This window comes from Schistocerca cancellata, chromosome 1, assembly GCF_023864275.1.
Source record: "Schistocerca cancellata isolate TAMUIC-IGC-003103 chromosome 1, iqSchCanc2.1, whole genome shotgun sequence".
Classification (NCBI taxonomy): Eukaryota; Metazoa; Arthropoda; class Insecta; order Orthoptera; family Acrididae; genus Schistocerca; species Schistocerca cancellata.
Genome location: NC_064626.1, coordinates 382,174,901 through 382,319,079, shown reverse-complemented (window position 1 = coordinate 382,319,079; position 144,179 = coordinate 382,174,901). Strand labels below are relative to the sequence as shown.

The 144,179-nt window shown below is 38.8% G+C and overlaps 2 protein-coding genes across 4 annotated transcripts in view; both read left to right on the top strand.

Annotated features, from left to right (window-relative positions):
* The window catches only part of LOC126175208 (N-terminal kinase-like protein), a 119,724-nt gene extending 67,661 nt beyond the window's left edge, over positions 1–52,063 (top strand). The window contains exons 11-17 of the mRNA XM_049921832.1: positions 3,143–3,334; positions 7,606–7,770; positions 13,696–13,838; positions 20,243–20,371; positions 24,011–24,163; positions 37,476–37,557; positions 51,464–52,063. Coding sequence (XP_049777789.1) covers positions 3,143–3,334; positions 7,606–7,770; positions 13,696–13,838; positions 20,243–20,371; positions 24,011–24,163; positions 37,476–37,557; positions 51,464–51,594 — 995 coding nt within the window. The 3' untranslated portion in view covers positions 51,595–52,063. The remainder of the gene's footprint in view (positions 1–3,142; positions 3,335–7,605; positions 7,771–13,695; positions 13,839–20,242; positions 20,372–24,010; positions 24,164–37,475; positions 37,558–51,463) is intronic.
* Positions 52,064–97,245: 45,182 nt separating this feature from the next.
* Positions 97,246–141,898, top strand: LOC126175195 (probable glucosamine 6-phosphate N-acetyltransferase). Of its 3 annotated transcripts, none has more exons than XM_049921816.1 (6): positions 97,246–97,451; positions 97,774–97,933; positions 102,401–102,463; positions 107,526–107,656; positions 119,280–119,341; positions 122,697–123,146. In XM_049921816.1, the coding sequence occupies exons 1-6, from the start codon at positions 97,434–97,436 to the stop codon at positions 122,887–122,889; spliced, it is 627 nt and encodes a 208-aa protein (XP_049777773.1). In that variant the 5' UTR covers positions 97,246–97,433; the 3' UTR covers positions 122,890–123,146. The 3 variants fall into 3 exon arrangements, with proteins under 3 accessions (XP_049777773.1, XP_049777764.1, XP_049777754.1); XM_049921807.1 differs by lacking the exons at positions 97,246–97,451; positions 122,697–123,146 and adding exons at positions 97,534–97,683; positions 140,918–141,898; XM_049921797.1 differs by lacking the exon at positions 97,246–97,451 and adding an exon at positions 97,537–97,683.
* The last annotated feature ends 2,281 nt before the right edge of the window (positions 141,899–144,179 follow it).

Here is a 144,179-nt window from a genome sequence, read left to right as displayed (position 1 = left end):
GTTAAGATCCAGGTATCACGCATTGCAGCCATTCACCCTGGTGGGCCCTCATTTGCGAGTAACCCAGAATTTTGTGTGCTACTCAGTAGCATTTAAAAAGTTGTGTTACGTAGATCGGTTGCATTGTAAAATAGATAGGTTAACAGCTTCACATAAAGGAGGTTGTCAGTTTGAATCTTGTCAGGTGCACTAAATTTTTATTTTTAAATATATATGTAAATAATTGTGATCTTAATTTTTATTCAATTAATTGATTTAAATTTAATTGTTTAGTTACATTCCTTTGGCACATAATTTTAATCATAATATTAACTTCATTTGCTCTCATTTTTCCTCCTGTCGTTCTTTCTCCGCTTGAAATCTTTGTTCATGTGTTTTTAATTAATTTTATGTATTAATTTCTATTAAATTTCTTTTGTTTCATCAACATTTTTTCATCCTCATTATTGCATTCATTATATCTATTTCTCATTTTGCTTGAATTTTGTTTTACTTATAAACCCGTCTTTCATTTAAATTTTCATCTGCGTTATTTTGTCCATAGTGCAGTAGTTATTTAGGTTATGTTTTAAATGTTTGTATGTTGATTATGATGCAAAAAAAAAATGCACATGTGATAACAAAAACATATTTTTCACACCACTGCACAAATATTAATGGATTATTTTGTCTTTTGTTTCTTGATTGATAGATCGGCATTTTCAAATAATTGAATATTATAATAGATAAATATAATTAAATTCATGTTCACAAAAATTGTGATTGGAAAATGAATGAGATAAAGAAAAACACTACAAATGAAAACGTTCATACAGTGATTAAAATGATGGAACAAAGGAACAGAAATTAAAAATTACATTTAAACCAATTAACTGAATAAAAGTAATGATCAAAGTAATTTTTGGGTAAAAATTTAAAAATAAAAAAATTAATGCACCTTAAGAGATTTGAACTCACAACCTCCTGCATGTGAAGTTGTTATCCTGTCCATTATACCATGCAACCAGGCTATGTAATGCAACTTTTTTAATACAATTGAGTGTCACACAAAATTCTGAGTTATTTTTCATCAATTGCTTACAAACGTGAGCCCACCAAGGTGAACACCTGCAGTGTGTGGTACCTAGGATCTTAACCTACATTACCGGGTAGATAGTTTCAAAAAGTTGATCGCACAGCTTGGGACCTCTCCCTTTAAGTTATAACCACATTAAGTATCAAAATTGGGACAAATCGGGTAATAAGAACAGGCTTATGTTTGATGAGACAAAAGTCATATCCGTTGCATCATCATGTGTTGATTCTATCATGAGAGAAGGTGTTGAAATCAGAACAGAAGCTATATTCTTTGTGGTGCATGGAAGTGAGTGCTCAATCTGAGGACTACTGAGAAATATACGACATTGTTGACGTAAAGCTATCAGGTTTTTAGCCAAGTGGCATTGCTGGAAAATCAAGTTTCAAGGAATGTCATACTCATTATCTTAGCTGGAAGACGCTCATTGCCGGAAGACGCTCATCGAAACAATGCGGCATCTCAGCACTACCACCCCCTGGAAACTTGGGAACTTTTCATTATTAGTATTCACTGAAAAAAATTACATACCAGACTGTTATTTTCCGGTATGTTCAACGATGATAATTGTGTCCCTCCAATGTAGATATTGGTAAATCTCTAGTAGCGTATAGAAATCACTTTACCTGTGTATGAAATCACCATCGAAAATTTGGTCAACAGTTAGATATCAGAGACTACCCCTGTATCAGTTACAGATATTGGCTCCTAACACTGAGGAGTGGAAAAAATCATCATAAACTTCACTTATCAGTTAAAACTAAATTGGCAAGAAAACTGAGAAAACTTAATCCATGCCTTTGATTTCTTTTCTAAGTTCCCAGAGACTCTTTCTATGAGGTGTGTAATGACAAAAAATTTCTGTGAAGAATTATAAAAAAATATAAATACCACACTTGGCTGTGCAAGACTAGCCAAACTAACATCATAAAGTACTTAATCAAATAGTAGAAATCTCAGATTGGAATGTCAACAATACTATGTAGGGGATAGATTGTTACGCACCCTAGGGTTATTAGGGTTGCAAACAGGCACAGTAAAAAGACTTACACATTGAGCTTTCGGCAATATGATGAGTGGAAACACAGGCATTTAATTGAAAAAAGTAGAGAGCAGAAACAAAATTAATATCTGCAGTTGGATGAGTTTCTACTGTCTCAAGCTCTTTCAAAACTAAACCTGTTTGCACTATTTATTCTGCAATATTATACATTGTCTAATACATCTTTCTTTTTGAAAGAGGATCATGAGTTGTCTAATTCTGTCTTCTGAATCTTTATACCAACTTGTTTATTCCTATACAAAGTGTGTAAGCTGTTGATTGATGCTAGACAACTTCCCAAGTTTAATAATCCAAAAAGGTTTATCATCTTGGTGAGCTCTGTCTTCTTGGTTTTCCATTCTTCAGTTTTTCTCTGACTTTGTCATTCATTCGGACAGCAATATCCTCATTATTTTTGTTCCACTTTCAAAATTGCATGCTTTTGCCATTATTATTAGTGTCTTGAAATACAGTGTATCACTTTGGATACCAGTTATAAATGTTTGGTATTGAACGTGGTATTTTTTGCATTTTACTTGCTTCTGTCTTATGTCTCAGTTCCTTGAAATTAAAATGTAGTTGTTTACTTAATTTTCCACACATTTTACTCTCAAAGACACTATGATGAAAGATACTCAGTTCTCTGTGTATTACTCCTTGTCACATTGCCTAATAAATTTGTATAGTTTATACAGTTCAACAGTAATCAAAATTTCTATAATTTTGTTGGGAAAAGAGATGAGTGGGAGGATGGACTGAAACAGGGACTAAATATTTAGCTGTTAGTCAGAAGTATAGACTGAGGAAACTGTTGGTACCCTCAAATCTGAGGCCAATGTTAGTTTGTGTGTTGCTTAATGTTCACAGCACTCATAAGAGAATGAGTTTCTTCATTAATTTACAACATGAGATTTCATGTACATATTTGTTAAAGGTAATTTGTGATTCAGGTATAAGGAATTGTTTGAAATTGTTCTTTTTTTTTATGAGTAAAAAGAAAATTAGTCTTATTTTTCTATTTTCAGGCGTTCTTGCTCTTGCTGCAACACAACAGTATTTTCTCCTATCAGAAGTTGCTACACGAATTTTGCCAGCACTGTGTCAATTAACAATTGACCCTGAAAAATCTGTAAGGGACAGTGCTTTCCGCACCATCAAAGGATTTCTAGGGAAACTGGAGAAAGTTTCAGAAGATCCCAGTTTAAGAGAGTCAATGGGTATGCTTCATTTATAAATCTACAATAAGCATTGTGTTGTAGATTTTATTATTCTCAGAATTTCTATGCAGATTCTATCCATTTATAATGCTAAACTTTAAGCTGTATGTAGCTGTACCACCATCTAAATTGAATACTTTATAAATATTAAGGGGAAATATCTGTGATTTACAGTATGTCACGGCTAACAAAATGAGAAAACATGTACCACAATTTAATATAAAATTGAACCTTAAGATATACAAACACCATCTGCAGAAGACAAATAAGCACAGACATACTGAAAGCGTAGGAGAAAGAACTCTAGTATCTCCTGCAAACATGAGAAAACTGCCATGTTTGCCTCATTTGACAAATTGTGATCCAGATAAAATTGGGTTTGCTATTGATAGAACATGAAATTCACAGCAATGTAGACAGCCAGTGATCTTCTATATACTTTCTGTTGAGGCACTGTAGTATTTTAAAATTCTACTGGAAAAAAATTACTTGTAAGATCATATTGTATTCTTCCATTATTGGTCTCTTTTGAAACATTGTCAGATTCTTTGTCTCAAGCACATGCTAAGTAACATGATGCAGTTATTAAATCATATGACATATGTTTGAGAAGAACAGCATTCAAATCCTCATCCAATTAACCTGATGGCATGTTTTGTGGTTTCAGGCAAAACTGGAGACAGTTCTGTCAACTAAACCATTCATGTTTTCCTTGCCTGTTCTTTTCCAACTCTGCTGTTGCTTCTCATTGATACACAAAAATCAGGTGGAAAGATAAATTGTAACTTTCCTTTATTTTGTGCAAATGCATTATTTTTTAAATGACGTATTTGTCAACAGCAGTTCCATTTATTACAATTTCCACAGATACAATTACAATCTTAAGTTATTTTCAAGTGGTTGAAGGAGTTGAAACCCAGCAGCTGTCTACATTAATAAAATGAGTAAAAAGGATGTGAGCCTCTCTATGGACATCCAGCACATTTAATCACTTTACAATGACCTAATGTTGAAATTGTAGACATGGAATTTGTAATAAATACTTCTGTTGATAATGAATATGACTGTATTTAAAAAAATTCTAAGAGACAGTGAACCCAAAATAAATACAGTTGTGTAAACACATTGTTGGCGATTTGCAAAGGTCATACTGTCCATTCAGTTTGTAAATCGTGCAATATTGCAGTTTCTACAACAGAGTGTTAGTATGCTGTTGGAACTTGAACACTGAAAGTTGCTTTTGCTGGTGATGCTCTTACCAACTTACATACCATTATGTGCAAGCCCCTGCATTATATGTGGCAGAAGCAAAGGCACGGTGCATGTATCTCACAAAATGTTTTCAAACATTATTTATTCTGACAAATTTTGAAAGTAGACGATACTGGATCTGCAATTATCATTTTTCTCTTTTCCTGTTCTATTCATGAATCATGCGGTGTGAGCACTATTAAACATGAGAAACTTTCTACAGCCAGCTCAAAAGAAAAAGCACTGCAGTGTATGTGACAGTGAGCACCACAAGCATTCAGTCAACTTGAAATCACTCTATCAGGAAAAGAACTAATTGCCTAGAAGCAAAAAAAAAAAAAAAAAAAAAAAAACACTCCTGGGATTGATAGCATTTCAAGGAAGATATTAAAAATACATTCTTCTGATATAGCTCCTTTAATCGGCCATGGATTTGATGACTTTCAGAAGGTATCTTTTCAGACAGACTAAAGTACTAAAGTGTACCCTTTTTATACTCGCTTTTAAGAAACGTATTAGGACAGATATATTAACAAACTATTAACTTATTTTTCTCAAAATTTTAATAGAAGGTAATGTACTTAAGAGTGGTTGAGCATTTCTGCAGTTGTAAGATTCAAAGGTCTCCCCACTGATTATGCTGTCTACCGTTTCAATGGTTGTATATAAAAATATGTGAATGTCAAGATTTAATCTACCATGATCTTTCGTGACGTATCCAAGCCATTTTACTGTGCAAATCACAGACTTCCTTTGTAAAAACTCAGTTGTTAGGCTTTTGAGCGAAAATGTGATTCAGTTCATATTTAGCTTCTAGGAAACTAAATATGGTAGCTTATGCAGATCTCATGATGAATCATCTTCAGAGAATTCACCAATTACTACTGGCAGTCCATCACGTTTAATTCTGGAACCATTCCTGTTTTTGCTATATAAAAATAAACTTTCATCTTAACACTGATAAAGAAGAAATAGTCCATTTTGCTGATGGTACGGGCGTCGTAATCGTACCCGTCAGAGCTGCAACAACAGGAGGAGTAATAAATAAAACATTAAAAAATATTATTGATTGGTTCTTGGAAAATGGTCTACCACCTAATGTAGAAAAAACACAGTTAATTAAATTATGTGCAGAGCAAGACATATCATCACTAACAATACCGTATCACAGAAAGAAAATGGGTTGTACAAATTTACATTTGAATTTGAAATCACATATTATCAATGTCCTCGAACACATTTATTCACCTACATTTGCTCTATGTGTGATTGCTGATTTTGGCGATGAAAGCATTAAAAAATTATATTACTTTGCATACTTTCATTAATTAATATGGAATTATCGGGGGAAGTTCCACATATAGATACAAAATTTTCATTGCACAGGCATATGCTGCAAAGAAATACCTGGTGTCTATCCTGAAACTTCATGTAAACAACTGTTTGTAACATTAGATATACTAGTAGCTAACAGCAGCCTCACATTACGTTTACTCTCTCATGAAAGTTGTCGTGAAGAATTGGGCACAATTTGAAAATAATAATAGCATTCATAAATATAACATTAGGAACAAAAATAATCTCCACTATCCAACTTAACCTTACTCTTGTACAGAGAGGAACAAAGCATGCAACTATGAGAATATTTGACCATCTGCCCTGTGGATTAAAGCTGCTGGCAGATAATGAAAGTTTTAAAAACAAATTTAAATTGCTTCTTCTCGACAACTCCTATTCCATAGATAAATCTGAGTCGATATGACACTTTTGGTTGGGTTTCATGTATCAGATTTTTACTGTAGGCCAAAATTAAAAGAAAGGTGCAGTTATCTAAATGTCCAGCTTGTAGCCATGCTTTCGCAGAGAGGATATATGTTATATGTGTAAACCTATTGCCATATTCCACATCTTGGTGAACTAACATGAATATGATTCACAGAACATACTAAAAACTAAAATTAAAATAAATTTTCAGTAGTATTCTTATAATCCCAAATTTTTTATCATTGTGGTCATTTCACAAGATGTGTGTGTGTGTGTGGCAGGAAGCAATACTCTGCTTGACTCTTCTTCAAATGTATATTCTCAAGATGTTAACAGTAAACTTATCCTTTATGCTCGAGCACTTAACCACATGAACCTATGACGGAATTCATATCTCTCCTTTAGATATTATCTATTTGTAACCATATAAGAATCTCAGATGGATGAGCAATCGACAAGAGTATTATGGTATTTTATAAGCTACATCCTCTGTGAGTGAGTGATAGTTCCTGAGGATTCTTCCAAAAGATCTCCAAGTAGTATCTGCCTTTCTTGCAAGTAATAGTACATGGTAATTCAACTTTAAATGGTTCTGGACATAAATTCTTTGTTAGATAATGATTATGAATGTTTTAGTGATTGATCTCAAATTGTTTGCTCAGACAGTAATGTTTGTCCTTATCTATATATGCACAGTAATCGTTACCTCTGTTTATGTTGAAAGTCAGTGCCAGTATATGCAGCAGGTGTTGATCCTCTGCAGGTCTTCTAGCTTTTCTCTATAATTTTGTGGCTTTATAACTTAATCTATATACAACAGAATCTTCTGTGAACAAAGTTAAAGAGCTTCCTATGTTATCCATAAGATGATTTGTATAGATTAAAACAGTATGTGATCTGTGGCACTCATTTGGGCAAGTACAGTGTTACTTTGATATCTTTTCTATGAATTTCATCTAAAATCTGACACCCAATTTGATTTCTGATTGAACCACTTTTGAAGAATATTTTTTTGTGACTGAACCATAGTGATCAAAATAAACAAATGTATATGACGCAAGCTGGGGATGCATGATTGGGAACAAATTTAAAACTTCTTTCATGAAAATAGTTTGAAATAAATATTTATTCAGAAAGCATGATAGTACTAACGGAATTAATGAATGCAAGTGAAAAGGAAGAAACACAAAAAACCTTAATTTTTATGCAGTTTTATAAGACTTCTTAAATAGAAATAAATATTTTTATTTTTTCAGAGGCTGATGTCCATACTGCGACACCAAGCTTGTCAAATGCTGCAGCAACCTGGGCAGGGTGGGCTGTAACAGCTGTAACTGCCAAATTTTATCGCAGCCAATCTGATACCGTGAAGTCAATTACACCAATGGCGAGCAAAACTCTGAGCAAGCCGGGTTCTCTTGGTATGCTGTCATTTATAAAGTAACTACAGGACATTTCAATAAATTATTTATTTTACCCATGATTACCATAATACTCAAGGGCTTTCTCAACTGTGGAAGTAGTTTGTTGAATAATTCTCTTTATGGGTAAAAAGATTCAAAGCAGTTATAGCCTCTGTTACTTCACTAAGATTTGTAAGAAGGAACTGTGATGAAAGAACATTTGTTTGCTGATACATTCATGTGTGTGTTGCAAATACAGTGTGCATTATTCAAACAAGGAATAGCACAGTATGACATGAATTTATTGATAAATAAATGTTCATTTCTTCACACTTGCTTATTAATGGAAATGAACACACCTCATATGCCTCGATTGTAGTGTAGACACACCAGTTTCAACAGTCATCTTAGAACAATAAAAGTGTCTACACTGCAATCACAGTGTATGAAGTGTGTTCATTTCTGACCATAATGCCTCCACATGACCCCACAGCACAGCATATGTGCCTTACTTGCTTATTAAAACTTGGTGATACCTCCCTACAAATGTAGTGCAGTGAGTATTAGTGTTGTTATTAGTTTCCAAAGATACATAATTTGTTGTAGCCATAATTTTTTATGCCAAATGCTGCAGTACAGAGAGAATTCTTGTCTTCTGCTCTAACTGGTTGCATTAATGACACTGCTCAATGGTTGGCACTGTCATACGGTATTCATTAGGCTTCTAAAGCTTCATTCAACTATAGCAGCATTCATTACATATAAGTATGTACTACATTAGTGTAAATTATGAGAAAAATCGATGAGGCATTTGAGATGAAGCAAGTTGAGTGTCCAGTCTCATATGCTATGTTTTTCTACCTCCCAAGATTTTCTAAATGTCTCCTAGACTATGGTAATGACATTATAATAGTGTACCTAGTACCCAGAGAGTGCACAGTATTTTCAGATTCATAAACAAACTTAGTCCCATTGAATTTCATTGCTCATTAAGTACTACTTGCTATTATAGTTTCAGTGATCTAATTAGTTAACTCATAAACTTTAATTATGAAATATTGTTAATTGTAAAGGTTAATATAATATGACCTTAATATTTTGTGAGCATTAAGAAATATTTTTCAGCATATTAACACCTATCACTTGAAAATACATGTCTTCAACTTTTCCTTAAGGTACCTGAAATTGTCTGAAACTAACGACCGTCAAATTAATTAATATTAAAGCTTCAGACCATTGCTAACTTCAATTACAAATTATATCAACATTACATTAGGTTCTGAACTTTGGCATTATAATTTTGTTCCATTTGACTGCAGAATTTGTTAATTAACTCACTAATTAGAAAGCTCAATATTTTGAGGGTCACAAAATATTTTATTTAAGATGGTTCCATCAGTAATGAGTAGTGTAAAACATATAGATCATAGGCGAGACTATATATAGAACTAGCACATCTGAGATCGGCCAGTCTTAGAGTAAAGGGAGCAACATCTATGTCTCTCATCGCGAGCAATGTGCCATAGTACAATAACTAACATTCTGAAATATTTGCGTATATTGTGTACAGTTCATTTCCTCCCACTCGTAGGTTTAATTCATGACTTCTGTAACAGTAAATACTAATTAAATCTGAGTGAGAACTTATTAGAGAAACACAATGATTATTGACTCCTATGAACAGTGACTGGTTAGCAGGACAGTGTTGACAGATTTACTGATTATTTTTGTGCACTATCTTAATTGTTTTGGAGTTTGTTAAATGTTTGAGACCAGTGCTATGGTGAACTGATACATCAAATTTTTGTCACATGAGTCATTTTGAACCACTGAGCTGTGTTGCTTGAATACTGCACTAAACTCAGCATCATGTAGGAAGGCAGCCCAATTTTCAGCTGTTCTGTCCATCCCCCTCCTTCAACTACTGGAATCCAATAAGATTCATTCTCTTTGTGGGCAACCAGTCGCGAGTTGCAGTTAGATGGTGAAAATATCTCTGCTGCATGCTGCACTGTTGCTGTACTTCACGACAACCACACTATTCATTCAACAGTCTCTGTTTTTTTTTCCCCCTTTTTTTTCTTTTTCTTTTTCTTTTCCAACATGAATTTGAAAGTGGGTCTCATACTGTTGACATTAGAAGACACAAGAATGGACTGCAGATACGTGTGCTTTCAGGAAGAGAACTGTGAATAGAACTGAAATGAAAACATCAGAGCTGTAGGATCCTTAGGAAAAGTTGGTTTCATGTCATTAGGAAAATCTGGTTTTGTGTTGCCTGGAAAGCATCAGTATCGCAAGAAACCTGTAACACAAATGAGTGGTATTGACAATGGTGTTTTAAAGCTCTCCGTATGGTAACACCCAACATCAGAAAAATTTGGTACAGTTATGGATGAGAAAATTGGCTTGGCTTCAGAGGTAGTGCTTCGTCAGTGTAAAGAATTTTAAAAGATATTGGTTTCAAATATGTTAAGAAGAGAGCTTTTAGTTGAAAGAAGCGATATAGATGCTACAAGAACCACATCCCTTAGAAAGATGTGCAGTACAAGAGGAGGAGGCAGCTCAGCAGTGTATTACCTTGATGAAACATTCTGCATGCTGGCTCTTCTTCTAGTTTTGCCACTGAGAGTAAACTTTTATTTAGGTGTAGGGAAAAGCAGTGACTACCAATCAAAAATGAAAGCTGTCAGTTTCGTGAAGTGGTTCACCGAACAGTTTTTGTCATACCGTGCTTCAAAGTCAGTTATTGTAATGTACCATGCTATTTATCAGACAACTGTTACCAATAAAACACAAAGTACAAACACCAAGAAAGCGGATATTTTGCCCTGGTGTAAAAATAAAAATATTTCGCACAATATAAACCAGACTTGCGCTGAACTCCTGCAGCTTGTTAATTTAAATAAGTTACGCAACAGAATATACAGACCTGATTTTCTTGCATGTGAATGTGGTCACACAGTTTTGCATTTACCCACATCTCTTACTTACTTATTCCATGGCACTTCGGTCCTCTGAGGACCTTGGCCTCCTCAATCACAGATTTCCAATTGTCTCGGTCTTCAGCACACCTGCGCCACCTCCTCACTTCCACTGCTCTCAGGTTGGCTTCCACATCTTCCAGCCATCTCACATGTGGTCGTCCTCTCCTTCTTCTACCACCAGGATGTCCCCTCATCTTCTTCGAGAGCCTTTCTTCTGTCATCTGCTGGACATGTCCTAACCATCTTAGCCTTCCCATTTTGACTGATGTTAGCAAATCAGGTTCTTTGTACAGAGCCCTTATTTTTTCATTAGTCCTAATTCTCCATATCTCACCTTCTTCACAGGACGAAAGATCTTCCTCAGCACTTTCCTTTCCCATATATTTAGCTTCTTCTTCAAAACCTCCATCAGTACCCATGCTTCACTGCCATACATAAGAACTGGTTTGATCACTGTTTTGTAGTGTGTCAGCTTTAGTTTCTTACTTTTGAGCATGGTGTATAGTGCTCTATATGATCTGTCGGCAGCCTTAATTTGGTTTTTTATATCTGCCTCCACTTTGTTTTCTGATGTTATTACTGAGCCAAGATAGATAAAGCTATCTATTCTTTCAAAGTTGTAGCCTTCTAACTATAGATTGTCTGTTTTTCTTCTAACTCTCTCTGTTACCATACACTTAGATTTTGTCTCACTAATTTCTAAACCAAGGTTCTTGGCAGCGGCTTCAAACTCTTTGAAGGCTGATGTGAGCCCCTCCGTACTTCTAGCACTTATTACTAAATCATCTGCATAGACTAAGATTTGCAGAAGTCTATTGTAAATATTGCCTCCTGGGTTTGTGATTACTGATCTTACTGCATTCTCTAATACCAGGTTGAATAGTACTGGGGAGAATTTACCCATATATCACTGTCAGTATAATCCCATGGAAGTAATTAGGGCAAAGGTTGAAGGCTGTGTATAGGGCATAGTATAGGGGAACATCCTGGCCTTTATTGATTGGGAATTTGCATCCTCTGAAGAAGCAGATTATAATGTTCAATATTGCCCAAGTAGAAATTAAGCTTCTCCTAACTTGTTATATGCTCTAATAACTCATGAGAATGTGACTGGATAAATTTGTAAAAAAATCCGATATTCCCACAGGTAAACTCCTCTCATTCTCAAGGCACGAACTGTAAAATCGCTTAAAATGACAGTAACAGTTAAGTGTCGAGATATCATTGGTTTTCAATGTCATCGGTCAGCATTCCATTGAGTTATTCATTGAAGATGGTTAATTGTTTCCATGTTTTGTTGTGTGTTACATTTTTACTTATAATACAGTCCACATCACAATAAATGACAATTACTGCAAGCAGTTTCAATGACCCTGGCATTAGTTGTAATTTTGAGAAAAATTGTACTTGATGTCTTCACAAAGCTGTGTTAGCTGTTCTCTCCTTCAGACATCATGCAGACTAAAGCTCTGGAGCAGCAGACGCAACATTGTCAAGACATGAAGTAAGATTTCTGTCAAGATGAAAGATTGAAATTGGTTTTAAAATTTGCTATTCCCAGTGTAAATTTGAATGCATAATACAGTGTACCAAAGGCAGATTAACCTGATTGTTGTCTGCAGCAACACAGTTCGGCAACATGTACTTGGTTTACGGGCTCTATACTGTTATGTACGCACAGATCTCGTCCCCTCCATGTTTCCCTACTGCTCTCCCTCCACATGCGGAAGCGCCATTCTACTTGATGTCCGCCGCTCGTGGTCTCGCGGTAGCGTTCTCGCTTCCCGAGCACGGGGTCCCGGGTTCGATTCCCGGCGGGGTCAGGGATTTTCACCTACCTCGAGATGACTGGGTGTTTGTGTTGTCCTCATCATTTCATCATCATTCAGGAAAGTGGCAAAATTGGACTGAGCAAAGGTTGGGAAATTGTACGGGCGCTGATAACCACGCAGTTGAGCGCCCCACAAACCAAACATCATCATCATCATCATCATCATCATCATCATTCTACTTGATGTGTGTTATAGGATAATAGGAAACAATCTCCTTTCCTTTCATTCAAACTTTGTGAGAGACCCAAAACTGGCCATATCAGTGAATGCCGTACACCAAGTGTGTAATTAAAGTGTTTTAAATCTACCTCTGGTGTCGACCACAATATTGCTATATGCTGTTAGCATAACTAACATCTTTCAGCCAGTTTTGGAGCCAACACAGCTACTGTGAGTACTAAAGATGTATGTTGGTGCTTAATGTCTTGCATTCGTGTCCCATTCTGGTTTCAGTAATAGACAGTATATTACTTTTTTGTGTATTTTGTTTCATGCTGTATAAATAATTTAGCTACACAAGAATGTGACTTAACAATTAGGTTTTTCTTATCTTTTAATATATATAATTTTTAATGATTCTGTTTGTGCATTTTCCTTTAATCTTGTTTCAAATATAATGTCTGTCTTTGTCCAATGCCATTTGTTTGCATCTTATGATGTGGACAGTTGCTTAAGGTACAGGACTTGCATCCAGCAGCAGCAGCAGCAGCAGGTATCAAATCCCAATTTTTTTAAGGAAGACGCTAGGATGTTTTCTTTGTAAACGACTTGGTTATTTTCTTTTCACAACCTTGTCCTATCCCAGTTTTTGCTCTGTCTCAGATACCTTGTTATCAACAGGGGGAGAAACCGTAATTTACCGTTCTTCCTTTGTTTGTATTTCATGGCTACATATTTATTTTCTCTGCGCATTTTATTGCATCTTTTCTGATTCTTACTCGCTTTGGCTTCTTTATAGGGGCCTACCTAACAAGATTTCAAATATTCTAGAACTAATACCAAAAACAGCATTGGTGATGTTTTTATATTATGATACAAGGTTAAATATTTGTATCTTGGAATACTAAGCATCCCGTATCTTAACCCAAAGAAAATCCTGAATTATTGTTTTTCTTTCTTTTTAGAACAGCCATCAAGCAGCAGCATATCCACTACCACATCAAGTGTAACATCAATGACTTCCTTGGAACAAGAAGAAAGTAAAGGTGGTGATTCAGTATCTGACTATGATGAAACATGGGACACAGAAAACTGGGGAGACATGGAGGTACTACTAGAACATAGTGTAATCAAAAAAATTCGTAATATCATATTTGTTCAGAAACAACAGTTATTTCTTTCCTAAAGAAAGACTCTGAGATATTTATAATATATCATTGAAGTCCTGGGTATGTCTGCTGGTTAAAAAAGTAAGAGTTGTCAAGAATATTTTTTATGTGAACCCCAAGCACTTCGCTAGACATTTTCTATTGGACATGTTATGACCTTGCATTCATCTAACATGAAACACACCTCATGCAACCAGTGACCCTCTGAGGAATAAAACCCACAGAGTAACATTTTTTTTTTTCATGTTGACAGAGCTTTTCAAGAGATGATAAAGCTGACCATAGGACCTAGCAAGAATTTGATCTGGACTTACGTATTTCTTAGTTTTCGTTCTTACCCATGCAGACACCAAGCACCCACTTTGTGATTTCTTGTTGATTTTTGCGGTATCAAAACATAAGTCAAGGAACATAATTATAGACAATTTTGATAATATTGTTTCCCAACAAGTGCCACATTTTCAACCGTCGAACAGGCACATCGTTTTTCACAACATTAGTGGGCCCCAATGCACTTTGTACACATTTAAAAAATAACTATCTTACATGTTACATGTTATGTAAGAGCAAAGTTAAAGTTTAATTACACAGTGACAAAATAAACTTACATTATATAAACTAAATCACTGTTTAAGTAAACAATAATAAAATAAACCTTTCATTATATCACTGTCGTAGCATACAAGTGTTACACCACAGTAACGACCACTCTAAGTGTCAAACTGCACAATTTCATCAGATCCCTAATTGGTTACTAATTATCTCATATAGATAACTTCCTCATTGTGGGATTTTGCTATTAGCTCAGTGTCTGGGTAATTTTCTTGCATGGGTCATAAATTTTCTGTCACCTAGCTTCCTGTCACATAGCTTCCTTAGATAACTTCCTCATTGTGGGATTTTGCTATTAGCTCAGTGTCTGGGTAATTTTCTTGCATGGGTCATAAATTTTCTGTCACCTAGCTTCCTGTCACATAGCTTCCTATTCGTTTATATTACTGCTGCTCACTTCGATGTATGACAACATGACTTACAGCTGTGTGAGTTGGAGCAATAATAAAAGAATAGTATGGCTGTACAATTGTAAAACAACAATGGAACAGTACAAAATAATGATAATAATTATTGGACACTTTATACACAGGCATGCACACTCGAGGGTTAATTTAATGTAGATTTCCTGGCCACATTTAATATTAATATGCCACAAATTTTTCCCAATTACATGACTTACAAAAAAGTATGACGAATTTGGCCATGAAAAAAATATCAAGGGGAGATCTTTGTTACGAGAACACACATAAGCCACAGAAAATGCAACACACAGGTTGTCTCTGGTACTTTAGTCTTAAAATATTAAGGAAGCATTTTCATTAATAGGACTAATAATATTGGAGACACGTTTGTCTTCTACATTGTGATTTCTGCAAGAGCACCTCACTTACATAAACTGATGTAGCTTCTGTCAAGAAATTCACTTTTTTATATGTTTTAATCATAGTCACTCACTAGTGTAAGTGTAAGAAGGAGGTGCACTGTTCAGTTCAGGATAACTTCTTACCCTCAGAGACAGCCAGACAGATGGCCGCACGGGCTGCAAATTACGAGTAATGTCCAGCACCACCAGGCACTCCTCTTCCCCAGTTGCACGGCCCCCCAACCCAGTATTGAGGTGAAAAAATCCTGTAAGAGTTGTGTATAGTTTCATAAACCCGAATGGAAGCATAAATTTTAAACTTCCATAGAAACTGAGGTGGAGATGTGCTCCAACCTTCATGCAAAAACACTGACGTGATACACACCCATCTCAAAAGGACAATCAGTTACATATCCAAAGGATGCCATTGCTCTCAGGTGTTTATTAAAAAATCATTCCATTGGCAGATCAGCAATATTCAGGTCTCTGTGCTGTGGGTAATAGTTTACAGGCTTGCAGCGATCGGTGGTGTCTACCCAATACTAGGTGTGTGTCTCACCAGACATCAATGTCTCCATGTTCTGAGTTATCTGTTGACCACAAAATCTGTCTGACAAGACCAAGGTTACATAGCCTGATATCATTGTGCCAATTTTAAGGTCTTCTCACCTATAGCAGATCAGTGCAAGGATCACAGCAACACATAAGAGAAAACAGCATTCTCACTACTGCTTTTTCTAGCAGTAGTACACGCATTCACACACAAACCACACTGACACCCAAACACACACTCCTGTGGCCATGGTGGCAGGACTAAGTGTTTAGGTATCTGGTTGTACGTATGTGTGTACTAGTGCTAGCAAAAGGGCTAGTGCTCGAAAGCTAGTGTGAATGCTTTTTTCTATTATGTGTTACTGTGCTCCACGTAACAATCTGCTATAGGCGAGTGGTTGTGTTTCCCTTATTTTCCATATTGCTCCAGCCAGGATTTTCCATTATTGTTTGACCTTTTAGGTGTTGTATTCTTACTCCCTTGCTTTGATTTTGGAGATATTGATCAAACTGTGTTACAAGAAGCAGTCTTTTGATTCTTCTGTCTGCCTGCTGAAGAGGTGTGTTATTCTTGTACTTTGTTTTACTGTCGTGGCTGTTAAATTCTAGGTATAGGCTGGTTAATCACTGCTACAGATACACAGTGCATGTACAGATGCAGGTCATTGCAATTTCATTAACTGTCACCTTTGGTTGTCAGTGCAGGTTGTTTTTTGCTTAGGTGGTAGTTTTACAGGAATGTCCCTAAATGACCATTTTCATCTTGGAGTACTGTATATATTCTGTATGCCATTGTAGAGTGACTGAATTGTTGGGACCTTAGTACAACACATGGGATTAAATATGTAAGGCTCAGCTTTTGGATGATTAAACTCACTGCTATTTACTCTTGTAGTTTTGGTACAGTGCATACTTTCTTATGGAGTTCACCAGCTACTCTTATCATTGAGTAGCTCAAACTACAGGGTGTTTATAAATGAATATCAGGGTTTTAATGCTTTATAATATTTATTATATTAAACTTACAGTTATAAAGGATATGTAAAATGAAAGAGCAATTTGGACAGTTTTACCAAGAACCTTATTAATGTTCAATGTGAGCACCATTTGTCACACGGCACACATCAATTCTATAGCCGAGTTCTTCCCAAACACTGATAAATGTGTCTTCAGTGATTGTAGCAACAGCTCCTTCAATCCAGTTTTTTAATTCAGGGAGGTCTGCTAGTAGCGGAGGCACGTACACACGATCCTTGATGAAGCCCCAAAGGAAAAAATTTGCATGGCATTGGGTCGGGCGAACGTGGAGGCCATGCAAAGCAAGCCCTGTCATTGCCCGCCTTGCGGCCTATCCAGCACTTGGGTACAGAGAAGTTCAACCAATCAAATGACAAATGGTGCTCACATTGAACATTTATAAGGTTCTTGGTAAAACTGTCTGAGTTCCTCTTTCATTTGACGTATCATTTATAACTGTAAGTTTAATGTAATAAATATTATAAAGCGTTAAAACCCCGATATTCATTTATAAACACCCTGTATTTCTACCAGGAGTGTACCATTTCACAGCCTCTTGATTTTACCGACCCTGCAAGTCTTCCCAAGGTTTTATGAATCTAAAAATGTAACCATACAGTGTAGTCTTTCGTGGCTGGTACTTATTGTAGCGAAGCAAGGAACACCAAATTTGTTATTAAAGTCAGTAATTTACTCAACGGACCATATTTTTCAGTACAGGTATTTCCTTCATTCTAAGCAAGTGTCGATTTGTGACGTTATCATCCAGATATGAGTTGACTGTAATCTGAATCTGTTTTAGCAAACTAATAATTTCTCTCAGGCAAGAAAATTTTATTGATTATGAAATAAAAGTTCTTGAAGTTTATTCAGGATCGGAAATGTTTAGTTAGTAAATGCCATAATTTATTTGTTTGATATAAAGGTGTTTTGAATGTTGTATGCAAAAAAAAGAAGTAGTGTGAATTTATGTGCAGCTTTTACTCTGAGACGAGTTATCACTTAGAGTGCTAAAAGTGTTTGTGAACAGTTTGCGGACCTATGTGGTGAATTTTATTTTGTGATCTTGACCTGAATGGAGAGTAAATCCAGTTTCATTTAAACTTTACGTGGGATAGACACATCACATTATTACAAAAGAGTCGTTTAGCCCATTAGGGAAAACTGAAACCTGCGTGCTCGATTTACGTTACACGCTAGTGCATGATCGAGCTGTCCAGTAAATCTCGTACAATAGTTGCAGATGCATTTGGACTTAATGCATGAAGTTGGAAATTAATTTTGAGACACATGCTGGTTTTGACCAAAAATGAACCGAAAGTTTATTCAAAATATCGAGAACCAGTTTTGATTGAGATATATATCACCTTGTTGATTAAGTTGCCTAGCAACACTGTAAAGCAGCTTAAATAACTCATTTGAATGATTTTGACGTAGTAGGCCCATTACACACACAAAATGTTACACGAAGTTACTGACCGCATCAGACTATGAGTGTGTTTTTCTTTCCATAAATGCCAATAAACTGGCAGTTTCAGAAGTTAAATTATTAATGGTAGTGTAACTTCATTGATTATCCTACACCGCTATGGAATTTGTTGTATCGTGTCTCTTCACAAGAGATCTCAGGAAGCCGGGATAAACAAGAAGAAGAAAAAGATTAAAGAAGAGGCATTGGTATATTATGTTGTGACAATTTTAGTCTGTGGACCATGGCATAAGACATGTTTTTTTTTTTGCCTTAGAGCATGCCCTAATGCCCTGTCAACCAACATCACCAAGAATATAGAAGTGGACTGTTTGTCAAAGTTGCTTTCCTCTCATTTAATCACATTACATACATTCTTTACCAGTAAGTTCCATTTGTTACTGATATTTTATTTCATTTTGAAAGACTGCAAAGTCCCATGGCTGTTGGTTGGGAGTACTGGTCAGTGGATTACCTAAACCCCCTGGGAATGTTTTTGGTTGTAGTTATATGATCTGTAAACATCCCATAAGCAGCAAGAGAAAAGATGACACAGCCTCAGCCAATTTAATACAACTAAAATGTGATGGTTATGCCTAAGTTTGCCTGAAAACAACTGTTTCACTTCAGCAGTCAGGTGTTTCGTCAGTGTGACACCATTATAGATTGCATATTTTTCTTTCCATAAATCTGAATACCATCCTCGTGATCCCAACAGTTAAGGTATGATCCCTGTTGTCTGTGATACACAGCGTTCCATGGCAGTTATTGTAACGTACCAAGCATATACTTGGGGCACTGAGTAACTCCAACAGTGTCCTTGTGTTCCCCAATTCTTTTCTTAAATGCTTGGGCAGCAAGCTGTACAAAATTTCTGAACAGAAAGTACAAATACTTCTTCTGTGGACTAAAATGTCTTTGAGATTTCCCAGAATAATTACCTGTTAGATCTTGGTCAGTCTCTCTCTCTCTCTCTCTCTCTCTCTCTCTCATGCGTACACACACACACACACACACACACACACACACACACTCATCACCACCACCAATTATAAAGTTTTGAATGATTTTGGTGCTGGGTTCTTTAGCTAGGAACTAGTGATTGCAAGTTTTCTATTACTGTAAACCCTCCCCTATTCACTTACCCTACCTCCAACTCCAGTCCTAGAGAGAACATATGATACAGCTAGGAGATACATATATGTTATTGGTCAGGTTAATGCCAAATCTTAGATGGACTTAAATGGCAAGCTGTCATGTGGTGGTGGTGGTGGTGGTGGTGGTGGTGGTGGTGGTGTGCCGGGTGACCATCATCAATTGAAATACAAATTTAGGTTTACAACTACGATGTGAAGGAGAAGTAAATGTTTTTTGAAAGTCCTTAAAATTTTTGTATGTAGAATCCAAGATATTGTTGAAAGCGTGTGTGTGTGTGTGTGTGTGTGTGTGTGTGTGTGTGTGTGTGTGTGTGTGTGTGTTTCTGTGTTTCTTTTGGGTGTTTTGGTTTGTATAGGCAAACAATTGTTTATCCACCCGTATCTTCATTTCCTGCTAAGTGTGTGACCTTCACAGCAAACCAGTATATAATCCAGATATCTATTTCTTATCAAAAGTAACATCTTATACTGCATGAGACAACATGCACAGCACTACAAGTGCTTATACATGTGTAGATTGTATTGTAGTGACACATACACACTAGAAAATCTCTGTCTCGACCATTTGCACCATTTGCAGGAAGTGTGGTGTCGTTGATAGATCATATCAGAGGAAAGATAACAGTTCTGTCACTTAGCTACGTAGCTGCTAACATATTATTAAGTTACTGGGGCTTTAAACTTCAAAGTTTAAATCCATTGAGCTTATTTAACCAAGATTTTATTTTACAGGCTCCTAGTGGCCAGATAGGAATGACAGAACCTCGCAGTCCATTACCTGGGCAGATAAGTGGTAGAACAGACCGGAAAGGAACTGATGGCTGGGACATGGATGAATGGGGCAGTCTTGAAGAAGAGCCTGTAAGTTTTTTAACGTTTAAAATAAAATCTTTGTTCAGTAAATACGAAATTAGTTATGACTTTCCTGTACATCTTCGGAATCCATTTATTTTTCTTCCTTCCTCATTGTCTGATCTCTATCTGCTAGCTCTTTGTTTAATGTTGCAATGAGTATTGCTGTTTAAGTTAGGAAAGTGGATTCAGAAAGGTCAGCGGTTGATTTCACCATACATACTGTTTTTTGTATGATGTGGATAAATGTGGAAGGCTGTACAAGGGAAATAAACTTCAATACTGTAGAAAAATGAGAGGAACACTGAAAGACCTAAGTCGAAACACAGCCTCTGGAGTGGATGACATTTCTTCAGCATTATTGAGATCCTTACAAGAGCCTGCTATGACTGAACTGTTCCACTTGGTGTGCAAGATATAGGAGACATTAAAAAATAATGTTAGACTTCAAAGAAGACCGTAAGAATTCCAGTTTCAAAGAAGGCAGATGATGACAGGTTTGAATATTCCCAGACAATCAGTTTAATAGTTCATGGTTGCAAAATACTGACACGTTATTTTCTGGAGAGTTTAAAAACCGATTGAAGCTGACTCAGGAAAAATCCATTTGGGATCTGGAGAAATATAGGAAAGTGCAAGACAATGCTGACTGTTTGGCTTTATTGGAAAATAAATTTGAGAAAAGCAGACCTATATTTGAAATTCTGAAAATATTGAAAATACAGAGATGGAGATGTTCTCTATGACTTGCACTACAATCAGACTGCTTTGATGAGTCAGAGGACATGAAAGAGAAGTGGTATTTGAGAAGGGAATGAGACAAGTTTATAGTCTATGACCAATGTTATTGAATCTGTACTTGAGTAAGCAGCAAAGAATGCTAAGGAGAAATTTAGAAAAGCTATAACAGTTCAGGAAGGAGAAATGAAAACTTTGAGTTTTTCCAACAACATTGTAATTCTGTCAGACAGCAAAATACTTTGTAAGACCAGTTGAATAAAATGGATATTGTTGCAAAAAGAGGTTACAAGATGAAAATCAACAACAGTAAGACAAAGTTAATGGAGATGCTGAGGGAATTAGATCAACAATTTACATGAAACTCTATAGTGTATCCATGTGTCTTCTTTCACATTTCTCAAAGTGTTTGCAATGAGTAAGTTGTGCTCCATACAAAAATTCTACTGAGTGGCTTCCCTGTCATTCCCTTCACTGAGTCTGTGATCTCCTATTTTTCCTTCTCTTCCTTTTCCTACTGTCAAATTCCAGGCCTCCATCACAATTATTTTTGTCTTCGTTGAACAGTTTCTTTTTTTTTCTTTTTTTTATCTCATTGTACATTCTTTCAGTCAATTCATCATCTTGCAGTCCTCTTAGAAATATAGACGTGTACTACTATTTTGTGTTCATGTTGGTGTATCTGAAGATAAGGCAGTGGAATTGGAGAATGGAACATCGGGGTTAACTAAATTACTTCAAAATATGAAGACTGAGTCAAATTAACATCAGAACAGGTGTTTATTCCAAAGGAGCAGAATAGGAAGGAAACTCAGATACAAGATGTATTGTAAACAAGAAAATTAAAAAGAAAAATTTTGATAAATTAAAAATATTGCATGCACTTAAGGAACTTCAAATAGAACATCAGGGCTAGTTTTAAAAAATAAACAAAATATAGTCCATGGAAATAAATCATGTGTAGGCACTAGAGTGCCCAACTTTTGATGTGCAAGGAGAAGACACTAAACAAAGAGTGACAGAAATTGATAAATGATAGCAGTTTCTGCTACAACGGGATAATGTGGAAGCTTCGTGCAAAATTAGGACAAAAACAAAGAACATTTCTTTGTTGAAAATGAAGAGTGCCATAGATTATTAAAATCTGCTGTGAACAACAACATTTTTATCCAGAGCACATTCTTTCTGCAGAAAACAACTAAAAATTGCACTTCGCAAGGATCAAATGGAAATAAAAATTAAATATACTATATTTTATCTATCATTGACGAATTTATACTGGATGCAACAGTCCTAAAACACTTTTGAATTGTAAGCAATCACAGATTTGTACAATTTAGAATACAAAGAGAGACAAATATAGACAGCAACAAACTTACTAATCAGGAAACCAGAAACTTTAAATTATGAGAATTTCAGTAAATGGAGACTGACCAGATTTTCAAAAAAGGTATGCAGGAAAAGATGGTCAAGAGTTTTAGCCAGAAGTTAATATGCTCAGTTAAACAAGAACACTGAAATTTCTTCGAGATGTTGAGATAAGTTCAGATGAAAATTTGATGATAAAAACATTTCGAAATAATAAGAGTAAGAAGAAAACAAAACAGAAATTTATATTTTCATGTGTTAAGGCAATGGACAACAATGTAAATATTCTAGAAGTAACATTAGATGTGGTATATCTTTTTCTTCTCTTCAGGTGTTAGGCAGAAATTGGCTGTTATGGTACCCATCTCTGTCGGGGTCTTCTTCAGTTTCTTCTCCCATGGCACTTATAATTTCTTGCCTTTAAGGGACGTCTCTCTCTCTCTCTCCATTCTTTATAGATGTTTGTTCTATTTTCTTCTGTAATCTAGAATTTTATCATTGGGGCTAAAGATTTGCAGTTCTTCTCTAATATCTCAATTTCTTAGCCTGTCTTCTATTGTGCAATCTTTAACACCTCAAAGGAATTTCATTTCTTCTGCCTGAATCCGGCTTTCTTGTCTCTTGGTAATCACCCAGAGCATTGTGGGAAGTGCAACGGTTTTGTAAAACTTAATTTGAGTGTCTTTCCTGGTTTTGTTTGTTATGTTTCTGTTAATTTTTCCACATATCCGGCTCAATTTACTAAGCTTAATTTCAATATCTCTGTTGTAGCCATATGTCATTCAACATCTGAGATAAGTGAAGTGGTTTACTTGTTCTAAAATCTTCTCATCTATCAATATTTTTGTTCTGATTGGTTCTTTTCCCATAAAAGCCATTCATTGTCTTAGTTTTTTCCTTTTTAAATGTCCATGTTAAATTTTGCACTTATTTGTTTTAGCAAGTAGATTCCTTTCTGAAGGTCATCTTCCTTATCTGCTAAGATCAGCATATAGTAAATTATTTAAAAGAATGTTCCTCTGTAGGTAGATGCCTTTCTGAAGTTCTGATTTCCATATATATATTGTTTCATTAATGTAGATGTTGAACAAAGTTGGAATGAATGTTAATGGAGCATATCTAAATCATCTGTGTTACGCTGATGGCATTGTACTGTTGGAAATGGAGACTACAGTAAACTTGAAGAGTTACTTTGAAATCCTCCTTTCCCATATACCTATTAGAATTAGTTGGCAATATGTCCTCATTCCAGTTAAATAAAAAAGACTCCAGAGGAATTCTCTAAAAAATTGTATCAAAAATAATCTGTTGTTGGCCAGAATTCCTTCATGGTCATGTCACTTGGTCTTTTATTTTGGGCAGTTTAATTGTGTATACGCGCGTGCCCCCCCGCCCCCCCCCCCTCTCTCTCTCTCTCTCTCTCTCTCTCTCTCTCTCTCTCTCTCTCTCTTTCTCTCTCTCTCTCTCACACACACACACTCAAAAGCATGATCATTGAGCCATCCTGCTAACAGTTTGTTTTTTTTGCTTCTGTTTCGTCAGGCATTAGAAGGTAGTGAAGCATGTACCTCTGGAGGCGACTGGGGCTCACCTGATTTTGTTGCTGTGGAAGGAGCTGCCACAAAATCAGCTAGTAGTTACAGTTTTGGAGAAACTGCAAAGGATGAAGTGGCTGGCCTGACTGTAAAATTACCTGTGAGTCAGATTTCATCATTGTTTATGACCTAAATATGCAATTCTTGCTGCATCTATTGTCCTAAATTTACAGTGAAGTAATGTATCATACAAGGTATGTAAATAAAGTAATGAGACTGATAGCATACTGTTTGATCTGATAAAGCTGGTGATGCTGGACTTAATGGTGGGACAAGTGAAAATATGTTATGCTATCAGTGCGTGCTGGACCGCGTTAGTGTCACATCGGTTGTCCGTAGCTCTTTTCTTTACAGTAGGTGATTTTGCTTGTACAGTCTGACTATGAGCAACATAAATTTCAAGCACCGGTTTGCAATCGCATTTTGCTTCAGACTTAGACACAGAGCAAGGGAAACATTTGAAAAACTTCAGCAGGCCTATGGAGACAGCATTTTGTCATTCGTCCAGCTTTTTTTGGTGGTTTAAGGCATTTGCAGAAGTAAGACAGTCAGTTGAAGGTGATTTTACAGTGGAAATCCTTCAGTTTCAAGAACTGATGCAAATATTTACAGAGACCAGGATTTTGTGCATGCCTATCCTCAGTTGACTGCGAGAGTGATTGGGACAGATTTGAATTCGAGTCACGCCACTGTTCATCAGAGACCAAACATTAAAGACAATTGGGAACTGCATTGCGATAATGTGTTTTGTAACACAATTTCAGTAAATTGGTTTTTGGTCTGTAAGAACACTCCTGTGGCTCCTCAGCCTCGTTTTTAGCCCAGCATGAATCCTTGTGATTTTCTTCTGTTTCCGGGATTGGAAATGCACCTCAAGGGATGTTGCTATGGAACACTGGACAACATTCAAATGACTGTAACTGAGCAGCTGAAGATTATTCCAGTATTAGAGTTCCAGAATTGCTATGAGAAGTGGAAGAACCATTTTCAGCACTGTGTCGCTTCCCGTGGCAAGCACTTTGCAGGCGACGGTGTGCAGTTGTAACACTATTGGAATAAAACAGTTGCAGAAATTTTGAAGTGTTCTTATACAAACACTTTATTTACCAAGATCACAACTGTTTGTTCAGTGATGACAAATTTTGGCAAATTTGAATTGCCACTTTCAAATCTGAAAATGCATCAGATGTAAATTACAGGTTAATATTTGGCTTGAATATGTAATATAAAAGAACAGAGAAGAGAACTGCACATTCAGAGTGCTAGATAGCAGAATTATAGCATTTGGATGATAATACTTTGATAAACCATAAACATTGTCTGAATATCAACATGAGATTACAATATTGTGCGTAAGAAGTCGTTCGACACCACTTTATCATCCGGTAGTATTTAAACAATACTAGAATCATGTCAGAAATGTATGGTAATAATTCTCATGTATTCAAGTTTATGGTAAATATATGATGAAAACCTATTAACTTCAAGAATTGATTTTATAACATAAGGTATTACGAACTACTTTTGTAACATATGCTGCTAAATAATCCATTATGTAGATGTAGTGCTTATGAATGTTTGTAATAGCTGTCAGTTCCTATACAAGTAGAACCAATCCCAGGAATATATTACAATATGCAGTGAACTTGTCACAAGTTGTGACCATAGCATAACAACATGACGTGAAGTCATCATTGTTAATTACTCATAATAGCACCTATCTGGGATTAATTCTCTAAGTATAGTATGTTGTGACAATTTCGAGATCATAAAGTGGCTAGATGAATGTGGGACATGGCACCTAGCCTGAGGTTTTGTATAGTATTGAAAGGTTAGCTTCTACTGGTGGTCATAATATTCCTAATTCATTTGTTGTTAGGTTATAATATTGGGGGTGCGGCGGTGGGGGGGGGGGGGGGGTGCATGTTAAACTCCGTCTGAACAGGCCATGAAGGTCCAATGGTACCGACCAGCTGCAGTGTCATGTGATCAGCACACTGCTCTTTCCGTCATCAGTTTTCATGACCGGAACCACTACTTCCCAGTCAATTAGCTCCTCAATTGTCCTCACCTGAGCTGAGTGCAGCCCTCTTGCCAGCAGCACTTGGCAGACTGGACAGCCAGCTGGCTGTGCAATATGTGGCCCTCAAAATGGCATCTGTAATAGAGGTGCATTCCAAGGAGTGAGTTGTATTGAGTATCCTCTGACAAAAAACCAGAGCATCACAGATATTCATAGGTGCTTGCAGAATGTCTACAGAGGCCTTGGAGTGAAGAAAAGTATGGTCGCCCAGTGGGCAAAATGTCTGTCAGTACCACAGCAGTGTCACGCAAACCTGTCCGATCTCGTGTGTGACAACTGGCCACACACAGCTGTAACTCATGCAATGTTGGACACTCTCATTCTAGGTGATCGACGAATCACAGTCACACAATTCGCTAGATAACTGAACGTCTCTATTGGCAGTGCTGACACATTCGTTCACCAGTTGGGGTACTTGAGGTATGACCCCCATTGGGTTCCTCACTACCTGGCAGAAGCCCATAAAGAGCAATGAAGTCCATCTGTGTGAAATTGATTGTGCATTACAAGGCTGATCGTCACAATTTTTTGTTGAACATTGCCACAGGTGATGAAACATTGGTTCATCACTTCGAAATATTGAAACAAACTTCCAGTGCCCATCTGCTTGGCCCAATGAAGAAGAATGCGTGTCTTTGGAAGTAGTATGTGGATGATAGAGAGGTTATTGATGCAGCAAGACATTGGCTCTGATGTCGACCGGTAAGGTGGTACCATGTGGGCATACAGGCCCTCCCAGTAAGAAAGTGTAAAGCCGTCGGCACATGGATCGTGCTGTCAAACATCAACGTTGAGCGTGCAGAGTTCAACATGCTGCTGAACACTCAGAAATGGTGCAACTTGTGCCTACAGAAATGGTGCAACTTGTGCCTACAGAAATGGTGCAACTTGTGCATACAGAAATGGTGCAACTTGTGCATACAGAAATGGTGCAACTTGTGCATACAGAAATGGTGCAACTTGTGCATACAGAAATGGTGCAACTTGTGCATACAGAAATGGTGCAACTTGTGCATACAGAAATGGTGCAACTTGTGCATACAGAAATGGTGCAACTTGTGCATACAGAAATGGTGCAACTTGTGCATACAGAAATGGTGCAACTTGTGCATACAGAAATGGTGCAACTTGTGCATACAGAAATGGTGCAGCTTGCGCATACAGAAATGGTGCAACTTGTGCATACAGAAATGATGCAGCTTGTACATACTGTACTTAGGCCCCAACGTGGTGTACGTGATCACAATGCACTCCAGCGACAGTTGCAGGATGTTTCTAGTTCGTAAACCACACTGTTTTCTAAAGAGGCGTGCATAAAATTCACATGTTAGCTCTATTAAAACACACATTTCCTCCATTGCCCGTATATTAGTCACATTGTTCTGTATGTAATATACACAAATAAAAACTTCTATATCCATGTACATGTTTTAAGATGAAAAGGAAAGTACCATGTCCAATCAGTAAGGACACAGGCTTAGAAAAGTTCCATTACAAACAGTGCAACACAAATTTGCAATAGTTCTCCGCTATTTCATCATTCCTACGTTTTAGTAAAATGCCAGAGTCATTCTTACTTGATCACTGTTCCTACCGAGTAGCAGAATCTTTGCAACATGTGAATTACAGATGTATAAAGATATTTTGCTCCTTTTTGTTTTACAAATAGTGCAAGTTATCCTGTAGATTAGGCCAATCGAAAGAACTCGCTCCTCAAAAAAAAGGTGAACTTATATTTACATGACATCAAATATTATAATATATACTTACATGAAACTAATAATAAAGCATCAGAACCTATTAAAAACGCGAAAGTTAGGGGAAAAAAATTTTGATGCAAGACTCGAACCACTGCTGTTACATACATCCAGTTCTGAAATGACAATGCTACTCACTACGCTAAACCGATGAAAGTTGTTTGATAACCATTATTAGCATGTTGCACCTTGCTAAAAGCTTTCATCGTAGCTATGTTACTAATTGAAATTTAATTATAACAAAGTGTACCAACAACAATGTGTTTTTGGTGGATCCTCAGTGTGTCGTTGCATTCAAATGGCATACTCTCATAATATTAAAGTTACAACCATTCTTTTGCCACAAATATGATGTTTCTCATTATTTTTTTGCAGCAAATCACACAATTAACAACAGGTTTTCATGTGATTCTCAATTTGCTGGTGCTCAGAAATGGCATATATACGTACAGGATTGAAATGAATGCCACTATGACGCCTCACAACTACGTGCTGAAGGGAGATAGCATGCACATGACGTATGTGGCGTTGGGCTGCCTCATTGGTCAATGCTCAGATGCACGCTCAGAATATCTGACATGCTAGATATTGCTCTGCATATTCGGAAAGACACCCGAACGTGCTATTCCATGCTATGATGTCAGAAACTCAGCTTGTAATGTTGCCATATATGATCGATTTGCGGTATGAAGGTATACACACACCAAAAATAGTTTTGCATCACCCTTGTTCTCAGAACTCAGAACATTGACTGTGGATATTGTATCTTAGACACAGTCCCTTTGACTGTTCAGAGATGTCATTAAACCTGCCCAAAGATGTAAACAACCATGCATGAGCAGCGTCTATTAGATGGAGGGGGTCCGACAGCTGATCAGTTAAAGTCATTCCACCAGGGGAGAGCTACATGGCTCATGTTGTCTATAGTTCAACCAAGCCTAGACGGTCAATACCGCGGTTCGATCACATCCACGTTGTTACTGTGTGCCAGGAAGGGCTCTCAATAAGTGAAGTGTCCAGGTCTCTTGGAGTGAACCAAAGCGATGTTGTTCAGACATTGAGGAGGTACAGTGTGTCTTGAACTGTCGATGACATGCCTCACTCAGGCCGCCCAAGGGCTGCTACAGCAGTGGATGACTGCTATCTATGGATTATGGCTCAAAGGAACCCTGACAGCAATGCCGCCATGTTGAATAATGCTTTTCGTGCAGCCACAGGACATCGTGTTACGACTCAAACTGTGTGCAATAGGCTGCATGATGCGCAACTTCACTCTGAACGTCCATGGCGAGGTCCATCTTTGCAACCACAACACCAATCAGCACAGTACAGATAGGCCCAACATCATGCCGAATGGACCGCTCAGGATTGAAATCACGTTCTCTTCACAAATGAGTGTCGCATATGCCTTCAACCAGACAATCGTCGGAGACGTGTTTGGAGACAACCCAGTTAGGCTGAGCGCCTTATACACACTGTGCAGTGAGTGCAGCAAGGTGAAGGTTCCCTGCTGTTTTGGGGTGGCATTATGTTGGCCAACGTAAGCTGCTGTTGGTCATGGAAGGCGCCATAATCGCTGTACGATAAGTGAATGCCACCCAACCGATAGTGCAGCCACATCGGCAGCATATTTGCTAGGCATTCATCTTCATGGATGACAATTTGGTCCCCATCAAGCACCTCATGTGAATGACTTCCTTTAAGATAATGACATCACTTGACTGGAGCGGCTGGCATGAGATAGATTGAAAAGGGCTGTTTATGAACGACGTGACCCACCAAACACTCTGAAGGATCTACGCCAAATCAGTGTCGAGGAGTGGGACAATCTGGATCAACAGTGCCTTGATGAACTTGTGAATAATATGCCATGACAAATATAGGCATGCATCAATGCAAGAGGACGTGCTACTGGCTATTAGCGGCACCGGTGTGTTCAGCAATCTGGACCACCACCTCTGAAGGTCTTGCTGTATGGTGGTACAATGTGTGGTTTTCATGAACAATAAAAATGGTGGAAATGATGCTTATGTTGATCTCTCTTCCAGTTTTCTCTACAGGTTCCAAAACTCTCAGAACCAAAGTGATGCAAAACTTTTTTTGATGTGTGTACATAATACCACAAAGCTTAACTTCCTGCTGCTCTTTTTCCAATTTCAGTATACACCCTCACATATACAACACCGCGGTAATGACACTGATTGTTTGAATGATTGCTCAGGTTGACAAGTATGAGCAAGAGGAAGGGTTTGTTGTGCCTGGAGGGTTAAGTTGTACAACACAATGAATAGGTGATAGAGATATGTTAGAGAAGCAGGCAGGTGGCTCTCAATAAAAGTATCAAAACTGGTACTGAAAGGTGTCATTTATAAAATTGAGATGACAGATCAGCTGTGAGTATAGGAGTTGGGATAAGTAAAAGATTTGAAAGTTTGGACAGAAGGGAAGTGAGTTGGGATACAGCAAGAAAAGAAATATACGGATAAAGGTACAGAATTATGGAAGGCAATTAGTAGGAACCTCAGGCAATGAGATTGCAGAAACAGAAGATAGGCTGGAGGTACAGTTCTTGCCTGTTTAATTCACAGCTGTTGCCAGTGGGAGAATCCAATGGGCACAGGTACTGCAATAGTTCTTGAAAATGCTGTTGAGATGTACAACATATTGAGCGTTCATTCAAATAAACAATAGTCATCATTCCCACTTAGAACACTGCTCAGTAACAACACAGCTGATATATAGGAAATGGCTTCTTTCATTGTAAACCTAACTTTTACAGGAGATGAAGTGTCTCAGATTGGACTTCAGTAGGAAATAGTGGGTGGTTAGGAATTTCCTGTCATCTGAGTCATCCACAGTGAATGACTGGTGTGGTGCAGGACTGAGAGCTGGGTTGGCATAGAGATAAATTAAGACATTTAATAGGTGAATAAGTTGTGTGATGAGGATAGGATATCCATCATCTCATGGTGTGACGAATGGCAGTCAAAGCCCTGGTAAGGAATGTGTTAAAGTTCTTCAGTTCCTGGGTAATATTGGTTGGTGAAGGGGGAACAAGTCAGCAACTGGTTGACAGTCAAGGCAGGGGCAGTATTGTCACTATATTTGGCCAACTGCTGTTTCCCATTGCAGATACAAAGCCAAAGCCCTTCAGTGCCAAGGCTATATCATACAGATTTTTTAAATATGGAATTAATGTCAAAGTGGAGATAGTGTTGACAGCAATTGTTGTGTTCTATATGAACCAATTTTTTTTATGAAACTACTCATTTTTGAGTGCTAAAGATAAACATCTAGGAAGGAAAATTGTAGAGTTGAGTTGGACCAGGTGAAGTGGATTTGAAAGAGGTAAGGTTCTGGAAAAAATAGCAGAGAATGTCCTTTTAAAGGGCTCAGTGCCTGAAACTTTCATCAGTGTAACTTATCTGGACAATGGGTTTTAGGTCTTAAGTGGATGTGGAGAATTCCTGTGGGTGGCCCACTAATGAGTTAGCATTAAATGGTGGCTTGGAGGTACCACATGTCAGTTCCATGGGTTTGTTTGTAAATTGTCATCATGGAAGAAATTATTGTGGTTTAGTATGCAATTTGTCGAACTGATTACATAGGAGGTTGTGGGTTTGGAGTCGGGGGAGGGGGGGGGCTGTACTGGGAAAGGTTAGTGTTTTGTGGCAGCAAGTCTAAGGCCAGTGGGGAGAGCAGGGGGTTATAACCCTATAAAACCTCTTTTTAATGAATTTCTGGGGACCAAAATTCTTTTCCTTAAAGAGCAGTGGTTTTCCTCAAATGGAGGGTTTTGCCTAAGTACACAGGAGGACTGGCCCCTACTCATAATTCAAGCTTGTTTAAGTGATGTAAGTGCTACTTAACTATACATATCAATAAACTATACTCAAAAATTTTAAAAAAGTGCACTTCTCCGTGCGTGCGTGTGCGCAAGCGTGTGGGGCACGCACACACACACACACACACACACACACACACACACACACACACACACAGTTTCCACAGAACATATTCTTTATTTTATTATTGTTGTTATCATTTTTATTATTTTTAATCAAGAAGAATTGTTCTGTCTTGTACTTCCAGTGTATTGTAGTGACAGACATTATCACTCCAGTTGCTTCACATTTGTTGGAAATGATTTGTCTACTTGAAAAGAGGAAAAGTTGTTGCTGAAGGTATCAGTTCACTGCACTGCAGCCATGAAGCATGGTGTACTTGGACACCTTTCCTCCTCCTCCTCCTCCTCCTCCTCCTTCTTCTTCGTTGTTGTCATCACCACTTCCTACCTCGCAGTGTTCCTTCACAAGTATTTTACACATTTCACTTACATTCATCTTGTGTGTGGGAGACAAGATGTGGTCACCACAAGAAACAAAATCCAGGAATGTCACATTTTCAGGAACATTTGTGGTTTTGCTCCATTCTTCTGGGACAATAGCCTCTTCAATAGCAACTGATGTACCACAGCCTTTTTGAAACAGTTTAACAGAGTCTTTTGTGTTACACAATTCTAGGCAGCAACAAACATATGCAAACCTGTAGAACATTGTGAAACTCATCAATTCCATCCTCTCAAGTTATGTAATTGACTTCTGCACAACTGTTACTCTCCGTTTGGCTTTAACAGAGTGTGTTGTGCCCACATCCAGAGGCCGCAGATGACTTTTGCAGTGCCACTGAAGGAACGATACATTTACTTTCCTTGGAAATGGTGTATCATTGGGGTGTACAAGGCATTGGTCACTTTTCCTACCTGCTGCACTCATCTTGGTATTCAAATGCCTTAGATATCTTGTAAAGATTTCTAATACCATACAGGCATTGCTGTTGTACTTGTAAATATAAGGTAGTGGGTTTATGCCCTGTAACACCTGGCAGTTTTAAATTTTCGTAATATCGCTAGAAGCAACTTTTCACTTCCAATATGTACAGTTATGCTATTTACACACAGTAGTGCAATCATTACTTCCTTACTTTTTTCCCCTGTATGGCAGTTTTCTTCCTTAACAGAATATGGTTTTGCAGGAAGTAAACTGTAAAAGAGGCCAGTTCCATCTGTGTTGGAAATGTCTCTGGGCTCATAACACTGGATCAATTGTAGCAATGTTATGTTTTTCAATGGTTTACACTTTCTACCTCCACTGTTTCACATTCTCCACATACACTCTGCAATGAGAGGAGATGGCCTTTTTCAAAGAAATGATTCAACCAGGCATTATTATCCAGAAAACTATGATCTGCATGTAGATAAGTGTTGGCTGAAGGAACAATTATTGCATACTGCCATTGCATGACACAAACATTCAAAGTATGGCATGTGTGAAACTGAAAGAAGTTTGAAACCCATGTGGATATGTTAGGAACTGTGTAAAAACAGAAATTTAATTTGCAGAATGTTTATGCTTATCTCTTAAAAGTGGACTTTTTCCTAAAGTGGTGTTCGTTAAAAGCAGCGAAAAAAACATTGTTCTTATGGGAGTTTTGTTGGGACTGCCAGAAATATTCATTAAAAGAGGGTATGTTAATTTGGGGTTTTACTGTAGATATGCAGCACCCAGTATTACGAGTATTGCAACTTATGCTAATGAGGCAGGGACTGTGTAGAGGCAGTGGAGGAAATGATTAGTGATTTCAGCATGGCAAGAGGCACATACTGGTCAGTGAAGGCAAGGGACTTTTCTGTGGAAGTGTTGTGACCAGGGATATTGGGGCAACTAGTAGGCAGACACATTGAGATAATGGAGCTTGAGGAGCAGGTAAAGGATCAGTTACTGATAAAAGGCTGGAGGTAGAACAGTGACAGGTTTTGGAATGGATCTAAAGTGTTTTATTCTTTGAAAGGGAATCTCTGATGCTATGTCTCCAGTGACCTCAATGGCGATGACACATTAAACCCTAATTTTCCTTCCTTCCTTCCTCTGATATATGTATTAAACCCCCCCCCCCCCCCCCCCCCCCCGCCCTCATGTCAAACTGAGGATCCATTCATTGTAACCATGGAGGGGGGGGGGGGGGGGCATTTGTACATATCATTTTGAGAGTTTGTTTGTACTTACATTTTATTTTGTGTGTTTTTACTTATATTAGAAAAAGTGGTAGCTTAAAACCATGTTGTAATGTTTGTTTGTGTGACATATCACAGCTGTTGGTGCCTTTCCTCATTTTACTTATAATTTTCAGATTGGAATTTCTATTGTTATATACAGGGTGAGGCAGTGAAACGGCACGATATCGATGGTGGTTGTCGGGCGCGGAGGGGGGTTGCGAGAGTGGGGGAAGTGACCTTGGGCGTCTAGAGTGGTGGAAGTTTCAGTAGCCATGGAGCGTTGGTTGAGTGCGCAACGTGCATATGCCGTAAAGGCATATTACAAAAACGCGGATAGTGTGGTTGGTGCTCAACGCGCCTTTCGTCGTGAATTCAACCTGCCGCCACGGGCTCCCGTGCCATCAAGGAAAGCCATTCTCCTTTGGGTTAAAACCTTTGAAGCTACTGCTAGCACAACAAAGAAAAGAGGCAGCAGCACAAAAACAATCCGGACACCCGAGAACATTAATCGTGTGCGCGAAGCGTTGGGACGAAGTCCGCGAAAATCCGCGAGTCGGCACAGCGCAGAACTTGGTCTCAGCAATCGATCAGTAAGATGGATTTTGAAGAGTGACCTTCACTATCATCCATACAAAATTCAGGTAGTGCAAGCCCTTAAACGTAATGACTACAATAACTGTATACGCTTTTGCCAGTCAATGCTTAACGTTATTGAACGAAATGAAGAAAGAGTGCATAACTTATGGATGAGTGATGAAGCCCACTTTCATCTTAGTGGGTACGTAAATAAGCAAAACTTCAGATATTGGTCCTCAGATAACCCGCACGAACTTCATGAAAAACCTCTCCATTCTGAAAAAGTAACAGTCTGGTGCGCAATGTCATCTCGTGGAATCGTGGGGCCCTATTTTTTTGAAGATGAAGATGGCAACACAGTGACGGTAAACTCTGGACGTTATGCTGACATGTTGACCATTTTTGGTCTGCCTGGAATTGATCGACATGATCCAGATGCTGAAACACTCTTCCAGCAAGATGGTGCAACAAGCCATACTGCTAATGTCTCAATGGAATTGCTCAGACTTGCATTTCCACGACGTCTAATCAGCAGGAATGGCGATTTCCCCTGGCCTGCCCGTTCACCAGATCTGACGGCACCAGACTTTTTTCTTTGGTTCTACCTCAAGTGCAAAGTCTTCCAGGAAAATCCACCAAGAACAAAAGAAGACCTGAAGGAGCGAATTCGACAGGAAATTAACAACATTCCAGTACAGATGCTACGAAACGTCATGGGACAATTTCATCTCAGGCTTAGACAATGTGTGCAAAACCAAGGACGACACCTCACTGACACCATATTTAAAAAATGATTGTTTTTAAGTTAAATCTTTAATTTCCACTCTTGTACTTGAGATCCATGTTCAACTATTATGACTTTACATGTAAATAAATCTTTGGTGGTTTTACAAAATCGTGCCGTTTCACTGCCTCACCCTGTATTTTAGATAATGGCATTGATGGAAAATTGAGGATGGCATGCAATATGCAGATATGACTAGATGCCTGCACCAAACAGAAGGGTTGCTGGTCAGCAGAGATGCACCTAAAAAATTATCACTTGTTAAATGCGTAAAATTTTCAGAACAGGCTTGTTAGCAGTTACTTTAGAATTATTGATCTTTGAGTATGTTTTAAGAACTGTGACGTCATCTTCAGAGGTGATTGTTTGCTATTTTAATTCAAAAATAAACAATTGTCAAATGGTTAATTCATCGAAAATGGAAAACTGAATGACAAAAAGAGAAATGTACCAAGCTGTAGCTTCAGCGTCTTTCCCCACCCACATCAGTGTTATTTTATTAAGTTTAGTGTTTTTATTTAAACTGAATTTTTCAGGCCATTTTATTTACTTTGATATTAATTTCTTTATGTATGGGAATGCCGATATGCCACATCGAGTGAAAACCGTGCTTACATTTTCAAGTATACTTTCTTTTTAATTACATAGTATGATTGCAGTTTTTACTCAGCAAATTGACTGATAAATACTGTTTTTTAGATTCCTGAGTAAGCTATTCATAGTGCTGCTTAACACTTAATTCTATCTAGTATGAGTGTTTAACAATTTCAGCAGTAACTAGAAATGAATGATGGTGGTTTGAAATGTTCTCAGAATCACCACGAGAGGTCAGCACTAGTGCAATGAGTTGTTCACATGATATTCATTGGCCTGTAAACACATGCCACATCAGTGTTCTTGGAAGAGAGCTGTGACGGTGACGTGGCTCTGTTGTTGTTCCTGCATAGTGATTTGCAAAGATGGAAAAAATAGAGATTCGAGCAGTGATTGAGTACTTCCTAAAAAAAACAAAGGACATTCATGCTGATTTCCAGAATATACAAGGGGACTCTGCTCCTTCATATTCAGCTGTTGCCAAGTGGACAAATGAATTTAAATTTGGTTGGGAGAGTTTAGGTGATGATCCGCACAGTGGTCGGCCAAGATGTGTCACTACTCCGAAATCATTGCAAAAGTGCACAAAATGGTCATGGAGGATCACCGATTGAAAGTGCATGAAATTGCTCATGCTTGCCAGATGTTGTCTGAAAGGGTATATCACATTTTAACAGAAGAATTAGAAATGAAAAAGTTATCTGCAAGATGGGTGCCATGACTCTTCAAGCTGGATGAAAAACACATGAGAATCAACATATTGCAACAATGTTTGGCCCGTTTTATGAGAAACAAACAAGATTTTTTGTGCCAGTTTGTGACCACAGATGAAACTTGGGTGCACTACTATACCCCAGATACAAAACAACAATCGAAGTAGTGGAAACATGCTGATTCTCTACCACCAAAGAAAGCAAAGATGATTTCTTTCACGGGAAAGGTTATGGCACCAGTGTTTTGGGATGCAAGAGGGATTCTGTTTGTAGATTATCTCCCCACTGGGCATTGGAGAATACTGTGCTAACTGGACAAATCGCAACAAAAGATACTCGAAAAAAGGCCAGGTTTAACAAGGAAGAAAGTCATCTTCTATCAAGACAATGCGCACCCACGCATGTGCCGTCACCATGACAAAATTATATGACCTAAGATATGAATTGTTGCTACTCCCACTTTATTCACCTGATATGGCTCCATCAGACTTTCATCTCTTCCCAAAACTGAACATTTTTCTTGGTGGACGAAGATTCACTTCAGACGAAGAACTGAGTGGGAGTTGACAGAATTTTGCAGGCCTGGAGGAAACTCATTTTCAAGATGGGGTCAAGGACCAAGTGCATTAATGTACAAGGAGATTGCATTGACAATAAAAAAAAAGTTTCAGTGATGCAATTACCTTTTTTCTACTCCATTCAGAGAACTTTTCAAACCACCATATTATGAAAAAAATATAATAATGAGCTACTTTGTGTTACTTTTTCTGGTTCCATCCCTGAACATTCAATTACTGGTTTTATAACAACTATAAAATATACGTCTCTTAACATTTATTATTAATTATAGGATGAACCTCGAACTCCAGCAGCGAAAAGTCCTAGTGGATGGGAGGAAAATGAATGGGAGCCAATTGAAGAGACTGGAGGAGGTAATTCATTTTTCTTTTTTTCCCCCTTTTTTTTCCTCCCAATAGTATTTGTATGTTTATTCTTAATTTTACACACTCAAAGATTTCATGTTGATGAATATTTATTTCTTAAAAGAAATTCTATGACAATAGTGTTGTATCATATTTGGTTTGCTATAGGAGCAGATTGTAAAATATCTGTATTAATGTTATTATTATTATTATTATTATTATTATTATTATATATTTGCGAATGAGCCCATTAGGGCTACGCATAGTACCTATTGGTGTGCATTTGCCTTTCTTTGTGCCGATACTTCTTTCATTCTTTTGGTGTGGGCTTCTTTTCGTTCTTGAGACCACGTTGTTCCAGTCTTCTTCTTTGGTTTCTCCTCTTGGACAACTTGCCACTTGTGAATTTTGGATCTGAAGATTTCCCTGTTTTGGATATCCTCTTGTGTAATTCCTGCTAGTTTAAGATCTGTTTTGATTTCGTCAATCCATTTCATTGGGTTTGTTTTAGATTTACTCCTGTTTTTATAGAATTCAACTATATGATTTGTAAGTCTGTCCGGTTTCATTCTTTAGATGTGTCCCTAGAATCTTAATCTGCATTTTCTAATGTCACTGTGAATATTAGAGTGTTGTTTGATTTTTTTGTTTGCCTCTGAGCCAATACTGTTCATCTACAAGTTTTGGGCCTAAAATTTTTCTTATGATCTACCGTTCCTTTTTCTGATTGTTTTCTATGTCTGTTGTCCTGTTTAAAATTAGTGTGTCTGATACATATAACTATTCTAATTTCATGACAGTATTATAATGCCATAGTTTTGTGTGCTTGGAGACACTTTTCACACTTTTCATTTTTATTTTATTTTTTAGATATTTTGAGTGAGTCGATAAGTAGTGTCCATCTTTTGGCATCTGACTTTGTTGGCTTTCATTTCTATTCCATTTTCCTGAATCATTTCACAGAAATATTTAAATTGTGTGGCCTGAGCTCCCAGTTGGTGCACATCAACAGCGCAGAAAGATACGTATATAGCTTCTTTTCTGTGTTTACTTAATAGATTCTTACTTAAATTGCGTGTGAGTTTCATATAGGAGGTGTAATTTCAAGTTTTAGTTACTGTAATCGTAAATTCAGGCAGATTGTAGCGCAGTCGTTAGGCATTTGTACAGGTTAGTTCATACATTCTTTGCGTGTTTCCCGTGCATTATCTAGGCACAGACTTGTGTTTCAGTAACTGTTGTTCAACATCGATTAGAATGGACAGGGACTGTGATTGCTGTGTTCAGATGAGGGCTGAGTTGGCATCCCTTCGCTCACAGCTGCAGGCAGCGCTGACTTCAGTCGCGCAGCTTGAGGCTGTTGCCAGTGGGCACCACTGTGGGGAGCCGGACTTGGGTATCACGGTGATGTCAGCCTTGTCCCGTCTGTCCCCAGATCGGTCTGCCGCTGTGGTTGCCCCAGTTGCTGCCCGCAGTGGGGCTGAGACCTCGCCTGTGGTTGATTGAGAGGTCGTTCCAAGGCGTAGCAGGCAGCGAAAGACGTCACCGAAGGCTGATCAGAAAGCTTCCCAGGTGCGTCTGACAAATAGGTTTCAGGTACTGTCTGTGGCTGAGCCAGATGCAGCTGCCTGCCCTGTTTAAGAGGATGATTCTCAGCCTTCAAGGTCCGGGCAATCTCAGAGGGTGGGCTTATTGGTAGTTGGGAGCTCCAATGTTAGGCGCGTAATGGGGCCCCTTAGGGATATGGCGGCTAAGGAGGGGAAGAAATCCAGTGTGCACTCCATGTGCATTCCGGGTGGAGTCATTCCTGATGTGGAAAGGGTCCTTCCAGATGCCATGAAGAGCACAGGGTGCAGCCAGCTGCAGGTGGTGGCACATGTCGGCACTAATGACATGTGTCGCTTTGGATCTGAGGAAATTCTCTCTGGATTCCAGTGGCTATCTGATTTGGTGAAGGCTGCCGGTCTTGCTTAAGAGATAAAGGCAGAGCTCACCATCTGCAGCATCATTGACAGAACCAACTGCAGACCTTTCGTGCAGAGCCGGGTGGAGGGTCTGAATCAGAGGCTCAGACGATTTTGCAACCATGTTGGCTGCAGATTCCTTGACTTGTGCCATAGGGTGGTGGGGTTTCGGGTTCCGCCGAATAGGTAAGGAGTTCACTAGACTCAGCTGGTGGCTACACGGGTAGCGGAGGCTGTGTGGTGTGGACTGGGCGGTTTTTTAGGTTAGAAGGCCTCGGGAAAGTACGGGGTAGGCTGCAATCTCAAAGGGTGCATGGCAAATACAGGAAGTGCTTGGATCAAGGAACAGTCGGAATTGTAGTTGTAAATTGTTGTAGTTGTGCTAGGAAAGTCCCTGAGCTTCAAGCACTAATAGAAAGAACAGAAGCTGAAATCGTTATAGGTAAAGAAAGCTGGCTAAAGCCTGAAATAAGTTCTGCAGAAATTTTTACGAAGTCTCAGACGGTGTTCAGGAAAGATAGATTAGGCAGAATTGGTGGTGGAGTGTTTGTGTCTATCAGTAGTGGTTTATCTTGTAGTGAAGTCGAAGTAGATACTCCACGCAAATTGGTACTTAACAGCCGAACAAAGTTAATAATTGGCTCCTTCTACCGACCTCCAGACTCTGATGATATAGTTGCTGAACAGTTCAGAGAAAATTTGAGTCTCGTAACAAATAAATACCCCACTCATACGGTTATAGTTTGTGGGGACTTCAACCTTCCCTCGATATGTTGGCAAAAATACTTGTTCACAATTGGTGGTAGGCAGAAAACATCTTCCGAGATTGTCCTAAATGCTTTCTCCGAAAATTATTTCGAGCAGTTAGTCCACGAACCCATGCAAATTGTAAATGGTTGCGAAAACACACTTGACCTCTTAGCCACAAACAATCCAGAGCTAATAGAGAGCATCATGACTGATACAGGGATTAGTGATCACAAGGTCATTGTAGCTAGGCTCAATACCATTTCTTCCAAATCCACCAGAAACAAACGCAAAATAATTTTATTTAAAAAAGTGGATAAAGTGTCACTAGAAGCCTTCCTAAGAGACAATCTCAATTCCTTCCGAACTGACTATGCAAAAGTAGACGAGATGCGGCTCAAATTCGAAGATATAGTAGCAACAGCAATTGAGAGATTCATACCTCATAAACTGGTAAGAGATGGAACTCATCCCCCTTGGTACACAAAACAGGTCCAAACACTGTTGCAGAGGCAACGGAAAAAGCATGCAAAGTTCAGAAGAACTCGAAATCCCGAAGATCGGCTAAAATTTACAGACGCACGAAATTTGGCACAGACTTCAATGCGAGATGCCTTTAATAGGTTCCACAATGAAACATTGTCTCGAAATTTGGTAGAAAATCCAAAGAAATTCTCGTCGTATGTAAAGTACACAAGCAGCAAGACGCAGTCGGTACCTTCGCTGCGCAGTGCCGATGGCACTGTTACCGACGACTGTGCCGCTAAAGCAGAGTTACTGAATGCAGTTTTCCGAAATTCCTTCACCAGGGAAGATGAATGGAATATTCCAGAATTTGAAACACAAACAGCTGCTAGCATGAGTTTCTTAGAAGTAGATACCTTAGGGGTTCCAAAGCAACTCAAATAGCTTGATACGGGCAAGTCTTCAGGTCCAGATTGTATACCAATTAGGTTCCTTTCAGATCACGCTGATACAGTAGCTCCCTACTTAGCAATCATATACAACCGCTCGCTCACCGATAGATCTGTACCTACAGATTGGAAAATTGCCCAGGTCGCACCAGTGTTTAACAAGGGTAGTAGGAGTAATCCATCGAACTACAGACCTCTATCATTGACGTCGGTTTGCAGTAGGGTTTTGGAGCGTATACTGTATTCAAACATTATGAATCACCTTGAAGGGAACGATCGATTGATACGTAATCAGCATGGTTTCAGAAAACATCGTTCTTGTGCAACGCAGCTAGCTCTTTATTCGCACGAAGTAATGCTTCTATGGACAGGGGATCTCAAGTTGATTCCGTATTTATAGATTTCCAGAAAGCTTTTGACACCGTTCCTCACAAGCGACTTCTAATCAAGCTGCAGGCCTATGGGGTATCGTCTCAGTTGTGCGACTGGATTCGTGATTTCCTGTCAGGAAGGTCGCAGTTCGTTGTAATAGACGGCAAATCATCGAGTAAAACTGAAGTGATATCAGGTGTTCACCAGGGAAGCGTCCTGGGACCTGCTGTTCCTGATCTATATAAATGACCTGGGTGACAATCTGAGCAGTTTTTCGTAGATTATGCTGTAATTTACCGTGTAGTAATGTCATCCGAAGACAAGTATCAGTTGCAAAGCGATTTAGAAAAGAATGCTGTATGGTGTGGCAGGTGGCAGTTGACGCTAAATAACGAAAAGTGTGAGGTGATCCACATGAGTTCCAAAAGAAATCTGTTGGAATTTGATTACTCAATAAATAGTACAGTTCTCAAGGCTGTCAATTCAACTAAGTACCTGGGTGTTAAAATTACGAACAACTTTAGTTGGAAAGACCACATAGATAATATTGTGGGGAAGGCGAGCCAAAGGTTGTGTTTCATTGGCAGGACACTTAGAAGATGCAACAAGTCCACTAAAGAGACAGCTTCGCATGTTGTTTCTTTCAAAGTCTTTCTCGATTTCAAATAGCTGGTACTTTTCAAATTTCCTTTTGGGGTTTCTGATTAATTGGACTGTCTCTTTCCTCACTGCCAAGAATGTTTTGTAATTCTTCTCAGTCTTTCTGCTGTTCCAATTACTGTATGCTTTCTGTTGAGATTGGATTGCTTGTTCACATTCTTCATTCCACCAAGGGTGTTTTTTCATTTTTGCAAAGGTATCAATGTTCGTGCGGGTTCAATTAGTTTGCTTCCGAGTTGCTTCCAATTGTTGGAGGGCTTTCTCTCTAATTCTTCAGTGAAATATGGTTGGATCCAGCTAGTGTCAAATTTTGAGATTAGTGGCTTCCTTTTTGTGAACCTCTGAGGTTTTAACTGTAGTTTGATTCTCGTTACGTAATGATCTGTGTCTACATTTTCACCCTTACTTATTTGGATATTCATGATTTCTCTTTGGTGTGGACAGGAAATTGCTACATGGTCAATTTAGAATTCACCAATGAGTGAGTTGGGTGATCTCCATGTCATTTCTTTTGATGGTTTCTTCTTGAAATACATTAACATGATTTTAAGGTTGAATATCCTGCAGAATTCGATCAACCCCCATTCATTTTGATAAGTCCACTTATGTGCTGGAAGTTTCCTGTTGTTTTCCTGTATTTTCTTTCTTTGCCTAGCTGCACATTGAAATCGCCTAGTAAGATTTTGACATGGTTTTGTGGAATTGTGGGTACTATTTCTTCTAGTGTTTCCCACGATTTGTCTACCTTTGCACGATCTGTTATATTGTCATCATTGATAGGCATGTGTGCATTGATCAGTATGTATGTTTTGTTTGCACACTTTAGGGTGATTGCTATTAGTCTATTATTTACAGGCTTCACATGAGTTACCGATACGAGTATGCTCTTTTTGACTGCCAAAGCAACTGCTAAATGTGGTGTATTTTTGAGAATCCGTTTTCGGTTTTGCTGTTAAAAAGTCTATAGTTCCCGAAATCCATTATGTTTTTGTCAGTCACTCTTGTTTCTTGGAGTGCCATTATTTTGAATTTTTGTTCGTTAAGGATTTTCTCTAGTTAATACAACTTCCCTACCCGCAAGAGAGAATTTATATTTAATGTTCCAAAACATGTTTTGGTATATGGGTGAAGTTGGCCAGAGGTCTCTGACTCCCTCTTTATGCACGTGAAAGCCAGACTCCCTAGAATCCGATACTCTGGTTGTGCTGTTGATGGCAGCAGTGGAATGGTTACCACCTGGAGTACAAACTTCTTTCCTGTCACACCTCGTACTACTTGATCATCTCAAGTTTTGGGCCGTAGTCCAGTTTCTTAGGTCTGGAGTGGATAGTTCCAGAACATACATTTCCAGCCGCACTTCTGGTGATCAGACACTGACCACTTTGCCACTTTCTACAAGTCATACGCAGAGTGGATTTAAGTCAGTTCATCCGCCCTCTATGCCATTGGGGGTTTCCCCTCTTCTGCCTTCGAGACAGTTGTCCATTTTCCTCCTTCCCTCAGTTGATCTGCAGGTGCTTATTTAGCTATGCCTTATTCACACCTGTCCTGCATATCTACAGGAATTCCCTTATAAGACATTATTGTTATTGTTTCTTTACTTTCTCAGACGTTAAGTCTGGTTAAAAATGGAAAGTGATGCGGACCTTGATCAAGCGTCACTTCCTTTTAACTGTACGGTATATGTTACATTGCATTTAGGAACTTTCGGGTAATTGAACATGTATCAATAATTACAGATTTCTGTAGTTGTATATATAAGTTTGGATGTAGCTGTATTGCGTTGATGTACTGGTGGATATTGTGTGGTATGACTCCTGTAGTTGATAGTATAATTGGTATAATGTCAACTTTATCCTGATGCAAACTTGTCCTTGACTTTCTCAGCCAGTTGGATGAATTTTTCAATTTTTTCTCCTGTTATCTTCTGTATATTTGTTGTATTGGGTATGGATATTTCGATTAGTTGTGTTAATTTCTTCTTTTTATTGGTTAGTATGATGTCAGGTTTTTTATGTGGTGTTGTTTTATCTGTTATAATGGTTCTGTTCCAGTATAATTTGTATTCATCATTCTCCAGTACATTTTGTGGTGCATACTTGTATGTCGGAACGTGTTGGTTTATTAGTTTATGTTGTATAGCAAATTGTTGTTGTATTATTTTTGCTACATTGTCATGTCTTCTGGTGTATTCTGTATTTGCTAGTATTGTACATCTGCTTGTGATGTGATCTACTGTTTCTATTTGTTGTTTGCAAAGTCTGCATGTATCTGTTGTGGTATTGGGATCTTTAATAATATGCTTGCTGTAATATCTGGTGTTTATTGTTTATCCTGGATTGCAACCATGAGTCCTTCTGTCTCACTGTATATATTGCCTTTGCTTAGCCATGTGTTGGATGCATCTTGATCGATGTGTGGCTGTGTTAGATGACACGGGTGCTTGCCATGTAGTGTTTTCTTTTTCCAATTTACTTTTTTCTTATCTGTTGATATTATGTGATCTAAAGGGTTGTAGAAGTGGTTATGAAATTGCAGTGGTGTAGCCGATGTATTTATATGAGTGATTGCTTTGTGTATTTTGCTAGTTTCTGCTCATTCTATAAAGAATTTTCTTAAATTGTCTACCTGTCCATAATGTAGGTTTTTTATGTCGATAAATCCCCTTCCTCCTTCCTTTCTGCTTAACGTGAATCTATCTGTTGCTGAATGTATGTGACGTATTCTATATTTGTGGCATTGTGATTGAGTAAGTGTATTGAGTGCTTCTAGGTCTGTGTTACTACATTTCACTAATCCAAATGAGTAGGTCAATATTGGTATAGCGTAAGTATTTATAGCTTTTGTCTTGTTTCTTGCTGTCAGTTCTGTTTTCAGTATTTTTGTTAGTATTTATCTATATTTTTCTTTTAGTTCTTCTTTAATACTGGTATTATCTATTCGTATTTTTTGTCTGTATCCTAGATATTTATAGGCATCTGTTTTTTCCATTGCTTCTATGCAGTCGCTGTGGTTATCCAATATGTAATCTTCTTGTTTAGTGTGTTTTCCCTTGACTATGCTATTTTTCTTACATTTGTCTGTTCCAAAAGCCATATTTATATCATTGCGGAATACTTCTGTTATCTTTAGTAATTGGTTGAGTTGTTGATTTGTTGCTACCAGTAGTTTCAGATCATCTATGTATAGCAAATGTGTGATTTTGTGTTGGTATGTTCCAGTAATATTATATACATAATTTGTATTATTTAGCATGTTGGGTAGTGGGTTCAGAGCAAGGCAGAACCAGAAAGGACTTAATGAGTCTCCTTGGTATATTCCACGCTTAATCTGTATTGGCTGTGATGTGATATTATTTGAACGTGTTTGGATATTAAGTGTGGTTTTCCAATTTTCATTACTATGTTTAGGAACTGTATCAATTTAGGATCTACTTTGTATATTTCCAATATTTGTAGTAACCATGGGTGGGGTACACTATCAAAAGCTTTTTGGTAATCAATGTATGCGTAGTGTAGTGACCTTTGTTTAGTTTTAGCTTGATATGTCACCTCTGCATCTATTATCAGTTGCTCTTTACATCCTCGTGCTCCTTTGCAACAGCCTTTTTGTTCTTCACTTATAATTTTGTTCTGTGTTGTATGTGTCATTAATTTCTGTGTAATGACTGAAGTTAATATTTTGTATATTGTTGGTAGGCATGTTATGGGGCGATATTTAGCTGGGTTTGCTGTGTCTGTTTGGTCTTTAGGTTTCAGATAAGTTATTCCATGTGTGAGTGTATCAGGGAATGCGTATGGGTCTGCAATGTAACTGTTAAATAATTTAGTTAGATGTGAATGTGTTGAGGTGAACTTCTTTTGCCAGAAATTTGCTAGTTTATCTTTCCCAGGGGCTTTCCAATTGTGCGTAGAATTAATTGCTCGGGTGACTTCGTGTTGCAAAATTATCACTTCAGGCATTTGTGGTATCATCTTGTATGTGTCTTGTTCTGCTTGTGCATGCCTGTTATGTTGTACCGGGTTTGACCATATGTTGCTCCAGAAGTGTTCCATGTCTGTTATGTTTGGTGGATTGTCTATTTTAATGTGTGTTACGTATTGTCTGGTAAAATTTTTTTTTGGCTTGTGTTGAATGTTTGGTTTTGTTTCCTTCTATTTTCACTTTTTTTGTATCTCCTAAGTCATTTGGCCAATGCTTGTAATTTCTGCTTCTTTTCATCTAATTGCTCTATCGCTTCTTGTTGTGAGATTTTGCCCAACTTTTTTCGTTTTTTGTCTGATATTTCGTTTCTTATAAATTGTGTTAGCTATCCAATGTCTTTTCTTAGTTTTTCTATTCTGATCTGTAGCCTGTGTTGCCATGCTGGTTTTGTGGGTTTCTTCTGTGTGTTGGTTGGTTCTGATCTCTGCCTAGTGTGTATATTTAGTGTAGTGAGTGCTCGTATATAAACCAGTAGTTGTAACTCTTCCATAGTTGTGTTTTCATTTATTTTGTTGTGTATGATTGCGTTGATGGTTGTTATTGTTGTTTCGACTTGTGGGTTATTTGGTGGTCTATGTAAGAATGGTCTAATGTCTGTATTTGTGTCTTTGTATTCTATATATGTCAGCTGAAATTTTTCTTCTATATCTAACATGTCTGTTACTTCGTGTTCTATTTGTGCCTGTTCTGATTTTGTTTTCCTCTGATTGTTTAATTGATGCGTGTTGTTCTTTGTTTGTTATCTCTGGGATGTTTGAGTCCATTACTGTATTTTCTTCTTCTGATTGCACATTATTTTGTTCCAGTATTTGTTGTACTTGTTGTTTGATGTTTTCTAATTCTGACTGGGGTATCCTGTTATTTTTTATTATTACACGGATCTGATCAGCTAGTCGTTGTTCTGTTAAAAATTTTAATTCTGGATATCTGGTAATAAATGTTGTGTATACTTGTGATCTGTACCCAGTTGTGTTGGTTCCTAAGTTTGTTGCTTGGTAATAACAGAACATGAGGTGTCCTTTAACTTCATCTGACCATCTCATCCTCTGTCTTTGTTTTCCTTCTAGAGTGGTTGCAGGAAGCATATCCTGCAAAACACCTCTATTTGGATTTAAATCATTTTCCATGTGGCTAGCAGTGTCGTTACCATTGTGGACGGGCATAGGGTTCAAGCGTCGTCCCCTACCATGACAGCACTTGTCCGAGGCTTCATTAGTTCTGTCCTGAACCAACTAATCATACTAAAAGGGGGGTTAGCCCTATTAGTGGTTTGTTATTATTATTACTACTTTCTTTTCTCAGACATTATGTCTGGTCAAAAATGGAAAGTGACGCAGACCTCGATCAAGCGTGACTTCCTTTTAACTGTACTGTATATGTTATATTGCATTTAGGAACTTTCGGGTGATTGAACATGTGTCAGTAATTACGGATTTCTGTAGTTGTATATATAAGTTTGGATGTAGCTGTATTGCATTGATGTACTGGTGGATATTGTGTGGTATGACTCCTGTAGTTGATAGTATAATTGGCATAATGTCAACTTTATCCTGATGCCACATGTCCTTGACTTCCTCAGCCAGTTGGATGTATTTTTCAATTTTTTCTCCTGTTTTCTTTTGTATATTTGTTGTATTGGGTATGGATATTTCGATTAGTTGTGTTAATTTCTTCTTTTTATTGGTGAATATGATGTCAGGTTTGTTATGTGGTGTTGTTTTATCTGTTATAATGGTTTTGTTCCAGTATAATTTGTATTCATCATTCTCCAGTACATTTTATGGTGCATACTTGTATGTGGGAATGTGTTGTTTTATAAGTTTATGTTGTAAGGCAAGCTGTTGATGTATTATTTTTGCTACATTGTCATGTCTTCTGGGGTATTCTGTATTTGCTAGTATTGTACATCTGCTTGTGATGTGATCTACTGTTTCTATTTGTTGTTTGCAAAGTCTGCATTTATCTGTTGTGGTATTGGGATATTTAATAATATGCTTGCTGTAATATCTGGTGTTTATTGTTTGATCCTGGATTGCAATCATGAATCCTTCCGTCTCACTGTATATATTGCCTTTTCTTAGCCATGTGTTGGATGCATCTTGATCGATGTGTGGCTGTGTTAGATGATACAGGTGCTTGCCATGTAGTGTTTTCTTTTTCCAATTTACTTTCTTCGTATCTGTTGATGTTATGTGATCTAGAGGGTTGTAGAAGTGGTTATGAAATTGCAGTGGTGTAGCCGATGTATTTATATGAGTGATTGCTTTGTGTATTTTGCTAGTTTCTGCTCGTTCTAGAAAGAATTTTCTGAAATTGTCTACCTGTCCATAATGTAGGTTTTTTATGTCGATAAATCCCCTTCCTCCTTCGTTTCTGCTTAATGTGAATCTTTCTGTTGCTGAATAATAATAATAATAATAATAATTATTATTATTATTATTATTATTATTATTATTATTATCATCTTTCCGTTCTCAGATGTGATTTCTGGTTATTATTATTATTATTATTATTATTATTATTGTCATCGTTATTGTCGTTATCATTGTCAGTATATTCAGTTGGTAGGTGGAAATAACTACTATCCATTTGTTTGAACCATTTAGTGCATGTAATCCCATTTTGATATCTGCATACTTTTAAGATATTGGATGTTTTTATGTGCACCCTTAATTTGATACATTAAATATCCGGTTCACAGAATAACATTTTGAGGTAAACTCAAAGAGCATGAAATAACAGAAATAATTTTCTTTTTCACTGACTAAAGGAAAAAATCAAAAGATGTAAAAAGTAGGAAATACGACAAATAAGGATAAAGTGCTGAATATTTCAGATGAAGTGGAAAGTAACCAGATATAGGGTGTAGGGAGCAGAAATATGTGTGAATGTTAGAGTGAGGACAATGATGAGTTTGAGAACACTCAGTAAGAACGAAGAAAGAGATTCGAGCGCGCATGGAGGCTTTCCGGTAGTCGTTCTTCCCATGAACCATACGCGACTGGAACAGGAAAGGGAGGTACTGACAGTGGCACATAAAGTGTCCTCTGCCACACACCGTTGGGTGACTTGCGGAGTATAACTGTAGATGTAGAAAGGTACACTATGCAAGAATAGGGTGACTGGGAGACAATTATAACAGCTGGACACAGGCAAGACAGTGAGCTATTCTCTCAGTAGTCTGGCACAATGTAGCAGTATTAGATCACAGTTTACAGGTGGTCTCTCATGCACTAGGTTCAAAAGTACAATGATATGAAATTATTTAACAGTGTTTTGGACCCTCTACAACAAAGCATGTCATTCAGAAATATTGTAGTTTCCATTAGTACTAAAAGTTTTTGTTGCTACACATGTCACATTCTTTCAGAAGTAGAGTTAATTAACATCCAGAAGTTCAAATATTTAATGTCAAATGCACTTCCATTTTGCTCTAAGATCTGTATGTCACTGGTGAGCTTATTATGAATCTAATTTGTGTTGATTCAGGTATAAATCTTTTTGTGATGAAACTACAAGAGATAGATAGAGAGAGAGAGAGAGAGAGAGAGAGAGAGAGAGAGAGAGAGAGACATGTATGTTGACAGCAATAACCAAGGATGGCGAGAAAAAGAGCGGAATGAAGATACAGTATTACCTGGGAAACCCTCATGTGTACAGAACAGCAAGGATGGGCAAGTTTGGAAGGAGGTGGGGATAAGAGGTTGGGAAAGAACATACACATGTACTGCAACATGCTTTGAAACTGCAGAGCCATAAAGGTTTGGTGGAAAGACAGAGTATGCAGATGACCTGAATGATGAAATGGACTGCACTAGTTTTAGTTGTTGTAGTACACAGGAATACACAGTGTGCCTGCTGTATGTTTGTGATATTAACTTTGTTTCTTTACAGTGTCATAATTATTCTTATGTGGATCGTTAAACTGTTTCTGTCTTTCTTCTCCTCCTCCTCCTCCTCCTCCCCCCCCCCCTCTCTCTCTCTCTCTCTCTCTCTCTCTCTCTCTCTCTCTCTCTCTCTCTCTCTCTCGTCCTTTTTTTTTTTTTTTTTGGTGGGGGGGGGGGGGGCTTCTTAGGGTGGCTTTAGGGTGAAGCATTGGATCATTAAAGTAAGAACAGTTATTTCATCTCCTCTGTCATCATTTGGCATATGTAACAATGGTGTTGTATAAACTTGTGTATTGTTTTTCATAGTTCAAATCTGTAGAAGATAAAGACATGTATAATTCTGCAGCTTCTACTATCTTTCCACTGTAAAACACCTCCAGACAACTTTCAGAGTAATAAGTGTGTCTCAGAATGGATCCTGTATGATTTTCAGGGGAATCTTGTATCATTCTCCATGCACAATACTCACAAGTTCAGGTAATGTTGATGGAGGTATGCAGTGATCACATGCCCTTCTCTCCAAAGTCAACCATGAATGCTCAATAAAATTTAATCTGGTGACTGTGGTGGCCAAGGGGAATGTGACACTTCATCTTCGGGCTCTCAACACCTGTCCTGTATGATCCCAGTTGTGTGGACGGGAGCCCATTGGGAAACAAACATTGCATCAGGGAGTGGACCTGCTCAGCCAAACTGGTCACAAAATCCTTAGCAGTAATGCAACCTTAAAGAGTAATCAAGGGGCCCATGGAATACCACAATATGAGTGCCCAAATTGTCACTGAACTCATGCCATTTTTCGCTCTTGGGACATAAACTCTGCCAGAAGTTGAGAATAAGTCAACCAAGACTCATATGACAAAATAGATATAAATCTTCCATATGATTCCTTTTAAAAGACCAAACACTTTGGCTATCGTAGCACCCACCACATGAGCGCCAAAATTTGCTGACATTGAATTCGCTTAATTCTGACATAATGCACTCACAGCTACACTGAACACGGTTCTGACCATGACTGACACTTGCAAAGTATTGACGATGTTGCACAGATCAAATAAAACAACATAAACTGCAGGTTTGGCTATCATGTGCATTTGTATTCAAGCAAGCATTTCTCATGGTGTTTCCCCGTTTCTCAAATACCTCTATCAGCTGGTGAATGGCTTCCTGTCATTTTTTTTCCATCCTATAATTTCCATTTCCATATTAAAATCATTACTTAGTGTACAATAAAACATAATTATTTTTAATAAGACTGCATCTTCAGTTTTAGAAAGTTTGTTATTATTGGAGAATAGCTGCCTCCATCCTTCCTTTTTTAAAATAACTCATGTTTACTATAATGGGCAGTGTTGTGGTAACATGTCAAAAAATGATGTTTCAGCATCTAGCAAACTTGAAGAGGCTCGCAAGAAACGTGAAGAGAGAAAACTTCAGAGACAAAAGGAATTGGAGGCTCGGAGGGCAACGAGGGTTAGCGGTGGCCCCATGAAGCTTGGAGCAAAAAAAATTTAACTTCTTTCTCACATTTTTTGTTATTGCATTATGAGGCCATTAGTGCCCTACAAATAGTGTGAAGAGACATTTATGACTTTTATACAAACTTTGTATATGTTCTTACCAAAGGTATCTTGTACTTATAGGGTTTAAAAGTGCACGTTTCTCTGTTCATTCCTGCCATCTGCCATTTATAATGTGCATGTAATGTGCATATTTCATGAATAGAGAAATGATTTGATATCATTTTTTTAATCTTATCATATTGTATTCAGAGATGTATTTTATAAAAAGTAAAATTATTATCTTAAAGTAAGTTATTTCTATTCAGCACAGTTTATGCCGTGCTAATTTTTTGTGAAAATGTAATCTCTTACTATCTCTCTTCCCATTTCATTTTTCTGTGAAAACGGCACTCTTTGAAAAGTTTTACATGTAGGCATAAAGTACATTCCTGTATTTATATCTATCTTTTCTATTCTTGAAGTGCACTGTTTTAACTGCTTATGTGATTTCAAGTAAAAGTTTTGCTGAAAATTAAACTTTTGCAAAAATTTATGAGTAAAAGCTGATGGAATTACTATAGTATTCTGTATGCACAATGGAAGTACATGCCATTGTTTCCAAGGATTACTAAGTATTGCCCCATCAACTTTTACACTCCATTAAGGCGATAGTTGCCATGTTGACTACATGTACATTGAAGAGAGACCTTCAGTCTGTACCATTGCAGTCTTGCACTCCAAGCATGCCATCGCTTTAACTTATCTGATATTGCTGGTCAAAGCAATTTAGAGATCACTCATTATACAAGGATTCCTAGCTCACTCTCTCACAGAAGACCATATAGTTAAAGTATTATGCAGAACTTATTTATTTGTACCAATACATGATGTACTATAGCAAAGAAACATTCACCACAACCTACACATCTGCATCTCCATCTATACTTTCCAAGCCTCATTATAGTGTGTGTAAAGGAGTGCACGTCATGTACCACTGTTCCTGCCCCCTTCTCTCCCTCTCCAGTCAATTTCATATTCCACTCACTAATTGTGTCGGGGAAAACGATTATCAGTAAGCTTCAGTATGAGCTTCAAACTCTTTAATTTGAGCACTCATTTTTTCTGTGTGATTTATGTATGGGGAAGTAATATGTTGGTTGAATCTTCTAGGAAAATACATCTCAGTATTTTAACAGCGAATGACACTGTGATGCACAATGCCTTTCTTGCATCATCTGCAACAGGAACTGAATAATCATCTTAGCACACCCCTGGTAAAACACATTGCTCTTCTTTGACTCTTTTCTACATCCGCTATCAATACTACCTGCTACGTGTCCCAGACAGAGGGGCAGTGCCCTTAGTCTCAGTTAAACGAGGGTTTTATTCGCTGCCTCCCGTGTAGATAGACTGCATTTCATAAGGACTCTTACAGTGAATCTGTCTGGCCTTCAGTGTGTTTTATGTTGTACTTCCACTTCAAATCACTTTTTATGGATATCCCCCAGAGATTTAATGGATTTGACAGTTCCTAGTGATTGTTGAACAATTTTATAATCAAACAACAACAGGTTGCCCTGCCTGCTTATGCACAGTATGTTACATTTGTTTTTGTTGAGGATCAACTGCCAGACACTGTACGAAGTATTGATTCTCTGCAAGTTTCCCTGCATTTTTCTACAATTTTCTAGTGTTCTAACTTACCTGTGTACAACAGCATTATCCATGAAGAGCCTCATGGAGTGTTCAGCATTATTCACTAGATCACTTCTGTAGCACCCTTTTTGGGGCAATCTAGAGCCACTTTATGTCTAAAGATTTTTTTATTTTTTATTTTTTTTTTCTGTTAAGAACTACATTCTGTGTTCTTGTTACCAGGCAACATTACATCCAATAAAAAAGCTGGTATGATACTGATGCTAGTTTGCTGCACTACCCATGCTTAGGAGCTTACTTCTACCTCAAAAATATAAAATCTTCATTTACAAAACAATTTTAAAACTGTTGTCATGTATGATGCTGAGACGTGGACCATGACTGCAAATGAGGGAAGGTTCCTTAGCATTTGGGAGGGAGAGGTTCTGCATAAAATATATGACCCAGTAGATAAAATATATGACCCAGTAGACAGTCAAGAAGGTTGGTGCATCTGTACAAATGTGAATTAGAACAACTTTTTGAAGAACCTGACATTGTCACTACCATTAAAATAAGAATCATGCAGCGGGCAGAACACGTGGTCACAATGGAGAAAGATAGAAAATGAAGATTTTTTATGGCAAGGCTGGAGGCAGACAACAGAAGAGACATCCCAGAAAGAGATGGGTGGATGGAATTGCAGAAGACATGGAAAACCTGAGTATCAGAGGATGGAGACGGAAAGCCAAGGACCAGATAGAATGGCAGGATATTGTGATGCAGGCCAAGACCCTTGAAGGGCTGTACAGCCAAGGTGTGAGCAAGTATGTAAGACATTTCATATGTTCCAACTTGTCCATTAATCGACTGACGAGCTGCATCAAATACTGTCTGAAAAACAAGGCATACAGAATTAGAGTGTTGGTATCTACTGCCATTTGGGTCTTGAGGACAAACAGATTGAGCTGGCTTCCCCAAGATTATCTGTGAAACTCACTTTGGTTCCTACAGAGAATACCTTTGTTCTCGAGAAAGGTAATAATACATGTACACTAACATAAAATGTGTTCCAAAAGTTTACATCAGATTGATGTCCACAGTGTAGAGTTAGAGTTGTGTGAATCTGTTCAGTGACTCTTCCTGAAACAGGAAATAACCTGCACATTTTTGTACACTTGAAATGCGTTATTCGTCCAGCAATCTAAGATTTATAGTGTTAAGAGATGAGAAAATTCTCTCACATTTCACACACAGTCACCACAGATTTAATGAGATAGTTGATGATTCTTTGGGAGGTTGAGTCTCTCTTTAAGAAGGCAATATCTGGCTCAGGAAAGTCATCAGAGAGAGTAGCCTTTTCTATGGACTTCCTTGGGATATTCAACAGTATTCAAACATTGGGAACCCACTGGCAATAATAAGCCTATGATACTCTCATTTTGCAGTGTGTCACTGCTCAGCTTTGATGAGGGCATTGTAATCAGTCAAAGAAATGAGTTAGGAATGACACAACAGCAAGATAGTTTACAGGACCTTTTCCTTCAATATTTGAACTGTCAAGGAACTGTTTCAGATGATGTAGATGTCAATACACTTGCAAATGCTGATTTCTGCCTGAACCATATGTCTGTTGCCATAATACTAAAATATTTTGTGCAGAAACCTGGTATTCTTATATACTCACTCTAAATGTAAATACATCATTTATCAGCCTCAATAATATATCTTGACTTCCTGAGAGCAAAAAATGGCTCCATTCAGTGTGACTCCAGCAAAGATATTACTGTGCCCAATTTCCTTGCGCACTCTGGTGTAATTTCGTTACTGAGACAGATGCATATATGTGTTGAGTCCACCTCTATGAAGATGGCTACCTAGCGTCTGGATTGACATTCAGTATTCTGTTGCTGTTTGCAAATCTCACTGTAGCAGGAATGTATTGTTCCACATACCCCAGCATACTGAGAAAGGGGGTAATAATAATATTACTACTCTTAATCATTCATTAACATATGTGATCCAGTCATTTTCTGCTGCCTCCCATTGTTTAAAAATGAGTCTACAGCTATGTAATTACATTTTTAAACAAGCCAATACCACTTAACAGCTTATATGCTTCCATGACATGTCCTTGCGTAGGTCCTGGTATATCATGTTTCGAAGGCAATGGATATCTTTACTCACATCTTAGCAAATGCAAGTATTGCCTTCGGGGACACAGTGACTGCTGTAATTACAGAACAGCTAAACAGCCACTGTAATGGATCTCGTTATTTTTTCTTTCTTCGTTCTTTTCTTTTCATACATGTAATTTCTACATAAAACCAACGTACATTAACTAGTTGCTTTGTGCCAGAGATAATGTTCTGATAAAAAAAAGTGAGAAGAGTTACAATCTTCAATTGATTGATTTCTGTATCTTCACCTTTTTGTTTCTATAAATGGTAGCAGTTAGACTTGTAAACTAGCTCCAGCGTGTGAGTATTGTTTAAAAAAAGCATATTCCAGTCGTATGTTAAAAAGTGTTATAACAGTTATTAGGAAGACCAAGTGTGTGTGTGTGTGTGTGTGTGTGTGTGTGTGTGTGTGTGTGTGTATATGTCTGCTTGTGTCTGAGTATATGCGGATGGATATGTGTGTGTGTGTGTGTGTGTGTGTGTGTGTGTGTGTGTGCGCGAGTGTATACCTGTCCTTTTTTCCCCCTAAGGCAAGTCTTTCCACTCCTGGGATTGGAATGACTCCTTACCCTCTCCCTTAAAACCCAAATTCTTTCGTCTTACCCTCTCCTTCCCTCTTTCCTGATGAGGCAACCGTTGGTTGTGAAAGCTTGAATTTTGTGGTATGTTTGTGTTTGTTTGTGTGTCTATCAACCTGCCAGCGCTTTTGTTTGGTAAGTCTCATCATCTTTCTTTTTTATATATATATATATATATATATATATATATATATATATATGGTTATAATAGAAGGAAACATTCCACGTAGGAAAAATATACCTAAAAACAAAGATGATGTGACTTCCCAAATGAAAATGCTGGCAGGTCGACAGACACACAAACGAACACAAACATACACACAAAATTCAAGCTTTCACAACAAACTGTTGCCTCATCAGGAAAGAGGGAAGGAGAGGGAAGGACGAAAGAATTTGGGTTTTAAGGGAGAGGGTAAGGAGTCATTCCAATCCCGGGAGTGGAAAGACTTACCTTAGGGGGAAAAAAGGACAGGTATACACACACACACACACACACACACACACACACACACACATATCCATCCGCATATACACCGACACAAGCAGACATATTTAAAGACAAAGAGTTTGGGCAGAGATGTCAGTCGAGGCAGAAGTGCAGAGGCAAAGATGTTGTTGAATGACAGTTGAGGTATGAGTGGCGGCAACTTGAAATTAGCGGAGATTGAGGCCTGGTGGATAACGGGAAGAGAGGATATATTGAAGAGCAAGTTCCCATCTCCGGAGTTCGGATAGGTTGGTGTTAGTAGGAAGTATCCAGATAACCCAGACGGTGTAACACTGCGCCAAGATGTGCTGGTCGTGCACCAAGGCATGTTTAGCCACAGGGTGATCCTCATTACCAACAAACACTGTCTGCCTGTGTCCATTCATGCGAATGGACAGTTTGTTGCTGGTCATTCCCACATAGAATGCATCACAGTGTAGGCAGGTCAGTTGGTAGATCACGTGGGTGCTTTCACACGTGGCTCTGCCTTTGATTGTGTACACCTTCCGGGTTACAGGACTGGAGTAGGTGGTGGTGGGAGGGTGCATGGGACAGGTTTTACACCGGGGGCGGTTACAAGGGTAGGAGCCAGAGGGTAGGGAAGGTGGTTTGGGAATTTCATAGGGATGTACTAAGAGGTTACGAAGGTTAGGTGGACGGCGGAAAGACACTCTTGGTGGAGTGGGGAGGATTTCATGAAGGATGGATCTCATTTCAGGGCAGGATTTGAGGAAGTCGTATCCCTGCTGGAGAGCCACATTCAGAATCCGATCCAGTCCCGGAAAGTATCCTGTCACAAGTGGGGCACTTTTGTGGTTCTGTGGGAGGTTCTGGGTTTGAGAGGATGAGGAAGTGGCTCTGGTTATTTGCTTCTGTACCAGGTCAGGAGGGTAGTTGCGGGATGCGAAAGCTGTTGTCAGGTTGTTGGTGTAATGCTTCAGGGATTCCGGACTGGAGCAGATTCGTTTGCCACAAAGACCTAGGCTGTAGGGTGGCAAACGAATCTGCTCCAGTCCGGAATCCCTGAAGCATTACACCAACAACCTGACAACAGCTTTCGCATCCCGCAACTACCCTCCCGACCTAGTACAGAAGCAAATAACCAGAGCCACTTCCTCATCCTCTCAAACCCAGAACCTCCCACAGAAGAACCACAAAAGTGCCCCACTTGTGACAGGATACTTTCCGGTACTGGATCGGATTCTGAATGTGGCTCTCCAGCAGGGATACGACTTCCTCAAATCCTGCCCTGAAATGAGATCCATCCTTCATGAAATCCTCCCCACTCCACCAAGAGCGTCTTTCCGCCGTCCACCTAACCTTCGTAACCTCTTAGTACATCCCTATGAAATCCCCAAACCACCTTCCCTACCCTCTGGCTCCTACCCTTGTAACCGCCCCCGGTGTAAAACCTGTCCCATGCACCCTCCCACCACCACCTACTCCAGTCCTGTAACCCGGAAGGTGTACACAATCAAAGGCAGAGCCACGTGTGAAAGCACCCACGTGATCTACCAACTGACCTGCCTACACTGTGATGCATTCTATGTGGGAATGACCAGCAACAAACTGTCCATTCGCATGAATGGACACAGGCAGACAGTGTTTGTTGGTAATGAGGATCACCCTGTGGCTAAACATGCCTTGGTGCACGACCAGCACATCTTGGCGCAGTGTTACACCGTCTGGGTTATCTGGATACTTCCTACTAACACCAACCTATCCGAACTCCGGAGATGGGAACTTGCTCTTCAATATATCCTCTCTTCCCATTATCCACCGGGCCTCAATCTCCGCTAATTTCAAGTTGCCGCCACTCATACCTCACCTGTCATTCAACAACATCTTTGCCTCTGCACTTCTGCCTCGACTGACATCTCTGCCCAAACTCTTTGTCTTTAAATATGTCTGCTTGTGTCTGTATATGTGTGGATGGATATGTGTGTGTGTGTGTGTGTGTGTGTGTGTGTGTGTGTGTGTGTGTGCGCGCGAGTGTATACCCGTACTTTTTTCCCCAAAGGTAAGTCTTTCCGCTCCCGGGACTGGAATGACTCCTTACCCTCTCCCTTAAAACCCACATCCTTTCGTCTTTCCCTCTCCTTCCCTCTTTCCTGATGAGGCAACAGTTTGTTGCGAAAGCTTGAATTTTGTGTGTATGTTTGTGTTCGTTTGTGTGTCTGTCGACCTGCCAGCACTTTCATTTGGTAAGTCACATCATCTTTGTTTTTAGGTATATTTTTCCTACATGGAATGTTTCCTTCTATTATAACCATATATATAAAAAGAAAGATGATGAGACTTACCAAACAAAAGCGCTGGCAGGTCGATAGACACACAAACAAACACAAACATACACACAAAATTCTAGCTTTCGCAACCAACGGTTGCCTCGTCAGGAAAGAGGGAAGGAGAAGGAAAGACAAAAGGATATGGGTTTTAAGGGAGAGGGTAAGGAGTCATCCCGGGTCGGAAACACTTACCTTAGGGGGAAAAAAGGACCTGCTTGTGTCTGTGTATATGCGGGTGGATATGTGTGTGTGTGCGAGTGTATACTTGTCCTTTTTTCCCCCTAAGGTAAGTCTTTCCGCTCCCGGGATTGGAATGACTCCTTACCCTCTCCCTTAAAACCCATATCCTTTTGTCTTTCCCTCTCCTTCCCTCTTTCCTGACGAGGCAACCGTTGGTTGCGAAAGCTAGAATTTTGTGTGTATGTTTGTGTTTGTTTGTGTGTCTATCGACCTGCCAGCGCTTTTGTTTGGTAAGTCTCATCATCTTTCTTTTTATATATATATATATATATATATATATATATATATATGAATGATCAGTCACCCGTCTGTTCATCATTTTGTCTGCGCCAAGAATTCTGCATCAAGAGGATCGAAGCAGACAAAGAATTTGTGTGAGCAGCATCAGTATTTTCATAATCAGCTCTATGCACAATGGAACTATTCAAAAGAAGTACGTAACTTTAAATAATGAATATTGACCAATTAATTTTTTTAATTATTCAAGGAGCAATTATTAATCAGTTTCAATTATTTTATGTGTCGTCCGCCGCCCCCCCCCCCCCCCCCCCCCGCCCATATGCCACTATTCAATGGCGATAATTTTTTTAATAAATTATCCATTTTATCGTTACAAGAAATTAATGAGACTTTTGCCGTGTTTGTTACATGTCCACGAGATTGGAACCAATAAAAACTTGAAGGAGCTAATTAAAATTAAATTCTGCCTACAAGCAAGATGGGCGATGAATGCTGATTTCAGAGGTAAAGTAGGAACCTGCCTTGCTGTATGCTTATACGGCCATGCTTGGCACCGTCTCTCTTGCTGTAGACAGTCTCTTTTCCATCCAATTAATATCCTTTACAGAAAGTGCATTTCTACAGAAAAAGTTGTTATTAAAGAGAAATATGTCATTCAAATTCTTTAAGACTGTAGCAGAGAATAATCGGATTCATTACTGAATATGGACATACGAGTAAATCTACTTCAATTGAAATGTACTGATAAAAACAAAATTTCATTTTTGAATTTATTTATTTATTTTTTTTTTTTTTTTTTTTTTTTTTTTTTTTTTCCCCCCCTCCATAATCTTGTTAAACACTGTTTACAATGGAGTCAAATGAAATGGGCGTTGCTGAAAATTCAGTACGAAATGCAATATGCCAAACTGTTGGACATCTGAGCTTGGCAACAGTTGAAAGTAACGTGCCAACCTGTGAACTGGATGATAGCTACCAAAACAACGAGATTGGCATCCCACTATCAAAAAATGATGACACTGGTAATATAACTAATCATGATGTCACTTTTATGAGATCATGGAAACAAACTCAGAGAAGTGAAACCTCTCCCAACAGCCTGGTCAACTTCCTCCCGACCATCTCGCCATGAGGAAGTAATGTTAGCTCGGTTATGAATAGGGCACTACCACTTTAGTCACCGCCACTTATTGAGTGGTGACCCTGCACCCAGCTGTTCTTTCTGTAGCCAGCCATTAAGTCAGACATTTCCTGATCCTCTGACCCTATTTTAGCCACTAACGTCTCAGGGTAAGGCTGCTGCCCGCTTTGCCGGACATTTTAGCAGATGATGTGCGAGCTGTGGCTCACGTTTAAAGTTTTTTAAAAAGCAGTAATATGGCGAAAGAGATTTGATTTCTACCTGGTGACTCCGGTTTCTTGTCGACGTCTTTTAGTTACTCTTCTGTAACGTCTTGATGTTTTAGATTTGTTTTTTCCTTCCCTTTTGTATTGGACCTCGTAACGGTTTTTTCCCCTCTCTGTCCCAGCATTCTCTGGTTCTTTACTGGGCACTTACGACCTTAGATGTTTTGGGCCCTATCCCCCCCCTCCCCAAAAAAAAACACACACACAACTTTTATGATGCTCAATTAGACAATTTCTCAGTTCTCACCAGGAAACATTTTTTCAAATAGTGAAACTGAAGCACACGACAGCAAAAATTCCTTTGATTATTTGGTCACGACACCACAAATGCAAGAACAGGAAACAGTTCATAAAAGCAATGTAGATACTAGTGATACAACTCATGCGACTAATAACACAACAGTTTACAAAACAACAGGAATTTCAGCAAAGTGTAACATAACTACTAAAGGGTGTAGGACAACAGTTTACACACCAAAATCAGACATTTAACGATATCAAGAATAGTATTAGTCAATGTTTGGTGAGGTGAGCATAGCTATTTGCACTGAATTATTGGACGAACTGTCCCGAAAGTTGAAATAACTCGGTAAACAATTAAAATAGCAAATAATTACCAACATGTCCTGCAATATAAATACGTTAACAGAAAAGATAAAAAAGTAGATGATAAACAGGAACAACTTGCAAGTGGCTTACAAAACTTTAGTGAAGCATATTCTCAAGTTCAGACAATGGAATTCCAGGATGGAATGTAACACACACACACACACACATCTGCAGTCTCAGAAAGCTGAAACTGCACTCCTATTCTCAAGTTCAGGAGACGCAATCCCAAGTGGACGTGTCGGTAAAAAATGTGATGAATGCATTCGGCAAGCTGCAAGACAAATGCGAAAACTTCCCTACAGAAGTACAAAAGTTAAGTGTAGGGGTGGACCAGTTAAGTTTAGTCAAATTTTTTCAAAAAACAGAGATCAGTTATGTGCAGATGTAAAGGAAATAACTGAAAAAGTTGAAGCCAAGATCCTGGATAAGGGCAGAAACCTTGCTGAAAAGGTAGTATCAAAGAGTAAAATTTATGTAGATACAGTAGAAGCACCTCTGAAAGAGAAAGAAAGTTAACTTGTAGCTAAAATAGATTCAGGTTTAAAGGAAGCTGGGGAAAGGTTTCGATGCAGAATTGCTAAAACTACTTACATTCCAAAACATTTGACAGGAAACAAACCCATGCTTTTAGAGAGGTTAGATACTTTCACTGGTTACCCACAATACAATGCTAGCCCATCAAAGGAAAATAGCAAAGGTTGCAGAATGCAACACCACTTGCCAGCAGCTGTACATGTTGAGCAAGTGCAGTTGGCATGTGCTACACTACAAGTGAACACAAACATGCCTTTCTCTGACAGTGTGGCATGTTTGTCAACATTACTTGCAAATGAGGAATTACTTAGGCATCAACAATTTCTGGTATTTACCTCTGAAGGGAAAAGAACACACCCTGTGGTGTTCATCAGAGCATTTCGAAATGTTTTCCCTCACCTGGACCAAAGCCCAGAAAATTAGATTTGTTGTTGGATACACACAGTGTGATGTTCTGCTATGGGCTATGGACATGGCAGAACATTGTCACTACTATGAACAATTTGAGAGAGCCTTTCTAGAGAAAGCCGTAATTTCAAAGGCAGATATAAAAGAAATGGGCAAAAATTAAGCAAAAACAACTACAACATGGAAGTAGCATATGGCCAGCCCATACAGTGAGTACAGACACAAGCTACCGACAATAATCAGCCGATTGCTTGGCAAACACAGAACAATACCAGACATCCGAATAACCCACAGACAGTGGGATTCGTCCAGAAAAATAACACACACATGCCAAATAATGCGCAGAGGCAAAGAGAATTTCAGTTGAGAGCCTCACAGGATACTAATTGGCATAATCAAACACAAACAGTCTACAGGGTGTTACAAAAAGGTATGGCCAAACTTTCAGGAAACATTCCTCACACACAAAGAAAGAAAATGTTATGTGGACATGTGTCCGGAAACGCTTACTTTCCATGTTAGAGCTCATTGTATTACTTCTCTTCAAATCACATTAATCATGGAATGGAAGCACACAGCAACAGAATGTACCAGCGTGACTTCACTTTGTTACAGGAAATGTTCAAAATGTCCTCCGTTAGCGAGGATACATGCATCCACCCTCCGTCCCATGGAATCCCTGATGCGCTGATGCAGCCCTGGAGAATGGCATATTGTATCACAGCCGTCCACAATACGAGCACGAAGAGTCTCTACATTTGGTACCAGGGTTGTGTAGGCAAGAGCTTTCAAATGCCCCCATAAATGAAAGTCAAGACGGTTGAGGTCAGGAGAGTGTGTAGGCCATGGAATTGGTCCGCCTCTACCAATCCATCGGTCACCGAATCTGTTGTTGAGAAGCGTACGAACACTTCGACTGAAATGTGCAGGAGCTCCATCGTGCATGAACCACATGTTGTGTCGTACTTGTAAAGGCACATGTTCTAGCAGCACAGGTAGAGTATCCCGTATGAAATCATGGCGGTGAATCGAGGAAGTACAGTACATACTGACGAAACTAAAATGAGCTCTAAAATGGAAATTAAGCGTTTCCGGACACATGTCCACATAACATCTTTTCTTTATTTGTGTATGAGGAATGTTTCCTGAAAGTTTGGCCGTACCTTTTTGTAACACCTTGTATATAGTGGAAGTTACGCCTAACCCAGAGACTGATGCCACTTCAATGCCGGAAAACTTGAATGGGTCATGGTAGGCCCCCGTTCATTGATCTGGGAGGAGAGTGGGCGCACGAGTTTTATTGAAATTTTCTTTATCAGATACGATCAAGATAGGTATACTCTCCAAGTTGGATATATGTATAATAATAATAGATTTAAGATACTGGAAAATCACATTCCATAATTTATTTTGTTAGTTGATAAGGAAAATATTTGTTTCTATTTTTTCTTATATGTCAAATGTGTAAACAATAAGAGGAGTGGAGGTAACAAGGAAGAATTTTACTTTCGTGCGACTAGAGGTGACGATACTCTAAATACAGTGCTTCGCCTTGCACGTGGCCCAGTTGGAAACAAATAAATGAACTTATGAAATGCACTGTAGCATACAATGCAATACACAATCCGCCGCGACATAAGGCTAAGCACTAATTGAGACGCTTATAGCACATGTGTCGTGTCACGAAACTACAGCGCGACATGCACACGTTCCGCACATGTCATGCTGGTCCTGCAGATATTGCGATGCTTACACGTACTTCACAAGCGTCAGTTGGCGATGCTCTGCACTGACAGAGCCAAAGTGCACACACCCTGTAATCTTTTCCAAATGATTTTACATTTTTCAAATGATTTCACCATCCAGTGAAAATATTTGATTTTTGTCTTACTTGTAGCGTCATATGTCAGCTTCATGGCGAAGCGCCCGTCATCTCGCTAATGGTCATACTTATTGTGATGTACACATTTTATTTATTTATTTATATACTTATTCCATAGATCTGTACATGTGAGCAAGTCACTCAGATGTGGAACGTGTCAATGTACATAATAAAATACATACAGGGTGTTTCAAAAATGACCAGTATATTTGAAACGGCAATAAAAACTAAACGAGCAGCGATAGAAATACACCGTTCGTTGCAATATGCTTGGGACAACAGTACATTTTCAGGCAGACAAACTTTCGAAATTGCAGTAGTTACAATTTTCAACAACAGATGGCGCTGCGGTCTGGGAAACTCTATAGTACGATATTTTCCACATATCCACCATGCGTAGCAATAATATGGCGTAGTCTCTGAATGAAATTACCCGAAACCTTCGACAACGTGTCTGGCGGAATGGCTTCACATGCAGATGAGATGTACTGCTTCAGCTGTTCAATTGTTTCTGGATTCTGGCGGTACACCTGGTCTTTCAAGTGTCCCCACAGAAAGAAGTCACAGGGGTTCATGTCTGGCAAATAGGGAGGCCAATCCACACTGCCTCCTGTATGTTTCGGATAGCCCAAAGCAATCACACGAATATCAAAATATTCATTCAGAAAATTAAAGACGTCGGCCGTGCGATGTGGCCGGGCACCATCTTGCATAAACCACGAGGTGTTCGCAGTGTCGTCTAAGGCAGTTTGTACCGCCACAAATTCACGAAGAATGTCCAGATAGCGTGATGCAGTAATTGTTGCGGATCTGAAAAATGGGCCAATGATTCCTTTGGAAGAAATGGCGGCCCAGACCAGTACTTTTTGAGGATGCAGGGACGATGGGACTGCAACATGGGGCTTTTCGGTTCCACATATGCGCCAGTTCTGTTTATTGACGAAGCCGTCCAGGTAAAAATAAGCTTCGTCAGTAAACCAAATGCTGCCCACATACATATCACCGTCATCAATCCTGTGCACTATATCGTTAGCGAATGTCTCTCGTGCAGCAATGGTAGCGGCGCTGAGGGGTTGCCGCGTTTGAATTTTGTATGGATAGAGGTGTAAACTCTGGCGCATGAGACGATACGTGGACGTTGGCGTCATTTGGACCGCAGCTGCAACACGGTGAACGGAAACCCGAGGCCGCTGTTGGATCACCTGCTGCACTAGCTGCGCGTTGCCCTCTGTGGTTGTCGTACGCGGTCACCCTACCTTTCCAGCACGTTCATCCGTCACATTCCCAGTCTGTTGAAATTTTTCAAACAGATCCTTTATTGTATCGCTTTTCGGTCCTTTGGTTACATTAAACCTCCGTTGAAAACTTCGTCTTGTTGCAACAACTCTGTGTTCTAGGCGGTGGAATTCCAACACCAGAAAAATCCTCTGTTCTAAGGAATAAACCATGTTGTCTACAGCACACTTGCACGTTGTGAACAGCACACGCTTACAGCAGAAAGACGACGTACAGAATGGCGCACCCACAGACTGCGTTGTCTTCTATATCTTTCACATCACTTGCAGCGCCATCTGTTGTTGAAAATTGTAACTACTGTAATTTCGAAAGTTTGTCCGCCTGAAAATGTACTGTTGTCCCAAGCATATTGCAACAAACGGTGTATTTCTATCGCTGCTCGTTTAGTTTTTATTGCCGTTTCAAATATACTGGTCATTTTTGAAACACCCTGTAGAATAAAGACATTGTTATAGTATTAATAACAGTGCACTAAAGTCATACTTATTAGCTTAAAAACTAGTCAACATAAATGTGAAGATAGCAGTTTCATATATAGGGCATTATTTCATCATTTTAACCTTGAACAGTAATCAAAACTTCCCACTTTGGGTTTAAAAGTGACCCAAAAATGGAAATGAGAAAAACAGGAATTTTTACATTAGGGCATTATTACATTAGTTTAACAGTAAACAGTGTCAAAAAATTTAAAATCATCTTTCCAATCTGGGTTTTATTTATTTCTCTGAAAGAATTCCTCTAGTGAATAAAGTGAGGTCTCAAGTAAATAATTTTTCAAGCTACGTTTAAATACTGATGTACTACTCCTTATACTTTTGATGCTGTTGGGTAGGGAATTGAAAATTTTCATTCCAGCGTACTTTACCCCTTTCTGAATAAGTGTCAAGTTCTTTAACTCACAGTGGAAATCCTCTTTTCTTCTGGTGTTATGTTCATGATGTAGGCAATTCGTTTCATACAGAGTGGGGTTATTTATTATGAAGCACATCAGTGAATATATGTACTGAGATGTTGCTGTCAGTATTTCAAGTCGTTTAAAAAGATTTCGACATGAGGTTCGTGGGGGTACACCACAAATGATTCTTATTGCTCTTTTTTGTGCTGTGAGGATTTTCTTTGCGGCAGGTGTATTGCCCCAGAAGATGATGCCATAACACATGACTGAATGAAAATAGCCAAAGTAAGCTGACTTTGAGATGGTAATGTCATTGAAGCGTGACAAAATTCGTAAAGCAAATGTTGCCGACGTCAGCCGTTTTAGTGTTTGTAGAACGTGATGTTCCCAGTTCAGCCTACTGTCCACGTATACGCCTAGGAATTTTGATGAGTACACCTGCTTTATCATCTGATCATTCTGTGTGATAACTATTTCTTTTGGGTTTTTGTGGGTTGTCTGGAACTGGATAAAATTGGTTTTTTTCAGGTTTATTGAAAGGGAGTTAATACTAAACCAACCCAGAACTTCTTTAAGGATATCATTGACCTCAGATTCTAAGTCAGTAGTTGACACATTATCCACCACAATGCTCGTATCATCAGCGAACATTGTAAATTTACACTGCTTATTGATGGATAAAGGCAGGTCATTAACATATATGAGGAACAGCAAGGGCCCAAGCACTGATCCCTGTGGCACTCCCTGCTGCACAATTCCCCACTCAGAGTCCACTATATATTGTGATACACTATCTGAAACATCTAGAATAATCTTCTGCTTCCTATTTTCGAGGTACGATTTTAACCAGTTTCCTACAGGTCCTGTAATTCCATAATGACAGGCCTTCTTGAGGAGTATCTGGTGATCTACACAGTCGAACGCCTTTGATAGGTCGCATAGGACACCAATTGGCAGCCTCTTTCTGTTTTAGACTCTAGAACATCATTTGTGAATGAGAAAATTGCGTTATGTATTGAAACTCCCTTTTGAAAACCAAACTGCTGACTGTTAATGGTGTTCAGGTCACCAAGATGTGCCACAATCCTGTTGTACAGAGCTTTTTCTAGGACTTTTGCAAATGTTGTTAATAGAGAGATAGGGTGATAGTTTGACACATTTGTATCATCCCCTGCTTTGTACAGGGGCCTGACAACAGTGTATTTCATTCTGTCTGGAAACACTCCTTGTTGCATGGATGTGTTGCAGATGTGAGCCAAAACTTCGGTCACTTCACTACAGCAAGCCTTCAACAGCTTGCTTGAAATATCGTCGATACCAGCAGAATGTTTATTTTTCAAAGACTGTATGATTTTTTTTGATTTCATTGGCAGTAATGGGAGGCACACTTATTTGACTGAAAGGTTGTGGAAAATTATTTTTCATTATACAGGCAGCTTTATCTACAGAACCATGGCAACCTATCTGTGTTGGGACAGTTAAAAAATGTTGTAAGACACTATGCAAAATTCAGAAAGTTTGCAATGAAAAATAGGGGTCACTATGATTTTATGTTTATTGCTTATTACACTATGTTGCTGCATATGAAATTTAGCTAACATATTGAATTTTTGTTTAGACTTGGGAGGAGGTCTCTACCTGTCTCTGACCTCAAGAATGTGAGGCATTCAATCCCAATGTCACGCCTGCAGGAATGAAAGATTCACAACATCCCTCATATCTCCTAAACCGATCGAGACATCGAAACGAGATTTGGGCAAATGATTCACACAAGGAGGAGAGTACTTTGCCAGTTCATAATCACATTGAACATTCTTATCTATGATGACATATCATATATGTAATTCTTTAAGAGTTATCGATAGCTAGTGAAACAAGAGTTTCCTAGTATGAAAATAAACTTGAAATTTCATTGCCACAAACCGACACAATGAGGTTTTTGTTTTTCATAAGCTATTGAACTCTCTTGTCACCAATTACTTATTTAATGAGACACTGTTTCAGAATTCTGTCACAATAGCTGCTGCATAAATGAGTTTGTGCAAATTATACTGTGTTTTGGCAAAAGAAGTACAATTAAACCTGTCAACAAGAGAAATGTGGCCAAATGGTGATGGTCCTTCGAATGAGAAAAGGTTAACAATTCACACAAAAATAAATTGCCAATTCTGTTGGAATTTTTGCTGAATCCCATAACCCATCATATTTTTAACACTGAGCAACTGGAATGGAAACTAACCAAATGATTTTATTCCTTTTCTTCGTCTGAGCAGTATAAAAACAATGACAAGTGTACCCTTCAGGCAGAGTGACACGCATATGCCAGGGGCTGGTTACTTACCTGTGCCTTGCCAGACTGACAAAATATGATTCGTGAATAAATTAGTTGTTATTGAGATAAGTAAATGGTTGACACATGGCACATCATAATGACCAGTGTATCATCAGCAGCTGAGAATAATGAATGTGGCAGGAATGCAGAAACTAGCCAAGTGTGCTTTGTGAGAGGAAGAGTTCATGTCGTTTGGTAAACATTGTCGTGAAAGTAGATCTGCCTTTGTCAGTAATGCATTTCATTAAATTAAATATATCAAATCATCACACTCCTTCAGGATACTCACACTTTTGGAATAATACCGATTACTACAAGGGAAGGGAGTGAGACAGGGTTATAGCCTCGCCCCGATGTTATTCAATCTCTATATTGAGCAAGCAGTGAAGGAAACGAAAGAAAAATTCGGAGTAGGTATTAAAATCCATGGAGAAGAAATAAAAACTTTGAGGTTCGCCGATGACATTGTAGTTCTGTCAGAGACAGCAAAGGACTTGGAAGAGCAGTTGCACAGAATGGATAGTGTCTTGAAAGGAGGGTATAAGATGAACATCAACAAAAGCAAAATAAGGATAATGGAATGTAGTCGAATTAAGTCGGGTTATGCTGAAGGAATTAGATTAGGAAACGAGACACTTAAAAGTAGTAAAGGAGTTTTGCTATTTGGGGAGCAAAATAACTGATGATGGTCGAAGTAGAGAAGATATAAAATGTAGACTGGCAATGGTAAGGAAAGCATTTCTGAAGAAGAGAAATTTGTTAACTTCGAGTATAGATTTAAGTGTCAGGAAGTCGTTTCTGAAAGTATTTGTATGGAGTGTAGCCATGTATGGAAGTGAAACATGGACGATAAATAGTTTGGGCAAGAAGAGAATAGAAGCTTTTGAAATGTGGTGCTACAGAAGAATGCTGAAGACTAGATGGGTAGATCACATAACTAATGAGGTGGTGTTGAATAGGATTGGGGAGAAGAGAAATTTGCGGCACAACTTGACTAGAAGAAGGGATTGGTTGGTAGGACATGTTCTGAGGCATCAAGGGATCACCAATTTAGTATTGAAGGGCAGCGTGGAGGGTAAAAATCGTAGAGGGAGACCAAGAGATGAATACACTAACAAGGGAACATCCCCATCGCACCCCCCTCAGATTTAGTTATAAGTTGGCACAGTGGATAGGCCTTGAAAAACTGAACACAGATCGATCGAGGAAACAGGAAAAAGTTGTGTGGAACTATGAAAAAATAGGCAAAATATACAAACTGGGTCGTCCATGCGTAAGATAGGCAATAATAAGGGCATTGTGAGGCAAGGAGCTCTGTGGTCCCGTGGTTAGCGTGAACAGCTGTGGAACGAGAGGTCCTTGGTTCAAATCTTCCCTCGACCGAAAATTTTAACTTTTTATTTTCAGTTTATGTGAAAAACTCTTATGTTTTCATCACCTTTTTTGGAGTGATTATTACATCCACAAGAAAACCTAAATCGGGCAAGGTAGAAGAAACTTTTCACCCATTCGCCAAGTGTACTAGTTAGGTGGGTAGACAACATATTCCTGTCATGTGACACACATGCTGTCACCAGTGTCGTATACAAAATATCAGACGTGTTTTCCTGTGGAGGAATCGGTTGACCTATGACCTTGCGATCAAATGTTTTCGGTTCCCATTGGAGAGGCACGTCCTTTCGTCAACTAATCACATGGTTTTGCGGTGCGGTCGCAAAACACAGACACTAAACTTATTACAGTGAACAGAGACGTCAATGAACGAACGGACAGATCATAACTTTGCGAAAATAAAGAAAGCAAAATTTTCAGTGGAGGGCAGATTTGAACCAAGGACCTCTCGTTCCGCAGCTGTTCACGCTAACCACGGGACCACGGCGCTCCTTGCCTCACAATGCCCATATTATTGCCTATCTTACGCATGGACGACCCAGTTTGTATATTTTGCTTATTTTTTCATAGTTCCACACAACTTCTTCCTGTTTTCTCGATCGATCTGTGTTCAGTTTTTCAAGGCCTATCCATTGTGCCAACCTATAACTAAATCTGAGGGGGGTGCGATGGGGATGTTCCCTTGTAAGCAGATTCAGAAGTATGTAGGTTGCAGTAGGTACTGGGAGATGAAGAAGCTTGCACAGGATAGAGTAGCATGGAGGGCTGCATCAAACCAGTCTCAGGACTGAAGACCACAACAACAACAACGTCATTTGTGCAGCCTGTTGTATAATTAATTTATTTATGCTGATAGCGTGTGTGCAACCATTGAGATGCTTTTTCTCGTCATGACGAGCCAGTTAAAATGTCTTTATTCGTGGGGGCTCATAGACTGTTTCTAGCTTGCCTCATAGACTGTTTCTAGCTTGCAGTGGAAATGTGATGTCCACATGTACATAGTATAATGTCTCTTATTACATCCATATCCAAATAATGATAATGAAACTTCTTATCTTCGATGATTTTTACCAGGAATACAAAGGGGTCATACCCGTGGAAAATACACCCTTTGGACTTTTTGTAACAGGTTGTAGAGATAAGTCAGCACAGGCAGTAAGTACATAACCTTGATTTTCTTAACTGCCTTGCTTCGAGATCACATGATTTTATAATATTCCTTCCTTCCTTATTCACCATCCTCACAACGAATCATCTGTCCCTTCTTATGATCTGAAAACATTGTGGGGGCAGAAATTATAATTCCTGTGGCTAATGGCTCACCAGTTATTAAACTGTGCATTGTTCTTGACAAAAGAATAAACAAAACAAAAAAGTATACAGATATATGTAACTGAAAATTATTATGTACTAACAAAAAGAGATGGAGCACTTACACGGCGAAAAACGAAACACTACTCTGTGACAATAAAATTCAGTATACTGTAAGGCTGATTTTTTGGATGGGCAATACTTCTGCTGCCCAAATGCGCTATGCTGCAGTGAGTGTATGGCAGGACTGCCTTCCCGCTCCCTGCCTCACCCCTTCTGCAGTGCTCCCATGATGCACAGTGCAAGGAACTGTGCCCCAACCACGACAACACACATCCTGGAGCAGGCGCAAGTCACATCCCAGTCGCGTCGCAACTTGTGCCGTCCCATTTGAACCTGTGAAGTTATAAAAAAGCGCGCTGCGCTTCGCCGCATCACATGCTCTATACGTGTCTCAATTTGCACGTAGCATAAGTGGTATCAGAGCAATGCAGCAGATGCGCATTGGGAAGCCAGCAAGTCAACAGACTGCAAGTGCATGCATGCCAGACACATACAGCTTGGAATGTTGGAGCACCCAAAACAAAACCAACCCTATGCGCTGTAGCCTGCACTGGCATTAGTAAAGCCTATTGTGTAACAAGGACATAGAAAATTATGGGAGAGTGTATACTATAACTACTATCTGCACAAAGCACACACAGAAAGACAAGCGAGGGGATGATATACACAGGAAAGAGATGAACTACGTGATATTTACTGAATTTATGCTATTATATACAATATATCTATATATGCACAATATTTACAAATTTAAGTAGTGAAAGTACACACACTAATTATATTTGATGGACCAGAAAAGTCTTGCTGCAAGTAAATAAGGGAGCACAGTATAAGTGGCAAACTGAATAAGATGTCACACCACACATATAATACACTTTATCTTTCAGATTTATAAGTTAAGTAGACACTCACACATGACATTATATAAGTTTTGTGATAGCACGACTGCACACTGAAGTAAATGAATATGTGGTTGAACATATGAAAAAGATATTAGTAGCCATTGAGTCACTATACACTTATCTATGAAGATTTAGTTTAAGTTAGTATCAAGTTTTTCTCCCAGGGAACAATGCATCGACTCGTCTGAACTAGGGTTGAGCACTACTAAATAATCAAGAGGTCGAAACCAAAGTGAGCGTCAACTACCCATGAAAGCATCAAACACCTAATTTACATTGAAAATTTTATGCATGTTTGTTACTTATGTAAACACTGTTTTACACTCATTGTACAAAACATATCATATTGATGATACAACTCTGTAAATCTCAGCATACGAAGTGGTTATCCTTTATACAATGAACATAACAAGTAAATACTGAGCTGCACTTTTAGCACTGAATAAGTATTTGATACAATTGGTATTGTCAGATTTGAGTTGTGTTTATAAACAACAAACTATTTTGTTCTTGAGATCACAGTTAAGTCTAGTAACCAGATGTAACTGAGCACATAAATGCCTTTCCGTGGAATTTCTTCAATCCTGTAGTTTGTAGATCCTTGCTGGACAATGCTAGAGAGACAAGGCCACATGTAGTTATCTGAGCAGCTCATAGAGTCTATCGTAGCAACTATTGGTTACTTCCTTAATTCTTTGGAACTGATAAACGTACTCCGACAAGAAGTCATAGTAAATTGGAATGAAATGTATGTCAGTTTATGCAATAAAGGAAAATAGAATCTGTTATTATATGACTGTTATGTAAAGAATGTGTAACCAAACAAGAGTAAAAAGTGTACTCATATAATTGGAATTAAATAATGTTACAAAATTGTAATTTAACAAAATGACAGGCAGACTATAATGTATGTAAGCAACGATAATGGCATGTCAGGAGATGAGTAGGATAAGTGTATTTTTTAATTGTATTTGTATTTTTTTGTTATGTGTATAGTGTGTGGAAAGGACACTACAGAAACTTTATGTAATGCAACTGCATGAAAAATGCTCAAAAACAAAGTGCAAAAACATACAAAAGTTTGCTGTAAAGTGTTAAGCGTGTGTGTGGTATACGTGTGTGTGCGCATGATACACTAAAGATGACAGTACTTCATGTAATATGAATTTTTTGTATAAAAGCGGCAAGTAACTTACCTTGTCAATGGATGTCGGATGTACAGCTGGTTTTCCTCTGAAAAATTGAGAGCAATGAAGTGAAATAAATTCTTCGGACCACTCATTTGGAAACCAGTTGTCACCGCATTTAAGATTGCACAAAGGATCACACCACTGAACACGCACAACATGGACACTCTGGGCTTCGTATTGAGCATGTGAGCACGAACTGGGACGAAAATGGTTGTTGAGTTTCAGACACATGCTTCACAAACTAAACACTCGACAGATACTGACTGACAACAATGGGACTATGCGGTTACAGCAGGTACTTTGTTATGAGAGAAAACTAATGCATGAATGTGTTAAAAGAAGCCGACATGCCCATATAAATTGATAACCAAATGGGATAACTCCAGTGGCAGAAAATAAAGGTTATGCCCATACCTTCCAGGGTTATCAACCATCAAAAAGAGGAATAAGCTCAGGCACTGTGCACATCTGTATGACGTCAGTGCACAGTGGGGGAGCAATTGTAATGGATCGTATTATTTTTTCTTTCTTCGTTCTTTCCTTTTTATACATGTAAGCTATACATAAAACCAACTTAAATTAACTAATTGCTTTGTGCCAGAGATAAAAAAAAAGGGCAGAAGAGTTACGATCTTCAAATGATTAATTTCTGTATCTTCACCATTTTGTTTCTATAAGTGGTAGCGGTCAGACGTATGACTAGCTCCGCTGAGACAGTATTGTTTAAAAATGTGTGTTCCAATCGCATATTAAAAAAGTGTTATAAAAGTTATTAGGAAGAACAAGTTTTTACACCCACCAATAACACCTGTCTGTTCACCATTTTGCCTGCTCCAAGAATCCTGCACAAAGAGGACTGAAGCAGACGAGGAATTTGTGGGACCAGCGGAGCGGCGCTCCTGCATCAGTAGTTTCATAATCAGCTCTATGCACAGTGGAACTATTGAGAAGAAGTACATAACTTTAAACAATGAATATTGGTCTTAACTGTAATGACATTGTAGGTCTGTTGATATTAGTGCCAGTTAAAGTTCACCCAAGATATGTGTAACTTCCAGTTTCTTTCAGTTATTTTTTTCCAATTAATTTTTTTAATTATTCAAGCAGCAATTATTAATCAGTTACAATTATTTTATGTCCGCTCCCCTATATGCCATTATTCACCACAGATCAGTGCTGAAACACAGAAACCTCCTGGCAGATATCTATCAATAGGTCACATAATATTTGATTTATCTGACTTGTTTTGCTCATAAGACATGATCATCCTGAGATATTCATTGCACTGATTTTGTGGCAAAACACTGGATGTTTTAAGCAACATTCAACATTGGCAACTGCATGTTGATGAGGATGCTGAGCAGTGCTTTAAACCTCTAATGTTCTGCCAATAGGGCAAGAAATATATGACGATGCTCACATCTGATGAGTGAAACTAGTCGAGTAAACCAAATAATGTGCAACCTATACTTTTTTATTCAAATCCTAGTTAAGCTGACGCTGAACGGTGACAACTCGTAGAGGTCCAATAATTGAGAACTGTACTCTCATCATGTACGTCCAGTTGATGTCTTACTTCTTCCTATCATAATTCTGGATAGTTATGCAGCTAACTGTTAAAAATCTAATGTTCTCTCGAGATGTATGTGTATATACAGAATAGCTAATGGACACACAATATCCTATCAGAGATATTTCACTTTATTACTGCAGTGATGTGCAATTCCCCTGCAACCAGAGACCTATTGCATTTATGCTATAGTGAATTTTAGATGTTTTCCAAGGCAGAGATAGACATTTCTGCATTACATGAGTAAGCAAAAGGCTCTAGCTGATCCTGCTCTACTGCTAACAGATTTTGAAATGTAAACACTTCTGAAACAATTAAAGCTGTAGGTCAGAATGTGTAATAGTGATGTGAAATTGATAGAGTAGATGTTAAGTCGTGTAATCTGTTCATTTTAATGATAATGGCATTACTTCAAATGTAAGTCAACTACTTTAAAATATTGGTTTTCGACAGCTTGAATATATTGAAAAAAGGTAAATTTTATGTAATAATATTGACTGAAGCCTGTGTAATATACATATTTATTTTTGGTCTTGCCCAAATAGTATCAGGCAATACAATCTTGCTTTTAATGAAGTATGAGTAATCATCTTCATAGTGATGAAGACTGATGTAGTACCCAATAATAGTTTGGCAAGACTGTAAATAAGGATTTATCTTACACAGCTCATTATATAAAAAAATTGCCTTCATTCAAAAATCTGCTACAAACTTTATTTGTTGTAAAAATACCAAGATTTCAACCACAATTGCAAGTGGCCTTCATAAGGTTGTCTATTCTAGTACACTATTTAGACTAGTAATATTATGCACTGTGGTAAGCAGTGGCTACAACATTGGTACATTTTACAATATGACATGGTCTAACAACCACAAGAATTCTATGGAAATTGACTCAGGCCCTGAAAGGCAATGTATGTACATATATATTACGTATATCTTCACCTGTCAAATGATGAATACATAAAAGAGGTGACTCCTAACCTTCCAATGTTTGTTACATGTATAAATGGAAAAAGTGACATCACAGGCCATAATTCAAGAAATGTCAGAAAATAAAACTATTTCAAGTGTGTGTAAAGTCAAAAAAATTCAGTTGCAGTATTCTTCTGTTTCTGATGGTTGATGGCGAGGAATGCTGTTTTAAAAGAATTTGAGGTAGGTGCAAAGAAGCATACTGCTTAAAAATAAATTCTCTCTTTTACTCTCTCCTTTGCTGTTGTTTCCCTAATAATTCATAACTATTTAAAATGTGGATGAGCAGTCCTTTATTGTTGGAAGCTCCTGGCATCTCCAAAGCTATGGTTAAGCAAGGTGGAGCAATGTTGTGTGTCACAGAGAATGGGAATCTCAGCTTAACTTAAGGCTTGGTCCATACTGATGGGTTAGTTGACTGTTATGACATAACAGTGGTTAGTAGGCATCAACAAGTGAGGCACCTGCCACATCTCAGTTGTGTTAGACTTGCTCAAGTATGTGAGACTCTGCTGAAGTAATCTTAGATTTCCTAATTGCCAGTGGATACACCATAGTTTCCAATTTCTACTCCAAAAAACATTTCCAGTGTAGCTGGTGAATGAACTGGAAGCAATTACTTCACTCAGCATCTATAGCATTTGATAATTTGTCATCTCCTCTAGATCATACCAAACTGGAAACACCTTCGTGGACTAGACCAGTCTTGGTGAACTCAGTGTTCCCAAGCTGTGTACGGGTCAGTGCTGTCAGACCTTTATTTCCCTTAAGTTCTGAGCATGGTTCTTTGATGACATTTAGGTGTGGCAGTGAAATGTTTCATGTTGTGGAGAATACAGATCTTGGCTTAACAGCCCATATTATAAGAGCAGTTGTAACCTCTACAAAAAAGAAAGGAAGATATCAAGATGCACTACATTTTGATGGAGTAGTTGGCTATTGAGGGGAAAACAGTCATTAGAAGACAACTTTAGGGGAACATGTCACTGCTAAGATATGAAAGGCTTATTCACTTTTAGATGCATGGGGCACTGCCTAAAATTACTTTTAACTCCCTAGTTGCTCATGGGAGCACCAGTCATTATTTCCATTTATTGTTTCAAAATGTTTCTAAGAGGTTGCTGTGCCTTCCCCTGAGAGAAGAATTCTCATTTTACAGTGCCACATTAATGGGTTCAGAGTACATGTGGAAGAAATCAAATCATTCTTGTGCTTACATAAACACTTCAAATTATTTGACAGCTAGAATGCAGTGAAGTGTGCGCTGATATGAAACTTTCTGGCAGATTAAAACTGTGTGCCGGACCGAGACTCGAACTCGGGACCTTTGCCTTTCGCGGGCAAGTGCTCTACCAACTGAGCTACCCAAGCACGACTCACACCCCATCCTCACAGCTTTACTTCTGCCAGTACCTCGTCTCCTACCTTCCTTTTATTTGACAGCTCTTTATTTGACAGCTGTTGTTGTAACCTGTAGGCAGAGGACAACCTCAGTGGGGGAGATCTAAAGGTGGTGTGGCCATACTTGTCAACAAAGGGGCCACTCCTCACTTCTGTTCTTAGCCACAACCCTGAAAAGAGATTACATTAGTGTATGCATGCCAAGTAGCATTTATGTGTTACCTCTACATATTCCCCTAAAGGTGATTTTGGTCTAGAGGCTCTGAAAAATTCTTGATCATTCCTCCTCTGTTGGAGTCTGTAACATTGTGATGTGATTTGGGACTGTATCACCAAAGTCTTCATAAGTTTTATACCTTCTGAACAGTGGTTAGAGCATACAAGTATTTGAGCTCTGCTACAGAGCATTTCTCTAATAATTTGTACAGGCAGTCTCCCACAGCTCATAAATATTTAAAGAATATCAACTTCTTGCATTCAATAAGCAACTAATAAAACAAAACTTTTATTTGCTACCAATTTCAGTATTCTGAGCATTATGAGACAACATAAAAATTGTTATTGCAGCTTACACTACATCATTATTTGCTGTAACATGAATACTAAAAATATTAAGTATAAAATGTTTTATTCTTTATTAGTATCTTACAACCACAGTCCGCAAAACTGTAGAAGATAAATTCCAAATTCTGTAGGGCTGGTATGAAAAAGCATATGTCATCTTACTAAGTGAAGAGAGCCATTGTGAGCAGGCAGGCAAACAGCCCTGCATAGGTTCAAATAACATCATTTTACTAAGGTTAGCAAGTAAAGACCATAGCTGTAATTACTGTATTCTATTAATTATTCCATTAAATCTTAATTGTGTTTGTCATGTAGGAAAGAATAACAATCTTCACTGTATGTGAGACAATCAGAGGGATCCCAGCTGAGTGTTCTTGTGCCCTATTAATGCTGTATTGATGAGTGGAATTCTGCAAACTATGGAAAGAAGATATTTTAACTCTCCTCCTCAAACCTATGAAGGACTGTATATGCTCAAAAAGTTATTGTGGTGTCACCCTCACCAGCTGTATGAAAGACCATGGTTTTGATGGGTCTGCTGCTGCGTTCTCTAGATCTGAAATTCCAGCACCGGTATGATTACTTTTTGAAAATACAAAGCTAATTTCCTTCCCTGTCCTTTTCCTATACCAGTTTTTACTCAATTTCTAATAACTGTGATGTGAGATTAAACGTTTTAGAATGCAGTCAGCTTTCTAATCACTTTCTGTTTGGTTCAGTAACCTGACTGCTGCAGGTGAATGAATGATTGTATGGCATTATTAGCTGGCGATGCCATCTGGGGTTGTCCAGCTGCCTGGGCGCAAGCCTTTTTATTTGAACCGCTTTGGTGACTTGTGTATCAATGAAGATGAAATGAAATGATTACAACACAAACACCCAGTCCCGGGCTAGGATTCAGACCAGGGACCCTTCAATCTAGAGACAGTGACACTAACCACTTTACTTCAAACTGTGGAATAGTTACACAGGAAACTTTCCTATGCAGGCATCGATCAGCTAACAGGTCTTTTCTCTTACTGTACTGCAATACTATTTGAGGTTTCATATTCTTGGACACCTCCAAACATTAAAATCTTTTACAGGACCCCATACAGAAACTTAAATTCAGGAACAATTTTCCAAATTTTGCTCTTTATCAGCTTGTCAGAAGCCACAAGACAGTTGCAATTCACAAGTAAGAGGCTGTCAAAATGGGTGTAAAGCCCAGGTTTTGAATTTTTTGCATAGAATGCAGTTCATGACAAGCATGATCATATTCTTCCCTGACCTGATTCTCTCAGTGCCCTCTAAACAATTCAACTAATGTTCTCAGGTTAAAACGTAATTCAGATAAGGTGACACTTTTTGTTCTCCTGTTACAAATACAGGGAAAGGTCATAGCTTTCTGCAGAGCCCCAGAACATGTTGCAATCCACAGAAAGGAGCAAACAGACAAAGCAGCTAAGTGAGCTCTTTGAAGGCAAGCTGCAATAAAACAAGTCATGCCCTTACAAGACTAGGCTTTGCTGTTGAGGCAGAAGTTCATTTATGGTTGGAAGAAGACTAATTGCAAGCAATGGACAATAAGCTGCAGTCAGACTTTGTCTGGCTGCACTGTTTTTCTTTCTCGTCACAGAGACTGAACAAGGAAGGTATAAGGCATTGTGCTTGACATGTGACTTTCTGCTCACATGAGAGGAACCAGTGCTTTATATTATAATGGAGTGCATTTTATAATCTTATGAGTGAGCAGAAGCAGGGGGGGGGGGGGGTCCAAGGGACATTTTAGGAAAACTTTTTTTCTTAATAATATTATATCATTTTAATCAAACTTGATGTGTTTTAGTATTGACACTAAAAATAAACATGTCAAGCACATCAGTCCTGTCCTGTCATAATCACCAACATCTGTCTCAGCATCCTAATTTAGGTTTGCTACGATTTCTCTAAATAATTTCAGTGAGTGTCTGGATGGTTTCTTCCTTCATTCTTACATAATTAACCTAGTTGTCTGTCTCGGATGACTGTTATCAGATAAACATTATACTAAATTTCCTCTTCAAACTTCCAACACATATCATATATATCTATTTAAGGAAAACAATAAAAAGCCATATCCTCCAGTACAAAAATTCATAATTTCCTCATTGTTCCCATTATCCACTGACTAAATACAGGAGTCAGATTTGTTTTCTTCTTCTTAGGAAGAATTCAGTTGTTGCTTTCTGTCGATGATGATATAAATGAAACTTCACCATTGTGGACTTAAACATGCTTTTTGTTATTCTGCAGATGAGCTCATAAGCATGTTAACTGGATGTAAAATTTAGAATTTGGTTGTGAAAAGCTGAATATTTCCATGCTTCATATTTGGGTCCTTATAGTATTATGCCTAATTAAAGATCTATCATGTTACCTTCCAACATAATAACTATGATCCCAGTTTGTTACCTATAACTACTGTAAATAGGGCTGAGGCTGCTTATGAATACCCTTGAAGTGTCAACTCCATATTCAACATACTGGCCAAGAAATCATATGGTCAGTTTCTGATATGAAAGAAGTTTGCAGAAGTAGACAAGGAGTTACTCAGCTATAAATCTGTCATTGCCCACTTATTTAAAGTTCAAAAACATGATCTGTCTCATTAGCAGTGATCTCAGTTAGTTGACAACATTAATTATTGGCTGTGTATTCAGTCTACTAGGTAGTCAAATGATAAATATGTTTAAATAGTTGTGTGGAGTTTTCAAATTTTGATTTTTGAATAAATTGTTTATGAAATTACACTCCTGGAAATTGAAATAAGAACACCGTGAATTCATTGTCCCAGGAAGGGGAAACTTTATTGACACATTCCTGGGGTCAGATACATCACATGATCACACTGACAGAACCACAGGCACATAGACACAGGCAACAGAGCATGCACAATGTCGGCACTAGTACAGTGTATATCCACCTTTCGCAGCAATGCAGGCTGCTATTCTCCCATGGAGACGATCGTAGAGATGCTGGATGTAGTCATGTGGAACGGCTTGCCATGCCATTTCCACCTGGCGCCTCAGTTGGACCAGCGTTTGTGCTGGACGTGCAGACCGCGTGAGACGACTCTTCATCCAGTCCCAAACATGCTCAATGGGGGACAGATCCGGAGATCTTGCTGGCCAGGGTAGTTGACTTACACCTTCTAGAGCACGTTGGGTGGCACGGGATACATGCGGACGTGCATTGTCCTGTTGGAACAGCAAGTTCCCTTGCCGGTCTAGGAATGGTAGAACGATGGGTTCAATGACGGTTTGGATGTACCATGCACTATTCAGTGTCCCCTCGACGATCACCAGTGGTGTACGGCCAGTGTAGGAGATCGCTCCCCACACCATGATGCCGGGTGTTGGCCCTGTGTGCCTCGGTCGTATGCAGTCCTGATTGTGGCGCTCACCTGCACAGCGCCAAACACGCATACGACCATCATTGGCACCAAGGCAGAAGCGACTCTCATCGCTGAAGACGACACGTCTCCATTCGTCCCTCCATTCACGCCTGTCGCGACACCACTGGAGGCGGGCTGCACGATGTTGGGGCGTGAGCGGAAGACGGCCTAACGGTGTGCGGGACCGTAGCCCAGCTTCATGGAGACGGTTGCGAATGGTCCTCGCCGATACCCCAGGAGCAACAGTGTCCCTAATTTGCTGGGAAGTGGCGGTGCGGTCCCCTACGGCACTGCGTAGGATCCTACGGTCTTGGCGTGCATCCGTGCGTCGCTGCGGTCCGGTCCCAGGTCGACGGGCACGTGCACCTTCCGCCGACCACTGGCGACAACATCGATGTACTGTGGAGACCTCACGCCCCACGTGTTGAACAATTCGGCGGTACGTCCACCCGGCCTCCCGCATGCCCACTATACGCCCTCGCTCAAAGTCCGTCAACTGCACATACGGTTCACGTCCACGCTGTCGCGGCATGCTACCAGTGTTAAAGACTGCGATGGAGCTCCGTATGCCACGGCAAACTGGCTGACACTGACGGCGGCGGTGTACAAATGCTGCGCAGCTAGCGCCATTCGACGGCCAACACCGCGGTTCTTGGTGTGTCCGCTGTGCCGTGCGTGTGATCATTGCTTGTACAGTCCTCTCGCAGTGTCCGGAGCAAGTATGGTGGGTCTGACACACCGGTGTCAACGTGTTCTATTTTCCATTTCCAGGAGTGTATTAAAATGAGTGAAACCTATGCTTAACAATCAAAATGAGTTATAAAGATGTTTCTCTTCAGCCTTCATGGGATGAAATGTAAATAATTACCAAGATATAATTTGTATCTGTCTGTTCTGCCTGTGGGGTTTCTCAGTGTAGTCATGTATATATTTTGAAGCAGATGGAGGTAAGCAGTGGCTAATACATATAACTAGAAAACAAGAATGTTTCAAACTAGAAATTTCCCATCTACTATTATTATGCATAACTTTGTATCCCACTTGTGGGATCAATGGAGTAATCAAAAACTGTTTGTTTCTTTCTATATTGTTATTCTTTAACAATCATCATTACTCTCTTGTAAATACTTGCAAGTGGTAGTAAGTACGCAGCAGCTACTCGTTAGGTTATGTTGATACCAGTAACCAGTAGCACCTTCTAGGATATGTAACAAACAGAGCTTAGATTATATTATTACCAAACACAAGCAGATCATAGAAACTTCTTCTGTAGACTGCTGAATGCTGTTTGTGGTTACACCAGCTACATTTAACCAGGTAAATCAGAAAGAAAGCTACTATTTGAAAAAAAGCTGCTACTTCCTCATTATAAAGCTACCGGTTTTTTCTGCTATTAGTAGCATAATAATTATTTGATAAAACTACACTGAAGAGCCAAAGAAACTGGGACACTTGCCTAATATCATGTAGGACCCTTGCGAGCACGCAGAAGCGCCACAACACAACATGGCATGGACTCGACTAATATCTGAAGTAGTGATGGTGCGAATTGACACCATGAATCCATCAGGGCCGTCCATAAATCTGTAAGAGTATGAGGGGATGGAGATCTCTTCTGAACAGCATGTTGCAAGGCATCCCAAACATGCTCAATAATGTTCATGTCTGGGGAGTTCAGTGGCCAGCGGAAGTGTTTAAACTCAGAAGAGTGTTCCTGGAACCATCTGTAGCAATTATGGATGTGTGAGGTTTCACATTGTCTTGCTGGAATTGCCCAAGTATGTCGTAATGCACAACAGACGTGAATGGATGCAGGTGATCGGACAGGATTCTTACATACGTGTCACTTGTTAGTCATATCTAGACATATCAGGAGTCACATATCGCTCCAACTGCACAAGTGTCACACCGTTACAGAGCCTCCATCAGCTTGAACAGCCCCTGCTAACATGCAGGGTCCATGGATTCATGAGGTTGTCTCTATACCCATACACATCCATCCACTCTATACAATTTGAAACGAGACTTGTCCGACCAGGCAACATGTTTCCAGTCATCAGAAGTCCACCATCAGTTTTGGCAGGCCCAGATGAGGTGTAAAGCTTTGTGCTGTGCAGTCATCAAGGGTACATGAGTGGACCTTTGGCCGCAAAAGCCCATGTCAATGATGTTTTGCCGAATGGTTTGCACGCTGACACTTGTTGACAGCCCAGCACTGAAATCTGCAGCAATTTATAGAACAGTTGCACTTCTGTCACACTGAACGATTCTCTTCAGTCATCGCCAGTCCCATTCTTGCAGGACTTTTTCTGATCACAGCGATGTTGGAGGTTTGATATTTTACCGGATTCCTGATATTCACAGTACACCCGTAAAATGGTTGTATGGGAAAATCCACACTTCTTCACTACCTTGGAGATCCTGTGACCAATCGCTGATGTGCCGACTATAACACCATGTTCAAACTCACTTAAATCTTGATAACCTGCCATTGTAGCAGCAGTAACCGATCTAACAACTGCACGACCGATCTAACAACTGCACCAGGCACTTGTTGTCTTATATAGGCGTTGCTGACCACAGCACCATATTCTGCCTGTTTATGTACCTCTGTATTTGAATACACAAGCCTATACCAGTTTCTTTTGTGCTTCAGTGCAGTAGTTTTCAAAGAAAATACTTATCTGCACCTGTAAATGTGGAGCCCAAGTTACAACAGTCCAGGATACTTGGCATATAGCTAGCAGACTGTTCACTTGTTGAATGTAGATATTCAGACAATTTGTGGAAGGAATAGCTAATTAGAGAAGATTTTAATTTTCTTCTGAATTGGTTGGGAGTCCCAATTTCAACCACTGTTAGATCGGTTCTTATTGAATATCTTTACAGCAAACTACATAACTCCATTCTCAGTGCTAGACAAGAAGGCAAAATCTACATGAAATTTATATTTTGCCTTGTGCTGCAATTTATTTAGATCACATTTCAGTATCCTTCCAGCTCACTTCTGTTGAACAAATGTGATATCACTCTAGGTGCACTGCCCCACAAGACAGTTTCATAAAACAGGCAGTTAAAATAAGCAAACACTTTTGTCTTTAGGTCAACATGATTAGAGATTGTTATTCAGCTAGAATCATGACATTCACATAGATGTTTCTTTTAGTGTACAACCATTATTTTTGCCTGTTTGAAATCTAATAACTGTGTGTGTGAGATCAAAAATCAGACTGTTTATTGTGAACCAGTTGGACTATTCAGCTCTCATCTGTACTGCATCAGGTAAGTTAAGTTTGGACGCTTGATTAATTTGCTTGTGTCATCACCAGTCATTACAGATTTTGAACTATACTTCAATGAAAGTGGAAAATAATTTCTGTAGTTAAAGAGGGATGGAAACCTGACTTAAGACTGAAATAACTGACTTAATGACCATGTTGATTACAAAAACTGGCTTTACTGATCTGGACATAAAGAAGACAAAACACTGACTCAAATTCCTCATTAGGAATGATGGGTCTGCACCACCTCCATAGCCAGCCAACTCATACATCTTTATTGTTTTAATTGTAATCAACATATAAAACTATTACATATAATGATGATGATAATAATAATAATAATAATACACGGATGATCTAAAACTACTGGCAGCAACACATCAACAACTCAACCAATTACTAAAGATAACAGAAGTATTCAGCAATGATATAAATATGGCTTTTGGAACAGACAAATGCAAGAAAAATAGCATAGCCAAGGGAAAACACACTAAACAAGAAGATTACATATTGGATAACCACAGCGACTGCATAGAAGCGATGGAAGAAACAGATGCCTATAAATATCTAGGATACAGACAAAAAATTGGAATAGATAATACAAATATTAAAGAAGAACTAAAAGAAAAATATAGACAAAGACTAACAAAAATACTGAAAACAGAATTTACAGCAAGAAACAAGACAAAAGCTATAAATACTTATGCTATACCAATATTGAACTACTCATTTGGAGTAGTGAAATGGAGTAACACAGACCTAGAAACACTCAATACACTTACACGATCACAATGCCACAAATATAGAATAAATCACATACATTCAGCAACAGAAAGATTCACATTAAGCAGAAAGGAAGGAGGAAGGGGATTTATCGACATAAAAAACCTACATTATGGACAGGTAGACAATTTTAGAAAACTCTTTCTAGAACGAGCAGAAACTAGCAAAACACACAAAGCAATCACTCATATAAATACATCGGCTACACCACTGCAATTTCATAACCACTTCTACAACCCTCTAGATCACATAACATCAACAGATACGAAGAAAGTAAATTGGAAAAAGAAAACACTACATGGCAAGCACCCGTATCATCTAACACAGCCACACATCGATCAAGACGCTTCCAACACATGGCTACGAAAATGCAATATATACAGTGAGATGGAAGGATTCATGATTGCAATACAGGATCAAACAATAAACACCAGATATTACAGCAAGCATATTATTAAATATCCCAATACCACAACAGATAAATGCAGACTTTGCAAACAACAAATAGAAACAGTAGATCACACCACAAGCAGATGTACAATACTAGCAAATACAGAATACCCCAGAAGACATGACAATGTAGCAAAAATAATACATCAACAGCTTGCCTTACGACATAAACTTATAAAACAACACGTTCCCACATACAAGTATGCACCACAAAATGTACTGGAGAATGATGAATACAAATTATACTGGAACACAACCATTATAACAGATAAAACAACACCACATAACAAACCTGACATCATATTCACCAATAAAAAGAAGAAATTAACACAACTAATCGAAATATCCATACCCAATACAACAAATATACAAAAGAAAACAGGAGAAAAAATTGAAAAATACATCCAACTGGCTGAGGAAGTCAAGGACATGTGGCATCAGGATAAAGTTGACATTATGCCAATTATACTATCAACTACAGGAGTCATACCACACAATATCCACCAGTACATCAATGCAATACAGCTACATCCAAACTTATATATACAACTACAGAAATCCGTAATTACTGACACATGTTCAATCACCCGAAAGTTCCTAAATGCAATATAACATATACAGTACAGTTAAAAGGAAGTCACGCTTGATCGAGGTCTGCGTCACTTTCCATTTTTGACCAGACATAATGTCTGAGAAAAGAAAGAAAGAAAGAATAATAATAATAGTAATACGATGCAAAAATCCTGTTGTCTCAACAGAGATCACCACAAAAACCAAAATTCAACTTGAACACATGATGGAAAAGACTACCACAGAGTCACTATCCCAGGCACCAGTCAATGGACTGGATTCACCTGATCAGCGGATTCTGGGGGATTAGGGACACCACGCGAAGAAGAATCGGAGCTTCTCAAAGACTTCTCACTTTCTCAAAATGAAACATAAAAACTTTATTGGCACAATTAATGTGAACACTCGCACTAAAACAGGCAAATTAAGGCACCCCGCTGACACAATGGGAAAATTTGACCTGAAAATCACTGCACTGCAAGAGACGAGATTCATGGATGAAGGACACTTTAACACAGAGAATTACAGGATCTACAATGCACACCTGTCATAAAATTAAGAGACAAACTATCACTTTTCGGAACTCGATTCACTGTACACATTTCCATATCAACTCACTCATTGAATTCACATCTCCCAATGAAAGAATCTCCCTGCTCTCAGTAAAACCAGCTAATAAAGCCTACACTTTTATCAGTGAGCATGCCCCCACATACCACCACAATAAAATCAATCCTGAAACAGTGAACAATTTCTGGGAAACACTGAAAGAAACAACAAATAAAATACCAAGGCACCATGTGAAAATCTTATTAGGTGATTTTAACGCACAGTTAGGTTTATAAATAAAAAAAATAAAATAAAATGACAGAGATACCACTGGCCCCCATACCAAACACAAACGTACCAACAAGAATGGTGAAAAAACTAATCAACTTCTGCAGAAACTTTGGACATAAAATCATGAGTACCCAATTTCAAAAACCTGCACATAAATTAACCACTTGGAGATCACCCGGTCTTAGACAGGGTGAATATCAAATTGACCATGTCACAATTTCCAAGGAAAACATAAAAGAAATTCTAAGTGTCAGACCCCACAAAGGTGTCTTTGAATCAGATCATCATCTTCTCAAAATAAAAACAAAATTCCAAACCAACAGAATGCTAAAAAGGGCACCCCAAAAGTACAGAACCAAATCCAGAGTATCTGAAACTCAACAAAGAAGAAATAATCATGCAAATCAATAAACAGACTGGAAGACACTAACAGAGAAAATTCAGGAAGCCATCAAATTAGGAAAAACCCCTCGCTCCAGGAAACATCGCTGGTGGAACACAATCTGTGATCAGGCAGTTGGCAACTGAACAACTGCGCGGAAAAAATCTAGCAGTCACAAAACTGGTGAAAACTGGGAGAACTTTCTTAAGACCAAAAATCAGATCTCAAAAATAATTAGAAAAGAGAAATGGGGATATGACAACAACAGACTCTGCGAAATCCAGAAATATTTCATCAAAAATAACAGAAGAAATTTCTATAAGACTTTCAGAGAAAACTTACAGGGATACCAAGTGTCTAGTTTGTGCTTCATAAAACCCTATGGCTCTTTGGATACTAACACGAAAAATAACTGCAAAATCTTAGCCTAATATTTCAATTCCTCCTCAACTGTGAACCACCCCAAGAAAAACTTATCTTCTCTCCTTCAGTATTCTCACACTCAGACTCACATGCTCTGGATCTCGATGAAATAAGGAAGATTGTCAAGCAGTTGAAAAATAACAATGCACCACGATAAGATGGGATCATTGCTGAAATCTGGAAACTAAATGATCCTATACTTATGTGGAAACTACATCATATAATACTGGACATGTGGATGATGGAGCAATACCAGAGGACTAGAAATGCACTCTAATTCATCTACTACACAAAAAGGGTGACAAGACAGACATCAACAATTACAGAGGAATTTCCCTGCTCCCAGTAACTTAAAAAATCCTTTCCAAAGCACTTTTAAACAGGATAGAATCCCAAGCAGATCCACTAATTGGTGGTGCCAGGCCGGAGGAACAGATCTGGTGCTTACAGACGATTTTGATATTACAAATGAGGAAAACAGCAATTACATTCATTGACTTCAGGAAAGAATATGATTCAGTGGACTGTGAAACCCCATTTAAAATCATGGAAGAATTTGGGATTGACTGAAAGACATGAAAAATCGAAGGACAGACACATACTGGAACAACATCCAAAGTGAAACTCGTGGGCGAAATATCACAACCCTTAGAAATCAAAACTGGCGTCTGATAGGGGGACGGACTATCCCCAAAGCATTTCCATATTGTTCTAGAAAAGATCATCAGGGAATAGGAATATCACGTAAAGGGCATCCAAATTGATATCAAAAAAGAAAACCAAATTAAAGTCAAGTGCTTTGCTTTCGCTGACAATGTTGTAATTAACACCAATAACAGAACAGAAGTAATTCACACAGTGGACAAAACTACATGAAATTTCACAAAAAAAAATCTAGACTACAGATTTCTTATGAAAAAACCAAATGCATGGAAAGACAGCCAGAAAATAAATCTCCTTTAATCACAAAACATGGTAAAACTGCATAAGTCTGCCATTCTAAATACCTCTGAGAAACTATACAGTCCTCAGGATTAAACCAAATCACCAATGAACAAAGAATTAACAAGCTACAGAAGGCATACAAGCTAACATGGACGCATTACAACAAGAAGTGCATTTCGACAGATGCAAAATTAAGGCGCTGTGAACAGTGGTTCCACCAGAAGCAATCTACACAGCTGAAACAATGGTGATTGATAGTCATTCAAAAATTAGCGAAATAGAAAAGCAGGAAAGAAAAATGCTCAGGAAGATTTATGGGGCAATCAACAAAAACAGCATTTGGATGAAGAAACTGTAAAACAAGCTCTACATAAAGACCAACACAGTAACAGACAAAATCAGAAAATGCCGAGCCAAATTTTAATCATGTATCTACAGGATGGAAGACTCCAGAACAGCAAGGAAACTTTTCATTATTATAACAAAGAGCAAATGCAGCACAAAGAGGCTGAAAGAAATCCAGAGGCATCTGCAGCAGATCTACATAAAAAATCCCGAAGACCGCACTGACTGTCGGAATAAAATCACAAGTGTAAAGTTTGAGGAACGAACATGGCACCAGCTTGGTAAAAAATGGGCAAACAAAAGAAGGAACATTCTGAGAGGATGAAGAGTTTTTGAGAAGCAAAACATCCAGAGATGAAATTGTGAATTCAAGTTCAATCCCTCTCCTAAAGGGGAACAATCATTAATAATAATAATCATGAAAATCATTGCACTTTATTATTATAGTACTGACATGCTCCTCATCAACTCAATTAATATATCTGAAACTAGAAAAAGCAGCACATTACCGTTTTCAGAGTAATATGGAAAAATGTTTACAGCTTTTAATTTTCAAATGATACACCTACATCTATACTCCGCAAACCACCGTGAAGTTCATGATAAAGGGTATATCCCATTGTACCTGTTATTAGGCTCTCTTCCCAGTCCATTCATATAAGGAGTGTGGAAAGAATGATTGTTTGAATGCCCCTGTGCATGCTGCAATGCTGTGCATGCTGTCCTCACAGTCCCCATATGAGCAATAAGTAGGGGATTGTAGTATATTCATAGAGTAATCATTTAAAGCTGGTTCTTGTAACTTTGTTAGTAGTCTTTCTCAGGATAGATAATGTCTGTCCTCTAGATCTGCCAGTTCAGTTCCTTCATTGTCTCTGTGACACTGTCTCACGGATCACACAAACCTGTGACCATTCGTGCCATCCCTGTTAGTACTACCTCGTATGGGCTGGTTGCTTGAGTGATTTGTAAGCTATTTCCTTTGTAGGCTGATCACAGTTCTCCAGTATTTTACAAATAAAACAAAGTTTACCACCTATTCTACCCTATTCCATTTCATATCCCTAAAAAGTGTTACACCAAGGTATTTGCATGAGTTGGCTGATTCCAACTGTGACGCATTGAGAACTTTAGAGAAAACCTGAGTTTACTTTTATGGAAGGTCCCAAATCATACTGTGATCATTGGTGGGGACTTTAATCACCCAACAATTAATTGGGAAAATCAGAGTGCTGTTAGTGGTGGGCATGATAAGACATCCAGTGAAACTTTACTAAATGCCTTCACTGAAAACTACCTAGAACAAATAGTTAGGAACCCCACTCATGATGGAAATATATTGGATCTAACAGCAAAAAATAGATCTGACCTCTTTGAGTATGTCCACATTGAAACTGGTTTCAGTGACAGTGACGCAGCTGTGGTAACAATGATTGTCAAACTACAAAGGACAACTGAAATAAGCACAAAGATATATATGTTTAGTAAACTGGATAAAAAATTGGTACTATCGTACCTCAATGAGGAACTACAAACTTTCAGCACAGGGTAGGAACTGTGGCTCAAGTTTAAAAGAATAGCTGACCACGCACTGGATGGATATGTACCCACTAGAACAGTCATAACGGTAGGGAACCTCCATGGTATACAGTCACTGTAAAGAAACTTCTGAAGAAACAGGGATTCATGCATAATAGGTCTACAACAAAGCATAGGGCTATAGACAGAGATGCTGAACGAAACGCTTTTGGCTGTCGAGCGAGCAATGTGTGAAACCTTCAGTGACTACTGTAGGAGAATATTGTCAAGTGATCATTCACAGAACCCAATTAAATTCTGGTCTTAAGTAAAGGCTGTTTGTAGCATCAAAGTTGGTGTCTAGTTCCTAGTGAATGAGACAGGAATTGAAACTGAGGGTAGCAAAGCAAAACCCGAAATGCTTAACTCTATTTTCAAATGTTCCTCTACGAAGGAAAACCCTAACTTAATCCCTGTACCATTGAAAGGTGAGTGTAATAAGTACTAGTGTCATTGGTGTTGAGCAGCAGCTGAAATCATTAAAACTGAACAAAACTCCAGGGCCTGATGGAATCCCTACCAGATTTTATAGTGAATTTGTGGCTGAGTTAGGCCCTCTTCTAACTGTAATCTACCCCATAGATTCCTGGAATAAAAAACCACGCCCAGTTATCCTTGACATCAATTTGTTGTAGAATCTTAGAACCTATTCTGAGCTCAAACATAATGAGGTATCTTGAACAGAATGACCTCCTCCATGCCGACCAGCATGGATTTTGGCATCAGTCATGTGAAACCCAACTCACACTTTTCTCACATGACTTATTGAATGCTTTGGAACAAGTCAGCCAGGAAGATGCAGTGTTTCTTGATTTCAAAAAACCATTTGACTCAGTACCTCACCTACACTTATTGTTAAAAGTACGATCATATGGAATATCAAGTGAAATTTGTGACTGGACTGAGCACTTTTTGGCAAGCAGGAAACAGCATGTTATCGTGGGTGGATCGACAACTTGCACTAAATGTTCCAAAATGTAAAATTTTGACTGTGCAAAAAGAAAAAAATGTAGTATCCTTTGACCATAATATCAATGAGTCACTGTTGCAATTGGACAACGCCTACAAATACCTGGGTGTAATGCTTTGTTGGTATATGAAATGGAATGATTACACTGGCTTAGTCATGGGTAAATCAAACTGTAGACTTCAGTTTATTGGCAGAATACTGGGGAAGTGCGATCAGTCTACAAAAGAGATCGCTTACAAATCACCCATGCAGCCGGTTCTAGAATACTGCTCAGGTGTGAGGGACCCCTACCAAATAATACTAACAGGGGATACTGAACATATACAGAGAATGACAGCATGAATGGTCACGGGTTTGTTTCAGCCATGGGAGAGTGTCACAGAGATACTGAAGGAACTGAACTGGCAGATTCTTGAAGACAGACATAAACTATCTAGATAATGCCAATTAACAAAGTTTCAAGAACCAGCTTCAAATGATTACTTTAGGGATATAATACAACCCCCTTTGTATTGCTCGCATAGGGATCGTGAGGATAAGATTAAACTACTGCACCCACAGAGACACTAAAACAGTCATTCTTCCCGCACTCCATATATGAATGGAACAGGAAAAAAGCTTAATAATGTATGTATTGTGTCATGTACCTCATGGTGGTTTGCAGAGTATTGATGTAGAGGTGGATGTAGATTGATATTATTCTCATAGGATACTATGTTTTTCGTTTTTTGAAGTACACAATTTTACATTTCTGAACATTAAAGGAAATTAAGAATCTTTGCACCACTTTGAAATCTTATCAAGATCTGATTGAATATTTATGCAGATTCTTTCAGCAGTATGTCAAACTCCTCCCAAAAAGGCCATGAAGGCCCAGCAGTACCAATCGTGTCAACCTGAGTGCACAGGCATCACTAAATGTGGATATGGAGGGGCATGTGGTCAGCACACCGCCCTCCCAGCCGTATGTCAGTTTCCGAGATCGGAGCTGCTACTTCTCAATCAAGTATCTCCTCAGTTTGCCTCACAAGGGCTCAGTACACCCCGCTTGCCAACAGCACGCGGCAGACCGGATGGTCAGCCATCCAAGTGTTAGCCCCGCCCAACAGCGCTTAACTGCTGTGATCTGATGGGAACCAGTGTTACCACTGCGGCAAGGCCGTCGGCATAAGAGAGGTTAACTCAGCCCCAAATTTAGTGTTGAATGTGGTAAGGATTCCATCGGGTCCTGGAGTTTTTTTTTTCCAGTAATTTCAGATGTTCTTAAACACTACTGACACTAATACTTATTTCAGTCATTTTTTCAGTGGTACGAGGGCTAAATTGGGGCGATTCTCCTTGATTTTCTTTGTAAAAAGGAACATTTGAAAACGGAGTTAAGCACTTCAGTTTTTGCTATGCTACCCTAAGTTTCAGTCCCTGTCTCATTCACTAGGGACAGGACACTAACTTTGGTGCCACTAACAGCCTTTACATATGACCTGAATTTCTTTGTGTTTTGTAAAATATTGTTTGACAATATTCTCCTATGGTAGGCGTCATGCATTATTCTTTTGACAGCCAAACACATTTCATTCAGCATTTCTCTAACTGTAGCTCTCTGCTTTGTTTTATGCCTATTATGCAGTAATCTCTGTTTCTTTAGAAGTTTCTTTACAGTTACTGTACACCATGGAGGGCCCTTCCCATTATGAACTGTTCTGCTGGGCACATCTCTCTCCAGTGCATGGTCAACTATTCTATTAAACTTGAGTCGTAGATCCTCTACATGCTCCTACCCTATGCAGGAAGTTTCAAGTTCCTCATTAAAATGTGACATTACTGGTTTTTTAATCTTGTTTACTGAACAAGTATATCTTTCTGCTTGTTTCAGTTGCACTTCGTACTTTGGTAATCATTGTTGCAATTGATTGTAATTGTTCTAGCTCAGAAAAGATATGGTTTTCCAGCCTCTACATATCAGCTATGTGTGGTGAATATTGTTGCAAATATATTATAAAACAGCCACATTCATTTTAGGAAAGTCTTTTAAATGTTTAATTGCACAGCAAAATGAAATGTAAACACCATTCACAGATGTAGCCTTAGGCCTGTTCAGATTGCAACCTACAAGACAGTACGAGGAGAGATCCATGATTGAAGGATATGTGATTAGCTTGTCACCAGTCTCTCCAGCTGCTCTTGCCAGTAGATGAATCCTGATGATGTCACAAGCTCCTCATTTGGCCTCACAAGGCTGAGTGAAACCTGTTCCTGACTTTTCCTACCTCAAAAAAATGTGAGGTTGTACTGGGAATTGAACCTGGGTCCTTTCATAATGAAGGCAGCAACACTACCCATTCAGCAACAGCGATGGTCCTAATTGATTAAACATGATTAAAATGGTGCTAAAATTTAAACACTATGCCTAATTTCTGTACCCGATACAAGCACTGTGGCTTAGCCAGAAATCAGAAAGTTGTTTGTCCACTATGTCGAGAGATGTAAAAGTAATTTCTGGAGTGCCACAGGGAAGTGTGATAGAACCATTGCTGTTTACGGTATATATAAATGATCTAGTAGAAAGTGTCAGATGCTCTTAAAGGCTATTCGCAAATGTTGCAGCTGTCTATACCAAAGTAGCAATGCCAGGAGATAGTAAGAATTTGCAAAATGACCAGGAGAGAATTGATGAATTGTGCAGGCCCTGGCAGTTGAACCTGAATGTAAAGAAATGTAACATATTGTACATACATAGAAAAAGAAATCCACTACTGTATACCGGTAGCTACACTACTGATGACAAACAGCTGGAGACAGCATCTGGCATAAAATATCTAGGCGTAACTATCCAGAGTGACCTTAAGTGGAATGACCACATAAAACAGATAGTGGGAAAAGCAGATACCAGACTCCAATTCATTGGAAGAATCTTAAGGAAATGTAACTCATCCATGAAAGAAGTGGCTTATAAGGCGTATGTTCACCTGATTCTTGAGTATTGTTCATCTGATATCCCTATCATGTAGGAGTGATACAGGAGATAGAGAAGATCCACCGAAGAGTGGCACTTTTCATCACGGAATTGTTTAGCTGGTGAGAGAGCATTATGGAGATGCTAAAAAAACTCCACCGGCAGATGTTACAAGAGAGGTGTTGTGCATCATGGAGAGAGTTGCTATTAAAGTTTCGGGACAGCACTTTTCAGGAGTAGTTGGACAACATATTACTTCCCCCCACATACATCACATGTACTGACCACGAGGAGAAAATTCGAGAAATTAGAGCCAATACAGAGGCTTACCGACAATCATTCTTCCCACATAGTATTCGCGAATGGAACAGGGTTGGAGGGATCTGATAGTGGTACTGAAAGTACCCTCCGCCACACACCATTGGGTACCTTGTGGATTATGATGTAGATATATGAGACAAATCACAGATAAACTTAGAAACATGGTGTATCTTCAAGTCTCTTATGTGCTACAATCTGCACATTGCATGCACCTAGGAACAGTCAATTTCAGACATGATATGCCATCTTGAGTCTCTTGTGCCCTCTCATGAAATTACAACCAGCTACAAATTTTTCTTATCCTATTTCTCAGCCTCCTTGAGTCAGGTGTTGGCTTCTAATATAAATGTTGAATCTGTTTCCAGACTTAAAACTTTTGTTTTTCATGAAGTGCCATTAAACTTGCATAAACTGTCTTTAATTTGTGCAGAGGAAACATCTATGTTCAGACTGAAATTTGGGGTAATTTGAACCTACTGGTAACGGATGTCAGCTTAATCCTGTAACATAATTATGATGTGGCACGTGACATCATTGTGCAAAATAACAAAGATGACAGAACACTGACGATAATTATGTTGCGTCTGTTCTTTTATGAAATGAAGACTGTAGTGACAGGCTGATTTGTAGAGTATCCTGTGAATGTGACTATGTAATCTTAGATGTGGTGGCGTACTGACCTGTTGCCTAGCCTACGATCTAGATTGATTTGAAAGATGTCAGAGTGATTATAACGCAAGAAAAGGGCGAAATGGAAAGATATGAGGTTTAAATAACACTATGACGTCGAGATTTGATTACCAGTACATCTATATTTTAACTTACTATGCACGCACGGTAATGTAATGTGTGCGCGCGCCACGATACCAGTGGTGGAATCGAGAGAAACCACAGCAGAACTGAGAAGAGACTAATACATTTTAGACGCATCTTTTGTTGCCTGTTAATCCACAGAATGGTTGAATCTCTTTCCATTCGCCCATACCCTCTTGCTTTACATTTTACTGTTCCTGTTAGTCTCTTCTGTAAGACTTTTAACGCTCAGAAATTACATACTGTGATACAAATGTCCTTTGACTCCGTATCCTTGGTACCAAAACTGAGTTGTCACTGAATATTAGATTAACTGACGAAAGCATGCAAGGTACGTTATCTTAAATGCATCATAGATGCTGACTGCGGTCAATATTTTGTTCATGAAAGACGCTATGTTCAGCTTTTGCAAGAAATCACGAGAGCTTCCTAACTATCCTTAATACCAGGAATCTGATTTCTTCAGTTTCACTTCTGCTTCCACCAGTGGAGTGTCCCTCAAAACGGCTTATGTTTGAGAAACAGACCTTTGTCCCCATTATAGACCGCAAGAATGACCCATAATATTACATTTGGTATATAAATTAAATCATTTCCATAATTCTTAGTTGCTTATATGAGTATCATATTTCTAAGAGTGTGCCTCAAAATCAAATTACGCAGTCATGAACAACACAATCCATTCCCGTCCATTGACCCTTGCATTTAAGTACAAACAATCATAATTTAACAGTAACAGGGTGGAACTTTCGTTGAAACATTTCAAGGCTTAACTTTTGTTTCGAAGTTTTTTTATGAAATGAACAACGCGGCTATCACCCTATAGTACCATATCTGATTGTCTTAAGATTCCGAGAGTCTGTGCCTGTTCCATTCTGTCGCTGGTGTCAGCTAGCAATCCTAAATGAAGAAACAAAATATACAATTACTTTCCGGGTAAGGTAGCTAAACTTGTATAAAATGTATAAATATCCCTTGAACTGACTGTACTCGTCTGGCTTAATAATGTAAGGTTCTCGGAAGACGTGATTACTGAAACATAAGTTTCGGCAAATGATAAAATATAGACTAGTTAGACTTTATAAAATCTGTCTGCTTGGTGACAGAGACTGTTCTTTTGAACATAATATCATAAGCGTCGCTTATAACAAAGTTGTACCACTGAATCGAAAATAGCTTGTGGACGCGGCATGTATCGAACGGCGAAGTGCGATGTGGCAACACTAGGAACAGGTGGCGTTGGATGTAAACGTCGCTACGCCCGAAAGTTTTCTCCGGCAAGCTAAGTGACCTTCTGAAAGCTCAATGTTCGGAATGTTGGACTGACAAGTTATGAAGGACACACAAGTCCCTGGAGTTCGTAGTTAACGGTCATATTCGCAGAGAACTGCCAGCAGCTGTAAAATGGTGTTTAGAGAGCAGGTACCTCTGACAAAAATATAGTGATTATTTTCATTTGTATGTGATTAAAGCATTGTTGACAGTGTAAGCTACTTAAGCATATGTCACATCAGCACTGTAACAACAGCTGTCAGGGTGTATGACATGAGATAAGATAATTTACACCGTGAAAGCCGCTTATACTTAATAATTTACACAGCGAAAGCCGCTTATACTTGCTTCAATGGGAAACTTTACCTCTCATCTTTGTGGTGTAACGTCACATTGTCGCTTTATTGCATATAATTCGTTGTACTGTTCCACCATATAGCCGTATGTAGATTGGAACATTACTTATTTTCAGGACACACATGCTCTACAACATGAGCCGATGTACGATCCAGAGTTACTTAAAAAGCTGGACTTTTCGCAGTCACCAACAAAATTTAATCCTCCTGTTACTGCAGTTAACCCCGGAGAAAATCTTCTAGTTCGCCCCTTGTGCCGGGCGGATTACGAAAAAGGTTTGTAGCATTTTGATAGTATGTAAATGTAATTATTAATTTAGTGTTGGCTGTTCTAATTTTCATTCCTTGTTAATAAATGTGTACGTTGCTCAGTTAACACTTTAGAATGATTTGTAAAGAAGAGTATCATTGTTAACGATAAAACTCCATTTGCCTTTGCTTAGAAGTGGGAGCTAATAAAAATACATACACGGATAGCCCAATTTCATGGGACGCACATTGTTAAACATATACCATTGTTGTGGAACAGTGTAACGTAGTTAGCATTACGGCAGCATTTAATTTATTTCTGTGCAATAGATTTAAAACGACCCTTCATAAGAATTACATTAACTTGCAATAATAATTCGCAAGAGTCCTGTATTATTAATTTTAGTGTTTTCATTCTCTTCCTCAGAGGAGCAGCTATAGGTATCATATTTAACCAGTAAACATGTTACTCCGAAGGCAATTAAAATTGAAAACTTTTTGGTTACTCAGTTTATTGCTTTGATTAATATTTTATACAGGTAGACGAATACCATTCTAATAATGTAGGCCATTAGAAGTTAATGTAGTGCTTCTTAATCTTGAGAAAGTTTCCCTCGAAACACAATCTGTATCTGAACACCATAACACTCAGCACTGTTTCGTTCATAAGCGAGTCCCTAAGCTAAGATTAATTTCTTTACTTTTGGTTGTATTGACATATCTGCTTGTATGCTGGTTTTAGCGTGTGGTCTTGAGTGTTTGATCTCTCAGATATGTATGGCTAGTCACGTGAACAAAATACATGAAGAATTATGGCTGAAAATATTCATAAACATGGTAAAAGCATACAACAGACTTACAGGAGAACGTAAAAGAATAGATAGAGAAAACTGAAACAGCTGTGCATTTTTGGGTAAATTGAATGTCACATTGTGCATCACCATGTAAACCAAACTGAACAAAAAAATTTAATTTGCATGTTTTGCATACTGATATGATTTACTTTCTTCTATTTAATCTTCATACATAGTTATACTGTCACCTGTTAATGAGGTATTTTACAAAATGTATAGTAGTAGCCCTAATACTGATCCCTAGTGGAGACCTATAGCATATTTTTCTTTTGTCTTGGCATTTGTGATTTCAAGGTGGGAAAAGACAACAGATGGTTTGCAACCAGTTTAATATTTTGCACATCCTTAATCACACATGAAACAGAAATTATTTGTTATTACTTAATCTGCAGTTCCAGAAATTGTTCGCCTTCAAAATATTAAATGTCTGCAAGTTATTATATAGAATTCCAAATGTGTCTCCATTCTAGATTTTATTTTATGCGGCGCTCTAGCACATTGACAGTCATGGGGCCAGTGGCAGACACAGCAGAGATTCACACCTGACACTGTGTATCTCCCTGTGGCCACATTATCCAAGATGTTTAGTATAGTGTATCTTCGAGTAGTGTTTAAAGTGCAAAAGACAAAGTCCAAGATGTGGAACAGGGCATTGTACCTAATTTCCTGTCACCGGTTGTAACTTCAGCAAGAAACGCAAATTAATGCGCAGTACTGCATTATATACTCTTCTAAACATAGTTGAGAGTGTGGCTGTCGGCAGGCACACAGTGCTGGGCATTAACCTGCTGTATCTACTGGGAGCCTCAGGGCTTTCAGTGTGTTGGAATTGCTCTTTCCGGTAACTGCGAAATAAATCTATTACTATTCATTTTGGCTCATGCAATCTACTGTTGCTAGGAGTAGGAAAAGACAAAATACAATCAAGAAGCATGATTCTGCGTAACCAGTACCGAAAATCAGACTTCCACACTTGCTAGGCCTTCATATTTGAACATACAGAGCTCAGTCAAATGAGTAATCATGCACAGTGTCAGTAAGAAACTGAGAACACTGTGCACTAGTGCAGACAAAGCAAATAATATCTGCCAGATCAAAATAGTGAAAACTGATGATACACACATATTATATATTTCTCACTTAAAAATATAAGGAGATTTCAACCTGCCAAACCTATGTAATGTGCATAATAGTACATTGAACCAAAATTAAAATATATACACCACAAAAGATGCTTTTTTAACATATATTAGACAATAGACAGAAGTTCATTAACAGTACTGTACATGAGGCTGAAGGATACGTATACACTGTAACAGAGCTAAATTAAAGTTTTATGGCATAGAAACACTCAAACTGAAATAAAATTATATGACACCAAAAGGACAGTATAAGAATTTTACGCGTCTCAGTGCTTACTTGTTAATCAGTAAAGTTCTCTGTCTTGATTTATGTACCTGTCGATGCTCCAGTGCCTCTACTACTTGGCGAATTGATTCAGTGCTTGCTTGAGTGTTCATAACCAAACAAGATGTTACTGCATTATTAATAGAAAATGCGTGCTAGTTGTAGTTTACATTGTATAGTGTTGAAATGGGTTAGTCTGTGAGGAGTGGAGGAATGAGATCATGCACAGTCTCTGCCTGTCTTCAGATGCATGAAGTTTTCTTTCATATAACAGCTACTGTTATATGCAACAAGGTCATATTATATACTTTATAAAATTCTTACTTACAAAATTTTATGCAGTAAAACTGTATTCATTGACATTATTATTATTACAGACATTTAATTATTATAAAGATCAGTTAATGACAACATGATGCTGTATTATCTTCTGCAAAGTCTCTGTGTTCAGATCATCCCCCTTACATACACAGTGATGCTCCATTACTTCATTGATATGGTTTTTCCAAGAATGTTGTGGTCTGCCACTTTTCTATCTGCCTGGTGGCTTCTATTAAAAAAATTTTGGTGGCCACTGATATTTGGCAATCTCAGCAAACATCCATACCAGTTTAATGATTTTTCTTTCACTCTTATCACTGTTTCATTTCTCCTTGTTCTAGCTCTTACTTCATCATTAGTTTTTTCCCCTTGATTCTTGATGTTCTGTTACTCTATTATTAATAATGCATTTTCAGTTTTCATTTGATGTTAATTTAATATCCATAGTGCTGATCCATATCATATGACAGTTTCAACTATTAGCCTGCCCACTGTCTTGTTATTGTTGGAAATTTTCTTATCCTGCCAAAAAGAATTCATACACTTCATTGCTTTTCCACTTTGTTGTAGTCTGTATTTTGCTTCGGTATTGCCAAATCCACTGTTGTCTATAAATGCCTGTAGCTCTTCAAGTTTTTCTACTTGTCTCATAACTGCTTTGTTATTGATGTGTACTTCAAATCTACTGTCACTATTAACTACCAGATATTCAGTGTTTGTTAGACTCATCTGCAGTCCCCATTTGTCATATCTGTACAGGATCTATCTGTCTACACTGACTTGTCTTCCCCAGTAGGTTGACCCTCATTCTACTTTATTTTCTCATACATAGTTTTGGTCATTGTACGTTTCTCACTAATTCCTCAGAAGCAGTTGATGTTTCAAAAGGAAACCATATATCTTTTCCACTCTTGACGTATTACAATCGATTGACAACAGTTTTTAATAAGGTGTGTTATTTTGTACTTCAGATGGTGTCCTCCAGCATTTAGTAATCCTGCAGGAATATTTCTTGTACTAGATGATCATTCTTCGTTTTAGTTAATGTGCTATTCACCTTCTCTTCTAAAATGGTCATACTTCAGATAGTTTCTTCAGTCTTAACTTTTTTCCTCTTGTATGTACTTGGCTCTGTTTTTGAGTAGATGATCTGCTTCTTTCTTTACTCATGTTTTCTTCATACCTGTAATTGTAACGCGTTGATGTCACTAAGTGGGTGAATTCTGGTTAACACTTATGTTCACACTAGGCACCTTTTTAATTTACCTGTGTATAGACATCTGATAGTGTTCTGTGTAAGGTTCCACGTATACTTGGTTTGAAATATTAGACAAAAAAAGGACCTAAGTAACGAATTAGTCTAAAGTACCTTCCTTTGCGAACTCGTGTGTAATTTGATTTGTTCCACATCCTTGGCTTATTTATTTATTTATTTATTATGCAACCATGTGTAAATGAATACCATCTTTTCTTTCAGGTTTGATCAATTATTATTGTTATTGTTGTTTCTTTCTTTTGTTCCAGTCAGTGACCGCAAAAATTGTAATCAATTTCTTCTGTGGTGACTGTCCTCATATGTTGACACTTATTTTCTACTTCAGTTTACAGAGGCTGTTGACTCTGTCATAAGCCAGACATGACACTAGTTTCACAAGCTGATCCAGAAAGTGTGAATTTTTTACAGACTATGATCACAGACCAAACTGATAGTCTGATGACAATTTTTGTGACCATATACTGGAATAAAAGAAACAAATTCAACAATTCCTGGATCACTGTTTTTATTCATGAATATGCCACAGCTTGTGAAGCTGTTGTTGCTGTCATTTTCTTGTCACTTCATTTAGCTCTGTAAATTACATTATGCTTACAGGGTGAAAAATTTTCTGACAGAATAAAATTCATCTTTCAGGATTTGTACAATTGCTTGGGCAGCTGACAACTGTTGGAGATATCACAAAGGAGCAGTTTCTTCGTAAGCATTGCATATATTCATTATCTCTCTCTCTCTCTCTCTCTCTCTCTCTCTCTGTGTGTGTGTGTGTGTGTGTGTGTGTGTGTGTGTGTGTGTGTGTGCGTGTGTGTGTTTAGACACACACACAGACTTTTTAATGAGAATGTTTCAGTACCATGAATACTATGATACCAGTTAAAGAACATATTTTGAATGCTATGTGAAACTAAATTTTTGTGTATCAGTAATAATGAATCAAAATCTCAGAAACAAAGGTTTTTTTAAAGGATACACAGCCAGCTGCAATTGTGAAACAAGTAGCTGTAATTTTTTTTTCTTCTTTTCTTTTTCTTTCACTGTGTGGCAATGCCCTGTAATGCAATTTGTGTATACTGACAAAATGTGTCTCATATTTCAATTAAGTTTACAAACAGTTTGATCATTCTGATACCAAATAATTCTTGTAGTTAACCAGTGTGTCTTCATTACAAATGTATGAGCTATCTGTTGTGGTATTGAAATAGCCATTTGTTGGTATATATGTGGGTGATTTTTGCATTAAGGTAGCCATACTCTGTATGTGGACACTACAAGCTAATAGTGTGGGGATGGTCAAAGATTTGTCAGAGCATCAACAGTTTATGTAAGGATGTGGACAATGTGAGAGAGACCTAACTTCAAATGTTAAACATGGTAGCCATCATCATTTATTCTATTAACGGGCCTTTGAGGCCTACTGCTGAAGAACAGCAGGAAGAAAAAAACATCACAAACACAAAAACCCCAATAAAAGGAATGTCTGTCAATCACAAGAGAGGAGGTATTTGCTGCAGATGGCACTCTCATCTTTTCGTGTCTATAGCATCATCCTCCAAGGCCCCCAGTTCCACTTCTTGAAGGATCGTCATCACTCGATCCTTTCATCGTGTTCTTGGGTGCCCTCTTAGGCATTTTCCCATGGGTTGAGAGTGGAGGACTCTCTCAGGAAGGGATCCACCCACTCGTAAGTTGTGACCAAACCATTGTAGTCGCCTCTGTCCCAATATACGTCCTGTGTGCCGCTTTCCAAACCTCAAGTACAGGCCTTCTTTCTTTCTTCTTTCCCATTTACCGTCCATTTTATTGTAGATGGGTCCATAGATCTTTCGAAGTACCTTTCTTTCAGATGCACATATTGAATCTTCTGTCGTTGCTGATGTCGCCCAAGTTTCACAACCATATAAAAGTACTGGCCTCACCAGTATCGTGTACAGATGAACTTTGTTCTTCTAAGATATCAAACGAGATTTTTTAAAAATGTTCATACTAAAGAACATGCGACTAGCACTTGAGCACTTGTTATGCACTGACATAATACTTTCGTCACTTCACTTTTGTTCGTTAATATTGAGTCCAGGTACTTGAACTCTTCAACTCGTTCGAAGGCATGCCCATCTACAACAATGGAAGGAGGGAGAACTCGACAAGATTATACTCCGAGGTATTTAATTTTGTCCTCGTGCACCTCCAGACCAATTTCCTTTGCATTTTGGAGGAATTGGGAAGTATCAGCACACATTTGCTCTAGAGCGTTGCCAAGGATCACAACATCATCAGCAAATATCAGAATTGTGTCTGCTCCTGCCATTTCCATTTCTCTGGTTTGGCAAGTGTCACTACTTACTTTTTCCAAGGACAAATTGAATGATATTGGCGCCAGTGGATCTCCTTGTCTCAATCTATTTTGGATAGTGAAAGGTGGTGATATTTGGTTGCCAAACCATACTTTAGAAGTTGACTGGGAGTAGCAAGCTGCAATTAGACGGATGTATTTCGATGGGATGCCAAGTTCTTCTAACATTTCCCATAATGTAATGCGGTCAGTGCTGTCATAATCTTGCCAAAAATCAATGAAGATGAGGTGTAGTTCCTGAATGAACTCGTAGAACTTTTATCTCAGCTACCTCAAAGCAAATATGCGGTCAATGATATACCATCTCGGGATGAACCAACATTGGTTGTTGTTGTTGTTGTGGTCTTCAGTCCTGAGACTGGTTTGATGCAGCTCTCCATGCTACTCTATCCTGTGCAAGCCTCTTCATCTCCCAGTACTTACTGCAACTTACGTCCTTCTGAAACTGCTTAGTGTATTCATCTCTTGGTCTCCCTCTATGATTTTTACCCTCCACACTGCCCTCCAATGCTAAATTTGTGATCCCTTGATGCCTCAGAACATGTCCTATCAACCGGTCCCTTCTTCTTGTCAAGTTGTGCCACAAACGCCTCTTCTCCCCAATTCTATTCAATACCTCCTCATTAGTTATGTGATCTACCCATCTAATCTTCAGCATTCTTCTGAAGCACCACATTTCAAAAGCTTCTATTCTCTTCTTGTCCAAACTATTTATCGTCCATGTTTCACTTCCATACATGGCCACACTCCACACAAATACTTTCAGAAACGACTTCCTGACACTTAAATCAACATTGGTATGCGCACACAATTCTTTCAGCCTGTGGTTTCATTCGGTTTAGCAGTAGAGTTGCAAAGACTTTGTATCCAGTTTCTAGAAGTGAAATTCCTTGGTAGTTGGGTACTTTGAGATGGGACATATAATTTGCTCCCTTCCATTCTTCAGGAATTATTTCTGCTGCCAGATGGTGGATATTAATGGTTTCAATGCATCCATCAGAGTGGTTATTCTTCCAAGCGAAGCATCTCAGCTCTGATACCACTACTTCCTGGGGCCTTGTTGTTCTTGAGTGGTTTTAGGGCAGCACTGATTTCTTCCGCTAATGGTTCAGGGACTTCTACTAATTCATGGTAACTCTTATCATGGTAGCCGTAACAAATTATTGCCGTTTGTTGTCAGAGAGAGAGAGAGAGAGAGGACAAAAACTTTTCAGTGCTCACTGTTCCTTGTGTAAAGAATATGCATAGAACGTTGGTTGGCTGCTGGGTTATGGCAGGCTTAGCTCTGCATCAAGCCTCTGCCCTGAGGTGCATGAACTAGCACACTGGCAACTTCCTATGATGCAGCAGGATGACAAGTTTTTAACCTTTTCACAGTCACCCCTTGTGTACTGCCCTATATGTCATTATCTTGCTTTTGAGCCAGAATTATGTGCTAGTAGGGTAAGGTGGCTTGATGTGCAAAAGAATTTAAAAAAAATTGTTACCATCATCCAGTTACCAAGAGAGGCAAATTTTATCTGCAACGTCTTGTGAGTAGATCCCCCCGCCAGTGCTAGGACCCAATCATGTATTACTTGGAACCTACTGCTTTCACTGAAGTTTATGAACACTGTATTTTATACACTTTCAATAGTGCAGCACTTGACCTAGTCGTCATTTTGAGTCTCAATAAGATTAGTGCAGTCCTAATATGTTGCACGAGCAATGATGTATTGGAATGTGTGAGAGAGTAGTGGAGATAGAAAGGAAAGACGGGAGAAATACAGTAAAGAAAGACGAATGTGTACAGCTGGAGATCTGAGAGTAAGAGGCCATAAAAAGAAACTGAAAATATAAAGAAATATCTGGAGAAGTATTATTAGTAACATTCCATTTAAAGCTGAAGATACAGCCTTTAAGGAAGCTAAACGTTTGGCTGACATTATTTTTTGTCAATATTTTGTTCTCTAGACCTGCACCTCAAGATACATACAAAGCCATAGTTAACTTTCTGAAAAACTGTGATTTCTCTCTTGTTGAATGAATCGTGGCTGTCATTACTAATACAGGTACAAGGGTGGACAAAAATATGGAAACACAGCGAGAAATGCATGCTTGAACCTAAATGCAGATGCTAGCCAAGTCTGCAGTTCACAGTGCTGTATTTGACCACGTGTGGCACATGTGCAATGTTGTCAGTACGTTTCAAATGTCAGTCATGTCAGAACAGTTTTCTGTGTATTTGTGAGTGCATTGTGCAGAGCCAGGGGCATTTGAATGTGGACAAATTGTTGGTGCTTGTATGGTGGGTGCTTCTGTAACCGAAGCAGTTGAATTGTTTGCTGTTTCAAGAGGCGCTGGATTGCTGACTTACTACATACAGGGAAAGTGGAAAAAACATCACCCACAAAATTGCAATACATACGAAAGTGTTGGTGGAGTGGTTTTGGTGGACATCCTTGTAGAGAATTGTGACAAAAAATAAGGGGACAGCAACTGCAAAAGTCACCGCAGAACTGAATGTCACTCTTACTGATCCTATCAGCACCGACACAACAGACATGGAGCTTCATAAGCAGGGAATTTCAAAGCGAAGTGCAATTCCAAAACCACCTGTCAGTGATGCAAATGCCCATAACAGGAAAACTTGATGCTGAAGCTGTAAAAGCTGAACTCTGGAGCAATGGAAGAATGTTAATTGGTCAGATGAGTCTTGTTTCACTATGTTTCTGATTTCCGGCTGCACTTATGTCCCAAAAGTGAAACATGGTGAGGGTCAGTGACGATGTGAGCTGCTATATCATGGTATTCTATAGGCCCCATGGTTCCTCTGTAAGGTCACATTACTGCCAAGGATTATGTGACCATTTTGGCTGATCAGATCTATCACACGGTACAGTGTTTGTTCTGCAACGATGATAAGTATCGCAAGACAACAGGGCCCCTGTTCACTCAGCTCGCATCATCCAAGTCTGGTTTCGTGAGCGTGAGGATGAATTATATCTCCCGTGTCCACAACAGTCACCAGATCTCGATATTAGTGAGCTTTTGTGTGGCTTCCTTTGGAGAGAAGGTTGTATTATCATTACCCACTTCCATCATCATTCCCTGAACTTGCTGCTATTTTGCAGAAAGAATGTACAAAATTTCCTCGAAAGCCAGACGAGGCCTGTATTCATCCATTCTGAGATGACTGGAAGCTGTTTTGAGTGCCAGTGGCCTTCCTGCCCCATATTAAGCCTGGTATTGTGTTTCCATATTTTGTTCCACCTTCTGTATGGTTTAATTTTGTGTTTTGGTATTATAATTAAATCCAAACATAGCTTTTATTGCTTTCATTTTCATCATTCAGGTTCTGTTTTATTAATATTCAAAATCCTTTGATTAGGTAATACTATGAATAACACGGTTTTATTTTTATTTCCGTAGGGCGATATGCTGAAATGAAGGCCTGTAAAAATACGTACTTCATCACAGTAATCGAAGACACAGTAACTAACAGAATTATTGGTGCTGCTACTCTTGTAATAGAGCAAAAATTCATTCATGGATGTGCAGTGGTGAGTATTTTCAAGTCCAGACATTTTAATTGGAGATTTCTCCAATGAATTTGTATTCAAAAGGTGTTGACATGAATTCTGCATGAATTTTTGGCAATGACTCTTGAGTGAGAATTGATATACTGTTAGTATTGTCATGCTTGGACAGTGATCAATGTGATATGAGAGCCAGAGTTTTACCCTGTTTGCCAAGCATGGCACATGCCACTTGAGGCTAAAAAAGAGGACACGTAGTCCATGTCATTCATCAGTCACCTAGAGTGGTGGTAAGTCTCATTGCCAAAATTTCATTCTGAACCAATTGGTCAAATAGTGAACATGTAAATCGAAATAGAATTTGGTTGTTGCTAGAAAAAATATTGGGGAGTATTGAAAAAAGCTGAACAGCTTCCTATTCTAACAGAAGGTTTCTCCTAAATCGCCAGTCTGTTTTGAGCCAGCCAGCAGGGTGTATACGACCCCGGACAATCGGGAGATCTGGGAAAAACCTGGGAATTTTTTCATCCGGGAGAAAACTGGGATAAACCCGGGAATTTTTTAGAATTCTGGGAATTTTCCATTGTTTTTGTTATCAGTTAAATTTTTGTAATTTTGAGTGGTAAGAACCGATACTCTAACAAAGGATATTACTGTATCCCATGCGAGAATGTACGATGAATTTCTTAAATCGCAGAGCGTTTGACTCTCATTTAAAAATCGACTCTTTGATGACGAGCCATTTAGATGAATTTCAAGCCCAGAAGATCAGACCTTTATGTCGTTATTAAAAATTTTACTGGCACATTTGTATGATATATCTTAAAACGTAATACACGCATAAAAGACCATTATATGTGAAAGCTTAGCTTCTCTTGTAGCGTGTTAATCTTATAGACCAATATTATATGTGAATGCTTTGCGTTTCGTGTAGCAATACTATGTATATTAATTTAAACCATTAACTTTTTCTATTTGTGTGTTCGCACTACTTAACAGTGGTATTCCTATTGGCTGACCACAACACGTGTCCTAAGCTCTGAGTACCTGCTGTCATCGGCTGGCGAGATCACATGACATGAGCTATGACTGGCTTACAAAAGCACATCGCAAACTCGATTTCAATGCTTCGGAAAGTAACATGTGGCGTTTGGTGGAATTCGAATTTACGCTTTCGTAATACGAAAATATGCAGTGTACATGTTGCTGCACATCAAAGATCTTTCCAAAATGTGTTTTTTTCCCTTTGTTTAGTTTTCTAAAGTGCCTGGAAATTCTATGCCCGTGTATAAAACCATAATCATTCAGAGGACTGAAAAGTTATACAGTTCCGAGAGAAAATATCCTGTCAGTTAACAGGGAAAAAGTATGTTTTCACTTGGGAGAAAGTGTATTTTTAACCAGGAAATCCGGGAATTTTTTTCCTTGTCCACGTATACACCCTGGCCAGTGGAAGTCAGTTCGGACATGCAGTATTTATAGACAGAGAAAGGCATTTGTAGTTGAAACAGGCATTATAAAATACAACTTCAGTATTGTTTATTCTAAGAAAAAAACTCTTAATACGAGGTGCATTCAAGTTCTAAGGCCTCCGATTTTTTTTACTTCTCGATGTAATCGCCCTGCAGACGTACACATTTTTCACAATGCTGACGCCATGATTCCATGGCAGCGGCGAAGGCTTCTTTAGGAGTCTGTTTTGACTACTGGAAAATCGCTGAGGCAATAGCAGCACGGCTGGTGAATGTGCGGCCACGGAGAGTGTCTTTCATTGTTGGAAAAAGCCAAAATCACTAGGAGCCTGGTCAGGTGAGTAGGGAGCATGAGGAATCACTTCAAAGTTGTTATCACAAAGAAACTGTTGCGTAATGTTAGCTCGATGTGCGGGTGCGTTGTCTTGGTGAAACAGCACACGCGCAGCCCTTCCCGGACGTTTTTGTTGCAGTGCAGGAAGGAATTTGTTCTTCAAAACATTTTTGTAGGATGCACCTGTTACCGTAGTGCCCTTTGGAACGCAATGGGTAAGGATTACGCCCTCGCTGTCCCAGAACATGGACAGCATCATTTTTTCAGCACTGGCGGTTACCCGAAATTTTTTTGGTGGCGGCGAATCTGTGTGCTTCCATTGAGCTGACTGGTGCTTTGTTTCTGGATTGAAAAATGGTATCCACGTCTCATCCATTGTCACAACCGACGAAAAGAAAGTCCCATTCATACCATCGTAGCACGTCAACATTGCTTGGCAACGTGCCACACGGGCAGCCGTGTGGTCATCCGTCAGCATTCGTGGCACCCACCTGGATGACACTTTTCGCATTTTCAGGTCGTCATGCAGGATTGTGTACACAGAACCCACAGAAATGCCAACTCTGGAGGCGATCTGTTCAACAGTCATTCGGTGATCCCCCAAAACAATTCTCTCCACTTTCTCGATCATGTCGTCAGACCGGCTTGCGCGAGCCCGAGGTTGTTTCAGTTTGTTGTCACACGATGTTCTGCCTTCATTAAACTGTCGCACCCACGAACGCACTTTCGACACATCCATAACTCCATCACCACATGTCTCCTTCAACTGTCGATGAATTTCAATTGGTTTCACACCATGCAAATTCAGAAAACGAATGATTGCACGCTGTTCAAGTAAGGAAAACATCGCCATTTTAAGTATTTAAATCAGTTCTCATTCTCGCCGCTGGCGGTAAATTCCATCTGCCATACGTTGCTGCCATCTCTGGGACGTATTGACAATGAACGCGGCCTCATTTTAAAACAATGCGCATGTTTCTATCTCTTTCCAGTCCGGAGAAAAAAAATCTGAGGCCTTAGAACTTGAATGCACCTCGTAGTTTGGAATAAATACTTATTTCTTAGTGTTTCATCATTTGTTTATGTATGAATCTTCTTACCCCAATTCACCATCTGTAACGTTTTCACATGCAAGCCTCATTTGAAGTCATATTTCAGCCCCAATTGATAATAAGATAAATTATAGTAGGAATTTCCTGTGAACAAGTTGACATTGCAGATATGTACCTGGGTGAATCAAATATATGTGGGATATTTGTTCCCAAGCATCAGTGGTTGGTAGGACCGAACCTGCACCTCAGGTATTGTTGGATGGGGCCATTAGGAGTGGGGAGACCCTGCCATTACATACTTCCAGCATCTTCATCATAAACACTCACAATGTTGGAGCAACAGGTGAATAGTTAGAAAGTTTTGTGGAAGGAATTACAGCGACAGAAATTTTACAGAATTTTACTGCACATTTCAGTGATCAAACATTGTCAAGGACATGTGTTTTTGCCTGGCATAAAGAGTTCAAGGAAGGACAAGATCATATGGAAAATCAACAACATGATCGCCATCCTCAGACCATCATTGAAGATGAAAATATTCGAGCAGTTAGAGACATTCTTGAAGGTGATCGACAAACGAGAGTATAAGAAGTTGCAGAACAGGTCAGAATAAGTTATGGAATCTCTCATACGATCATCACAAATGACCTATAGTTGTTCCAGTTGGGTCCCTCGTCTTTTGCCCAAATGTCAAAAGCTGAGACATTTGGATGTCTTTCAGAGACCTACAACTAGGTTTGTGAAAGAATGTAAAGTGTTTTTTTTAGTCAGATTGCCATGTATGACAAAATGTGGGTCCACCACTACAATCCTTAATTCAAACGAGCTAGTAAGGAGTGGCGAAGAAAAGGGGAGGGAGCCCCAGGGAAAACAGACTCGAACGTCAGCTGGCAAGGTTCTTTCAACCGATTATCTTTACTGGAGAGGCAACACACAATCAGTAATACTGCGTACTGTTGCGAGCTGTTGAAGGTTATCCGCCCCTGGTAGCTGAGTGGTCAGCAAGGCAGAATGTCATACCTAATGGCCTGGGTTTGATTCGTGGCTGGGTTAGAGATTTTCTCCATTCAGGGACTGGATGTTGTGTTGTCCTTATCATCATCATCATTTCATCCCCATTGACACGCAAGTTGCCAAAGTGGCATCAACTTGAAAGACTTGCACCAGGCGGTGTACCCGACGTAAAGAGAGGGACTGCTCATCACTGCAGATGCAGCAGCTATGGTTGGCTAAGCTATATGGAAGGGACTTCTTGGTTTGGTATGGGTGGCAGATGTCGAAGTGCAAGTACTGCTGGTGGTTGGTGTCTTGTTGGGTTGAGGAAGACCAGGAGAATTGAATGGAGGAGACGGTATTGAGGTTCTGGAGGAATGTGGGTAGGTGTCCTCACCCTCAGTCCAGATCATGAAGATGTCATCAGTAAATGTGGACCAGAGGGTGGGTTGGGATTCTGGAGGGATTCCTCTAGATGGCCCATTGGCAAAGGATGACACCATGAGGGTGCCCATTGGCGTACCCTGGATTTGTTTGAATGTGATGTCTTCAAGGAGAAGTAATTGTGTGTGTAGGTATAGTTGGTCATGGTGACGAGGAAGGAGGTTGTAAGTTTGGAATTCATTGGGCGTTGGGAAATGTGGTGTTCAATAGTGCTGAGGTCATAGGCATAAGGAGTGTCAGTATAGAGGGAGGTAGTAACATCAGTAGTGACGAGCAGGGCACCGTGTGGTAAAGGAACAGGAACTGTGGAGAGTCATTGGTTGAAGTGGTTGGTACCTTTTATATAGGAGGGTAGATTACGGGCAATAGGCTGAAGGTGTTGGTCTATGTTGGTGCATAAGTTCATAGTGTTTTTCCATAAGTGTAATAAACACAACATATACACTCTCTTTTCATAAAGATGACTCTTTTAAGTTGTAGACAGGCACAAAAAAAGACACTTACACATAAGCTTTTAGCCACAGCCTCACCAGAAAAAGAAGAGAAAGGCGCACAAGTCATTGGCTGACAGGTTATGTGTAAGTGTCTTTTAATTGTGTATGTCTGCAACTTAAGGTGTCATCTTTACAGTAAGTAGCCATCTAGCTTTTCCTACATTGCTAATATTCCAACCTGGAGTTTCCATTGTTTAGTATATTCTCCTTCACTATTTACAACACACTGCCAACACTGGGGTAACCTTTCAATTCCACGACTGTAGAAATCTCATGGTTTTAATGAGAAGAACTCGTCAAGCCATGTTTGGAGTACATTTTCATATGGAAAGGAATTTGCTTGAAGGTTGTTCCATAGAGAGCAAAAAGATGAAAACCTGAGGACACAAGATCAGCTGAGTGTGGTGGATTCATAATGACTCCCCAACCCAACTCCTGTACAGCACTTTTTGTCAGTCTAACAGAATACTGGTGGGCGTTATCATGGAGCAACTTTGCTTCATGTAGTCTTCCTGGTCATTGTTCTTGGGTTGTGTCTGCAAGACGTCTCATTTATTGACAATGATGGTTAGCAGTGATGGTTACATCTCAGGGAAGCATTTCGTAGTAATGCACACTGTCTCTATTCCACCAGATGCCTAACATTATCTTATTTGGATGTGTATGGGTTCTTCTACTGGGAGTTGCTGCTTTGTTTGGACTCACCCATTCTTTTCTTTCCCTTGTTTTAGCATAAATACACCATTTCTTGTTACCAGTAATGATACATGATAGGAGTGTTCAGTATTGTTGCTCACAAGCAAATTGATGATGAGCAAGCAGAGATGCATGTATGGCGACCTTCTGATTTTGGCTTAGAGCATGCAGTACCCATACATCCAATTTTTTTTACCTTCTTTATTGCATGCAAATGTCGCAGAATGGTGGTGTGGTAACAGTTCATCACATATGCCAGTTCTAGCATACGCTGCATGGATCTTTGTGGATAAAAGCATTTAAATGATTTTCATCAAACCCCAATGATCTTCTTCAGGGTGTATACGGGGACAGGGAAAAAAAATTCTTGAATTATTCCCGGATTTCTCCCGGATATCCCGTTTAAAAAATATGCCTTTTCCTGGGCGGAAATACACGTTTTCTGTGCTAAGTGACAGTAGATCTTCCGTAGATTTTCCCTCGGAACAGTAAAACTTATCAATCCATATACGCTGCATATTTTTGTATTACGAAAGTATAAATTCTAATTGCACCAAACACAGCGCGTTAGTTTCCGCAGCATTGAAACCAAGGTTGTGATGTCCTTTTGTAAGCGAATCATATCTCAAGCCACGAGATCTCGCCAGCCGATGACAGCAGCTATTCAGAGCATAGGACACGTGTTATTGTCAGCCAATAGCAAGATCACAGGTTACATGCGAACACACAAGAGGAAAAGTTAGCAGTTTACATTAATGTACACAGTACCGTATATCTACAAGAAAAGCTAAGCTTTCACATATAATATTGGTCTCTAGCACTCTACAACAAAAGCTAAGCTTTCACATCTAATATTGATCTTTTTTGTGTGTGTTATACTTTAAGATACATCACACAAATGTGCTAGTAAATTTAAAATTATGACATAAATGTCTCGGCTCGAAATTCTTGTAAGTGGCTGTTCCTCAAAAAGTTCAGTTTCGAACGCTCTGTGATTTAGAAATCCATCCCACTTTCTCACATGTAACATAATTCATCTTGAGTAAAAAGAAATTTACTTTGAAAGTAAAGCTTTTCTAACTACCGTTCGCAATACTATCCGGAGACTGTTAGAAATAGGTTCGATTTACCAGTTGCCAGGAAACAGGCATTATTGTGCGTCTGCAACTACAGTTGTGTAGGAGGCCCGCATGTTCATGTGTATAAAGCACTAAGAGAGCTTACATTACACAATAAAAGAAACAGGGCATTAGAGGATACTCCAAAGAGCATCGGAATTTCATAAACCATACTAAAATACATAATTCGGCTTGAAGCGCAAATTGGCAAATTGGCTATTTCCAGATTCACAATGAAGTAGGTCCCATCTGATATTCAGCTTTTCAGTGTGGTTTTTGGGATGTAAATTTTCTTGGAGTACCAGTACTCTACGATCTCATTTTTGGTTCTTTATTATGGCATAATGCCATACATGGCAGACAATGATAACGTGCACTTGAAATTCAGCGAACAGTTGGAACTAGCCAATACTGTAGAATGAAACACTTAGTTTCAAATAAAATGATTGCCTCAGCGGAAAGATTAATAAAGCCAAATTTCTGTAGCAAACTTGCAGAAATAACTTCATTGTTCTGCAAGGCGATTAATGCTTGACTGCTACTAACTTGGAAATAAAATAAAATAGGAAAACTGAAATTAATAATATATTTTTGTTCTCCTATTAATGTATTTTAATTCACTTGATAGCTCCTGGCCACAGAAATCCGTTTTTGTTTTCATTTGATGTGGGAGCTGTACACGAAGAGAAGCAGCGAAATCACTTAACGTAAAAACAGGTCACGTGGAGACTAGCCCCCTCCCCACTACAACTCAGACAACTCTGTGCAAGCGCGAATCTGGCAGCTAGGCCGCGCTAGAAAAATTTTTCTCGTTTGCATCTGGCTGCTTGCTGCTACTACCGATACAGGTAACAGCCAAACTTCAAGTAGCGGGAAGCGGGTGAAGGTATTGCTTATAAGCAAGTCAAATGCGCATGCGCAACAGACCGCTGGCAACTGGTCAAACGAACCTTAATGTGAACAGTTGTGACGTCATGCTCATCACAAGCTGTTTATTGTTACGAAGAATTACAGTCTGCGCCCTACGGCCTTTGACATATTTTTGCTATTTGCAGACGCTTGTGCGTGCATGGTGTTTTGTCGTTGTAAATTGCACATTTCCTTTGCCACTAAAGTTTTATTTTTTTCCCTCTCGTTTATATTTTATTGCTGCATTATCATTCTCCAGTAGCGGGATACAATAACATTCTTTGCTAGAGAATCAATTCTGCATTCAAAACTACAAAAATTTAACTGAAAGCTAAAACAATGAAAAATTCCCGGGTTTTTCCCGGTTTTCTCCTGGATGAAAAAATTCCCGGGTTTTTCCTGGATTTCCCGGTTGTCCCGGGTCATATACACCCTGTTCTTGAACATAGAGAGTCACTAATGTCAAAACGATCCTCTTTAAAATGAGAAAATCATTTTCTTGCAGTGGCATTATCCCCAAATGTTTTGCTGCTGTCACACACCTACTGAAATCAAACAGAAGAATATGCCAGAAATTTCTGCACTTGCCCTCCATTTTCTAGTGCCCACAGCTACACTCACTGTCTTCAAATAGCAGTGTGTAAATTCAAATAGCAACAGTGAAGTACAAATAAAAAATTACAACCAATAAATAAACCCATAGCAACTGGAATACCAACATGCAAAACAAAAACATTGTGAACTTAATGCGCCATTCTAATATATTTGACTGAAAGTTGTACTTTACCTAAGCATGGAATAACATAACTTCCATATACCCATAATTTTGGTTGCACATTGTTCAATGGCAGAGCACCAATACTGAAATACGTGAATAGGTTTATTCAATGGAATTCGTTTCACAATTCAGAGACTCATGGTGTGCATATGATGTAAAACAGCCAGGACAACTAGGAAACAAATAAAACTGCTGCAACTGGCACATGAGAACAACATGGGACAGTGCACAACGGGACTGGTGAGCAGCTGCCGGGAAAGACATGTTTTATCACCTTAGGGTCCGACACAGAAGCCTAATGCACTGACTCTGTTCTTGCCATAGCCATACTCATAGCAGAAATTTTGAAATCAGATAATACATCTGCTGTGTAACTGTTGAGATTTCAAAAGAAAGCAAGTGTTAGAGAGAGGTGTCCGATTGCCACATCTCTATCGGGGCCAGATGCATTGCATCTCTATTTCAACTCTCAGCATAGGGTCATTCACATTTACACACTTCCAAATTTCCAATTGTAAATTTACACATGTAAATTTATGCTTTCTGCATAAACCTTGAAGTCCGACTGTCCACTAAGCATAGCTTTACATGTCAGATTTGCAAAGTTGCAAAACCCCTAAATAGGCTGCTACTATGTGCATTCTGACAGGAAAATGTTCCAAAGGTAAGGCAGAAATATCTGATAGGAGCAGCACCGATGAGTCCAGCAGCAGATCTAACTTTTGAACTAAGTAACGCAGTTGAAGATTGCTTGACAACAAAAACATTCACTGACAGTCTGGACACTTAATATCTCTTGCCTGAAAATGCAGCGCTAGCCATTTCTGGTACACTTTTCAGTCTTCCTGCTTATCATTGAATGATCGTAAAGCTGGAATAGCCCACAGTGCTTGTGACTGGTGGAACACTGAACTCGTCAAAAGGCTTCCCAGTTCTTGATGTTGATTGAGTTGTTGCTGCGACAGTCCAAAAAACTTTGCACCTGTGATAGTTGTGCCTTTTGATACAAAAGTACTCTCCTCATTGCCATTTTTGTGACTTGCTCTTCTATGGCAATAGTTACTTATTACACATGCATAAGTAGAATGCAATATGAAAAGAAATTGAATAAGTTCACAGTAAAATAAAATGATTGTATTCAATCAATACATTTGATGAAGTTATTAGATGAGGTCCTTTCTGTCAACATGCTTTGCTCACCTGTAAAAGGCAGAAAGTATGTTGAACAGTTCTGTCAGGCTACTACCTTCCACTATAAAATCTATTACGCCCGTGAAAGATATTAGTAGAGGGTATCCATCAAGTATTAAGATAACATTTCCAAGTTAGAGGTGTCTGTGTCAACTTGTTAGGCTGTTTCAGGCATTCAGATTGGCTGATCTAATGTTACCATTCAGTTTTTCACGCAATTCTTCAGTCTTTTACCGCTGCGTATAATAAAGCTGTAAATGTACTGTTGTTACTACAAAGCTTATTTAATAAAAAGTGTGTTGTGTGACATCCTCCAAATGTCCGTATCGCCCTGGAGTACCCATTAGGTATTTGATTGTGTTATAATGCCACAAGTCAGGCACGGAAAGAAAAATGGATAAATATTACGAAGCTTGTGTATCTTAATTGCAACTAATCCTACATCATTATTCTGCTCAAAAGTTTTTAAATGGGCAACTCCGTAAATTATTGTGAATGGGGAAGTTGAAGTATCTTTTATTCTACAAATATTTTGATTTGAACAATTATACTTTTTGAAATGGTACAAACAGTGCCTGCCAACATATGATGTGTTGTGCCTAGAAGGTAACCAAGCAGTAAAATCCTCATTGCCCCAAACAATTTGAGAGAAATGTTACCTGTGAACTTTCTGAAGTAGGCTCCTAACAACAGATTGTCTAACATAAAGCATAATTGTAAGTTGAATGAATTCCAAATCTTATCATCATCATCATTATAAATTGTTCGACTCATTGCTGTGTGTCTCCATCCCTAACAGTTGCTTCTCTTAGTGCCTGCTGAAGAGGTGGACTGGTTATCTTCTTGATTCGATCTAACCACCTGTTCACTGCTCTCCCCTGTGGTCTCATGCCCTCAAAATTTCCTTCTGCGATTATTTTCTCCACCTTTTCTCCCAATAAGGCCAAAGAACTGGAGACTTTTATGTCTGATACAAGAAGAAAGACGCCTAGAGATATTAAATTGCTCAATAATGGCCACATTAGTGTCCTGCACTAGCACTAAAGCTCAGATGCATCAATATGCTGCTTATCCCTAGCCTTGAGGGTCCCTGTTTTGCATCTGCAAAAGAAGATTGAAAATAAGTGTTTCACCAAGCTAGATATTTCTGCTGTTCATTAGCACTCTGTTCTGCCAGATCTTGGTGATCTGCTTTATAGCTACTTGCCCTAGTGTGATCCATCTTCTTATCTCATTTTCACAAGTTCCCATGTTGTAGATGATTGACCCAAGATAGGTGTGAAACAGTGCAAGACTTTCAGTTCCTGTAATCGGCCCAAAAGTTGGACCTGTCCTACTCGATCAGTTGTCATGAGTTTGGACTTGGTGAGATTGATGTTCAATGTATATGGCAGACTAATGCCATTTACCTTTTTTAGTAGTGTGCCAATTGAACAGAATTTTGGCATTATATTCCTCAGGTGGACACCCAACAACTCTTCAATCATTGCCAGACCAAGTAATGGTTCGTAAAAGGGCCATAGGTGGACCAATGTGTTAAGACTTGATAAATTTGCAATACGCTTTCTCTTGAATAACTCATCCAATTTTTCTGAAATCGCAATCATTTGTTTGTGTGTACATGTACAACACGTCAACCAATTTCTGCCCCATTTAGATAACACCTTTGTGGTGTATCATTATTTTCGTCGTTTAGTGTATATCAAAAGCTTTAGTAAATAAATGTCTACTTGTGTGTGAAACAACAAAGTACAGCAGGGCAATGAGCCAGCTGCAGTGACAAAAAGTAGGTGCTGTTTGATTCTTTGTCGCTTTTACTTTCACTGCCTATCCAGTAGGTGTTAAGACTTGTCTTCTCACAAGGCTGATATTATAATTTCTTATTCTTTTTTCCTCTTGCTGAAAGAGTTGTATAAAGCAAACATTTGACATTCAAATTATTATTATTTTTTTCTGATTTGAAGACACAATCTTTCTGGTTTGGACTCTTAATCTAACACAGTTTGACCAGTGTTTCTTACACATAGTGTGCTTTCAAATTGATTAGGAGAGGAATATTACTGCAAATGTTGCATTTGTTTAGTTTTAATACTTCCCTTTTGGTAAGTAGTAGTTAATTTGTTTTAGATTTCTTGGATTTTTATAAAACGGTATTATTATTTACAGCGTGGCCGTTTGGAAGATGTTGTTGTAAATGATACGTATCGTGGAAAACAACTTGGTAAACTGTAAGTAAATCATATACTTGACTAATCATTTGTTTTATTTTATAATTATCTGATTGTCTATAATAAAAGACTTTTATTCTTATGTTATAAGGAAAATTGTGGCTGTATGTGAATCATTTATGAGTAATTGAGACCTCTCAGTGAATAGCAGAAGTGTTGAGTCGTCACCAGGCACACACAAAACAGAAAGAAAACTCGGTAGCTTTTGAAATAAAATCTTTTTCTAGCAAGAGTTTGCTGTATTTTGCAGTTGTATTCGTGGTAAAATACTAGATAACACGTGAAAAAGTGTGAAATGTCAAAACATAAAACAGAAAAAAAACGTGACAGATACGCATTACAAACCGTTTTATTCGAAGGAATGCAAATTATGATAATTTCATCTATCATTATGATAATCATTTTTATCATCTGACATTGACTGTACACAGCTTCACGTCGCTTTTTTCTGAACAGAAACATGGAGTATAATATCACTGCCTTGAGAAAAACTACACTGAAGTGCCAAAGAAACTGGTATAGGCATGTGTACTCAAGTACAGAGAGATATAAAGAGGCAGAATACAATGCTGCAGTCGGCAATGCCTATACAAGATGACAAGTGTCTGGCACAGTTGTTAGATTGGTTACTGCTGCTACAATGGCATGTTATCAAGATTTATGAGAGTTTGAACATGGCGTTATAGTCGGCGCACTAGCGATGGGACACAGCAACTCCAAGGTAGTGATGAAGTGGGATTTTTCCTGTATGACCATTTCACAAGTGTACCATAAATATCAGGAATCCAGTAAAACATCAAATCTCCTTCATCACCATGGCCAGGGAAAAATCCTGCAAGAACAGGACCAATGACGACTGAAGAGAATTGTCCAACGTGACAGGCGTGCAACCCTTGTGCAAATTGGCGCAGATTCCAGTACTGGGCCACCAACAAGTGTCAGCGTGCAAACCATTCAGCGAAACATCATCTATATGGGTTTTCGGAGCTGATGGCCCACTTGTGTACCCTTGATGACTGTATGACACAAAGCTTTACACCTCATCTGGGCCCATCAACACCAGCATTGGACTGTTGATGAGTGGACACATGTTGCCTGGTCAGACGAGTCTCGTTTCAAATTGTGTAGAGTGGATGGACATGTATCGGCATGGAGACAACCTCATGAATCCATGGATCCTGTATGTCTGCAGGGGACTGTTCAAGCTGGTGAAAATCATCTAATGGTGTGGGGCGTGTGCAGTTGGAGTGATGGGAGTGATATACATCTAGATACAACTCTGACAAGTGACATGTATGTTAGCATCCTGCCTGATCACCTGCACCCATTCATGTTCATTGTGCATTCCGATATACTTGGGTAATTACAGCAGGACAATGCAACAGTCTACATGTCCAGAATTGCTACAGAGTGGCTCCAGGAACACTCTTCTGAGTTTAAACACTTGCTCTGGTCACCAAACCCACCAGACGTGTACATGACTGAGCATATCAGAGATGCCTTGCAACGTGCTGTTCAGAAGAGATGTCCACCCCCCTCGTACTCTCATGGATTTATGGACAGCCCTGCAGGATTTATGGTGTCAGTTCCCTCCCGCACTTCTTCAGACATTAGTCACGTCCATACTGCATCAATTGCAGCCCTTCTGCATGCTTGTGCGGGGCCCTTACACGATAGTAGGCAGGTGTACCAGTTTCTTTGGCTCTTCGGTATAATTCCTTGTATTTAACTTCAAGAAAATTGAGCTTGCTTTGTAGGTCCTCTTCTTTTCAACACTAGGCTGGGAAAATTAGTTTGGACAGCACGATATTTTATTTTATTTCATTGTGCTGCACAATATTTCAACTAGAAATATATTGTGATGGTTCTTTGTAAGTAACAACCACCCTTTTGTTTGTTACACATGACGTTCCTTGAATTCCTGGCTCAGTATTGTTATTCATGTTTCGAATATTGCCTTTCTTTTCCATCATAAAGCAAACGACACCAAAGACTAATGTTGGGAATAAAGTGAAGTAAAATGGGTTGGGAATAAAGTGAAGTAAAATGGGCTATTGCTTATTGCATGTTGGAAAGAGAGTGAGTTACATGTGCTCGGCACATTCATGATGTCACAAAAAAACAAATGAATGTACACACTGCGAAACCTAGTGTGGTATTTTGAATTATCGAGGCTTCTTTGCTGCTTCCAACCCATCTCAAGTTATTAGTCAGGGCACAATCAACAACTTACAGGGAAAAGAGCAAAAATATCACATTTTGGCAGTTTCAGTGTTTCCCATCTTCAATTAGCAGATAGAAAAAGCATACACAATTTCTTGAATATTCCTTGCAACAGGTCACAAACTGCTATGTGATGGCAAAGATGTGAGCATTATTTTTCATTTTTGGACTACGATTATTTCATCCCTGTCATGCCATTGCATTTTTCCTTCTCTCTGTTTTGAAAAACAAATTACACAGATATGGACTTATAAAATTAAATATTTCTGGCTTCTAGTGATCACATTCTTTAAACTTAACATTTTAAACATGAGACTCTCATGGTACCATCTGTTAGTCTTTATTTTTCTGGTTCTATACCAACTCTGCCATTTATTGGTATTCTGTTTGTACCATAAGCTTATGTTTTCTCTCATCTCCCACCTCCCACTGTTCCCTACATGTATTGCCTATTGTGTTGGCAAACTTCTGATATACTTGTCTGGTATTTCTCAGCTACTGCAATCCACTGTGAATAACCTATGCCGTATATGTTCCTCTTGACCTGGGATTCGACCTGTTCCGTATGTGTACTGTTTGACATGAGATTCTGTGTGACTTGTTTCATTGTTTACTGGTTTTAAAAATTGTTTCGTACCACGCTAGCTTTTACATTTTTAAGAAAGAAAATCATGCTGAAAGTTCAAAATTGAGAATTTATTTAATTATTTTGCTGCCTCATGAGACAGTGTCTCATATTGCAATTTTTCTTGATTGTTGTCAAAACAAGTATGCAGGTTTTCACCCTTTAGTGAAATAATTAACCTAAGTTTATAGGGACAGTTAAATTAATGGCTTCATGGTATTCTTTCCGGTACTTTAATAGGAGCCACCAAGTAATGTCCATAGCACTCACAACTTATAGTTAGTAAAATTAATATTGGGAGGAGGTGTATTAAATGACAAAATTTAAAGTTTATTATAACTGAGTTAGTCATAATAACACTAAATAAAGATGTGCATCTTCATCTGTGAGATATTATTAGCTGTAGAACATGCCCTTAAAGTGGAGGTATCATCATAAAATAATTTTCTGAGGGTTTTGTGTTATTTGGACAGTGTATCTCACTTTTAAAAAAATTCTCCATTACAGAATTGTGACAACCGTTGCATTGTTGGCTAAGACACTGAACTGCTACAAGATCACCCTGGAGTGCAAAGACAAATTAATACCGTTTTATCAAAGCATAGGCTATGTTCTGGAGCCTGGGAATTCAAATTCTATGTCGATACGTTTTGATGCTCCTCAAAAAAAGCACACCCCAAATGCTGCTGCAAAATTATAAATTTATAAGTTTCCCAGATATAATGGATGTAACACTTTGTAACAATTGTACTTAATATTCTCCTATTGGCATGTGTATTTTGAAATTTAACTTTTATTTAATTTCATTACTTTGATAATCTGTCCATTTCAATTGAATATAGGAGAGTATGAAACTAATTTGTTGACTTTTCATGTGCAGATTTACATCATGCAGCACAATATCTGTAAATGCTTGTGAATGATTTTTGAATTAAACCTAATGTCCTGCATAACAAATTACTTTTAATTTCTTTCACAATACTTCTAACTTTCTTAAAAAACACCAGAGTGTTTAGAGTGGTAAGTATTGTACTATAAGCATACATAACATCAGATAGTTTTTTTTCTGTATCTGTCTTGTTAATTATGCTGAGCAGCACTGATTTTGTGTATACTCATAAATGTCAAAATTAGACCACACTAAAGCTTGCAGTGGTTTGAACTAGGTTCATTTTGTGGCATTGAAATACAGAATGGAAAGGAGAAAAAAAAGACATTAATGGGGAAATGTACTAGTTAGAATCATAGTTCTGGAGCTGCACAAAACAGAGGAAGGATGATTGGAGGTGCTGATACAAATAGTGCCTTTTGCATAGAAGGGAGTAAAAAACTTACAGGAATAACTCCTATATTCAGATTCATTTGTAGATGCCTTTATTATAAGCTGGAGCAGCTGCATAAACAGTTGCTTACGTCATAGTGTTTCTAAATGGCACAGCAGAGAAAGATGAGAGGTGTACTCGTAAAAGAATAGTTCACTGGAAGTCTTTAATTGTGCACAATTGTGAATCACTTTGTAGTGAGTGGTTTTTTGTCATAACTAATGAAATAAAGGCTCTGTGGGTGTTTCTCTTTGTGTGAATGCATTTCAATGATTAAATAATTGTTTTAAAGTCAGTAGTAAAGAGTTGAGATTGAGTAAAAATGTATGTCGTTACCACATTCCTTCACTATACTTGAGATTGAGTAAAAATGTATGTCGTTACCACATTCCTTCACTATACTTTACTTTACATGTTGCAAGGGCCTTATCGACCATACACCTGCTCTATAAGCCTCTTCCACTTCTGTCTGTCCAGTGCACTGTAGCTTTGCCAGTTTTTGTTCAAGGAAATCCTGTCCCGTTTCCGAGGCTGGCATTGAGTATCCTGACCGTTTCGTATTTTTACATGAGTGGGTTGGTAGCCCTCTGCACAACCCTAACCTGGAGGACCAGTAGTCTTGACTTTAGGGTACTCTACCCATAGGAGGGTTGCCTTCACCGCGGCTGAGTGAGCCTCTCCTGCCCGTGCTACTTTTGGTCCACGTCAGGTATTTTTTTTCCCAGTACCCTCTATATCTAGAGAGCATTCCCCTATCTGCCATCTAGGGAGGTGCACAATGGGGGACTAGCAAACTGCCTTCACTATATTGCCCCAAATTAAGTATAAAGCTTTGTTTGCACTGAGTTTGAAACATATTTTGCAACAATGTTCGCTATATTGCTAACAGGTAATGCAGCACTCCTAATGTTTGGAACATGCTACAAACACAAGAACAATTGTCTATGGCTATGTCAGGAAATAGTTGGGGTATCTTGAACAGTACAGGATAGAAGTCCAAATCTGGTTGTATGAAAAGCAAATACAGTTAAGAATATTTTCAAATCAAAGAGGCCCCAGTACACCATATATTAGGTGTTAATATATGATGTGTGATGTAAAAGTAATGGGAATTTTTGTTTTTCTTAAAGAATCTTCATTTAATGATGATGATCATCATCATCTGTTTTTGTTTCATCAGTGGTGGCAAAAGACATCCTTTTGTGGTTACCTTCAGCCTAGGTAATAGAAAGAAGTCACAGGGAGCCATGTCCAGTGAATATGGTGGCTGAGGCAAGATAGTGGATTTGTTTTTTGCCAAAAAATTGCGAATATGTGTTGAGCTCTTAGTGGGAGTGTTATCATGATGCAATTTCCCTAACTCCAATCATTTTCTTTTGATTGCTTCATGCAAAAGGTGCATAACCTCCAGATAGTATTCTTTATTGATGGTATGACCGACTCATGATACCAGTATACCCATGTTTTGTCATCTGTTTTAACCTTGTCTAGAAGTTCTGAATTGCTGTCGATTTCATTCTGCAATTCCTGAGCGATGTCTACATGATGTCGTTTTTGGTCAGAATGCAACAATTTCGTCCCCCCTCTCGCCGCCCCCCCCCCCCCCCCCCCAAATAAAAAGCAGCCTATCTTATGGTTATTCAGCGATTTTTCCAGAACCATTTTCTTTACTTCTTCCACATTGTTATCAGTAATTGATGAGCTAATGTGCACAGGGTGGTTGTCATCAACTCGACACTCTTCGAAACAGTTATATAACTCATAGAGCCTTGTTACTCACAGTAGATTCATCAAAAGGTGCAGTCAACATTTCAAGTGCAGTGCTGCACGTTATTTCATTTTTCAAGCAACATTTAATGCAAATTCCTTGCTCCATCTTTTTCTAAAGTAAAAATTCATCGAGCACTAAAAAGCTTTTATAACCTTTTCAGTGTCAGCAATAAACTAAATATTCAAAACAGCCAAAAATGTGAATGTACATCAAGTACATGAGTATAAACTAGAGAAAAAATTGTAAATTGTATGTATAAAACCTGATAAATTAAAAAAAAATACTTGTTAATTTTGTATCACACATCATATGTCAGAATGCATAAAGGCAAAAGAAAGAGAACTAAAATGGATGTTCTGACTATTGTTGTCCAATATTTTGAAAAATAAGACAAGATTAGCATTTAAATTTAAAAGTGTAGCAGGTTTGTAATGATAACTGTCCAGACATCCTACACTGTTGCAGGAACAATAGCATAATACTAATGTTGCAGTGCCAATGGAATTAATTATTGAATAAATCCTAGCTTTCTCAAAGACTTCCAGTACATTCATAAGTGCACTGATTCTGAAAATCCACTATGCCTTCATACCATTGCTTCAGATTTTGTAATGTACTTAATAAATTTGAACGTCAGACCATAATCATATTTTATCATTTGCTCCTTTTAAGATCAGTAGTACATGGTACTGTAACTGATTAAATTGCTCTTCAACATTGGTGAAGTCAGTAAATAAGAGGGTGGATCTCATTTGCATAAAAAGTTGATATCCTAATGAGGAATATAATGAAAATATTCTAGGAAAGGATTCAGATCTGTCAAAAGCTTAATATTTTCAGGGTTCTTCAACATACATAAACCTATTAGAGAGAGAGAGTAATATAGCATCGCTAAATACTGCTGTTACATGACATATTAAGTGTCTATAGGCTACCAAGAGCTTCGAATGACTTAAGACAAAATAAGGCAGAAGGGAAAGATAACATCCCTTCAGAATTTCTAAAATCATCGGGGGAAGTGGGAACAAAATGACTATTCATGTTGGTGTGTAGAATGAATGAGACTGGTGATATACCATCAGACTTGTGGAAAAACATCATCCATACAATTTCAAGGATAGCAAGAGTTGACAAATGCTAGAATTATAGCACAATCAGCTTAACAGCTTGCGCATCCAAGTTGCTGACAAGAATAATATATACAGAAGAATAGAAAAGAAATTAAACATCCATTAGATGACAAATCAGTTTGACTTAAAGGAAAGGTAAAGCACAATAGAGGCAGTTCTGAAGTCACAGTTGATAGTGGAAGCAAGACTGAAGAAAAATCAACACACATTCATAGGATTTATTGACCTGGAAAAAGTTGTTGCACAATGTAAAATGATGCAAGTGTTCAAGATTCTGAGACAAGTAGGGATAAGCTATAGCAGGGGCGGGCAAACGTTGCACGCGGCTCATGAGCGCACAGCGCTGCACGTGTGCTGCTCGTGTGCAATCGTCGACTGGGGCACTGGCGACAGCCGGCAGGTTGGGGCTGTGTAGTGCCAGGCTAAGCTGCGGACGTTGATGTGTAGCGACCACTACGTAGTGAACGTTGTATTTCAAGAACCGGAAAATGCAGAGTGGTCAAGGAAACGGAGAATCGCAGATTTGCTATCTTTTAAAAAGTAATGGGAGAATCATTTTTTCTTTGTGCAAAAACGTGAAAATTCGAAATGTTTAATATGTGGCAGTATTCTCGCTGGTCAGCGGAAGTTTAGTATTTAAGGCCATTATAACAAATTTCACAAGGACGAGTACAATTTATTGTTGGATTCTGAGCGGATGGGGGAATTGACTGAGCTTAAGAAGAGCAATCTGACGATACTAGATGAATCTGTCGTAGTTGCTGTGGTCATGAGAGATCTGCGACTTCCTTTCGTCATGTCTCTCGTCTAACTGATTTAACATTTTATGGAGCACTGTTCTCAATTTTTCAGGACGACAACAATAATAGCCCAGCGGTACGTGCAAGTTATATGATTGCGCTTAATATAGCGAGAGCTGGAAAACCATTTGCTGAATTAGTAAGTGTCGGTTAAGAGCAAACATCAGTGATGAAAATTTAAGTAACTGTTTGTGTTTGTCTGTATGTAGAAATTTTGTTCCATTCCACCTGTGATAATTAAATAAAACGTATCGTAGGTAATAGGTCCTCTTTCAAAACACGATATCTTTCAAGCACTCCTACTAACCTTATTCCTAAGCAAGCTAGGAAACAAAACGCATTTCAGAGGAAGGAGCAGAGAGACGGTATGGTGGGGAGGGGAGATAAGCGGGTGGCCAGCTTGCCCCTGTGTGCACACAGATCACCTGTTAACTGCACGCGTGCAAGTGCACCGCACATGTGCAGGATTCCTGCCCGCCCCTGAGCTATAGGGAATTATCGGTTAGAATACGGTATGTACAAGAACCAAGGGGGAGCAACAAGACAAAGAATGAAGTGCTCAGATTAGAAAGAGTGTAAGACAAGGATGTCGTCTTTCACCCCCACTGTTGAACATATCCATCAAAGAAGCAATGACAGAAATAAAAGAAAGATTCTAGAGTGGGTTTAAAATTCAGTGTGGAAGGATATCAATGATAGATTCATTGATGACATTGTTATCCTCAGTGAAAGTGAAGAAGATGACCAGATCTGTTGATTGGAATGAACAATATAATGTGTAGAGTATATGGATTGAGAATAAATTGAAGAATGACAAAACTAATGAGAAGTAGTAGAATGAGAACAGTAAGAAACTTAGCATCAGGATTGGGGATCACAAAGTTGGCAGAATTAAGGAATTCTGCTACCTGGGCAGCAAAATAGCCCATTATGGACAGAGCAAGGAGGGCAAAAAAGCAGAATAGCAGTGGCAAAAAAAGCACTCCTGGCAAAGAGACGTCTGCTAATATCAAATTTAGGCCTTAATTTTAGGAACAAATTTCTGAGAGAATGTGTGTTTGGAGCACAGCATTGTTGTTGTTGTTGTGGTCTTCAGTCCTGAGACTGGTTTGATGCAGCTCTCCATGCTACTCTATCCTGTGCAAACTTCTTCATCTCCCAGTACCTAATGCAACCTACATCCTTCTGAATCTGCTTAGTGTATTCATCTCTTGGTCTCCCCCTACGATTTTTACCCTCCACGCTGCCCTCCAATACTAAATTGGTGATCCCTTGATGCCTCAGAACATGTCCTACCAACCGATCCCTTCTTCTGGTCAAGTTGTGCCACAAACTTCTCTTCTCCCCAATCCTATTCAATACTTCCTCATTAGTTATGTGATCTACCCATCTAATCTTCAGCATTCTTCTGTAGCACCACATTTCGAAAGCTTCTATTCTCTTCTTGTCCAAACTATTTACCGTCCAGGTTTCGCTTCCATACATGGCCACACTCCACACAAATACTTTCAGAAATGACTTCCTGACACTTAAATCTATACTCGATGTTAACAAATTTCTCTTCTTCAGAAACGCTTTCCTTGCCATTGCCAGTCTACATTTTATATCCTCTCTACTTCGACCATCATCACTTATTTTGCTCCCCAAATAGCAAAACTCCTTTACTACTTTAAGTGTCTCATTTCCTAATCTAATACCCTCAACATCACCCGACTTAATTCGACTACATTCCATTATCCTCGTTTTGCTTTTGTTGATGTTCATCTTATATCCTCCCTTCAAGACACCATCCATTCCGTTCAACTGCTCTTCCAAGTCCTTTGCTGTCTCTGACAGAATTACAATGTCATCAGTGAACCTCAAAGTTTTATTTCTTCTCCATGGATTTTAATACCTACTCCGAATTTTTCTTTTGTTTCCTTTACTGCTTGCTCAATATACAGATTGAATAACATCGAGGAGAGGCCACAACCCTGTCTTACTCCCTTCCCAACCACTGCTTCCCTTTCATGTCCCTCGACTCTTTATAACTGCCATCTGGTTTCTGTACAAATTGTAAATAGCCTTTCGCTCCCTGTATTTTACCCCTGCCAGCTTTACAATTTGAAAGAGAGTATTCCAGTCAACATTGTCAAAAGCTTTCTCTAAGTCTACAAATGCTAGAAACGTAGGTGTGCCTTTCCTTAATCTTTCTTCTAAGATAAATCGTAAGGTCAGTATTGCCTCACGTGTTTCAGTATTTCTACGGAATCCAAACTGATCTTCCCCGAGGTCGGCTTCTACTAGTTTTTCCATTCGTCTGCAAAGAATTCGTGTTAGTATTTTGCAGCTGTGGCTTATTAAACTGATTGTTCGGTAATTTTCACATCCGTCAACACCTGCTTTCTTTGGGATTGGAATTATTATATTCTTCTTGAAGTCTGACGGTATTTCGCATGTTTCATACATCTTGCTCACCAGATGGTAGAGTTTTGTCAGGACTGGCTCTCCCAAGGCCGTCAGTAGTTTCAGTGGAATGTTGTCTACTCCGGGGGCCTTGTTTCGACTCAGGTCTTTCAGTGCTCTGTCAAACTCTTCACGCAGTATCGTATCTCCCATTTCATCTTCATCTACAACCTCTTCCATTTCCATAATATTGTCCTCAAGTACATCGCCCTTGTATAGACCCTCTATATACTCCTTCCACCTTTCTGCTTTCCCTTCTGTGCTTAGAACTGGGTTTCCATCTGAGCTCTTGATGTTCGTACAAGTGGTTCTCTTATTTCCAAAGGTCTCTTTAATTTTCCTGTAGGCAGTATCTATCTTACCCCTAGTGAGATAAGCCTCTACATCCTTACATTTGTCCTCTAGCCATCCCTGCTTAGCCATTTTGCACTTCCTGTCTATCTCATTTTTGAGACGTTTGTATTCCTTTTTGCCTGCTTCATTTACTGCATTTTTATATTTTCTCCTTTCATCAATTAAATTCAATATTTCTTCTGTTACCCAAGGATTTCTACTAGCCCTCGTCTTTTTACCTACTTGATCCTCTACTGCCTTCACTACTTCATCCCTCAGAGCTACCCATTCTTCTTCTACTGTATTTTTCCCCCATTCCTGTCAATTGTTCCCTTATGCTCTCCCTGAAACTCTGTACAACCTCTGGTTCTTTCAGTTTATCCAGGTCCCATCTCCTTAAATTCCCACCTTCTACAGGTCATAACCAATAGATTGTGGTCAGAGTCCACATCTGCCCCTGGAAATGTCTTACAATTTAAAACCTGGTTCCTAAATCTCTGTCTTATCATTATATAATCTATCTGATACCTTTTAGTATCTCCAGGGTTCTTCCATGTATACAACCTTCTATCATGATTCTTAAACCAAGTGTTAGCTATGATTAAGTTGTGCTCTGTGCAAAATTCTACCAGCCGGCTTCCTCTTTCATTTCTTACCCCCAATCCATATTCACCTACTACGTTTCCTTCTCTCCCTTTTCCTACACTCGAATTCCAGTCACCCATGACTATTAAATTTTCGTCTCCCTCACTATCTGAATAATTTCTTTTATTTCATCATACATTTCTTCAATTTCTTCATCATCTGCAGAGCTAGTTGGCATATAAACTTGTACTACTGTAGTAGGTGTGGGCTTCGTATCTATCTTGGCCACAATAATGCGTTCACTATGCTGTTTGTAGTAGCTTACCCGCATTCCTATTTTCCTATTCATTATTAAAGCTACTCCTGCATTACCCCTATTTGACTTTGTGTTTATAACCCTGTAGTCACCTGACCAAAAGTCTTGTTCCTCCTGCCACCGAACTTCACTAATTCCCACTATATCTAACTTTAACCTATCCATTTCCCTTTTTAAATTTTCTAACCTACCTGCCCGATTAAGGGATCTGACATTCCACACTCTGATCCGTAGAGCGCCAGTTTTCTTTCTCCTGATAACGACATCCTCTTGAGTAGTCCCCGCCCGGAGATCCGAATGGGGGACTATTTTACCTCCGGAATATTTTACCCAAGAGGACGCCATCATCATTTAATCATACAGTAAAGCTGCATGCCCTCGGGAAAAATTATGGCCGTAGTTTCCCCTTGCTTTCAGCCGTTCGCAGTACCAGCACAGCAAGGCCGATTTGGTTATTGTTACAAGGCCAGATCAGTCAATCATCCAGACTGTTGCCCTTGCAACTACTGAAGAGGCTGCTGCCCCTCTTCAGGAACCACACGTTTGTCTGGCCTCTCAACAGATACCCTCCGTTGTGGTTGTACCTACGGTACGGCTGTCTGTATCGCTGAGGCACGCAAGCCTCCCCACCAACGGCAAGGTCTGTGGTTCATGGGGGGGCACAGCATTGTATGTTAGTGGAAAATGGTCTGTGGGACAACCAGAACAGAAGAGAATTGAAGCATATGAGGTGTGGTGGTACAGATGAATGTTGAAAATTATGTGGAAAGGATGTATGTGCAAAACACTGACGAGAAGAAGGGACAATATGATAGGACACCTGGTCCTAGAGGGAGCTGTAGAGGATAAAAACTTGAAGTCAGAGATCGAAATACATCCTGCAAATAATTGAGGATGTAGGTTGCAGTTGCTACTCTGAGATGAAAAGGTTTGCACAGGAGAGGAATTTGTGGTGGGCCAAATAAAATCAATGAGAAGATTGATGATTTAAAAAGGATAGAATCATTTTCCTGTAGAGTCAGGATGCAAATTGGAGGATTTGTAACATCATTAAAAGTTTTAAAAAAATGAAACAAGTTGTTGTGTAAATCAGGAATATTGAGACATTTTGCTGAAAAATGTATGACAAAATTTTTAACAATGTACAGTACACATTTATGAGTTACCTGTTTAACAAGAGAAAACTCTAAAGACTCATTTCAATTCATAATTCACTGATATAAAATAAATGTAATAGATGATTATGAAATTAGTTAAATGTCATTACATGAAATGTTATCAATGGAATTTGTTCAGGAATGTTAAGTGAAATTAAAATTGATGATAAACAAGATATGAACCTGCATCAGCTGCTTTCCATGAGCTGTTGCCTTAAACATTAGGCTACCTGAACAATAGAAGAAAATGTCATTGCCAGTGAGACTTTCAAAGTTTTCTGCATTTAGCAACAAAAATGGAGTCACATAGTTCAGTTGGAAATGCAAAGGGCTATGTTGAAAATGTTATCCTGAAAAACAGTTTCAAGGGTGGAAGTTAATATTTATCAAATTCTCAAAAACAAAACCTCATGTAATGCTGATGGAATCCTGCCTGAGTTCTGAGAAGTTATGATTTCTAGTGATATATGTCATACAAAGTCTACTGAGATTAAATTATGCTATTATTGAGCTTTATGTGTCAGAAGGGAGATGAAAATTTAAATAACAGTTTCCATAATAACACCTTATCCAAAATCCATGAGAACAGAATGGACATTTCAGGATAGGAGCAACAAACAAAAATTAGGACTATAAACCACTGACCCTCAAGCCTCTTATACATGTGCAACATTGTTGTCTCATTCCCCTACTTGCAACAAGTAAATCCACTGCAGTACATGTTATTCATGTGATGAATGGTCATTTTTGTTTACACATCTGTGCCAATAAAGAGTGTATTGTGAGAATTGTCCCCTCTTTAGCCTAGCACCTGAATGGTGAAAGTCAGGTTATGAGGGACCATCCTTTTTCAGGAAAAAAAACATATGTAGGAATAAACAATAATAATAGAGTTCATTATGGTCCAAAGCAAAATTTATTGTGGATGTTCTTGACAAAGATCTATGGTAAATTCTCTGCACTCCTGAGAATGGTTGGGGAATGTCATCCAAACATTTCAAAACATCTGCATTTATCTGTTTGAGAAAATATGTACATTACAAACATGTCAAAGAACATTTAGAAGGCAGCAAATAGTGTCTCTTTACTTTACCCATTGTATCTTGCTTTCTTCTAAGGACTACATAATGTCTAAAATTACTTTTCTTATTAAATGGATCTGACTTTGTCACTTTTAAATAATTTTCATTAATTTATCAGTTATCTTATTTATGCATACTGCAGGGTTTTTCTTGGTGTGGGTATTATAAAACATTAGTACCTTACTGCTCTTAACATTTTATCTGTCATGTGGGAGAATACTAGTAAAATAATAATAGTAATACTAGTATCAAGTAAGTTGTTGTGTGGTACATAGACACACTGTATGGTTTGCTTTCAAGGTACCACTTTTTGTCCTTATTTAATTACACACTCTTTCACTGATGCACAAGTTCACATACTTGCAGTGACAGCAGTAGCCTCTTGAAGAGGTGATGCAATTAAGTAGAACCAGAATGTTTAGTTACTGAAGGAGTGGTAAATTAGGATAGAAGTGTGAGATATCAAGTTGTATATGAGGTATCCAAAGTTACAAATAGAATTCCGGGGTGAATATGAGGAACTGGATGCTTGCTATGGAGAAAGTGAATTATCTGAACTGACAAAGGTAGAATGAGTAGAATTCATCTGTGACAGAAGGCAAAATATTATGAAAGAGTTATAGAGAATGAAAATAATTTTAAAAAAGGATGTCAGTGTAGTGACAGTAGTAAAGAAAGGACTTAAATCATTTAAAACTTGAGTCAGTGTAGAATATCTTCTGTTCCCTGTATTTGTTACTGAAGCAGGAATTAATTCTGACACACCATGCACTGTCCAGATGCTTTTGTGCGAGGTCACTTTTTGTAAGTTTGCAAGTATGTTTGATCTGCCTTAACACACAAATACCAGCAGAAGTCGTTAAAGTCCAAATACTTTTTGTTCCGTGCCCAATTACTTCTTCAACATTAAAAATGGACAATAATTTAAGTTTTCTGCTGTTTAATGGAATGTCTTGCATTTTACTTTTGTTATTGCTTCATATTGGAAATATATTTTGCATGATGTAAAATATGTAGTATGCGTTTATTTGCAACAATTTTCCAAAATAAGCTCCAAAGCCATTTAGGTTTGTACAACAAACAGAATAACACTGACTAGTGCAGCATAGAAACAGGAGTTTACAAGCAGGGTAAAATGTGTTGAATTTTTTTGTGTAAATGAAAATTTGAACTGGAAAAGAGTAATTACTGAACATCTCAGATAACTAACTTCAACAACTTGTGTTCTTCTCATACTTGTTAGTTTTAGAAACAAATGAAGAACATCTTAATAATATATTTTGCTCATTTACTCTCAGTAATGTCCTATGGCATAGTGGTGGTTTTTTTTAAGCTCATCACATAAAAAGATAGTACCGATGGCAGAAAAATGACTCATCACTAAAGCTGTTAGTAGCTGAGAAATGTTTTAAATGTGCAACCAGAAGCACCTTTGATTGTTGCTCAGTAACATATTGAAACCAATTGGGGGGGGGGGGGGGGACAAACATGTCTGAAATCTTGACTGAAAAAAGAGTAGTAGTCAGCAGGGTACTCAACAACAGAAATTTTGCAAGTTATTTCAAAAGTACTTCAGCCACCTGAGAATGACATCAGAACAACTTGTATACCTTGTTAGTGTTCAAGATGGCATGTGGAAAGAAGATACACTAATGCATGAAGCTTTATCATCAGAGCTGAAATTGTAAAACAGATAGTGTTGGAGATTTTTATTCTTCACTCGTATACTACTTATTGCATTACAAAGTCCACAGTGTCCAAATTTATTCCAGATCTTAATAATGTCACCTATTTGGGGAGTTTCTTATCTCCAGTTTTCAGACATAAAGCTTTTCATTTCATACAAATCAAATTTTCTAATTCCACCACTAGTGCCACACTGTATTCTTTAGGTACCTTCCACATTTTCACAGCTGTGCTTTCAGTGAAGGCAATCATTTCAAGACGGCATCATACTGATGTAAGGGCATCAAATAAGTTTCTAAATGCAGAAAGGGATATTTATTAATCATGTATGTTTTAATATTTCTTACAGAATGTATTTTGGTCAGTAACTGCAACATCATCAATGTTCAAAATGTTCTTCCTATGACGTAGGATTGTCTCAGTGCAGCACTTTGCTGCTCTAGACCATTTTTGCACTTATTTGTATTTGTCTTCCTGTATATCCCTCCACTAATTTCAGCTGCTCTAAATAAAAAAACTCTTCATTTTATTGTTGGTTAATATTTTCTTTTGAATATGCCAGCTATGTATTATTTTTAGCCCTATTTTCAAAGTTTGTCTGTTAAGTTATTCCAGTCATTATTGAAGTTTATCTGCAATTTAGGCAAACAGGGTCAAAAGCAAATTGATGTGGTTTAGGTATGCTCCACTAACATAGCCCTTCCTCATTTTGCAGTGTGAGGAATTGAAAATTTTCTGTAAGACTGTGATTACAGTTTTGCTCATGTGGGAGCTTCTTGTATGAGGAATTTTTCTGAATAACAGAGCCTGGAATCAGCTTGGCCAGTTCCCAAACTGATCACACACCAGAAGAGTCCTCAATCACCCCTCAGTCAATATTGTAATTCAACAATTGGAGCACTGCAGACTTCGGTTCATTACGCTGTCTGAAGTGTGAATTGGTGAGCAACTCACCTACGTTTGTCCGTCTTCAAGCGATACATAAAGATTGTGTAGATGCTGATACCTGCACAGTGTTAACATATGGATTGGATACTGGGTTCCACCCTGGCTGGTTTCTGTAATACCCATTAAGAGGTAATTAAGGGCCTCTCCCTCTGTCTCTTAGTTAAGACAGCTTCCACAGTTATTAATTTTATACATTTTGCATCAGTGCACTGTTTTTAGCCTAAATTGCCAGTAGTATTTGTAGTTATATAAATAAGGAAACATTACAGCTGTCATGGGGATTGAGTAATCTGAAATCTGCACTATAATGTGGAGCTCATTTGTACATAAATCAATCAGTACAGAGTAGTACAGAATACATTATCAGGGTGTCTACGTGGACAAGAAAAAAAAATTCCCGGATTTTTCCCGGTTAAAAACACAATTTCTCTTGGATGAAATTGCGTATAAAGCGGGTGAAAATACATCCGGGTTAAGTAACAGTACACTTTCCTTCGGATCTATAAAACGTATCAGTCCTTTGAATCGTAAAGGTCTTATACCGGCGGAGGACGTCCCACCACTTTAGGAAACGAAATCCTGGAAAAACAATGCGTTTGGAAAGTTGTCTGATGCGAGACAATTATTTTCGTATTGCGAAAGTATTTACACAAATTACAGCATGGTAGCTTCCGAAACTATAAAATAGAGATTGCGTTGAGCGATGCACTTTTGTCAGCCAGTCATAGCTCATGTCACGTGACCTCACTAGCGAATGACGGCAGTTATTCAGAGCACGAGGCCTACGAGAAAGACAGGCCGCGGCGCGTACGTTACGAAGTTAACGCCGAGCTCACTCAACTCAACTAAGTGCGTTTCTACACCGGTTAACTCGTAAGCAGATGTGTATGTACGAACGAGAATTGCATCGTCTATTGGCATCCACTGTTATTAGTCCTACAATGATAGGAAGTCCGTAGGCCTACTAACAGGCTCTAATTTGGCAATTAAAATCGTGCCAAAATGATTATCAGTTGCGTAGAAAAGTTGAAGTGTTCTGGCATGAAGAGACTTGTGACATTGCTCAGTAATACATTATGCACATTTTTTTGAAGGTCAATTACACTTCTTGGCATCGATTGCATAATTTTTTATCTATGAAAGAACATTAAACATGAAAACTAACCTGAAGCTCGGTCTTTTTTTAGCGTGTGTTACATGTTAAGTCATATCAAATACAAATGTTCCAGTAAAATTTTAAATAGTGGCATAAATGACTTATCTTCTGGGCCCGACATTTTTCAATAGCTGATCCTCAAAGTGTTACGTTTTGAATGAGAGTTATAAAGCCCTGTGATTCAAAAAATTCACTGCACATTCTCCCACGTAACATAAATCATCTTGCATCGAAATTTACTTTGAAAGTAACGCATCTCAAGCCACTATTCGTAATATTTTCTGGTGATCTGTTTGAAATTTAAACAGTTGTGACGTCACGCACATCGAATGCACGTTAGTTGTTACGGACGTACTGCATAATCTTCGACCTAAAGCCTTTGACACTTTTCGGTGTCGGCAAACTGGTCAGTGCGTTGTGTAAATTACCCATTTTCTATCCAACTAAACTTTTATTTTGGTGTTATTCTCTGATTTATGTTTCATTGCTGCAGTATTATTCAGCAGTAGTGGACTAAAATTCTTTGTCAGCGTATCTGATCTTACACGTCAAACCTACAAAACTAACTGAAATCTAAAACAATGAAAAATCCCGGAATTCTAAAAAATTACCGGGTTTTTCCCGGATTTGTCCCAGATGAAAAAATTCCCGGGTTTTTCCCGGATGTCCCGGGCCGTATACACACTGATTATGAAGTTGTGGTGGGTTATCAACTAACCTACTACAATTTGTGTTAATTTAAACGATTAATTTTTTTGCATAAGTGATTGTAATTTTCATATGCTTGTTTGTTGAATTGCTTAAAAACGTTCCTCACATTGTCTGCTGTACAGCAAAATATTATCATAAAGTTTCTAGGGGCTGTGATGGACTATTCCTAACTCTTTAGACTTTTATTAACAGTCTCTTTGAGAAAAAATAGAGATTGTGAAGAACGAGTCCTGGATTTATGAAGCCTTTTCCTTTATTAAAACTATTGGAACATACCTTTACATTTCATATGAGGGTTATGCTGAAAGTTTTTACCAGAAATTCGGAACGGAGTTTTGTTTACAATGTAACTGTTACAACTTTTCAAAATACTCTCCATAAATACGTATGCATTTTTCCATCCTTTGAAACCACATTGAAAACACGTCAGTCGAAGCTTCTTTGGGGAAACCACTTTGAGCACTGTTGCATGCTGCAATAGCCTCTTCATCATATGAAAAACACTGCCCACAAATGTTTTTCTTTCGGCTTTGAGAACAGGAAGAAATCATACAGGACCAGGCTAGATGAATAGGGTGGGTTCAGTGAAACACCTTTTCCTTCTACAAGAAGTCCATTGTTCTGGCAGCTGTGTGCACTGGGGCATTGTCGTGATGCAGAAGAAGGTGACCACTCTTTGATCTCCATGTGGCAATGACTTTCAGCACACATTCAGTCACGTTCCACTCAGCATTGACAGTGCAAGCTGTGTTCAAGGTCACAGAGGTGAGACGACCCATCGTGGTGCAGAAAGTGGTCACCATCTTCTTTCCAGAGCTCATATTTCTCCAAATTTTGTGGGTGGTTCCTCACTGGGAATGCATCATACTGGAAGACTCTTGTATTTCAGGATCATAATGGTACACCCATATTTCACCACCTATGACAATATTGTAAATGTCTTCAGACTGCCCTTGTCAAATTTTTCAAGCATAAACGTCACCAATCCATTCTTGTGCATTGTTGGGCTTTTGTCAAAAAATGTGGCACCTATTGAACACATCTCTTGTTTAGACCTAAATGGTAGTGAAAAATAATCTGTGCTGTAGCCAATCCAATATTTAGAATCCCTACAATGTCATAAACTGTGAGATGTGGATCATCTTCCTGTGAGATATCATTTTGCATGCAGCACTAATGTTTCCTTGGCTTACTGTCATTGCAAGGCATCCGGGACAAGGTTCATCGTCAGGAGATTCCTGACCCCTTGAAAACTTATGAAACTAATTTCCAGTGGTAGCTCTAGAACCTACACCAGAAAATCATTCTTCCACATATAACCCTTTTTTTTAGTCATAATACACTCCTGGAAATTGAAATAAGAACACCGTGAATTCATTGTCCCAGGAAGGGGAAACTTTATTGACACATTCCTGGGGTCAGATACATCACATGATCACACTGACAGAACCACAGGCACATAGACACAGGCAACAGAGCATGCACAATGTCGGCACTAGTACAGTGTATATCCACCTTTCGCAGCAATGCAGGCTGCTATTCTCCCATGGAGACGATCGTAGAGATGCTGGATGTAGTCCTGTGGAGATGCTTGCCATGCCATTTCCACCTGGCGCCTCAGTTGGACCAGCGTTCGTGCTGGACGTGCAGACCGCGTGAGACGACGCTTCATCCAGTCCCAAGCATGCTCAATGGGGGACAGATCCGGAGATCTTGCTGGCCAGGGTAGTTGACTTACACCTTCTAGAGCACGTTGGGTGGCACGGGATACATGCGGACGTGCATTGTCCTGTTGGAACAGCAAGTTCCCTTGCCGGTCTAGGAATGGTAGAACGATGGGTTCGATGACGGTTTGGATGTACCGTGCACTATTCAGTGTCCCCTCGACGATCACCAGTGGTGTACGGCCAGTGTAGGAGATTGCTCCCCACACCATGATGCCGGGTGTTGGCCCTGTGTGCCTCGGTCGTATGCAGTCCTGATTGTGGCGCTCACCTGCACGGCGCCAAACACGCATACGACCATCATTGGCACCAAGGCAGAAGCGACTCTCATTGCTGAAGACGACACGTCTCCATTCGTCCCTCCATTCACGCCTGTCGCGACACCACTGGAGGCGGGCTGCACGATGTTGGGGCGTGAGCGGAAGACGGCCTAACGGTGTGCGGGACCGTAGCCCAGCTTCATGGAGACGGTTGCGAATGGTCCTCGCCGATACCCCAGGAGCAACAGTGTCCCTAATTTGCTGGGAAGTGGCGGTGCGGTCCCCTACGGCACTGCGTAGGATCCTACGGTCTTGGCGTGCATCCGTGCGTCGGTCCGGTCCGGTCCCAGGTCGACGGGCACGTGCACCTTCCGCCGACCACTGGCGACAGCATCGATGTACTGTGGAGACCTCACGCCCCACGTGTTGAGCAATTCGGCGGTACGTCCACCCGGCCTCCCGCATGCCCACTATACGCCCTCGCTCAAAGTCCGTCAACTGCACATACGGTTCACGTCCACGCTGTCGCGGCATGCTACCAGTGTTAAAGACTGCGATGGAGCTCCATATGCCACGGCAAACTGGCTGACACTGACGGCGGCGGTGCACAAATGCTGCGCAGCTAGCGCCATTCGACGGCCAACACCGCAGTTCCTGGTGTGTCTGCTGTGCCGTGCGTGTGATCATTGCTTGTACAGCCCTCTCGCAGTGTCCGGAGCAAGTATGGTGGGTCTGACACACCGGTGTCAGTGTGTTCTTTTTTCCATTTCCAGGAGTGTATATCATCGCATGAAAATCACAGCACAACAGATCCATCGTGCACTCTGCCTTTCTCAGTACTACCTGTGTTTTTGCTCACAGTTCACAGCATGATTTGAAATCTAGTAGTTGGGGAACTGTATGCTCTAAGGCTGAAAACCAGTACCCTTTCAAACTAAAATAATTCCATTGTCATTAGACTTCCAGGTTAAGAGCTGCTAAACAGGTTTGGTACAGCCCCTGTTGTCTCATTTGATTCCATAATCCTAATGTCCATAATTAGATAGGCTGTATAATCAGATGTCGTATATGAATCCTTTTCTTTAAAAAATATTGGAACAGATCATAACACTCCATATCTCATTCATAATCTTAATGTACACAGTTAGATGGAGTGTGTAATCAAATGTCAAATATGTGCACTGTATGAAAAAGAGTACCAACTGTAGCCTCTGGAAACAAATCTTTTTTTACTATAATGCATTGTCAGTGGCTAAGTTAAAATTGTTTTGAATTGCATTTGTTTCACGAATCTTCTTTCAGAATTGTGGCAACTGTTGAGTTGCTGGCTAGACAATTGAATTGCTACAAGCTCACTCTGGACTGCAAAGATGATCTGATTCCTTTCTATGAGAATCTTGGGTATGAACTGCAGCCTGGCAATTCAAACTACATGTCGATGCGCTTTCAGAATAAATCTCCAAAATTATTCAAAATGTTGAGATCAAAATTGTAAATATCTTTAGGTTAAGCCATGTTATGTGTAACTGTCAGTGAAGTCATGTGAAGTAAAATGAAAGAGAAGTATTAATTAATGTAAATACACACATAACATGTTCTCATGTGAACTTTAAAATAATTTTCAAATTATTTCAATATAGTTCATTGTTCACTTGAAAAATAAAGACTGAATAAAGTTAACTGTCTTATTATTGCATGAACTTCAGCTGTGATGTTGGTCATAGAAAATTACTTAACTCCTGCTTTGTACTTAACTGAAGCTAACAGTATCCAGTGTTATGATAAAGATTGTTTTGAATGCCATGAAATGTAAATGTAGTAACAAATGGCGGAATTTTCTCTTGTGCATAATTTATAATTTGTGTAACAGAAATAAAACAACTGAAGCCAGTAATGCTGCTGTTAATTTTAATGAAGGTGATGTGGTATCTTCTATGTGGTCAATGTTAAATTTCCAGCACTTATGGCGCTTCATCCCAGAACACTTTTAAGTTATTGACTTCCATGTGTCTTAAGTAACTACAGAACTGAAATTACAGCAAAAAATTTGTAATACTTTTTTTCTGTGTTCTTGACGTACAGACTGAAATTTCTGTATATTGTGTTAAATATTTCTTCTGACACTGTTTGGTAGAACAACTTCATATTTACAAATGAACAGTCCAAAAATGTGGATGCTCTACAGTATTAATTTACTTAGTTAAGTGGTAGCCAGTTACTATCTGATGACCTTGTAAACTGAAATCAATAAAGTAAATAAATTAGCACTGTAGAACATCTTCATTTTCATGCTTTCTAATTAATTTTGTAAATTATATTCCAAGCACATACAATAGCATTGTGAATATGTACCTTGCAGCATCTGCAACTGTGGAAGGATTAGTATAAAACACATTTTCCCACAGAGAACAAAAGCCGAAATGTTGTAATAACAATAATTCATACTTCGTAAAAGAGCAGTTACAAATTTTGTATCAGGTGAGACTAGGCTGGTGTAATGCTGCCCCAATAGGCCAGAGGCGCAACTCTCTTCACATACTCTGGCAGGTGCATGTAGGCTAACAGCAAGTCAGTCGCATTGCACACATTCTTTGCATGTGTGAGCTACTTGACCATACCTGCTCCTAGGTACTTGGGCAGTGGAGTATGACCTTGCACATAATGACCTGGCTGCAAGACTGTCCACACCTCAGCAAGGCTACCCTCCAGTGGGCATGCGAGCTGGAACAGCCTAGGATAGAGGATACAAATTTACTGTTAGCATTTCTTTGAATTTTCCATTTCTTGTATAGTGATATACCGAATGTAACTTAATCTAATGCCATTTAAATCATGTTCAGTATCTATTTGTTAACTCGATATTTAAGGAACTAAGTAACTCGCAGAAAAATTTGCACATGTCTCTCTCCTAAAATAAGTATCCTAAGCCAGCAATTTTCAAAACGAGCAGAAAGTCGCCCAAAGAGATTTTTTGTTGAACAGTTAATGTTAATAACCTGTCCCAACAATATTATCACAATGTACAGGTGTAGAAAATGCCACAGAGCAGTGGCAAATTGTTTACTGTGTGGAGGCTGTCTATCTTTTATATTGTGTAGGTCAGGCTATGTTGCATCCACCCTAAAAGCAGATGTGGCTGGGCTTAAATTGTGTAGTAGCTTTAAATATCACTCCACAGTACAAGGGGAAGAGCAGCTGTTCCTGAACCTTAATGCTGATGGAGCAGCAGCACAGCTGAATGGTGATTGAATAAGGCATATTACTAGTAAAATATATTCTTGACTGATAACCTGTAACACACTACTTGTTGGGATGTGTAACAAAATCACAACAGTTGAATGCTGCAGCTGATAGTGGTTGAATCAGAAATAGGATAGATTGCTGGACTATGATGAAGCCTGCCAAATCACGTAAGAGTTTTAAAAGATCTTACAAGTCTTTTACATTTAGTCTAGATGTCTTGCAACAGTTTCAGTGCTCTGGAGACACGACAAAGTATGGAGACAACCTGGAGAGTTTTAGAACTCTGACAGCATACAGAAAATGGTGAGTTAAAGTAGAGTTAAAAAGACCAAGAAAATCCAACTGTTAATGAATAGTCATGGGAGAGGAACATCAGGAAGTAGTACAGAAATCTCTAGGTACCAGGTAAATAGTATTTTGAAGTCACATGTGGACGTTAGCTGTGGTCATTCAGTCTCTTTGGGGAAAGGTCTTGTTTTTTTTACCAAGATCTCATATTGAATATTAAGGTGGAGGAGAGGGGGGCACTGTGCCAGCAGCAGTTTCAACCATAATATTAGTTATGCAATTGATGAGGGCTGAATGTAGCATTCTCACGATCAAGTAAATGCAGAGCTTGATGAAGCCTTGCCTTTCGCTCACTCAGAATGTACATGGTATGATTTATTCTGAGTGTTTCCAATAAGAAGTTACTTGCAAGATTAAATTACAAATTGATACCTTGTAACACCAGACTATTGTCTGTCCAATCCCTGTTATTTCTGTTGTTTTCATTAAGTCTTGTTAGGATAAAATTTACTGAAAGACAGATCTGCCTGACTACTATAGCTGACCCCAGGGGCGGAGGGGTTGCAATGATATCAGGATGGCAGACAGCAGAGGACTGAGGCAGGTGGAGACTCAGAAAGTTGTGGCTGCATCAGTGCAGGTTAGTGACCATGCCCCCACACCAAGGAAACAGGGCTGGTCGTCCGTCAGCTAGAGCCTGGCCAGCTTGCTGCAACACGCGCATGCCCAGCTTTGTTGAAACCTGTGCACTGTTCTTGGCATGCAACCCCTTTGTGTGAATCACTCCACAAATACCTAGCGTCAGTGCCAAATGTAGATGGTTGGCAATCTTGCTGTGGTAGCCAGCTCTGCAGCAAATGACTGCATCCCAACTGCCCTTGATGCTTAGTGGCAAGGTGTGCTCACAGCAGTGGGTGGAAAATGGTTGCCATGCATGGGATGCCACCCACTTTCTCTGGGCAGGAGTCTGCCTGCTGTTGGAGAGAGCATGGAAGGCCCACTGTGCTATAGCATTAAGTGCACAGGTCAGACT

Coding starts and splice junctions, on each gene's coding strand:
- LOC126175195 (XM_049921807.1), top strand. CDS start 97,654: ATGGGAAACTTTACCTCTCATCTTTGTGGT. Junction 97,934..102,400: donor CCGGGCGGATTACGAAAAAG/GTTTGTAGCATT, acceptor TTCATCTTTCAG/GATTTGTACAATTGCTTGGG. Junction 119,342..140,917: donor GGAAAACAACTTGGTAAACT/GTAAGTAAATCA, acceptor ATCTTCTTTCAG/AATTGTGGCAACTGTTGAGT.